Raw genomic sequence first — 144179 nt, forward strand, 5'->3', positions numbered from 1 at the left:
AGTTATTTTTTAATAGCACAATTGTTGCTAATTATGTAAAATCATTGTATTTTTGTTGTCACTTATCATATTTTGATTGTATGCTATGCAATCTAGTGAGCAGATTAAAAACACTAAGTCTCACAAAAAACTGTCTGAAATAGATACTATTATACCTGTTCTATAGATTGGAAACCGAGCCTTAGAAACTCTCAAAACATTGCCAAAGATCACTTAGGATTTGAACCCAGGGCTTAGCCACCATGGTAAGTTGATAACATTTCTGCCTACCTTTTCATGTTCTAAGTAGCTACTAATTGCATGGTACCAGGTATTTGGTCTTTATTCATTAAATAATATTAATGTGACCCATTCTTTCATTATTTTATATCAAAATAAATGCTCTTCAACTTTCCTCCGGAATTGCTACAACAAGACTTTGTTTTGTTTCTTCTGTTTTGTGTTCATTCAAGTAAACATTTCATTTAGGCTCCTCTGGAGGCATAATTACTCGGTTAGATCACTCTAAAGTTCTCCAATAGCTTTTTCCCCTCATTTTCTTTTTCTTTTTTTTTTTTTTTTTGAGACAGAGTCTTGCTCTGTCGCCCAGGCTGGAGTGCAGTGGCGCAATCTCGGCTCACTGCAAGCTCCGCCTCCCGGGTTCACGCCATTCTCCTGCCTCAGCCTCCCGAGTAGCTGGGACTACAGGCGCCCGCCACCACGCCCAGCTAATTTTTTTGTATTTTTAGTAGAGACGGGGTTTCACCATGGTCTCGATCTCCTGACCTCATGATCCGCCCGCCTCGGCCTCCCAAAGTGCTGGGATTACAAGCGTGAGCCACCGCGCCCGGCCCCCTCATTTTCTTAAATATTTTCATTAAGTACTCAAAAACTACTTTAAAAAAGGTCCAAACTGTTAACAACAACACTAATTTCCTAGGCTTATATATCCTTCCCATCACCTCTACCTAATATCTTTACATCCTTACCTCAAAACATTTATTAAACGTGCTCCTTTTTCTCAAGTTACATGACCACCACTCCTTATGCAGGGAATACTATAACATTCTCCTAACCTAGTCTTCCTGACACTACTTTCCTCCTCTTCTAGTTAGTCTCAAATACCTCTGCCAGAGTGATCTTCCTGAAACATAATTTAATGTGATTTCAGACTGTAGTTGAATTGATATATTGTTACAAAATACCACATATGCAAGAGCATACAAGGAATAAAATGAAACCAACAACTAAAGGTCTACTAACTTGACTGAGAAAGAGAACAAATTCCCAGTATTTTAGAAGCCCTTGTTTGGCCTTCCCAGATCTCAGTCTGTCCTTCCCCCAAGAGGTGAACACATTCCTAAAGTTCGTACTAATTATTGTCTTGCTTCTCAATTTAGTGTGGTCACATAGCATGTGATTCAAATAATATACATATATATACACACACACACACACACACACACATATATTTTAGTGTTGTCTGTTTATTTGTACTTTATTCAAATGGGCTCATACTGTACATATTCCTTGGTGATCACTCCTTTTTTACAACACTATATTTTTCAGATGCATCCAGGGATTACTGCTTCTAGCTCTGTTGCATAGCATTTCTTTGTATCAACATTACAAAATACATTTATCCACGTTACTGATGATATAATGTGAGTTATGCTGTGTATTAGTCCGTTCTCACACTGCCAATAAAGACATACCTGAGACTGGGTAATTTATAAAGGAAAGAAGTTTAATTGACTCTCAGTTCTGCATGGGTGGGGAGGCCTCAGTAAACTTACAATCATGGTGGAAGGCTAGAGAGAAGCACGGCACCTTCTTCACACAGCAGCAGGAAGAAGTACTGAGTGAAGGGGAAGAGCTCCTTATAAAACCATCAGGTCTCATGAGAACTCACTCACTATCAGACAAGAACAGCATGGGGTAAAGTTCTCCTATGATTTAATTACCTCCACCTGGTCTCTCCCTTGACAAGTGTGGATTATGGGAATTATAATTCAAGATGAAATTTGGGTGGGAACACAAAGCCTAACCCTATCATGCTATAATCTGAATGTGTATAACCAATGTAGTGATACAAGGAGGTGAGGCCTTTGAGAGTGTAGTAGGTCACCTGGGAAGAGCCCTCATAAATGGGATAGTGCCCTTATAAAGAAGATCCAAGAGAGACTCCCACCCTTTGCCAAGTGAGGACACAGTGAGAAAGTGCTGTGAACAGGCCCTTATCAGATGTTGAATCTGCTGGCACCTTGATCTTTGACTTCCCAGCCTCCAGAACTGTGAGAAATAAATTTCCTGTTGCTCTCAAGCTACCCAATTTATGATATATTATTATAGCAGCCTGAATAGGCTAAAACAAGCTGTTCTGTTATTTTGTTATTATAAGCAAACTGCCATGAACATTCTTGTACATTCCTTTGGTGTACATATGCTGGAGTTCCTGTATAGTGCATGCCAGGATACACTGTACATAAACTATTTTCAAAGATTATTTCCAAGGTTTATACCCCCACGTGATTTCTCTTTTCCTCCACATCAGAGATCAGCAAATCTCAGCCATGAACCCAATCAAGTGTGCTGCCTGTTTTTGTAAATAAAGGTTTATTGGAAGAAAATTACGTTCATTTGGTGAGATATTGTGTGCAGCTGCTTTTGTAATACAACAGCACAGTCAAGTAGTTATGAGAAAATTTATGCAAATCTTAAAATAATTACTATCTGGCCCTTTACAGAAAGTTAGCCAGCCTCTGTCCTATATCCTTGTGAACACTTGATATTTTCTGACTTTGAAAATCTTTGCCAATTTGGTGCGTAATAAAATACCTCATTGTGATTTAACATGTAAATATATTAAATTATATTTTACTTCATTACTAATGATGTTTATCATCTTTTCATATGCTTATGGACTTTTCCGATTTCCTCTTCTGTGAAATGTTTATTCATGCCTTTTGCCAGTTTCTCTATTAGCTTTTGTTAGGTTTTCTCCCCTTTTTAAACCATAGGAGTTCTTTGTATATACTAGTTAGCAAACATTTTTCTTTTTTTTTTTTTTTTAAGACGGAGTCTCATTCTGTCGCCCAGGCTGGAGTGCAGTGGCGCAATCTTGGCTCACTGCAAGCTCCGCCTGCCGGGTTCACGCCATTCTCCTGCCTCAGCCTCTCCGAGTAGCTGGGACTACAGGCGCCCGCCACCACGCCCGGCTAATTTTTTTGTATTTTTAGTGGTCTCGATCTCCTGACCTCGTGATCCGCCCGCCTCGGCCTCCCAAAGTGCTGGGATTACAAGCGTGAGCTACCACGCCCGGCCTAGCAAACATTTTTCACTGACATGTGTTGGAAATATTCTTTCCCAGTCCCTGGCTTATCTTTTACTCTCTCTCTCTCTCTCTCTCTGTCTCTCTCTCTCTGTGTATGTGTGTGTTTCCTGAAACAGTGTATGTTTTTCTGAACAGAAATAATTAATTAATAAATTAATTTGAGACAGTCTTGCTCTGTTGCCCAGGCTGGAGTCGAGTGGTGCTATCTCAGGTCACTGCAACCTCTGCCTCCTGGGCTCAGGTGATCCTTCCACCTCGGCCTCCCAGGTAGCTGAGACCACAGGTGCATGCCACCACGCCTGGCTAATTTTTGTATTTTTGAGAGAGACAAGGTTTTGCTATGTTGCCCAGGCTGGTCCCAAACTCCTGAGCTCAAGTGATCCACTCGTCTCAGCCTCCCAATGTGCTGGGATTGCAGACATGAGCCACCGCACCCAGCCCAGAAATACTTACTTTAAATGCATCTAAATATGTTAAGAGATGCCTCTATATCCCAACAACAGAATATACTGAGGCATATTGTCTTTTTAAAGTACATTTCTTAAATATTGCATTTCACATTTAGGTCTTTAATCCAACTGGGATTGATTTTTGAGAGTGAGATGAGATAGGGCTTCAATTTCACTTTTCATCCTCAGGGGTCATCATTTTTTGCAGCATCATTAATTACATTGTTTTTTTCTTTTCCCACTGATTTGCAATGTCTCTTCTTCCAAAAGCCAAATACAAATAGGAAAGAATCTCTGTCTAGGTTCTTTATTTGGTCCTATTCTATTTTTTTTGTACTGTGACAACACCACACTGTCACAATATCTGATTGGGCAAGTGGCACATGGATCATCTCTGTTCATCGATACAAACTGTAGAATTAGTTTGTCCAATTCCATGAAAAACCAGGTTGAAATGAATTTGAATTTTTAGACCAAAGTTAAGAGAATTCACTTCCTTATAAAGCCTGAGAACATGGTATATAGGTTGTGCATCTCTTATCCAGAATGTTTGGGACCAGAAGCGTTTGGATTTTTTTGAATTTTGAGGTATTTGAATATATATAATGAGACATCTTGGGATGAAAACCAAGTCTAAACACGAAATTTATGTACATTTTATATACACCTTATACACATAGACTGAAGTAATTTTATAGAATATTTTGAATCATTTTGTGCATGAAACAAAGTTTTGACTCCATTTTGATGGCGACCTGTCACATAACATCAGGTGTAAAATTTCTCCACCTGTGGCATTATGTCAGTGCTCAAAGTGCTTAGAATTCCGAAGCACTTCAGATTTTGGATTTTCAATTAGGGATGCTCAACCTGTATATGTCTCTACTTATTTAGGTATTATTTAATATCTTACAATAAAATGTTATAATTTTCTCAATAAAGGACATTAGTATATTTTAATAGTTCTTTTGTTATTCATGGTGGTTATTATTGTTACTGTTGATTTAAGAGCTATTAAAAAAAAGTTTTTTGGTTTGTTTTATTTTCATTACATTTCCAGATTGTTAGAGGCATGTGGATATACAATTGAATTTTGTATACAGATTTTGTTATCAAATACATTTGCAAAACTCTTTTAAACTGGTTAGAAATTATGATAATGAGCATATTTGTCTTGTTCTGGCTTACAAACAGAATGTTTCCTATATTTCACTCCAAGTATGACATTTATAATATACTCCTGGATATGACCTTTTTCAGATTTGGGAAATTCCCTTTTATTCCTAGCTTGCTAAGATCTTTTTATCATTAATAAATATTGAATTTACCAAACTTTCTTTCTGTATTTATTAATATAATTAAGCATTCTCCTTTAATCTATTAATGCAGTAAATTAAATTAATTAATTTGCTATTAAAGTAACCTTGGTTTTCTAGGATAAACAGTCTGGCTCATTAATTCTGAGCATTCTTATATAATTAAAATATTTAAGGCTATGAAATTCATTCCAAAATTTACTTTACTTTCAACCCACAGGTTTTGTAATATGTTTTTGTTATTATTTAGTTTTAAATACTTAACATTTCAATTATTATTTCTTTCTTTAACCTATCAGTTACTTGAAAATGTATTTTTAAGTTTTCAGATATTTGTTTTTTTCCTCCTAGAATTACGCCTAGATTGATTTTTTACTTCCTTGGGTGGTAGTTAAGAAATGTGAGCTATATGGTTATCAATGGCTTAATATTTGTTGAGTACATCTTTATGCCCTAGAACGTAGTCAACTTTGCCTAGAATTATGCCTAGATTGATTTTTTACTTCCTTGGGTGGTATTTAAGAAATGTGAGCTATATGGTTATCAATGGCTTAATATTGGTTGAGTATATCTTTATGCCCTAGAACGTAGTCAACTTTCATAAAGTTTTTCCTGTGTTTGAATATTTATACCCCGGTTGTGGAGTATGATGTCTGAATGTTACACAGATCAAATCTGTTAATTGTACTGTTCAAATCTTCTGTGGAATTGTTGGTATTTTTCTGCTTGATTTATCAGTTACTGAGAGATGTAGTATAAAATCTCTGGCTATACCCAGAGACTATATTATTAGGTGCATATAAGAATAGCACTTTTTTTTTTTTTTTTTTGAGACGGAGTCTCATTCTGTCACCCAGGCTGGAATGCAGTGGCACGATCTTGGTTCACTGCAAGCTCCGCCTCCCAGGTTCACGCCATTCTCCTGCCTCAGCCTCTCCGAGTAGCTGGGACTTCAGGCGCCCGCCACTGCACCCGGCTAATTTTTTGTATTTTTTTTTTTTTTAGTAGAGACAGGGTTTCACCGTGGTCTCGATCTCCTGACCTCGTGATCCGCCCGCCTCGGCCTCCCAAAGTGCTGGGATTACAAGCATGAGCCACCGCGCCCGGCCAAATAGCACTATTATACCTTAGCAGTGGTTGAATTCTTTATCTCTAGGAATGCCTCTTAAAGTTCACTTTTTCTGATAATAAAATGACTACATTAACTTTCTTTTGTCTATCAATGAGTGGTAAACAGAGTTTGTCTGTCTTTTGGCTTTAAATCTTTATCCAGAAGTTTTAAGTGTATATCCTGTAAACATAATGCAGCTCGATTTTTGTATTTTATTTGTTTTTAAATCCAATTTGACATCTGTTTTTACCAGAAAGTTTAGTCTATTTACATTAATAGTGATTACCATTATATTTTGATTATTTCCACACTCATATATGCTTTCCACCTTTTTCTTTTTTTAAAATCAAGAAAATTGAGTTACTGAATCTTCAAAAAAAAAAAAGTAAATGAACTTATTTTACATAGGTAAGACACATTGCAGAAAATAATAAAACACAGATTATAAACAAGAATCTTTAAAACACTTCCATATGCATCACTCTGGTGTATACCTATTCATATTTTTATTATTTTTATAGGTTCAATTATAGTGGGTATAATTGAATTATACCCAATATATAATTATATTGGGTATAATATATACATACATAATGTTGAAGTTTTCTGAGGAGGAAAACTATGAAATAATATTTAAGGAGATTTCCTTAGTAGTATAAAACAGGTTAGAGGAAAGAGATTAGTGTCACAAAATGTAGAAAAAAAATAAGGCTGCTATAGTTTTCTGAATATAAGATAAAAGCATGATTACAGGTGCGTTTGAGCACTCAGCACCTAGTTGCCCTCGATAAATATGTCACCAAAACCTAAAAGCCAGAAATGTTGCACTAAGTTTGAAAGCAAATCTTCATATTCCTACCATTATTAATGTAAGACATTGTTTTAAGTTATAATTCAAGCATAGTTTAAAGTCACTGAACCTTAGCTCGTTAATGATATCATAAATCTCAGCTGTGTGAAATAGAAATCAGCCCACCTTTGGAAGATCTTGACAAGTAGCTGGAAGGTGAATTAGTTAATCAAAGGTCTGTTCATTTACATGTCGTCAAATTAAATCGGGGCGATAGTTTCACTGAATTAACCAGTTGTTTAAGTGTTGCATAAATATAGCCTTAGTTTTAAAATTAAGAACTGGCAGGATTTCTTCTTAGAAGGTTGCCAAATCTGGGGCTATTAAAGGCTATCCCATCCCAAGAACTTTCCACTTGTAGCTGTCAAGGATCTTTTTTCTTAATTAAGCCAAAATAGCTTGATGTCTGAGAGACTTCCTGATTGTAAATGAAGTGTCTTTGGAAACCTTTCTATGTCTTCCAGGCCTAGAGACAGATCCACGTGCTCTTAAGATTCACGTACACTCGAGTGGGAAGGGCAGGAGGAGGGAGTGTTGCAAGGAAAGGGAGCACTGGCCAGTGAGTCAGGTGTTGCTGAGTGGGACTTGCCACAGGAGCAAATATGTCCACTGGGGATTTGTGCCTGTCATAAAATATGTCCACTGGGGATTTGTGCCTGTCATAAGCTGTCGGGCAGCCTTGTTTCCACACTATTGGGACTTTTTAGAAAGGCACCCAATGTCCTGGCAGAGTTCACCATCTTAGTTCTTAACATCCACACTGATTTGTCCTTTGTTCAACAGCCTAGTTCTTCAGGCTCAGGGATCTACATGTTCTTCTGAAAATGGCCATATATCCCTTTCTAGACCTGATACTCAGTATCGTGGTCATTTTCCCTCTTTAAGTTTTTCCCTTCTCCCTTTATTCATTTCAACACACACACATACACACACACATACCTCTGGAGCACGTACAATGTTCTAGGCACTGGACACTTAGCTAGGTTCAGGGAGTATGGTGATAAATAACTTAGAAATAATTTCTGCATTCTCAGTGCTCATAATAGTAGGGACACATAGCAAAGACATTATCCACATTCACTCTTGATAATCTTTTTATCAACTGTTGTCCCAAATAACCCTTTTTTTACCACATAATCTCAACCCAAGAGTCTCTATTTTTTTTTTTTTTTTTTTTGAGATGGAGTCTTGCTCTGTCGCCCAGGCTGGAGTGCAGTGTCACAATCTCAGCTCACTGCAAGCTCCGCCTCCTGGGCTCATGCCATTCTCCTGCCTCAGCCTCCCAAGTAGCTGGGATTACAGGCGCCCGCCACCAAGCCTGGCTAATTTTTTTGTATTTTTAGTAGAGATGGGGTTTCACCATGTTAGCCAGGATGGTCTCGATCTCCTGACCTCGTGATCGCCCCACCTCGGCCTCCCAAAGTGCTGGGATTACAGGTATGAGCCACCGCGCCCGGCCTAAGAGTCTCTATTTTTTCAGTGACTGGAATAAATACTCCTTTTGCAGAATGTAACCAAGAAGGACCCAGACAGATGTCTTAGACAAAGACTGTAATCTGTTAAGAGTCATACCACATCAGATTTGGGCAAAAAGGTAAAGGATTCTGGATATAAGAAATAATTTCACTTTCTCCACACTAAATACAGCTGCTTATTTTCAGTTGCCAGTTGTTGTTTTTCTTTTGGGAAACTTTGTCTCTTCAATGAAAATTCAATGGTGACTCATTGAGACCCCCCAAGAAGAGGACTGTGCTCCATGGGACACCTGTGGATAGGGCCACCATGGCAGTTCCCTGGTGGAGTGGGTCTGCTGGGCACACAGCCATCCCCGCAGGCCAGCTCTGACCCAGGTTACAGTAATGCAAACAATTTGCTTTAATCCAACCAAAATAAAAGTAGGCAATCCTAAAGCTCTTTAAGAAAAATCTTGTTCTACCTTCGACCCAGGCTATTTTTCTTCAATATTTAAAGTTCAAAGGCATCGCGTGCTTATGCTTTTATTTCAAACCAGAAAATCACCTTTATTGTATTTGATCACTCTTACTTTAATTTGCAGACTTGCTTATTTACATAGCATACGCTGTTTAGCCTAATATTTAATGGATATAATAATATAAGAACTTTTTTAAACTTGTTAGCTAGGAAATACATAAAATACTGACCTTGTGGGTAAATGTCTTTTGCATACATTTTTAAGCATTAGTTGCTTACGAGTTGCAAGAGTGAGGTTTTAACATGACTCCTGGGAGAATTATACCAGTCTTTATGGAACACATTGCTCACAGCTGTGGTGAAATAGCAATCACTAAAATTCACAGCACTTTTTATTCCACATCAGTGACATCACTGGTATAATTTAACTATAATTCACATGTGGGAATCAGTTGTCTACAAATTGAAATTCTCCACAAACTGATTCTAAGATGGGGAAGAAACTGTAACATAAAGCTATTGTATGATTTTATTTTGCATTCATCATTAATGTCAGTTTCCAAAACATTTTGGATAATATTATCAGAGGGTATACTTCTCTTCCTATGAAAGCAGATGATATTTTTAAGATACTTTTTAAGGTACTAATAGAAAGACACTGTTCCACGAGACCAAAGTGCTGCTTGGTCTTAGCTTCTCCATTTAGCTTTCCACCTACACGTTCTACTGTTTTTGTTCAATAAAGAAAGACTTTCTGTTTATAAATGTGACAGTAAGACAGCTTGTGTCTAAAACTTAATTCAATGTCCCCTGGTAATCTCATGAGGAATCTGAAATTACAACAAGGAGACACAGCTGGATTGTTTTAGAATATTTAGGTCCTCACTGGAGAAGAGTAAGATAGAAACAAGTAGAGAATTGCCCATTATTAATTCTCTGTTGTTTTATCGCTCATACTGACTTGCTTCATGATAACTTGAATGTCACCCTGTATCCTTCTGTTGGGCAAAATTAATTTCTGATTACTTTACAGGATGAAATAAATCCCAAATCTTTTTTTAATTAATAAGAACTAGACTGCTCCTTGACTTCCTTCATTCAAACGAGAAAATAAATCTTCCCATGGGGAAATATGGTCAAGCAAATAGAATTCAGGACTAGGCTAGAATGGCCACCTGTACAGAATACATTCAGCTCAAGGGGAATATTTGCAACTAGAAAAACAAAGCTTCTAATAGTCATTCATTTAGACCCTCAGCATAGATATATCAAGCTCTGGTTATGTGTCAGCGCTGGGGATTAGACATTCTATAAGGTTTTGTTGATTACTACCGCATGGCTGGCATTGCTCGTGGAGTTTCAGTGGTAAATAGGACCAAGTGTCTACCCTGCGGGGCTTATATTCTGGTGGAAGGCATAAACAATACAAAATACAGATATAATTTCAGGTAGTGGTTGTTAGGTAACAGGGGTACCTTAATGGCGCCAGTTCCAGGTTCTTCTCCCCTCCTTGACCGGGCACTGTCTGAACCTGCCAAAGGAGGGCCACTCAGAAAGAAGCATCTCCCGCCTTCCCTTGGGCCCACCCCCCACGTAGGCCCAAGGGATATAAAACCCAGCACACCAGCAGCTCTCTCTCTCTCTCCTCTTCCCATCTCCTCTCTCTCTTCTCTTCTCACTCTCCCCCCCGCGACCTGACCTCTACCTCTCCAATAAAGATCTCTTGGCTGCCACCGGTGTCGTCTCTGACTAGCCTGTCGCCCTTCATTTTGGTGCCGTGACTCGGATCGGGATTCCCCACCTTTAGATGGGACCCCGATCCCCTTCCCAGGCTCAGTCTAGACCTCCAGCCACCCTTCACCCATTTTCCTGTTCGCCGAGCTCTTCGCCCACCACCGGCCTCATCTCGGTAAGTTTTCCCCTCCCGGGCCTACCTCTCGGGCAAATCGCCAGACCCTAGCCGCTCCCGTGACGGACACATTTTGCCTGACGCCCTTACGGCAGTGGTAGGCCCCTATCACTCACTTCTGCCTCGGCCTGCAGGGAACGGAGTTTTCTCCCTCGCCTCCTCGCGTCTCCGGCCTGGGCCCCTCTCCTTCGCTCGTTAAAATCCTGGTACCAGGTGACCCACGGCCTCCCACCTCTCAGAGGCTCCTCAGTCCTTCCGTTTCGGTGAAGATCGATCCGGAGGCTCTGACTCGCTCCGCAGCAAGCAGCCAGCAGGGGGCGCCCTGCCTAGCTCGTCGCCGTCTATTCCTTCCTCTCATTATGGGAGGCTCTGCATCCCTGCCAGCCGACTCACTCAAAACTGGCCCACCTATCCCCTAGACAACCAAAACAAATAGCCTCCTTATGGCTCTCTCGATCCTGATCTTCTTCGGGATCTCTACAACTATTGCGTGCGAACAGGAAAATGGGTAGAGATCCCATATATTCACGGCTTCTTCCTCCTACGGGACACACCTAACCTCTGCCTCCCTTGCGAACCCCAACAGCTCCTTGCCGCTCTTAAACTGCCAACCCCCCTCTGCCCTTGACTTCGACCCAGCCGACGAGCCCCCCCCATACCACCACCCTCCGCCCCGCCTTACGGCCGCTGGCACAGATCAACCAGACGTCCCTCCCAGAGGCGCCTGCCCGCCCCCCACCAACTGCACCTACACCACCGCTCCTCCAAACTTCCCAGGCCCCGAAGGCTGGTGCAATGGCTCCCTACACAAGTCTATCAACTCTTCCACTGGTGGCCCCTGTGTTCCCGTCACTCTCTTTCCCCAACTCATCCTATTACCCTTCTCTGAAGGCTCATCAGCACACCGACACAAGAGAGCAGTTTTCCTACCATTCATTCTCGGGCTATCCCTCACCACCTCCCTCCTAGGCTCAGGACTAGGGGCTGCCTCCCCAGGTTACAGCGTGTCTCAGTTTTCCAATCTCAAGATTCTGCTTTACAACGTCAAATCACATCCCTAGCAGGGGTAACACTTCAAACCGTCAAGCTCCAGATTTACTCACCGCTGAAAAAGGCGGTACTTGCATCTTCTTACAAACATTAAAACTTACCTAACATTAGGAAGAAACTAATAGGGGCCAACTCGTCTCCATCATTGTGGGACACCCTAAAGACCCCCTCTTAGCCTGGATCCTCCCATTTCTAGGCCCTCTCATGGGTCCTCTTGTGCTCTCCTTCCGTGCCTTCTCAAATCCATGAGACAGCAAGTCTCATCCATCTCTAACCAAACCTTTAACCAGCTTCTCCTTATACATTATCAACTCCTAGCAACCAGCGAAGAAGCGGCTGACTCCAGAGACAGACTCTGAGCGCCATGTCTCGGTTCTACCAGTTCCTAGACGATCTCCACAAAGACTGCTGGCTCATCACAGACCCCTCCCTGCCCTTTGGCTGGCTACAAGGAACATTCATGGACTTCACAACTGAGGAGATGTTCACATACAGCGCCCTACTGCTTGGCCTTATACTCCTGCTGTGCCCCGCACACAACCCCCACAGTCCTCCAGTACCCCTCCCCCACGACGCCCCTGTTCAGCAGGAAATAGTCAGACGAACTACAACGCCCGTTTCCCCACTTCTTAAGAAACAAAAAAGGGAGGAATGTTAGGTAACGGGGGTACCTTAATGGCGCCGGTTCCCGGTTCTTCTCCCCTCCTTGACCAGGCACTGTCTGAACCCGCCAAAGGAGGGCCAATCAGGAAGAAGCATCTCCCGCCTTCCCTTGGGCCCGCCCCACGTAGGCCCAAGGGATATAAAAGCCAGCACACCAGCAGCTCTCTTTTCTCTTCTCTCTCTCCCCCACGCGACCTGACCTCTACCTCTCCAATAAAGATCTCTTGGCTGCCACCGGTGTCATCTCTGACTAGCCTGTCGCCCTTCAGTGGTAATACAAAGAATAAAAATAAGTCCCAGAAGGGCTAGAGATTGCCTGGAGGCAGGGAGAGGAAGAAAGCTATTTTGAAGATGTGGTTAGGAAAGTTTCTCTGGAAAGTGAAATTTGAAAAGATGCCTTGAGGAGGAGAGAATGAGGCATGAGGCTCCGGCGTTCCAGGTGGAATGAACAGCAAGGGCAGCTGGACTCAGATGATAATAGCCTTGGTATGTGCCAGGGATAAAAGGAAGGGGAACAAGTGTGGTATTTCCAGGGGGAGATAAGGTTGAGAAAGCAAATGGATCCTGTGGGGCCTGGTAGACCTCAGGCAAACCTCTGGATTTTATTCCAAGTGTGAGAGAAACCATGGGAAGATTCAGAGCAGGAGAGCAGAGGAATCTGGTCCATGCTTAACAAGGAGACGTGGGTTGCTTTGTGAAGAAATGATTATAGGATTTGAGACTAGTATCAGAGATGGGGTAAGGGACTTTCTCATTAATTCCGATGAAAGACGATGATGGCTGAAATAGGGTGGTGGGAGTGGAGGTGTTGACACTGGTTAAAATCAGTATGTATTTTGAAAGTAGAGCTGACAGAGCTTGCTGAGGTGGGAGGTGGGTTGTAAACTGTGAGAGAAAGAGAGGAGTGAGGAAGATCCCTAAGAATTTGGGTGAGTGGATAAAAAGTGATACTACTAGCTGAGATGGGTATTCAGATCATTAAGACAGGTCCTGGACTCAAGATGCAAGGAGTTCACATCACTGAAAATAAACCAACACACACACACACACACACACACACACACACACCCCTAACAAGTGTTGCAATAAAAATATACACAGGAATTTCCTTATCTCTGGATTTTTCATAACTTTTATTTAAATGATTCTCCTTTTGTCAGTTGCATAAATAGACAAGTGAATGATGTGGCCTGCTGCTATGTGGATATCTGTGCTGGCTGACTGTACAAACTAGTTTGTACAGCAGCAGATTCTTCTTGGTTATTTACCATATAAGTATCTATTCCTTCACATCACAGAAGGTATTCTCCTTGTCCAGTAAATATCCCTCCCCCTTTCTCCAAATTTCCAAACTTGTCCAGGCTATGATGATTACTCAAGATAGAATCAGAGTGTCTTTTTCTGTATTCCTTAAGATTCATCTATACTCTTTGATGGAGTAAGATGGAAAAAGAGAAGAGTTTATGCACACTTAGCATTTCATCACCCATGGAAAGAAAGCATAAGAAGAGCTACATGGTAATAGAACTTGTTCCTCACAATTCCAGAGTAGCAGCTTGCAGATTCTCAAATTTTGGAGGGTGTGTTAAACTGCAGATCCCCAGGACCCATCTGTAGATTATCTAATTCAGTAAGTTGGGAAAGAGCCAAATAGTCTTTCTGGTTTACTATTATTATTATTATTATTATTTTAGAGACAGGGTCACTGTCACCCAGGCTGGAGTGCAGTGCCATGATCATGGCTCATTGTAACCTCGAATTCCTAGCCTCAAGTGATCCTCCCACCTCAGCAACGCAAAGTGCTGAGATTATGGGCATGAGCCACCATACCTGGCTTGAATAGTTTTTGTGTCTAATAATCCTCCCCCATGTCTGATGCTAGATTTACACTGATCATCCTTGGAGAACCACTATCATCTATAAATTGTTCAGTTTTACCTTAGTGTGTTGTGCCTTCTAAACTGTAGACAGAGGAATCATATTCAGGATAAAGTTTCATAATTAAGGAGGATAAAAGATGAAAGATTCTCTGACCTAAGCTTTATATTCTTTTAAATATCAGAGTTATAAGAAGCTGACAGCTCTTAATCTCAGATCTAGTCACATATAAAATGCATCTTAAAGATGTAACTATAGTTACCAAATATGGATTGCCTTAGGATATTGAAGCTATTTTTAATGGAGGCAAGAATGCTACATTTGAGTGATTTTATAAAAGATGATTTTTAAAAACTTGCCTAGGGCAAAACTTTTAGAAAGAGCTTTTGTGGCTGCTATCAGTATGTTCAAATTATGCATAATTTTGTTTCTACCATTCTTGTCTTAGATCACCAGAACTCAAGTGTAATTATTAACATGATGGAGAATACTATCCTCACCTTGAGACATTTGTCATGTACTCTCATGAACACTATAGAAAAAGATCTAAAGTTATGGTAAAAATGTAGTATATTTTCTTGTTTACTTCACAAGCGTATCAATTTAAATGAATAATCACAAACTTCAAGAAAATGTCCATCAACTGTTAATGCTATAGAGTCCTTTTGGAACAGACCTACTGACATTTAATGCAATTAATTATTCATGTGTCCGTTAACTTCCTCATAGTGTATTTTCATTAGGTGAAATAAGTGTTTTATCCAAATTCCTATTGTTAAGATGCCCTGGCTTTAAAAAATATTACCATGACATTAAATAATTTAATGTTCTAGGACTAACTGCCCAAATAAGTTTTACTTTTAAGAACATATTTTTTATATATCTGAAAAATTCAATATACTTTTATATGAATTACTTTTGTGCATAGACTGATAAAATCATAATTAGAGCTCTTAGTATTGGATGATAATAAAAATTCAAAAAGGAATTCACAGCCTTTAACACAAGGAGTGTATGTCTCTAGTACTTTCTCTTATCAGAAAATATAGATTTTATCAGAATTCTAGTAGGTTCATTTTCATGATGTGTATTGTGTTACTCATAGCAGAAAGTATTTATCATGTTACTGAATGGCTTAAGTATAAATTAAGACAATGAATATAACTTAAATGAATATAATGACTTTTAGAATTTGTGTTGTGTCTGAATTTTTTTTTTTTTTTTTCTGAGACGGAGTCTTGCTCTGTCGCCCAGGCTGGAGTGCAGTGGCGCAGTCTCGGCTCACTGCAAGCTCCGCCTCCCGGGTTCACGCCATTCTCCTGCCTCAGCCTCCCGTGTAGCTGGGACTACAGGCGCCCGCCGTCACGCCTAGCTAATTTTTTTTGTATTTTTAGTAGAGACGGGGTTTCACCATGTTAGCCAGGATGGTCTCGATCTCCTGACCTTGTGATTCGCCCGCCTCGGCCTCCCAAAGTGCTGGGATTACAGGCTTGAGCCACCGCACCCGGCCGTTGTGTCTGAATTTGAGGGAAGATTCTAACTCAAGCCTCACTGAGATGACTCAGGTAGTCTCCTAAAGAACGGAAGCCTCTGAGATGTTCCTTTGGCAGTGGACTTGAAGGTCAGCCTCAAAAAATAAAAAGCTGAATGGGAAACTAGAATTTAAACTCAGCCAATTTGGGACACTTTTGTTTAAAATTTTTTCCTTATACTGTTCAGAAGTTAGAAAAGCATAAAAATTAGCATTTGCCCATAAACAAAAAGAACAATTCTGTTACCACATGTGAAGTATCTCAACAGTAAAAACAATCTCTAGCATTAATATTTCATTTCCCTGGATTTGTGGGACCACATGCACTCCATTCACGGTTCCCCTAATTAGGTGCAGCCCTAGACAAAACTGTGAAGAAAGAAAAGCCTGTTTCCCTTTCTGCATCCTTTTCCTCTTCTGATTACCAACCGTCTAGGTTCTCCTGTGAGCCAAACTTAGTTTTATAGAACACTGACCCTAAAATGTCAACGATACCTTATGCAACACTCCTGGAGGTGAGGGTGTATTAATATTGCTGAAGAGGACTTCAGAAAGACAGTAATGTCTGAACCCATAGTTCATCTCTAATGGTTGGATTCTGAGCACTACTCTGATATCTGGGCAGGACATCAACCTTCACAAATCGGACCCTAAAGTGATTGATTCATACATCTGCATAAAACGAATCTTTTTTGGATCAATGAGGAAAGGAGAAAAAAATGGAGGGGGAGTGATTGCAACTGACCACCTTCAAAAAAACCAGGCAAGGTCCATACTTTCCTTATTGATTTCAATCTACTGGAAACTCCTTTTTAGCACTAAGGAAGACAGTGAAAATCCTTGCTTCTTCTGACTCTAGTGGAAAGCAGGGTAGCATAGTGGTCAAGGGGTACACTGTGAGGTCAGGCTGACTGAGTTTGTATCCCAACTCCATCACAGGTAAATTCCTCAGCATCTCCATCCCTCTGTTTCCTTATCTGGTAATATGGGGATAATAACTTAGAAGGTGATTATAAAAAATAAATTAGTTAATAATATCAAATATCTAGAAAATAGTAAGAGTAATAAGAGCTTGATAAATGTCAAATATTATCATTTGTATAGCTGCAAGGGCCTCATACCTCAATGTCTACATATTCATTTCTATAAGGCACATAAGCAGAAAGACATCCCTGATACACATGAGAGTGTGAGATAGAAGAACAGTAGTGTTCATGCAAAAGTGTTTGAAATAATTGTAACTATTAGGCCAGGTGCCATGTCTTATGCCTGTAATCCTAGCACTTTGGGAGGCCAAGGCGAGCAGATCACTTGAGATCAGGAGTTCAAAACCAGCTTGGCCACCATGGTGAAACCCCGTCCCTACTAAAAATACAAAAAATTAGCTGGCCATGGTGGTGCATGCCTGTAATCCTTGCTACTCGGGAGGTTGAGGCAGGAGAATCACTTGAACCCAGGAGGCGGAGGTTGCAGTGAGCAGAGATCATGCCACCGCACTCCAGCCTGGGTGACAGAGTGAGAGTCCATCTCAAAAAAAAAAAAAAAGAATTGTAATTATTTAATTTGCAAAGACATAGCTAAGGAATATTGCTGGTGACAGCTTCGATTTTGCCCAGGAAAAAAATAGATCAAACATACTCAAATGACAAGAGAGCAGGAGTTTATTTATGTGGGCTGTAAAGATGAATGTTCTGACTGGAAAAAAAGTTTTTCAAGTCTGAAATAACTGTCGTGGGAGCAGAAGAAGTTTTCTGCTGTAGTCACAGTTGTGCCTGGGGCAAGCAGATGAGTGAGGTGTTCTTGCAGAGCATCTTCATGCTCCACGTCAGTATTTCAGTGGAAATCTTTCCGCATGGATGTATACACATAGCAGAACTGTGGAAAGCTTTGGGCTAAATTTTAAGATGTTAGCAAGAAAGTATCCGTACTGTCCCCACTGTGACAGGTGCACAGCATCTTGCTGAAACTGACCCCATTCCACCAAAATTATCCCTCACTGTCTATTTGAAAATACAAGCCGGGCGCGGTGGCTCACGCTTGTAATCCCAGCACTTTGGGAGGCCGAGGCGGGCGGATCACGAGGTCAGGAGATCGAGACCACGGTGAAACCCCGTCTCTACTAAAAATACAAAAAAAATTAGCCGGGCGTAGTGGCGGGCGCCTGTAGTCCCAGCTACTCGGAGAGGCTGAGACAGGAGAATGGCGTGAACCCGGGAGGCGAAGCTTGCAGTGAGCCGAGAGCGCGCCACTGCACTCCAGCCTGGGCGACAGAGCGAGACTCCGTCTCAAAAAAAAAAAAAAAAAAAAGAAAATACATATGTGGAATCATATTGTAACTCGATAGCAATCCTTATATTTAGGGACAGAAGCAGAGCTTTTAGTGCAGGGAACTTGATTCTGACAATGTTTATGACAAAGTGACCTTAATAATTTGATAGTCAGGCCTGAGTAAATGTAATATGTGTAAGAGGATGAAACTATAAATAAAAGCAATAAATAACTCACGTATGAGTGCTCTCATGGTTCTGAAATGCAAATTAATTCTTAGAATGGTGTATAGGCCAACTGTTCATCCAAGAAGTGGGAGAAAAACATTCTGCAAAAAAGTTCCCAGGAGGGATATATAAGTCTTTTTAGTAAATATGCCTAATGATTCTTTCTGAACTCATGGCATAAATCATAACAAATTGAGTTATGCAGTAACTTCTTGAGATGGCATAATAAAATTCCTACTAAAAAAAGATCTCAGAATATGTACAGTATGCTGTCATAACAGACAGATTTAGAGCCTTGTATTAAGGTTAAAAGTGGTTTAAGTTTTGTTTTCATTTTAAAATTAAATATTATTTTCCTCATTCTATTTCATATTAACAGTTGAAGGTTTACTTAATCCCAACATTCCACTGGAAATTAATCTCAGCAGTGGGATGTTTCCGTAGTGCACTCACTTTGTCTCCCTGAATAATGAAAACAGCAATTTGGAAGTAATAGGAACTAGAATCTATATGGGACGTTATAGTTACAAAATATTGTAGTACGGTACAGCAAGGTATCGTTTTTCACTGGATTTTACAGGTGAGAAAAATGGAGCCTAGAAGTGTGAGGAAATCCAAAGTTACAGCGTTTCACCTTCTGACCACCCCACTTCTTCTCTAACAACTTTTCAAGCATTTAGATTTCTGTATTCCTGACAGGGTGGGCTATTTTACATGAGTTGAGATTCTCAGTGGAGTTTTAGGATTGCAGCTGGCTACAGAAAAAAAAAAGAGAGAGAGAGAAAAGAAGAAGAAGCAAGGATTGGAAAAAGAAGAGAAAGTGTTCTGAGGTTCTCAAAGGAATGAGAAAACTGGAGACCACTCAAAGGCTCTACTGCTGGGAAGGACACTCTGCCACGAGGAGGGTCTGGTGGAAGCTGAAGGCATCCTCCCCCTTTTCCCATTCCCTACCCCATCTCCAGACTCCCAGCAGCTCCAAAATGATCTCCAGGATATCCAGTGTTGTCTACAGCATGAGTTTTCCTCAGAGCTCACATTATTCCCAGAGGGTGACATGGGAAATGAGTAAAATACAAAATAGCATATATTAATTTGCAGTTCAGATAACACTGTTTGTTTTCAATTCAAATAATATCACACAGTTGGCTAACTTGAGAAAAACAGATGAGTGGCTATCTTTATTTTTCTAAATATTTTCTGAAAGTTAAGACATGTTCACAGCAGGGGTTGTGTAAAGTAATCTGCTCTCTAAGTGAAGCTGTGCATTTTGTGTGTTTGTATGTGTGTGTGAGAGACAGAGAGAGAGAAAGGAAGGTTATCTATTTCTTCTAAAATGCCTTAATGAATGGGAAAAGATATGGTTAAGTTACAAAGTACAGCAACATTTGCTTTTGGCATCATTATCTGGGGATTTTTGTGCTTTTCTTCCTCCTTTGCCTTATCTCTTTTCCTTTTCCACAGCTCACACTTACACAAACTGTGTCATTCATTGTAATGATAAAGCAAGTACTGAGTGTTTAGCTTTCATTCTTGTCCTTGGATGTTAAAACTGACAGTTTAGCACCTCTATTACTTTTTATCGGTGAGTCACTGGCCTTGCCAGCACTCAAGATAAGAAAGTCTCACACTTGCCAGAGAAAGGAAAAAGACCAAGAAAACTAAAAAGAGCACTAGGGTTGGGTTATGCTAACCACAAAATGGGCGGTAGGAGACCCTTTCGAAAATGGATGAAACTTGCCATTCACTGGGACACAGTTGGAAACAAGAAACTGTCTGGTGTGATCTCAGCAATTTCCAATGGAAAGTTAACTTCCAACTACCTGGTTAACTGGTGTAAACCTCTGAAGGAGTAGAGAAATCCAACATCTTATCTCATTTTATTTCAAATGTTAAAAGACCTCTGGTCAAAATGAATTTCACTTTCTCATACTAAATTCTTATTTGTAAGACAGTCACAAAAACTGAGATTCAACATCTGATAGCACTGTGTCCTCTGTGTGTGTGTGTGTGTGTGTGTGTCTGTACAAGAAAATGACATCAAAAGAGTATCAGAGAATTCAGTGATACATTAATCCTGTTTCTAGGTCACTGTTATTCCCTGATAAATTTTGGGAGATTAAACAGAATTTTATGTACCTCTTCTTCCTCTATTACAACTATCTTTGCTGTCACTCTGCCTTCATGCCTATTTTCTATCTACTATAAAGGAATCAGAACAGAGCTGTAAGGGACCTCAAAAGATACTAGTTCTCATCTGCCCAGATGGATACCCAGTGGAAGTTCTCTCTGCCCTGTGGTTCATGAAAGGTTTGAGAAGCCTGTGAAAATATTACATTGATGTAAAGTTTCAGCCAGGCAGGTGGCTCATGCCTGTAATTCCAGCACTTTGGGATGCTGAAACAGGTAGATGGATTTCTTGAGCCCAGGAGTTCAAGACCAGACTGGACAACATGGTTAAACACCATCTATATATATATATAAAAATACAAAAATTAGCCGGGTATGGTGGCATGAGCCTGTGGTCCCAGCTATTCAGGAGGCTGAAGTGGGAGGATCGCCTGAGCCCAGGAAGTTGAGGCTGCAGTGAGCGAAGATCCCACCACTGCATTTCAGCCTAGGTGATAGAGTGAGACCCTGTCTCAAAAAAATAAAAATAAAAAAATAAAGTTTTCATGTAGGACTAGTTCCCCTTTGTATTGACCACTTGGTTAAGCACATATTGAAATGGAGAACAGTGATTTTTAATGTGCGCTGTATTCTTTCCATGTCATGCTTTTTTACTCTCAACGATCACATTAAGTTCTGAGTAAGCTTAAGCCACACCCATAAAACGTCCTCTGTGGATTGATTCCCAAATACAATTAAAGTGGAACAAGATCTTACTTGCAAAGTAACCTTTCCAAAAAATCTCCTAGATATTTCTAATCTCCTCCTACCATATTTACAATTGTCTTATCTTCATCTAATTGGATAGCATTGTTTTAGCGATTACCTTTAAAGAATCTTTCCCAACCTTCAAATTCATTATCACAGAAATAAAGGTATTTTCTTGTTGCACTTGTATTTATTTGGTTTACACAATATTGTGTAACATTAATAATAAATATAAACAAGTCTGTAACTACTGTGGATCAGCACCTGACAGGTAGGAGCAAATATGCAAAGGCGGTTCTAGGGAGAGGCTGGTAGTGTCTAGATTTCAGCTGGTCATAAGCATCAGTCAGCAGGTTGTACAGAGAGAACAGAGTGACTGCTAATCCAGTAACTGATAAATGGAAGCCAGCCAGATAAGATCTTTTTTTTTGTATTTCCAGTTTACAGACTGAGAAACTGGGGTACTGAAAACTTAAGTAATTTAACTTCACAATAGCTGGGAAAACCCTTAAAGGCGATAAGGAATACGTGGTTATGGGAAAATTCTATAGTATTACCTAGGGGTTAGAGTGAAAATGGTCTATTACATTCCAGTCAATACTGATGTGCGGGGAGTATACTGGAGGTATAGATAGTTAAACCTGATTCAGGGAAGTGTTTGCCAAAGGAGGAATGCCACCAACCAGGCAGAAGAAGGAGCAGAGAATGATTTGGACAGAAGAACCATTTGCAAGAGGGCTGAAGGCAAGAGCACAGCTGGGAAGAGAATTGCAAGTAGCTCCTAGAGTAGGAGAAAAATGATGAAAGACAATGAATTAAAGAGATAAGTAGAGGCTCAACACCAAAACAAACAAACAAACAAAACTGTATAAGTCACTCTAAAGAATTTGAACTTTATTCTCAAGACACTAGGAACCCAAGAAAAGAATTGATCAGTTGAGTCACAGCTCAGATTTGACCTTCAGAGATATCACTTCACTGCCCTGAGGAGAAAGGAGTGGAATGCCTGATAGGTGGCAAGAGCTGCTGGTGGTCTGGATTTGCATAATTTCTACAGAGAGAAGATATATTTAGGAGCTAGCTTTAACAGGACTTGCTAATTGATTGACTGTGGTGGTGGTGGTGGTGGTGGTGGTGGTGGTGGTGGTGGTGGTGGTGAGAATGAAGTAATGTTAAGGTGACTTTCAGGTTTCTGGGGCATTCATCTAGATGGAAGGAAGTATCCATTCTTTAAGACAGTGAACTCAGGAGGAAACAAGTCAGTTTCAAGGGTGGTGAAATTTAATTCTAGACATGTTATATTTGAACATCCAATTTTTAATGACCTGTGGGTAATTGCACATATGGATTTCGAGTTTAGGAAAAAGACCTAGGCTGAAATATGGATGTTGTATATGTCAGCACGTAAATGTAAATGGAATTCGTGGAAGAAGATGAAATTATACAAGGAGAATAAAGAATGAGAAAAGGAAATGAGCCAAAACTCCCCAAAATGGTAGCACATTTATATGCCTGTCATATGTCTCATGTCTCAAGAGCAAGCCTCCATACTGATGCTACCATGCTTATGCATAATGGCATGTGTATAATGGAATCTTTCTTCTTTCTGAAAACTTCAATGAATTATACCTAATTTTCCTTGTATGAAATAGATGGGGTGCCGGGTGTGGTGGCTCACGCTTGTAATCCCAGCACTTTGGGAGGCCAAAGCGGGCGGGTCGCCTGAGGTCAGAAGTTAGAGACCAGCTTGGCCAACATGGTGAAACCCTGTCTCCACTAAAACTACAAAAAAATTAGCCGGGTGTGGTGGCGGGCACCTGTAATCCCAGCTACTTGGGAGGTTGAGGCAGGATAATTGCTTGAACCCAGGGGGTAGAGGATGCAGTGAGCCGACATCGCGTCACTGCACTCCACTCCAGCCTGGGTGACAGATGGAGACTCCATCTCAAAAATAAAAAAATAAAATAAATAAAAAATAGATGGGGGATACTGAGCTGGAAAATTCTTACCATGACTGTAGTGTGTTTTGTCCACTCCCAAGCAGACAAAATCATAAATTCAAAACCGAGGTGCCATCATTATAGATATTTTCTAATTATAATTATACATCATCCAGAAAGGTAGTGGGGTTGTTGTTAATGGTAGCTGGAAATCAGAAAATGGGATACCATATCTAAAATAGGGTGTGTTAACTTCAAAGTGAGACTTTTCCTTCCCCCGTAAATGGGAATGATTTGCTACAGTGAAAAATCAATGGGCGTTAGAGTCAAGGTTAAAGTCTCAACTCCACAAGCTATCTCCACTCCTCAATCATGAGCAGTTTGCGCAACTCCAAGGACACACAAGCTTGGGCAGACAGCATGCAATAAACAATGTATAGAAGTGAAAACTTACTTTAAGCTTCCAGGGTTTGTTTTTTGGTTCGTTCATGTTTTCTGTCTTGCTTTTATTTTTTTTGCAACAAACACATTAGTTACGTTCTCTAGATCTATTTCCTTACCCAGAGGAGGAAGGCCCCTTAGCACACGATCTCTGCGGTCTCCATTAGTTTCAACATCTTGTGGCGCTGATCACCTGTAAGTTAAGGAACAAACTTCACTGGGAAGTCCTGTAGCCTGAATCCAGCCCCAAACATCCACTCCCCCAGCTGAGGAGGCCCGGAGGTACTTTTACCCTGGTAGCATTCTCAATCAACATGTGTCATTACTCAAAGCGCAAGTGGACCAAGTTGTATATACTAATTTTTTCCAAGGTCTTAGTTTTCATTTTACTTTGAAATGTCACTGTGACTACTTTTATTATTACTACTACCAGGAATCTATGATTGCCATCGAGGTCTATTAGAAGGTCATCCCCCATCCCCCACCCTGCCCAGCTTTATCCAGTGCACGAAGGCTATTTGTAACTCAATATACACTTTTCCAAAACCACGAGTTTTACGTCTTATTATTGTTTTTACTTTTGAAGCTGATGTATGGGGGAAAACCCACCAGCATTAACGTTAAAAGAACTGTTTTCATTGAAACCACTCTTTCATCTGTGGATGGTAAGATAATTTATCAGTGTCTTTAATTTGGAATTGAAAGGTTTCCTGAAAACACCGCTAATTAAACTTTACTTCCCTGAAGTTCTCCTAAATACCTCCAACTCCGAGAACTAGCCCAGTATTTGCTCACTCCCTTTCGCCTTTCAACTCCATTTGATATATGTTTCCCACGACGTAGTGGAGACTTCTGGCTGGAGAGGCTGGAAAATATAACTCTGAATTTCCTACAATCTCAGCTCCACTTTCTCCCGCGCGTAGGCCCCCGGCTGGAGCGGTGTTATTGTCACGTGGCCACGGGGACGCCCGCAGCCGGGCCGGCCAATGGGCGCGCGTCGGCCTCTCCACGCCCCGCCTTGCTACTCCGCCGCGCGGGGACTTGGCGCAGCGCCGCGGGGTGGAGGCGAAAAAGTTTCTTTTGCCGACAAGAAGGGGCTTCGGCTAGCAGACGCTGCTCAAGCTGCAACTCTGTTGCAGTTGGCAGTTCTTTTCAGTTTCCCTCCTGCTGTTTGGGGACATGAAAGGGCTTCGCCGCCAGCAGTAAAAGAAGGAATTGACCCGGCAGCGCGAGGGAGGAGCGCGCACGCGACCGGGAGGACGGGCGTGCACCCTCGGCTGGAAGTTTGTGCCGGGGCCCGAGCGCGCGCCGGCTGGGAGCATCGGGCAGAGACCGAGGCCGCTGGACCGCGATGAGCGCGCCGAGCCTCCGTGCGCGCGCGGCGGCGCTGGGGCTGCTGCTGTGCGCGGTGCTGGGGCGCGCTGGCCGGTCCGACAACGGCGGTCGCGGGGCACTCGGGCAGCCCTCTGGGGTAGCCGCCGAGCGCCCGTGCCCCACTGCCTGCCGCTGCCTCAGGGACCTGCTGGACTGCAGTCGTCAGCGGCTAGCGCGTCTTCCCGAGCCGCTCCCGCCCTGGGTCGCTCGGCTGTAAGTATTCTTCCCGCGGGGGGAGGGGGGCCGGGCCGCTGGAGATTCGGGAAAACAGGAGCTGGCTAGGGCCTGGTTGCTTGGGGTTCGGCGTGCATTGCCTTTTGTTCCGCATAGCTCCTTCTGGTCCAGGCCGCGATCGGCGCTCCGTGGGCCTGGAAAAAGAACTGTCCAGACCTCAGTTTCCCTCCTACGTGCTTTGCGGGCGGCGCAGGTGGGCTCTTGGCGCGTCCTAACTGGCTGCAGGTAGGCCAGGGGTGGGGGCCAGTGACGACGCCAGAGGTCGGGGATGAAGTCCTGCGCCCTAAGCTAGCCAAGGGGTTCAAATGCGCGCTCCTGCCAGGCCCAGGGGAGATAAGCGGCAACCTGCGCAATCAGGAGTTTGCAGTTCTCCCTGAGTTATTAGTCTGGTTCAGTTTTAGTTTCTAGCTACGTCAGACTCCTTTTCCTGTTCCCACCCAGTAACTGAAGTCAGGCTTTTCATTTAGGAAGCCCCCTCAACAGAATTCGGTCACTATCCAAGTTATGGTGGACGACAATACTTCTGTTCTCCGTCTGCTTGCTTTCACATTAGCAGACCGTAAGTTCCCACTCCTCAACCAGATTGTAAAGACTGGTCAGTAGCTATGGAAAGGGAGGAACTCGATTATCCAGAATCAAGGGCGTGATTTCTGTAGCTCCTCAGAACGTCCAGACGGTTTAGGGGAGAGCGCACGGAGATCTTATGCAAGTTTTTGGATTTTAGCTGCGAAGTCTGAAAACCTGAAATCACTGTCAACTGCGTGAAGAACAAGGAAAAAATGTAATTTAGTTGGAAATGCTGATCTTTTCCAAATGTCATCTCTCTTTTCTTCCTCAGTCCCAGTTTTAAAATTGGAGTGCTGTAAAAAGTAAACAATCAGAACTTGTATTTTTTAAAGTAGTTGTTCTGTTTAAAATAAATAAAAGTGCACTTCGTACGTAAGCTTACATTTTGACTTAGCAGAATTGCAATGAAAATTTTAAGTTTTTAAAACAATTCTAGCGAACTATTCCAGTGCCCTAATGTGGTAGGAGGTTTGGTCAGGTGTTCAAGAATTTATATTTTAAAATTATTGTGCTAATCTAAATAACTTTTGTGAATGTAGAATTGTTGGCCATCAGAAAGTATATTCCTTGTGTTTTTAATAAGCCTTAGGTTAATAAAGTAGAATTAGTATTGGATTGATATTTAATTTCTTTTCTTGGGACGTTTTATTTAGTAGTTTTTATTACAACTGGAAGAGGAGATAAGGTCTTTAACCGAAAGCAGGGAGACTTTCAATTAGTTGTGGCTAATTCTGTTCAATTGCCTCTTGTGGAGGTCATGCTGCCTTATTCATGAGTGAATGGCTTTATTGACAGCATATGGAACTGAACATGTAAATGACTGGAGGTGAACACTTAGGAATAATAGAGGGATGAGAAAGAGAAAATGAATACAGTGCTTCCTGGAGTGTATTTAGATATGCTTAGATTATTCACGGCATCTAACTTGTATTTGATAGTTTTTCAATGTCAGGTTGTCTATTGTGATCATGCTAGTGTGCAGTACTTTTTTTTTTTCTGTGCATTTAGATGTTTAGAAAAAAAATCTGTGTTGCCCTTGATTAGAAATTGAGTTGAACCAAAAGGGGTTCGATACCTATTTAAACATTGTCTTAAAACTAGCTGACCTAATTAGGATTTTGTTTTGCAGATAATTTGGTGGCACACTAAAAACAAATTAGAGTTTATTTGGTTAGCACAGTCTTTAATTACATTTCCGCCAGCAGTAAATTGTCTCAATACTAGCCCACATTCCTTAAATGTATGTGAAAATAAGTTCCACTTGTATAAATAAGCACTCAGTCTGTTGTCAGGAACCCTGCTGTGATCACTTATTGGACAGCTCTGTCATTCTTGTACTTCTGTGACTTTTAACCATCTTTGTAGATGTCACCAAACCATGTGGTCTGGATTCTTTATTGTAAATATTTCTTTTGTTTGTACCTAAAGCACTAGAGGTCTCCTCTTTCCACTTCTGAAAGGAGCAGAAAAACACGTGGAATTGAGTTGTACTTTCTCTGTTATTTGGTATTTTAGAATAGGTGGTCTAGAAAGCTACTAAAGTTTTTCATAATTAGAAAAATCGTCTTAAGGAGATGATTTCCGAGTTCAGATATAAATAGAAAAATGCATGCTTTTGTTCCCCATCTCTTACCTTCCCTTTGCTTGGGTAATCAAAATAGTAGAAGTTTGTCTTTGGACTGGCTTATGAAAGCACTTTTCAGAAAAAGTTCAGTGTCTATCTTTTGTTTTATTTGTTGAATTTGCTAGTTTACGAAAAATCTCTACGTGTGTATGTATTTTTTCCACTTTATTTGGTTGTGATTTATTACTATAGGAGTCCCATGTGTGAAAAGTTGAATAGTTTGAGCTGTAAAATAATAATACTGTATCAGTAGTCCTTTTAGAAAATAACCTCTAATGCTTTAATGAAAGTGGCTCTTAAAAGAGTAACTGAGCGAGACTTTGTCTAAAAAAAAAACAACCCAGTAACTACGCCAAGCCTTGCTCACAACTGCCATTAAAGGCAAGCTAGAGTTTATGTCGAGAGTTTGCGCTTAAACAGTTCTCAACCTAAAGAGGAATGCTTGTTAGAATGTTATTTAGCCCAGAGACGGAAAAGTTGCTAAATTACCAATGAGAACTTCCAATATTATTAAATTCTCACTGGCATTTCAGAATTATTTGTCTTATGTAGAAATGTTTGAGTTCTCAACAGGACCCAGGCGAAAGTCCCAAAGGTAGTTTCTGCTGGTGTGACTTCTTTAGTGTTGACCTGTTATAAATCTTCTGGTCCGGACCAGAGTTGGGGGTGGGGTGGGGGTAATAGTCCTTATGGTTTTCACAGCTGTTTTTCTATATTTTCCAGACTAAAACTTGAATATAGCAGGCTGATTTATGAGTCACTTTGGATCAGTGTCTTAAAACAGCTATAGCCTGGCTTTTTGTTTTTCAGCTTTCCAGATTTGTGCTGAATTAGCAGCTCTGCAGGCCCCAGTGGGATTGATTAAGAAGCTGTGCTGGATTTGCGTTTAAAATTTGACTTGGAAGTCAGATTTCCAAATGCTAAAAGGAAGAAAATGATAGCTGGAACCAAATGTTGCAAATTGATTATTTTCATATATATTGATTCATTTGCTAATATTCAGGAAGAGAAGTCTGTCTAACCATGTAGAAAGAGTTTGATTTTCAAGTTTTGGCCAACCGAGCTCTGGGTACATGGTTAACACTTCTGTACCTTACTACCTTTCCCATTCATTAACCCCACTACAAAAAGTTTTTGTAAAAGTTTTGTGGGGAAGATGTTATTAATGGAACTCTAAACATGAAGAATCTGCCTTTCTTATTGAATGTTTTATGATCTGGGTTTAAGAAAACATCGACATTGAACAACTTGAATCTGTTTTTAATGGTTTAGCCATAAAAACAATGTAAGGAAGATTTAGGAAAATGTGACATCCCTTAACTGGAAAGTAATCATTTCTCAAATGTAAACTATATTAAATCTAAATTTAGGTACACTAAAAGTTTCATAGCTGTAAGTATTTAGCAGTAAATGTCATTTAAGGGGCGTTTTTTTTCCTCCTACATATAATGTAGTTTTAATAGTACACAAAACTCAGGAATGGAAGTGTGTTGCAATAACTGAAATATTCAAAGTTGCCAGCTCCTTTTTCTGGATCAGAAATGAGGTGTCCCCAGCATGTGCACTGGTCTCTGAAGGCCGTTTCTTATTTTTTACAGGTCTTTTGTAGGAGGAATCTTATCCCATTACTAGTTGAAAACAAGTTAAGCACTCCATCTCATTTCTCTCACAGGATTGCCCTGTGAAATAATCCTTAAAATGAAGTTAGTGCTCAGTTTTAGGTTTTTTTAAATTTTTAATTAAAAAGAAAATCACCTGTGTTAAATATTAATGCCAGATTGCTTCCCCTTTCGTTTTAAGACCTGAAACAATAGGGGATGCAGTTTTACGCTGGTCCAATGCTCTTTAGTTAAGTGGGTCTAAATGAGACTTTCTGTTGACTCAGGCTACCTCCCAGGTGAAAGACTCTTTTCCTTGGTTGTTTTTTAAACCATGTGGGAAATCTGTGACTGTCTGGGGTGCTAAAAGCACACAGGTTTTGTTTGAATCCTAACGTGAGTTGTTGGGCTCACGGTTTCCTTGATGAACTCCAGATGGACTTGAGCTGGGCTGTGAGGGAAAGTGTCTGGCTCCAGCCAGCGTGGTGAGCATGCACAGCAGTGGTTGTAATTGCAGGATTTTTATAGTTTAAAGACTGTGCCAGATTTTTTTCATGTTATAACTCTACCAGAACAAATCTACTCATGTCTGTCACTGTCTGGTAGGTCTTTGGGCAAACATATTTCAAATAAAACCTTGCAGAATTTTTTTTTTTTTTTTTTAGGTGAAAAAGAGAATCCAAGTTTATTCTCAAAACAAAAACTCAAAGATTGAAAGGATCTCTGATTTCTAATTGTTAACTAAACACTGAGTAACACTGTGCTTCTCTGGAGGTGATTTCTCTTTATTTCTTTTTTAGGAGGGATATACTTATGCATATAACACATAATTCATGCTTTTCTCCAATCAACTTTGGTTATTTAAAAATCTCCGTTTTAAACACTGAAAAAATTAGTATGGGTTGGATAACCCTTTCAGTGGGAAGCTTCAAGCCGTACTATTTGTTATCCCGGTTTTTCATCACTCTGGAACCATTTCATTTTTATTACACTATTTTGAAGGCACATAGTCAATGTATTAACACATATGGGGAATGTAACCAAGAATATTTGCTGGAATTTGTTCCATATTTTGAATCTTAAATGAGCTGACTTTCTAGTCTAGAGTATTGTATATGTATGAGATTGTTATTGGTTTTAATAGTAATGATGTTCTATGGAAATTGTTACTAAGTTAAATTGAGTTATTGAGTAAGAAGCACATTTATTTTAATGATTGAAATCTGTTCACAAGTTTTTGTGCAATCTGCTGAACTTTGTTAGATGACGATGTGGTTTAAATTATATATTATCAGATATTGAGATCTGGGGAATTTAAGAAAGTGGAGGGTTCAGATTGTTTTCTACCCTCTCAACACTCACACACAAAATAATACTTGAAATGATTTGGTGCTTTACTGCAGAGAAACAAATATGTATGCAAAGCAATTTCTGTTTTCCTTGACTGCAATAAGGACATTGATGCTTAAATGTATGACAATAAAAAGATTTCTATAGAGGCTTTAGTTTCAGCAACCTGCCTAATTAGCTCCTTTTCATAAACCATGACGTCATCATATCAGGTTGGGAGTGGGGAGATGGGAGGGTGAAGCAGACCTGCCAGTTCACAAAAGATCTGTTCACCATGTGCCAAAAAACATCTCTTAAAAACGTTTGTGGGCTTAAAGTATTTGAATCTGCCAGTCTCCTTAAACTAATTTTGTCCTTGGAGCTTGTATTTTTGAGTTTGGCATTTTGGTTGCCATCTAGTTTGTGGACAGAATAGACCAGTTATTTCTCCTGCTCCCACTAGTGTTCACAGAGATACTTCATAAGCCCAGTTAGCACTATTAGTGATTTTTAGAAATGACTTATAATTTTATGTTTGTTTTCTTATAGGGACTTAAGTCACAACAGATTATCTTTCATCAAGGCAAGTTCCATGAGCCATCTTCAAAGCCTTCGAGAAGTGTGAGTCTTCGTTATTTTGTTTTTAAGGTTTGAGTAAAATACATTACCCCTTATACTATTTAACTGTAAGGAATACTTGGATTATAAGAAGTTATTCAAAACTTTTAACTTGGGAGGTATCTTGAAATAATATGTAAAGTTTTCACCTCTGTGAATTACAGATTGCCTAATCAGCTTTTCTTTTTCTTTTTCTTTTTTTTGGCATTTGCAGGAAACTGAACAACAATGAATTGGAGACCATTCCAAATCTGGGACCAGTCTCAGCAAATGTTACACTTCTCTCCTTGTAAGTGAATATCAGCAGAATTCCTCATGTATGTCTGCAGGAACCTTGACTGGGAGTTCCATAGGGAATAGCATAGAGATCTTAGAAGAAAAAATGGAATATTTTCTTCCGGGCATAGTAAAGATACGCTCTTTAAATTGATTAACTTGTTTTCTAGCCTCTAACTCTGTCACTGCTAAATTTCATGTACTCTTATAACAACACACTTTTTACACTTTGCTGTTGTTGCCGAACTGGTCTTCGAGATTCAAAGAGGCCAGCTTTACACCATAGAAATGTGTATTTTATCATATTCTGTAGACTAGGACTTTAATTCTGGTATTGCTCACTGGTTGGCATGGGGATCTGTGGGTTACGTGTTACGTAGTTCCTAGTGGAGAATGATCAGAGTTGCCTTGTGAGGAGAAACTGGAGTTGAGAATAAGCCATTGGAGTATCCTCTTTTAAGTGTGGTACCTGCAGTGGAAATCAGAGTTCAGAGACATCAACTCAAAAAGAGTAAATATGTGACTGAAGACAGAAATAACTTTGCAGGTTGTTTTGCAAATGTGAGTTTTCAGATACCATTAAGGTTGTACCAAGTTTTCTGTATTTTTAGTGTAGGTAACGTATATACATGCACTGACGTAGGTTTTGGAATAATTTTGACTTTTCAGCATTTAAAGGTAGCATTAAGAATGCCTGTGGTTTAATTTCTAAAATCTAATTAGCTTACCACCTTAATCTTAAACAATTTAAAAATATATTTAAGCTACTGATGTTAAAAAATGTTTTTCTTTAAGCAACTTAAGGAAAAAACCACCATTGTTAGTTGCTTCTGAGAGAGGTGTTGGGAGGGTTGACATTAGACAGTAAATTTCAGGAAAGCTGTTCAATTAATAGAGTGATCACTACCCAATTGCTTACATCTGGTGATTTATAGAGGTTTGTTTTTACTGAGGGCCCAGGTCAGCTAAGTCACGGGTGCAGCCGCTGTGTCTGCTTTCCTCTGTTTGAATAAGAGCTAAGTGACATTTGATACTGATGTGGTTTTTCCAAAGATCAGAAACAGAAAGGAATGAAAGAAAAAGCAGTTGGTATTTGACAAATAAACACTGTATTTAAAAAACATTTTTATGCTAGCATAAATACCTTTTTTCTTTGTCTTTTACAATTGCTTAAAATTTTAGAATCTAAATGGAGTGCTGGTTTGGTATCATAAACATCTGCAGCTATTCTTGTTTGACCAAGGTGGCCTTTTTAAATTCCACTTTGCTCTTGCTGTCCTCGCACTGCATATTGGCAGATTCTGTCAGTATGTTTAAGAGAGCTTGAGGGTCATGGCATACTTCATGGCTGAGAGGATCTGCAGTGCAGTTTTGTAATCTGGACGGGGTGGGGAAAGCAGTCTACTCTTTGGCATGGTATAGCGTTGAGAGCGTTAAGAACTTGTGAGAAGTTAGAAAATTATAAGGAACCTAGTGTTTTACACTTTTTGTTTTTTGTTTTTTTTGGAGACAGAGTCTTGCTCTGTTGCCCAGGCTGGAGTGCAGTGGCGCGATCTCGGCTCACTGCAAGCTCCGCCTCCCGGGTTCACACCATTCTCCTGCCTCAGCCTCCCAAGTAGCTGGGACTACAGGCATCCGCCACTATGCCCGGCTAGTTTTTTGTATTTTTAGTAGAGACGGGGTTTCACTGTGTTAGCCAGGGTGATCTCGATCTCCTGACCTCGTAATCCTCCCGCCTCCACCTCCCAAAATGTTGGGATTACAGGTGTGAGCCACTGCACCCAGCCCCTAGTGTTTTACACTTTCACGTTATAACTTATAATTAGAAAGCTACAATGATCTCTCAAAAGTTAGAAATTTGTGCTCCTTCAGAATTTGTCCTCTTCTCCATATTGTTTTTGTGTTTCACTTTAGCAAGTGTTGGGTGTGAAATCACCCTGAATAATTTCACTTTCTTTCTCCTTGATGTGTTACAGTACCTCTGGCCAGTGATTGTTTTGTTCATCTCACATAATGATACATCCAATGTGTTACCTAGATTACACAGACTCTGGGAAGAGTAATTTATATCATGGGCCTGATAATTCAATGTGGAGAGTAAAGACTTCTTTTTATACCTATGAAATATCTTGAAAAATTTACCTCTCTGGTTGTTTTCATCTACAAATGTTTTGTTTCCTCCTGCAGGCTTGATTGGATATTGTAATATACAATCATTGTTTCTCAAGCACTTTTAATTTCTGTGTTGTGTAGAGTAAAACATTTTCTTTTATATAGAAACACGTGAAAATAAAGCTAAAAATGAGTTCTGAAATACTTTTCTGAGATTAAAAAAAAAATCTGTTATATAACATGACACAGATTGAAAACTTGCTGTAGCACCACAATTAAATCTCATATCTTTCAAAGTAGTTTTTAGAATGATTTGACTTTCATATTAAGAGTTTTTTGTGGTGGTTTTTTGTTTGTATCTTTTACATTTTGCAGAGGAAAACATTTTTATGAGTTATTTGCACAGGTTAAATAGTTTGAAAGCTTGTGTGTAAAGAAAATGAGTAATTAGTTGAAGTCTTAGCCGTAGGATTTAATAATTACTGCTCCATACTCTTTCTACTCTGTGCCATGAAGACCCCTCCTAGCTGGAGGGGCTGCATGCAGAGAAGACTGTCCTGGTGAGACTTTTGTCATAGCTATAGGAGCCAGGAGCTGATAATTAGATCAAAGGGTACCCCATGTCCAGAGACGAATTCAGTTAGGGACCTATTCTCATAATATCCGGGAATCTGGGATGATAGGAATCTGGGATAATCTTCCCACTAACAAAGCTCATCTCCAACCTTTTTAGGAATCTTTTAGCACGTACAAGGCCTGAATCGACATGCTTTCCTTTGAATCCCACACAGAGCTAGCTCAGAAGTCAACCAATGTGCTAGGTGCAAGGCATGATTTGTATGTTTTTTTAATTTTTCTCTCACAATATCCTAGCTATTGCAGGATGACATATTTTAAAAGAAGTGGAATAGTCTTTGGAATGAACATACCTTACAGTAAAACTCTATTAACCTGGCTTACATAAGGGAGTTGATTTTTCTGAATGTACGAACTCTGGCTTTGCGTGGTGTGGAATGACCTGCTTGAGCACTGGACATGATTGAAACCTGTGCCTTGTTTTAGGGAAGTTTGAATCTGTGAGTTCTACAGCATTGTAGTTGAACAAAAGAGCCTTGTTGGTTATTAAATAGAGCTAGTTGGGTCTTAGTCTTGATGGTAATGGTTTATATAGTGTTAGCCAGAATGCAGATGCTTGCCTGGTGTCCTAGAGTTGAAGAGTGTTAGGTCAGTGACTGTCAAAGAGGCACCTAGGGTACTTGTTTTTTTTTTTTTTTTTTGGAGACGGAGTCTGGCTGTATCGCCCAGGCTGGAGTGCAGTGGCACAATCTCAGCTCACTGCAAGCTCCGCCACCCGGGTTCATGCCATTCTCTTGCCTCAGCCTCCCCAGCAGCTGGGACTACAGGCGCATGCCGCCACGCCCAGTTAATTTTTCTATTTTTGGTAGAGATGGGGTTTCACTGTTAGCCAGGATGGTCTCGATCTCCTGACCTCGTGGTCCGCCCGCCTCAGCCTCCCAGAGTGCTGGGATTAAAGGCGTGAGCCACCGCGCCCTGCCAGGGTACTTGTTAGATTATCAGACACTATCCCTAGAGATTCTAAATTAGTAGATTTGGGTGGGGCCCAGGAGTATCCATTTTAACATATGCAATATTCTAATCAGATATTGCATAAATATTTCTAGAATTACTGATAAAGGTCATATCATAATCAGGTAAGCCTTTTCTCTTTATTTCTTATCTCAAAAGTAAAGCATTTCTTAGTCCATCATTGTCTTTATAGCCTGTCATCTTCCCAGAGGTGACATTGTCCTCATTCCAGAGAGGTTATTATGTATATTGATTACCTTTGCTGGTAGGACACCAAAACGTGTACTCTACCAATGGAAAGCCATTGAAGAGATGTAAAGCAGAATGACATGATCAGATCTGCTATTTGAAAATGTCATACTGTCTTTAGTGTGGCAAATGACCTGGAGGTGGCAGGAGGATGGTTTAAAGGGGCAGATAATTAAACCACATGATAGTTGAGAAGCCATGGTGGCCTGTTCTCCAGTGAAGTCACGTCAGTAGAACAGTGATTAAAAGTAAAGCTCAAGTCAGGTGGCCTGGAATTAACTTCTGGCTCCACCCTTTGCCAGGTTTGTAACCTTGGGCAAGTTACTGACTGACTGTGTTTCATCATCTCTAAAATGACAATAATGCTGGCGTCTGTCTCATAGAGTTATTGTGAAGATACGGGGAATACAGGTAAAGCTGTCTTGCATGTACTGAGTGCTCAGTGAATGTGAGCTGTGATAAGGATGACGATTCATTCAACTACAATATATTGAGTATCTACTATGTACCAAGCCCTCCTTTAAGCGCTAGGACACCCAGTGAAAAAGCGTACAAACTCCCTCTTATCCTGACGCCTGAGGCTTCCATTCTAGTGAGGAGAGAAAAATAAACGAAAAAAAGAAAACATAACATCAGTTCATGATCAATGCTATGAAGGAAAAGAAAGGAGAATGAAAGGATTAGAGAGCTCTGGCAATTGTTCTTTAATGTAGTCAGGAAAGGCACATATTTACCAAATCCTACTATGTTCTGGGTACTGTTCTAAGGTTAGGATTCAGAAAGCAAGACAGGAATCCCTACCCTCTATAGCTGACCTGCTCATGGAAGGAGAAACACAAAAAATAAATAAGAGATGTGATCAGAAGGAGATTAAGTGCTGGAGATAAGCAGCAGGAAGAGGTGTCGGAAGCATGTGGCCAAAGAGGGGTTTTACAGTTTTAAATGGGGATGTAGAGAAACGCTTGCCAGGAGGAAGATACTTGAATCAGGGTCTGAAAGTGAGGGAGGGAGTTGTGTGTGTTTCTGGGGACATTTAGTCATCTCTGCTGAGCCTGCCCTGCCACATTCGGGCCCATCTTACCTTGTATATCCAACTTACGCAGTAATTAAATAATTTTGTTTATATTTTTCTCCTCTGCTGTATTTTGAGGCCTCTGTAGCTAACTCTTCATTTCCCCAGCACTTAATGCAGGTATATGGCATAAGTTAGTGCTTAATTAATGTATGAATTACATTATCTATGAATGTATGAATTAAAGAACATTCATGGAATAACCACATGCTGCTGCACTTAGCGTAATTCAGACAGATCTCCTTTCTGTACACTTAGTTTAAACCAGTGGCTAAAGATTTACAGTGGCAACAGCATACCTATGTTTTACATAACTTGTGTTCAACTATGCATGCTTGAGAAAATAATAATAATTCTGACAATAGCAGCAATAATTAAAAGGAAAAAAAGAACAAGAGAAGTAACTTAACACAAGGATTCAGCTGACCACCCTAGCTGGTGAGTGCATGCTCTGGAGTATGTATGAGGTGGGAAATAAAAGCCCCCTTTCCCATATGTCTTTCTAAGCATGAATATCTCAGCCCACTGAGGGTGACTTTGGTGTTCAGGCATACAGCTTTTTCACAGCCCCCGTGCCCTTCACATTTCTGAACTACTTTAACAGGCCCTGAACCAAAAATAAAATGCACAACAATGACAAAACCCTCCGCTTTCCAAATTGATCTCTTCCCACACTGAAGGAAAACTGCCCATGTTAGATTCATTGAGGGGGAAGACTGTCTACATAAAGTACCTTGCTGGTGTCATAAGAGATCTTCAAGGGTGTGTTGATGATACGTGGTTTTCCACCATCTGCTGGCTTGGGACCTAATGCCGCGAGATGTGGTTCCATCACATGCATCCTTCTGTATTGGAGATGCTTTGGGGGTGCAGGAAAGTAGGACAGTCATGCCCATTGCTATGCTACAGAGATCAATACTGGGTGGTAGGGAGTACTGGCAATTTGTATGTCATTAACTATAGTTATTGTAGAATCCCAAGGATGGCGATTTTTCTTTTCCAGTTTTGAAGCTTTCACAAGCACAGCATGTGTAGTCTCTAATGACATGGTCACACATCTCCTTCCAGGGTCCAACTTTCATCTTAGCGAGCTCTCAATCCCCTCGGCCCTCTACAGTCTCAGACACACAGAAGGTGCTCACTAAGAATCGAGTAGACAAGAGAAATCACAGGCCCTTGTGCAATAGAAGAGAGCCCTGAGCTGGGAATTGGACTCACAGATGCACAGGTTTTCATCTCGTCTCACACTGCTAACCTGTCTGACCTTAGGCAGACTTAATTAACTTTTCTTTGTTTATCTGTGAAAACAGTCTAAGATGTCTGCCCATCTCTCTCCTGGGGTTCCGGTAAAGGATCAAATGGCATAATGTACATGAAAGAGTTCTGAAAGTGTGAGCGCCGGCAGCTGATGCTTTTGCATTGTGGTGGGCTTGGCAGAGGAGCAGAGACTGGAGGCAGTGGGCCAAAGTGGATTCTTGAATGGGAGGGTCACAGGAGGAATGCAGGATTTAAAAACGTTATCCTGGCAGCAAGAGATGAGGGAAGGAAAAACCATTTTGCGTTGGGGGTGAATTTTCAGGAAAACTTCTCTCTTCATAGTTCCTAATAATTTTGGTGGGTACTCAATTATAAATAACAACAATATTTGTAGCCTGAGGGCTTGTGTGTCTATAAGGTGAATTTCAAGCTCTTCAGAATGCCCAGCAACAATGCCTACTGTGTGCTAAGTGCTAGGGAACAAGGAAAAATAGGATTTGGCCCCCACTTCCAAGGTGCTCTGAACAAGAGAGAAGACAGACGGTAAAGACATAGCACACGTGGAGTGTGCCTGGGACAGTGGAGGATGCCTGGGCATGTACCAGCACATAGGTTTCAGGATGTGTGGGGCATGAGGGGAAGTGAGGTGGAGAAGGAAGGAAACTTGTGTGAGTTTGTAGGGATCAGCTCAGGAAGCTTCTTCCATGCTTAGGTGGTTTGCACGTTTGGGGAGTCTTCATTGAAGACTTTTTTTTTTTTTTTTTTAAAGCAGGGGAATAAAATGACTACAGTTAAGCAAAGAATCTACTTTTCTCCTTTTGTTTGATAGCACTAAAGGTCATTCATTTTCATTCATTAAAGTCATTTAATTTTCAAAATCAAGTGGATAAAAACAAATAAATGTGGCTTTGATAATAATTTTGACTTGCCAAATGCCTCTTATCCATTGACCCCTGGAGCTGTTCAGTGTTGTGAGCCCTACTATGTGTTAGGGCCACATCTCTTTTTCTCACAAAGGGAAACTGGCCACAGGTGGGAGTCATAGGATCGTTGGCTTATGAATGATGAATAGGGTAGAGTTGGCCGTAGTGATCACAAATCAGATCTGCAATATTCTGCTATTTATATACTGAACCCAGCACCATATTAAGTGAGAATTTCATTCATAAGCATGCATTTCTCATTGCATTCCAAAAATCAGACCATTAAAAAAACAAGTTTGGGAAACATCTGAGAGACTGTTGCTTGAGTACATGGCACAGAGTTTATTTAATTCATCAAACTCAACTTATAACTTTAAAGTAATATTGATATTTTAATATGCTCTGAATTCAGAGGTAAAGTTGCAAAGAGGGAAGGCAAGCATTAAATGTGTTTTCAAGTGAGGGTATCTCTTAGTAACGTGCAGTAGAGCTCAAATAGTTGCTACCTTTTTTTAAAAAAGGGAACTTTTATCAGTATTTGAAAGGTGGTCATCAGTTTTTCATATTAATTATGGAAGTTGAGGAGCAGCTTTAGCCACAATTAGAACTTAAGTTTCTGGGGAAATTGGAGAGTTTTGTTTTTATTAAGTGGACAGAAACCATATCCCACTCTTATACTCGGATCTGAGTATAGAGAAACCCGTGGAATTTGACCGTCTTTACTGCCAAATTTATCTGGAACGTGTGCTGTCCTGATGCAGATGAATGGACTGTTTCCTTCACATGTAAAGGACATCATTTTATTAGAGGTTGTCCTAGTCCATTTTCTGTGCTTATAACAGAATACCTGAAACCTATGCAGAAAGCTATACAGAATACCTATAGCGTCTTTGATTTATGAAGAAAAGGAATTTATTTCTTATTGTGGAGGCTGAGAGGTCGAAGGTTGATGGGCCTCATTTGGTGAACCTTTTTGCTGGTGGGGACTCTGCAGAATCCCTAAGCCGGTGTAGGGCATCTTGTGTCAAGGGGGCCTGAGCACGATAGCTGAGGTGTCTCTTCGTCTTATAAAGCTACCAGTCTCACTCCCATAATAGCTCATTAATCTCTTAAACCATTAATTCATCAATAGACTAATCCATTCACGAGGGTAGAGCCCTCATGACGCAATCACCTCTTAAAGGCCCTATCGGTACGACCACATTGAGCGTTACATTTCAACGTGAGTTTTGGAGAGGACACATGTTAAAACCACAGCAGGGGACTGCAACCTTCACCAGTACATACAAACCAGATATTACATTTAATGGAAATAAACTTATGAAGCTCAAGTCTTACAAAATAAACACATAAACATCTTAATATGATAAGTTGTAATCTTTTATTGGATTTTAAATGTTTATAGATGACTTACACATAAAAGAGAGTTTACTATACACAGAGCTGTATTTGTGACAAACACTGTAAGTTTATCTTCACATTTAAATATAAACTGGCCCCCAGAATTCAAGGTTGCTAGGTTTTTGAATTCTCAATTTAGAATGACTGTATTTGACACATAAATTTGTGATTGCTGCATGGTTCCTTAAACCCTTCAACAGTTCCCATTGCTCTTAGGTGAAGAAAAATATCCTTCTCAAGACATACAATGCCCTGCATGATCTGTGTCCTGTTGGTCCATTGAGCAGTCTCTGGAGTCACTCCTCAGTTCTCCAGAAGTGCCAGGTTGTTCCAGCCCTGAGTTCTTTTGCATACGTATTTCCCACTGCCTAGAATACTCACCCTGTATGCACTGTTTAAATCAGACTCTTAGGTTTCCCCTTACACATTTTTATATCTTCTTTGTTATAATGTCTACATTATCATCATATAAGTAATTGTATTTTTTACTCATCTATTTGTTATTCTTTAAAAAGTTTCCCCCACCAAAATGAAATTTTACAGGAGCTGAGATTATGTCTGTTATTTTCCCCATTGCAACCCTGGCATGTAACACAGTGCCTGGCCCATGGTGGGTGCTCAGTACATGTATGTCGGATGAATGAATGGATGGCTTAGTCCAGATTAATATATATGGGTAACTTTTCTGTTCCTGTGTCTCCATTGTTTTCCTTAGTAAGACTTGGTTTTTCCAAGGTAATGACAGTTTTAGATTTGACAGTGACCCATTTTGGGCAACCTTTCTGTGGTGTTTCTTGAAGCCCGTAAAATTCATTCCCACCTGCTTGACTTGACTTTTCAGTATAGCTTGCCACAAAAACTCTTGTATTACCGCTATTTATCCTGAACCCACACCATTCCCTCATGCCCTCTCTCACCTTCATTCTATTAATAGCCATTTCAATTGGTGCTTTAAAGTATCAGGTACAACTTCTACCAAGAGACTTCTCTGTGCCAAAAGGAGACTTATTCTACCAAGAGAGACAAGACAATAAAGCTACAGCCAGTTTCTTTTCATGATTGGGAGGGCAAGATTCAACATGTGTCTCTGTCCTGGCCTAGTTATTTTTCCCCCTTCTCTTCCTTATTTTGGTTTCTCAGTTGTCTTCTATAAGGCAGAGGTTCAGGGCCCTCATTTGATAGAGACCAAAACAATGAAACAGAGCTCTAGCAGTACCACCTCCTCTCTCTTTGGCTGAAAGTTGCTTAAGTACTAAATTTAACACATGAAAGAAAAGGCAATTATAAATATAAACACCTCCTTTCTAATACTTTCTAATACTTAAAATCACCTGCCCACTGTCTCCCTGTCTCTCATATAGCTTTATTGAGCAGATAGAGCAGTCTCTAGAGTGAGGTGGAAGGCAAAATGAAATATTAAGGTAACATTCATGCTACAGTGTAGGATAAAATGGTAGACGTTCTTCGACTGTCATTTTTAGTGTGCATGAGCAATTTTAACCATTTTTAAAATAAGAAATTATGAAATAGAATCAAAATGAGCATTTTTAAAATTTTTTTTTAAGAATAAGATGCTTTTGAATTGAGTCACATCGCTTTGTGATCCCACACAAAGTATCGACCTAGAATAGAGGACAGTGCTCTTCAAAGATGAATGGATGTTTACAGACTCAGGGAAGTAGTCAATTAATGGTATAAATCTCTCTTTCTCTTATTCTCCTCTGGCCTTTCCTGTCTTAATTTCCTCAGTACAGTTGCCTTGTAAATGTCAAAGAAAAAGTGAAAGGAGTTAGGAACAGCTTGCTATATTATATTATATAACTGGTTGTAACCCATTTGTTGATAGTTTAGTGTGTTGTTGCATAATTCTAGTAACTTGGAATCAGAAGAGACATTTTTCTCTAGAGAAATCCCTGGAAGAGTGGTTGTCTGACCTTCCTCTCCTTAATCACTTCTAAGAACAAAAGCTCATTCTTGGTGAGCAGCCTTTCTGTAGTGACTAATTCTAATTGCTAGGTCTTTTTATACGTTAAGCAGAGGTCTGCCTTTCAGCAGCTTCTACCTATTGTCGTAGTTCTGTGTGGTGGAGAGAGCAGTTCTCTTTTCTGCATAATTCTTGTAAGTCTTAAAATATGAGATTTTCTTAAAGCATTCCCTTCTCCTGGGTCAAATTCTCATTCCCATTTTTTGTCTGCCATGGGGTATAGACAAGTGCTGTCCAATGGCACTTTTTGCAATGATAGAAATGTTCTGTATCTGTGTCGTACCTGGTGCTAGCCACCAGACACATGAATATTGAACACTTAAAATGTGGCTAGTGTGACCCAGGAATTGAATTTTCAGTGTAAATTTAAATAGCCACTCATAACTAGTGGCTGTTATACTGGAAAATGCAAGTCTAGAGCCTTAAAGTCTGCTCTGTCACACACCTGTCTGGCATGACAGTATAAACACAGTGGTGGCCAGAACAAGATAATTGAGATGTGGTCTGACTTATACAGAATATGGTAGGGTCATCTCTCGACCAGAATACCAGACATTAATGAAGTTTAAGATTATATTAGCATTTTAAGTACCATGTTGTATTATTGGCTCATACTGAGTTTGTGGTCAGCTGTTATTTATTAGTAAGCTTGTTGTCACTTTTCAAAAGAATTGCTTTTACATAGGCCTTGTAAAAATGCTTGATTAAAATTCCAAAACACTGCCTTATCCCAGCTCAATTCTCATCTTGCTTTTTGAGCATATTTTAGTACGTTGAGAGGTTTTGGATCACGATTCATCTAGTATATGAATTACAGTTTTAGTTTTGTGGCATTTGTACTTGATCATTCACACCTCTATGTTCATACAAATGTCGACAGCACAGGGCCACAGTAGCTGCCACTAGCTGCTTCCCTAAAGGTTAATGCCAGTCTGTGAATAAAGACAAGGGATGTGAGCTCACCTGCCTATATGATCATTGCCACCACATTTTCTATGTCTTATTCACAAGGACAAAATAAATACTCGGGTGAAATAAAGCTATTCTGTGTCTACATTCTAGTCCGTTGGTCTGTGTACCATATCAGAAAATAAAATGAAATTAGTTTAACTGGATGTGTTTATATGGAATCAGTCGTCTATATGATAACTGGTGCAGTGTTTTCTGGTTTGTACTATCATCTGAAATGAAAATTCTTTATGTAGGCTAATTTTAAAAAATATGCAAATCTAAGTTGAATTTTTTTTCAGTAAAACAGACTACAGTAACTTAATGGTTTTATTTTGGTGTTTAGAGAAAAACTGGTTTCATTCATTGAATTTCTATTGAAGGCGTGCTATTAAGCATGATGGACTGAGTACATTTATTTCACTCTGCTCCTTCCTAAAATCCCTTTAAAATAAAAGTAAAGGAATAAAAAAGTGCATACCAATGGGAGCAAAGAGAAAATAGAGAACATGAAGAGAGGATACAGTTCGAATGAAAGATGCCATACAAATTTTGCGAACAAATGGATAAATTGTAACTGACTTGAAAGAGAAAAAGTGAAGTTGATCAAAAAAAAAAAAAGGTGCTTCAGAACCTCAAAGTGGCTTAGGAATTTAGAACCTATAAAGATGGGAGTGCAGAGTAGGACTGAAAACAGGATTGGTTAAAACTTTTGTACAGGAAGATAGAAGTAATCAGACCTCCAGGCTTCTCCAAAACTCAAAGCCCAGTAACTACCTTTCCCATGACACAGAGGTCTGGAAATTTAATTTTGGGAGACCTTAAATAGAAAGTCTCTGGGATTCAGGACGGAGGCCCAGCTGTGCAGGGGTAATGATTGAGGGGGGCAACATCTTCTGAAATCAGGAAAATTAAGTCAAATATGAATACTGAAGGCAACACCCACAGCCCTCAGTTTATTTCCTGTTAGCCTTCCCAGATGGTAGCATCCAAGCTGTACTCACCAGACTGGAGATTGGAGAATTTGAGAGAAGATTCACAGAAACTGACATGTGGCCGTTTCGTCCTAAAATAGGTCCCTCCTTCACCTGTGCTGGCACTCACCATTCAACAAGCCCATACCACACACAGCCCTCAGGAGGCTTTTAGTGCTGCTTTTTATTAAGTATGGATGAGCAGCCAGTGATCATCAGACTTTTGAAGACGTTTGTAACAATGAAGTCAGAATTTGAAACAAATGAGGAATGAGAAACAAAGATAAATGGAAGGAGAAAGGAACATCAAAACAAATTTAATATCTTTGGGGAGAAAAGAAAAGATACTATGTCCACAAAATCAGAAAAACATGGTGAAAAAAAAAACAGTGAAAGGAATATTCAGAAAAGTTAAAAATACAATACCAGACACTTTAAAAAGGTAATAAAAATGTTGAGAGAAAGTTGAAAAACTCAGAAAAAAGAACCAAAAAACAAAGAGATGGAAATCATGGGAGGAAAAAATAAGAAAATAGGAAGACGAACTAAAAAGGCTAACACTTATCTAATTGGAATTTCACAAAGAGATGTCAGTGGAAATGGAAAGGAGGAAACTATGAAAGATACAAAATTCTGAATTTCCTGGAACTGAGGAATATACATTTCTAGATTGAAAGGACCTACTGAGTTACGTCTCAATGAAAACAAGGCAAAGATGGTCCTATGAGGACTGTGCTCCTAGCACATCACCATCACCTGGGAACTTGGTAGAAATGCAACTTCCTTGGTCCCCACCCACACCCAGTGAAAAAGAAGCCCTGAAGGTGTGGGCTTAACAATCTGGGCTTCTAGAAGCCCCTGCCCACCAATTCTGACGTGTGCTAAAGTTTACAAAACACTGGTGCAGAGAGTCAGAATGGCCTCTGGCTCCCCAGTCATCCACGAGCAGTGTCTTCAAAATCCTAAGAGAGGCCGGGCACCGTGGCTCCCGCCTGTAATCCCAGCACTTTGGGAGGCTGAGGCAGGCGGATCATGAAGTCAGGAGATTGAGAGCATCCTGGCCAACATGGTGAAACCTCATCTCTACTAAAAATACAAAAATTAGCTGGGCGTGGTGGCGTGTGCCTGTAATCTCAGCTACTCGGGAGGCTGAGGCTGGAGAATTGCTTGAACCGGGGAGTCGGAGGTTGCAGTGAGCCAAGATTGTGCCACTGCACTCCAGCCTGGCAACAGAGCCAGACTGTCTCAAGGAAAAAAAAAAAAAAAAAAAAAGGGAGAAAAGGATTAATAATCTAAACTATACACACCCAAATTGTCCTGTAACGATATTTTCAAACGTGAAGTGACAGCTTTTACACAGGGTTTCTTGCAAAGCTAACAAAAGATAGACCCCAGGAAAATGAAGGAGCAAGCCAAGAAAGAGGAAGACTAGACAGCCAGGTAATGGGACTCCCAGGAGGAGAGAGGCGAAAGAAACCCTCAAGAGGGAGGGTAGGTTCTACAAGAGGCTACAGTATTTACATGATGCAGTTGTGTGACTTCTCTACAGCAAATCTGGTCATTTGCAGTGTTTCTCATCCAGATCTAGAGTCACAGCTCAGTAGAGCTGGAAGAGATCATTTCATTTCATTTCCTTCTCTTTACAGGTGAGAAAATTAAGGTTCACAAAAACGTAGTAGATAAAGACACAGAACCAGGAATAGAATCTAAATCTCCTCTCTGGGGAGCTGTAGTTTTTGAATTACTGTGTCAGATCTTATCAGCAGGTTGATTAATATAGAGTATCACAGTTTTATGTTTACGCTTTCTGGCTGGCAGCAGTAATGGACATTTTGTTTTCTGATGTTCATATGCACTTTGAACAATAGCTAAGATAAGTCCTTATGGTGCAATCTGCAGCTGCTCTTGGGTGTGTGGACTCTAGTTTGTTCACTCTGGGGTCTTGTACCCATTCATTTTATCCTGAATTCTTGGGAACCAAAGATAAATCAGAGGTTCTCTCCACTCACAAGTAAATCACAAGCCTAGTTGGGGAGACTCAAACCAGATCAGTGGTCCGACATGTGAAAATGACTGTGGAAGGCCTCTGCCCCAAAAAAGAAACAGTAAAAATTTTTAAGTTTACTAAATCAGAGTCCATTTTTATTGTACATAAATTACTTCAGATTAAATATTTTTTCAATGTTTTCTGTATCCTGTTGTCTTCTAGGATTTGCTTTTCAAATTTCCATTTACATAAAGGTCTAGATTGAATTTATACTTGGAGATCAAAGAAGGGCTGTTTTGTATGTGGTGTGAATGGGGCTTTTGACTTATTTTTCTTTCATTGATTTTTTGTTGTTGTTGTGTTAAGAGACAGGGTCTTGCAATGTTGCCCAGGCTGGATTTGAACTCCTGGCCTTAAGTAATCCTCCCACCTCAGCCTTCCAAATAGCTGGAATTACTTGCATGCACCGTGGAGCTTGGCTCATATTTCTTTTTTCATTTTTAACATGTGTTATGACTGGTGCATGAATAAGACACTGATTATTGCAGGACCTCTATAGTAAAATATTAATATGTGGCCATCTTTACTATGTTTGTGATCCAAAGGATAATTATATTTTATGTTGACCTGACTTTTTGCTGAAAGAACTGATTCTTTGCTTCTTACACCAACACTCGTTTGCTGGTTAGTGTCCTTAGTTCTTCATCAAGAATCTGTCTCCTTACACAGGTTTCCTCAGTTAGCTTTATTCTTTGATGCCACAGTACCAATGGACCAGTCTAAACATGTGTTCTTTTAATGAAACCTCTTAATTATCTTTTTAGAAAAGAGATGAGCAGAGGCAGTTTATTTTTTATCTATATGAGAGGAGTTCTTTGCTTGACAAATTTCTGTTAAAAGTTGCCTGATATTATGGGGTGTTAGTTATTCCAGTCAAGATAGTTTTCAAGGAAGCTTTTCGGAGGGAGTGGGGGTTATTGTTGGAAATATAAGTGACCTTTAATGTGTTTGCAGAATGTAGTGTTTTCTTTAACAGTTTGTAATTCCTTTATAAATGGTGCTAAGCTGGTTGTTTGCAAGCTATGTATAGAAAGTATTTCCTTGGGGCCAGGCTCGACTGTATCAGTCAATACATTTAATCTGCTTGCTCGATGGTTGTTTGTATGGAATGGCCACAGATTCAGCAATTTGTTAGTTGCAATCACTGAATTGGACTTAGGGGATGTGGCTAGAGTGATGCATTCTAAGAAAAGACGGTATTGCAAACATAAAAAATGGCTTCGCATTAAATTTCAGCGCACACATCCTCTAAAAGGCAAATGCTGCATGCAGATACCTTCTCTAAATTGCCTAGATTGTATGTCCTTACACTTCACAGCCGCAAGGCCTTAAGCTGCCTGTTATCTGTGTACTAGGTAGGAGACAGCTAAAACTACTGACAGATATACCTTATTCAGCAGGAAGCTACACTTTGGTTGGTTTAGGTATTCCAGCATGAGAAAACCTGATATTCTGGTTCCTCACTAACAAAGAATATTCCACTCTGTGGTTCTCTTTTCAGACCCTGGAATTAAACTAACACCATTTATATCCACTTAAGAGAGCATGAAGGTTCTTTTGAGACACTTATGCTTTCTGGAGATTACAGTGAATCAAGAAGTAGAACCAGTCATCACACTAAGTGGTCATATCACTAACCTCATAAGTTACATTTTACTGTTGTTAATTTGGTCCAGATTTAGATTCAAGGCAGGTGTTAAGAGTATCCGAACAAACTAGCACAGTTCTTATATGTGAGAATAATGCACTTATCCATTTTCTTAGTGATTACAGATGCATTAAAATGCCAGTATTGGGCTCTTCTGGGCAGTAGCATCTCACACCTGAGCACAGGGGGACCCTAGTCTGCACTCTGTGTCTTAGAAAACCTCCCATATCAGAAGCACCAAATGCAATGGTAATGGATAGTGAATGAGAACTCCAGTAGAGCTGAACTGGGTCCCTGTGGCCAGAGGCTGCAGAGCTGGAAGAGCTGAACCTGTATGTCAGTGAAGGAGAGAAGCACGTTGTGTGCCCTGGAAACCAGAGGAAGTGTGGTGCTTCGCCCCACACGTGGGCATCAAGGTCGCCTGTCATCCTTCTGTCATCTGTCCTGCATGGAGTTAGGAGCCTCCAACTGGTGCCCTTGCACCTGGTCGTGCCCTCCTCCTCCCAGTCTTTCCACCCACAGCCATCAGAGTAGCCATTCTAAAATGTACATGTGATCTTGTCACCCCACCATTTGACATCCTCTGGCCCCCTCCCCACAGTCGATCTTGAGATAAAGGTCAAATGCCTGATGTGGTTTCCAGGGCCCAGCTTGACTGCTGTCATCTCCCAGCGGCCTCACTCCTGAGCCTCTTCTTTCTCCAGTCTCCACCCGTGCACTCTGTACTCAGCCATCAGGTGTTCCTCCATTTCGTCTAAGGGAAGCTTTGCTCTGCTCTCACTTGCCCAAATCGTTGCCTCGGCTTAGAGCACTAGGCTCTACTGTCCCTTGCGGAGCTAACTCATCCCACAGATCTCAGTATGGCCGTTTCTTCCCTTCCTTTGGGAAGTTTTGCTGACCTCCAACCTTCTAGAAGTCTGTCCACAGTACTTCCACTGCCCTCTCTTCCTTTCCTGTCGCTGCATACCACACTGTGGACAGCTCCCTGTTGCCTGCTATCCTCCCCCACTAGACTTTAAGCTCTGTGAGGTCAAGGGGCATGTCCATCTTGCTCATGTAGAACTCCAGTGCTCTCAGAGTAAATATCATCAGATGAAAATGGTAAGCCATGTTTGCCTCTGCATTTTAAAGGTATTTGGCAAAGTGGCTGAAAAGTGAAATGGGCAACAAAATGAAACCATTATCATTGGACCCGAGAAGCTGAGGCCAAAATACCTGGGACTCCTGTTTTTCCAGTGGCCTCTTAGAAGCCTGAGGGAACCATCTGGCATTCCTGACCAACCCAAGTCCCCAGGTCTGTGTGTCCACAAGGGACTAATTATACTTCACTTCAGATATTAGTTAACCGTGGAACTCCCTGTACTATCAACAAACATAGAAGACCAAAATATTCCTAGTCTCTAAGACAGATTTGTACGAGACTGAAACACCTTCCAATATTTACAGTTTATTTTGTGATTTTTGAACAATGGAAAGATGGTATTTCCACATTAAGTAATGGAAAAAGGTATTCAGAGTTTTGTTTTTGTTCAAGCGTTGCACATTTCCTGCCAAAAATATTAATTAACTACAGTGCTTTTTAATGTGTTGATCAAGTTTGGCATTTATTCCTATTTGGAGAAAAATTAAAGCTGGGGTTGAGTTGAATCTTTGTCTTCTAGAAGTGGATATTTTTGACCAACTCCATAAAATACTTTTTTTTTTTTTTTTGAGGATTTTAGATGATAAAAAAGATTTTTTAATCTAGCTTTTTTAAGGTAGTCTCCTGTTTTTAGCCCTCTTTATTATACAAAGCAAGATTTTTGTTTGTTTGTTTTGTTTTAAACTGTTATGGTGTATATCAGGTGGTTACTTGCCAGTTAGTCTGAGAGCTAATAAGAAATGAGTATTTGGATTTAATTCAGTTCCATTAGGACAGATTTAAATTTTTGTGATACAGGGACTATTATTCTGGCAGTTGTAAGGGATTTTTGTGCTAGGAAGCAGTGCTGACAAAGACAGCACTGTGCACGCTCCATCTATAACTGAGCACTTTCACACTGCAATTTAGGAGGTGTGCAGTTCAGGAAATTGCTGGCTTTGGCTGGAGCATACTTTTACTGCAAGGAAAATTTTATTCGTCACTCAAGTAATTGGCAGTTTTAATACCTTGTTCATAATTACCTTATAAACAAACGAATATATAAACCAAAGATTGTATGGTCTGTTATCTAACTGGTAGCCTTATTTGACCAACGTGATAGACACTTGTGGGCCTCCCTGCCCCCAACTAATTTGCTTTATTTATTGCACACATCCATAGCTGAGTGTTTTGTTTTTGTTGTTGTTAAATACAAGTGTAGCTGTGCTTGCCTCAGACAGCCTGGGGACCAAAACCAGATGCAAAGTTTGAAGGGAGATAGGGCTAGGGATGGGGGAGGGGATAGAGAGAGGGGCACTCAGGCACTTCAGAGTGACTCCAGTGTTTGTAGGAGGACATCCTACTAATGCAAACATTTGGATTATGCATTTAAGAGAAAACTTTTGTCCCCTAGAGCAGTGTGGTTTTATTTAACCCACACACCCTGACCCTAAGGCCTTGTGGCTTGTCTCCTGGATGGAATCCATCTCCGGGACCTAGGAATTGACTAATTGTCTCACTTGCATTACCCTATACCTCACAGCTAGATCAAGGACTTTATACACAGGCAAATCCAGATGTGGGAAATGGTCAAAATCAGAGGTCATGGCTGACTTGACTCTAAACAAAAGCCTCTAAGACTTTATGGAAATCTGAAGGGCTTGATATTCATTTGTGACTTGTACATAGGACTGCTGAATCGTCTCTTTTTTAAAACTTTATTGTTATCATAAAGTTCAGCTCTTAAGATATACATTATCTATGCTAGTTACCTGACATTAGACTTTCTGATGACTTGGATTTTAAAGCTGGAAAAAGACAATCCACCTACAGTCCTTAAAAATACTGTTCAGAAGAGTTTTAACAATATTTTGAGAAGCTTTCTTAATTTGTTCTTTAAATATAAAATGTATGCCTATTTTCTCCCCTTATTGTTCTCTTGTGAAGAAGGTGGCACCTGACAGAAAGTCAGTCATCTGACTCTGGTAGATGGTAAATACTTGGAAGCCCTGGGGCTTCCTCTCACCTGCAAAGTGGGCAAGCACAGATTGAGAGGGCCTCTGTTCTGGGGCATTCTTAATGTTGGCATGATCATGGCTCAGTGAGCCAGGGTAGATTCCCAGAACAGTTTAAAACCAGAAGTTCAGCATTTTTGCAAGGTGGGAAGTAACGGCCTTTTCAAGGGAGGTACATATCTGCATAAGAAATTAAATGCCAGAATATCTTTCATACTCTGTATTCTGTGAAAGAAGCCTTAAGGGATTGCTTTAGGAACAATCAGGCTTATTCTTTGAGCTGGCTGGGGAATGCTTGAACTTGTTAGGTGAAAAGCCCTAGTTTTAAGATGTTTTGTAATGGCTGTACCAGAGAAATTTTATTATGATTAAAGGGCATCATATATGAAAAGTGTTTAGCATGGGGCTTGGCACTGAATCGATCTTCAATATTATTAGATTTTATACACATTCTAAGGGTGATATATAGAGAGAATTCTGCTTCTAAGAGTATCTCAGTATGGCAGAGAAGACCAGTGGTGTAAGTCTGACGTCAGCTTGCAGCACAAGATTTTGTGAAAATATGTAAGAGGTGATAACTTGGGAACCTACTGCGATAGTGAGAGACTGATGAGTTATAATAATGCAGAAGAGCACAGAACACTATAGAAATCCAGTTTTGGGTACAAAAAATACACAAGATATATTTTGTAAGTTTTCTTTTTAATTGAAGATTAACTGCAGACCGTGTACAAACACCAGCGTGTGACTTATATAAGACACAGAATTCTGTTCAGAGCATTCGGATTGTTTCATTGTTCCTTGCGTTGTAAAGAGGAGACCTTTCTATGATTTGTAGGTATCCTTTCTACCTTGACATTGTTTTCTCCTGTCAAAAGATGGTCTAAAAAAGACCAAACTGCCTGATGTAATATGACAATTATGATGACTTGCACATCCGTTTGATTGCTATTTTCTAACAAAATTGTCATTTAATGCTGCATTTTCCCTTGGGAGGTTACTATATTGATTGATGACTTTTGAAGAACTTTGAAATGGCCTCTTTTTTTTTTTTCCTGTTTGTTTCTTTCCATTTGTTCAGTATAACACTCACCAATAGAACTTTACACAATGGTAGAAGCATTCTGTATGTCTGCTGTACTATTGATAGCTGCCAGGAGTGTATGGCTATTGAGCACTTGAAATGTGGCTACTGTGACTAAGTAGCTAAATTTTAGCATTTAATTTGAATTAATTTAAATTTAAAGAGCCTCATGTGGCTAGTGGCTGCCATACTGGACGTCATGGTCTGATGTTTAAGACTTTTAATGTAAAACGTGTTTTGATCTAATTATACCAAGGGATTATTCAAACTGGAGTGCTCTTATGTAATACTTTTGTACTATTGAAAGCGCTGGAGCATATTCATTGGTATTGAAGACTATGGCAGTGCCTTGAAACTTGCTGTTTCTTAAAGAAAAGGGGATCTCTCTAGCACGCTTCTAAAAAATCCCCAATCTGACAAGTATTTTAAATTCATTGGCACCTGTAATATGGGCACTTTTCAAGAGAAGAATTAGAAATAGATTGGAAATCAAGAAGAAGGAATAGGGAATTAACTCATGAGTGCCTGGTATGCCACCTTGGTGTTAGGCATTTCGTATACCATTTAATAAGGAGAAGGGAGCAGAGCTGTTAAGAAAAATAGCCGGGTGTGGTGGCTCACACCTGTAATCCTAGCACTTTGGGAGGCCGAGGCTGGAGGATTGCTTGAGGCCAGGAGTTGAGACCACCCTAGACAACATAGTGAGACCCCCCTACTGTACAAAAAAATTAGCGAGATGAGGTGGCACTTACCTGTAGCCCTAGCTACTTGGAAACTAAGGTGGGAATATTCCTTGAGCCCAGGAGTTTGAGCTGCAGTGAGCTATGAGTGTGCCACTGCGCTGTAGCCTGGGTGACAGAGTGAGACCCTGTCTCTAAAAAATAACAATAAATAAATTTTTTAAAAAAGAAAATAGGATAAAGAAAAATCAAACCGCTGTCTTTAAGTGCATAGCATTTAGACAGCCACAGCTGCTAAACAGAACCCCGGATTTATATAGGAATGCTTTCCACATATTTGAATATTATGATTTTTAATTTAATGAATAACTTAAAATGGCCATGGTATTGCTGTTTAACTTTTAAAAGTACTGTTTAGATTAGTCAGTTCCGTATTTCTGAAGAAGCAGTCAAGAATAGAAAATATTTTTCTTCTTTCAGATTGTTGCACCGTTAACCTTGTTAACTGTGGTTTCTTTTAATTCTAGGGCTGGAAACAGGATTGTTGAAATACTACCTGAACATCTGAAAGAGTTTCAGTCCCTTGAAACTTTGGACCTTAGCAGCAACAATATTTCAGAGCTCAAAACTGCATTTCCAGCCCTACAGCTCAAATATCTGTAAGCGAAGCTTTCTTTAGCAAAAACTTTCACCTGTAATGAAAATATTACAATGAAAAAATAAGATATAGCAAACTCTGTCTACTTTACTACTGATGGATCGAAAGTATAATTTATTGACTTGAAATTTGCTGTAAGCTCGAACGACCACAATCATCAGTTTATTCTTACACTTTTAGATTACAAAAAATTAGATATTTTTTATTAGAAAACCTAGATGGCGTGAAAAGTGCTCATTTTTAAAAAAACAAAATCAGACCATTGCTATGTTTTATTAATAAATGAATGTCATAAAAAGTGGATATTTATTTAAAAAGTTGCATCCGTCACATATTTTAATCACTCTTTTTCCAGCAATATGTGTGAATCTTAACGTCTGTCCTTGAGGACCTAAAAAGTAATTATTTTAAGTTTCCATTGGTGGTTAGGTTCTCTGGAGACTCCTTCTAATACAGAGATGGCCTGCACTTTAACTTGCAAATAAATCAGAAGGAGAAGCTCATCTTTAAACTTTCAACAGGTATCTCAACAGCAACCGAGTCACATCAATGGAACCTGGGTATTTTGACAATTTGGCCAACACACTGCTTGTGTTAAAGCTGAACAGGAACCGAATCTCAGCTATCCCACCCAAGATGTTTAAACTGCCCCAACTGCAACACCTGTAAGTCAAATGTCCTCTTAGATACTGTTTCTCACCTCCTCCAAACCCTTGGTATCTTTTCCTTAAAATCTATACAATGTGGTGAAAAGGAGTTTAGGAACAAGGATGTTGCTGCCTTTCCTTTGAGAGTTGGAGGTGTAGAATCTCCAAATTGGAAAGAGCCTTAAACGTCATCTCGTCACCTAGTGCCAGCCGCTGCTTGACAAGACACGTTAGATTGTTACTGAAAGAGTGAACAGTGTAATCGTTGAACAACGCTGGTACAAACGTGCCATTGTGGGGCACTGAAAAAAATCCAAGGTCTCAACAGCTGTGGTTTATGAGAATAATACCAGTAACTCCAGGAGGCTCTTGGTAGCTTAAGTGGCTGTAAAGATCTGTCTTGTTAATAATGGTAGAGCGATCTGTGAACAGACTCCTGCAATAGGGCAACTTTAGCTGCACATTACAAACACTTGGGGAGCTTTTAAAAATCTCACTGCCCAGGCCACACCTTAGACCAATTATATCTTACCCTCTAAGAGTAAGATCCAGGCTTCAGAAATTTTTTTTTTTTTTTTTTTTTTGAGACGGAGTCTCGCTCTGTCGCCCAGGCTGGAGTGCAGTGGCGCAGTCTGGGCTCACTGCAAGCTCCGCCTCCCGGGTTCACGCCATTCTCCTGCCTCAGCCTCTCCGAGTAGCTGGGACTACAGGCGCCCGCCACCACACCTGGCTAATTTTTTGTATTTTTAGTAGAGACGGGGTTTTATCATGGTCTCGATCTCCTGACCTCGTGATCCGCCCGCCTCGGCTTCCCAAAGTGCTGGGATTACAAGCATGAGCCACCGTGCCTGGCCCAGAAATTTAAATTTTAAAACTCCCAGGTTGCATCCAGTGTGCAACCAAGGCTGAGAACTACTGCCTTAAAGAGAAAGCATTAAACCTAAAAAGAAGGGTGAAAGATAGTAACCAACTTGTAAACAGATTGTACAGGATAACTTGAAGCCCAGCTCCTTGATAGACCTCATGTTTTAGTGTAACATTTAATAATCTCATTCTGGATTGTTTAAAAACAAATCTTAATTTGTTTGTGTCTATACAGAGTGGACAAGACTTTAGAAATTAAAGTGCAGTCTAGTTTCAGTATTTTATTATTCCAAAAACACATGACACATTTCAGCAGGAAATTCACTGCCTGCTTAACAAATTGAAATTCTTTGCAATAAAAATGTTTAGAAACTGAAAACACTCTATGTAATTGAACACTGACTGGTTTAATTATATTGTAGTAATGACACATTTTATTACTACCTCCAGAATTTAATTGTCATATAAGCTAACTCTTGTAATACTCAATGCAGCGAATTGAACCGAAACAAGATTAAAAATGTAGATGGACTGACATTCCAAGGGCTTGGTGCTCTGAAGTCTCTGAAAATGCAAAGAAATGGAGTAACGAAACTTATGGATGGAGCTTTTTGGGGGCTGAGCAACATGGAAATTTTGTAAGTGTGGGTTATCACAGTTCCTACTGAGGTAGTATGATCATAGAATGCTCAGTGTACATTCAGTAGGTCTTATGTGAAATCCTATGTTAAAATCTCATCATCCACAATATTATTTATAATTCAGTATTCAGTTTTGATTCAGGTAATGTGATCGATAATTTGTAAGTACCTAAATTTAGTATAGTATAGACTATATAGTATTTTTTTGCTGACGTCTTCATATAAGAAAAGTTAAACATCTAATAACAGTAGGAATATGTAATAGGTTGTAATCATATGTCCCCTTTGAAGAGACTAGATAATGAAGTTTTGATCCTGCTTTTGATTCTTCTTGTAAATGTAGGCAGCTGGACCATAACAACCTAACAGAGATTACCAAAGGCTGGCTTTACGGCTTGCTGATGCTGCAGGAACTTCATCTCAGCCAAAATGCCATCAACAGGATCAGCCCTGATGCCTGGGAGTTCTGCCAGAAGCTCAGTGAGCTGTGAGTTGCCTTTTATTCTCCTCAGGTTTGAGAGCAGGGATCATGCCAGGGCATGAGCTTCTTACCACTGATCTGTGAAATTTTCATAACAAAGTTTCCAAGGTGACAGCTTTTTTCACATGCAACCTAGTCTTCTTTTTGTTGTGATAAGTTGAAGCCAATTCTACTGTTGCAGTTCTATGGCACGTTGGCAAAAGCATTGATGGTTATTTTCAAGTAAAGAGAATGTATTTTTTTAATTACTGATATTAGAAATATTTACTTGGGTATTATTAAGGCAGAATTTAAAAATAAGGATTAGTGTAGCTCATACAGTACCTGTCTTTTGGAAGACGAATCATTGTGTTGAATTGAAAAATAAAAGCTATTGTTTGTATTTCTCTTTTTTTCTTTACAGGGACCTAACTTTCAATCACTTATCAAGGTTAGATGATTCAAGCTTCCTTGGCCTAAGCTTACTAAATACACTGCACATTGGGAACAACAGAGTCAGCTACATTGCTGATTGTGCCTTCCGGGGGCTTTCCAGTTTAAAGACTTTGTAAGTTACACATTTTGCTGTCAGTACACGAACCTAATTGGTTCCTAAACATGCCCACTTTTCTCCTAGCAGATTTCCTTTGTTGTCAAGGAAATGCATACAGCCTCAGAAGTAGCGTCTTAATCTTTCCCAGATCAGTTTGATTAAAATGGATCCATTTCATCCATATGTGTTTCGTAAAGGGATTAAAAGGACAGTCATCAGTTAGTTTTGGTGATTACAGTGAACCTTCTCAGGATCTCCAGGAAATTGGTAACTGCTTAAGAGGGAAACAATTTTAAGTCCACTGAGTTTTCTTTATAAAATACAGATTAAAAATTACTTAGAGCAAAAAGGTCTACAAGGGGCAAGGAAGATACTGTTTATCATGCCAGTTACATCCTCAACCTGATCTCTGTCCTAAGAGAAAGAAAAGGGAGTTGAATTAATTGACCTTTGAAAAATTTCTCAAATGGTAATTTAAGGTTGTGCAATGGGCTTTTGATTTTTGTTCTGTCAGAAACTTTTGCTCTGTTCGCTATTTGAAGCATTACATAATTGAAAGACATACTGTATGCTTTGGCGAACTTCTGCATGTGTGGTTGGAACAGTGGTTTTAAAGTTTAATGTATTTTTCAGATTGTTCGGATCATTCAGAATGTAGTCATTTTGATAGAGGAATTAATAGGGCCAGTGTCAGCTTTTTCTGATTTTAGGGAAAAACTTAAAATGTTGTTGAGGGAGTCAGGCAGGGTGTAAGAAGTAAGTAGGAGAAAAAGAGTTTTCTATTATTTTGAAAGAGGTGGAGATAATGTGGGGAATTATGAGAAATTTTTTACAAATCATATGCCACCTGGGTGGTGATATTAGGCTTTCTGAGCTTATCACTCTAAAGGGAATGCTTCTTTTAAAATTAGGGATCTGAAGAACAATGAGATTTCCTGGACTATTGAAGACATGAATGGTGCTTTCTCTGGGCTTGACAAACTGAGGCGGCTGTGAGTATGAATTGCCTCATAATTTAGCTCACTCTTTGATTTAAAAATGTTGTCTTCACTGAAGTCGGCTATACAAGTTGACATCATGAAGAGATGAGAAATCGGTGCTTAATCTGGTTACCACCTGTGATCCTCTCCCCAAATGCCTGCTGTTGCACGAGATGTATATTATTAACTTTTTCTTCCTTAGGTGAAAGTGTTTTATTTAACACTTTAGTGTGTGTAATTTACTTTAATATCCTTATAATAATTTTCATCTATGTTGAGGGCTTAGACTTTTGGAATTACCATTGCGTAAAAGTTAGTGCATGCACTTCCACATTTTGAAATCCTCAATGTTGTACTGTCCTCGTAGGAATTTTTTTAATGAAGTAATCTATTAGCCACTGATAATGCTGTGGTAGGTTACAAGCAAAACAGGATGAACACATCTTATAATTAGCCATAAAATGGCCTTGCAGACAGTCAGATTACATGTTTTAAGCCAGCAGTATTCAAATTCAGCTCCCCATAGTCCCAAACTCCTGTGGATGGAAGGTATCCACAGAGAAGGAGGGGAAGGAGAAAACGTTCACTATTACCTGCTTTGTTAGTGTTCTGAGACAGTTTACTTGAAATAAAGTCTCTACCTATTGCTAAAAGGACTCTGAGAAACAATGGTTTAACTTAATCAGCCGAGTGACTTACTGAATACCTATTTTTGTTGGGCTCTTTGTTGAATGCTTTGAAAATCATGTTCAACTACATTATTGAAATAGATGGCATGGACACATTTTTACAGGATATATTGTTTAATTGAAGAAAATGGAATTGCTCACACATAATTTAAAAAGCAGTTCTGTTTATGAGAGTTCCACCCCAAAATGGCTTTTTAAATTAAATGTTCCAATGTAATTTTTTTCCCCAGGATACTCCAAGGAAATCGGATCCGATCTATTACTAAAAAAGCCTTCACTGGTTTGGATGCATTGGAGCATCTGTGAGTAGCTAGAATTTAGTTACCCTAAAGAGAATCTCTAAGATGGTTTTTACTTACGTGTCATGAAAGATAAACTGGAATGTAATTTTGTTGGCATCCTTCTGGTTCCATAAAATATATTTAAACATCTCCCTATCTTTCTATCTCTTTCTCTGTCTACCTACTTACCTACCTACCTATATAGAAGTATACAGGTATATGCTTTCCTTTGTATTTAAGGACAAAAGCTATATCTCCTTAATGGGTTTTTAATTGTTTTTCTCAAACAGTGATTATTTAATTAAAAAAAAAACTACTAGATGTAGTTCATCCACTATATGTCAGGCATTGTACCACATAGTCACATATATTCTCATTTAATTCTGAATCAGAATACAATTCAATAGCTATTATTATCTTTATTGTTAAGCAGAGGTTCTAAGAGTTTATTGATTCCATTGGACAGTTAAAGGAAATGACTTGGCTTTTAAGGAACAGAGACAATGTTCCACAATCCTTGAGTGACACAGGAGAGTTTTAGCACTACTTTGAGAATTGTTGGTCTCTTATTGTTGTTTAATTATGAAACATACAACCCCCCCTTACCATTGTTCTCTTTTTTGTTGTTTTCTTTTATTTCTTCTTGACCCATCAGTTAGTAGCTGTCAGAAGCAGGACTCAACCCAGAGCTGCCCGGACTTTGACAGTGTCCCTGCATCACACTGGCTCTTGCCTGTACAATCTCTGCCGCTACTCCCAGTAACTCCTAGTAACTCCTGGCACACGTTTCTGAAATGTCATTTAGGGGCTCAGGAATTTTCAGCCACTAAGAGAGGAAAGCTAGCTAACATTGATAGGAATTAAAACTTGCATGTTTTAACTAAGGGAACCAACCAGCTGCTTATAACCATGGATGTATGTTTTACGCTTGTACAGTAAAAGTACAAAGAATGTATAATATCTACTCTGACTGTTAAGGAATGCTTGTAGCTAGAAGTTTTAATATGTATTAACCAGGACAAAAGAAGTTACAATTTAAAATACATATTGGGTTCTCCTATGTGTGCTATGTATTGAGAGTGAAGATTTAGCTGTTATCTGTAAACCACTGTGTTGTCACCTTCTGACTGCACCAGTTCGTCTGAGGGAGACTTGGATCGTGAGCCATCCTGACAGTGAGTGTGGCAGTTCAAATTATAGTAGAATGATTCTGCAAAGCTGAGTTTTGGAAGGGCAGATCAACATTGCACTATTTATTGAAACCGATTATTTTGAAAAGAAAACTAGCCAAAAGGGTTTGTCATTTGGCCCATTCCATTTCTGGGAAAGTGGAATTAGTGGATCAGTGGAGTATTAATCTCTGCTTCAGTTTTCTTAAATCTTCCTTGATTGCCCCAGCCTCTTCGTCTAGCCATGTCTGGTCCCTTCTTTCTTTGTCTTCTCTTCCCACTTGTCTCACTCAATATTCCCTTTGTATACTCTGACCCCTGTAAAGAAAAACAGAGTGGTAATCATTGTGGTGACTACTTTAATACAGAGTGCTTATAAGTCTCTGTATAAAGAGAATTAACCCAGAATATGTGCTCATTTTATGAATTTCCTGCCTGAAGTATTTGTTTTAACAAGTATATCTTGTCTGAACATGTTACTGCGTTTATGTTAGTGAGCTGTGGGTGACAGAATTAGTTTAATGGTTAAAAGCACAGGTTTTGGAATTGAAAATAATTGTTTCAACCCTTACCTTCCCCTTTCGTGCTAAGCTAAGTAGAATTACCGTCATATTTTGGGTTGTTATAGGAATAAATGCAGTAACACATGTAAATCACTTAACTGAGTGCATATCTTCAAAAATACTGTGTAAATGTTTTATAAAAGCATAATTATGAGAAATTTTATTTGTATATTTAGAAGTTTCTAATAGTTGCTAATTGGAATAAAGAGTAATAGAATAAAATAATAGAACAGCATGGGCCCTAATGAGTCAAATAATCTTTAAGTGATGACAGAAAGTGAATCTTTTTCACTAAAACAAAACCTATCTGTGGTACAAATGCCCTGGGTCTTCAGCACAAGCTTTGCAGTCGATTCTTCTGGGGTTACCCCAGTCATATATTTTAACACATAGAGGGAGTATTTGTTTGGCAAATGGGGTGGGCAGTGTGGGCCCAAACTTTGTCCAAAAGCACGAAATGATGGTAGTTTGCTCTGATGCATTTGATTTGGTGATTTTTTTCAGAGACCTGAGTGACAACGCAATCATGTCTTTACAAGGCAATGCATTTTCACAAATGAAGAAACTGCAACAATTGTAAGCTTTTCTTTTCCTTCTAAGAGTCTGAAAGTATACAGGGGAAAACTGTCATACGGTGTGTCACCCTAGATTATGTATCTATAAAAAGTGCCTAGCACACTCTTAACATTACTTAATTTTTATACTAGACAACAAAAAAGGAGTTTATTTGTTCTTTTTGTTGAAATGAGTTTTTGTTTCTATTTTAAATTCGCAACTTTGTGGGACCAAATACAGTACAGTCACCCAATATAGTAGTAATTTTTTCAGTTGTAAGGAACTTTCGATAAATCAACACTTCCGTCTCAGTAGGACAGTAAGAACAACAGAAAATCATGCTAGATACATTTCTTGTATTTTAAAATTGACTGTAGAATACTTATTCCATGGGATGTGTGTATTCAGTTTCCAAATTCATTGCTTTGTTAATATTTACTTGGGTTTAGTTTACTTGTAGAAATCTGCATTTCATACAGAACAAATTGAATGTAATTACTCTCCTCAGGCATTTAAATACATCAAGCCTTTTGTGCGATTGCCAACTAAAATGGCTCCCACAGTGGGTGGCGGAAAACAACTTTCAGAGCTTTGTAAATGCCAGTTGTGCCCATCCTCAGCTACTAAAAGGAAGAAGCATTTTTGCTGTTAGCCCAGATGGCTTTGTGTGTGGTGAGTATAAGTATTGCCCTTGCCTTTTATTTATTCTTCTTTTTTCCCCCTCCCATTTATCCAAATAATGGTTTTGAATAGATTTATGATCTCTTTATAAAGCTTTTATTTCTGCTGAGGTAGAGGAAAATGGGTCTATAGTTTGCTGATTATTTTAATTTCACAGATGGGAAAGAGAGTTTTCTAAAATTGCTTCATCTTTGTTTTGGCATCAGGATGGTGTGGTGGAAAGAGAATGAAATTGGATCTTGGGAGAATGGAAGGATAATCCCAGCCCTTCTACTTAACTTAAATTCCCTAAATGTTAGTCTCTGCATCCATGAAATGGGGACTCTCCTTTCTTCTCTTCCCAACTCTGAGGCTTGTTGAGAGGTTTACATGAAAGAGAAAATTATTAATGATTTATGGGGTGCTAAAAAATTAACCATTGGTAGGTAAAACATTTACAAGTAATAGGAAATGTGAGTTTATTATAAATAATTTTAAGGTCCGTTGTTTTAGCATCCAAGAATCTCAGCATTAGAAATCTAGCTACCTGAACTTTACATAGCTAGTTAGTAGCAGATCTGGATTTAAAAGAAAAGTTTTCATCTCTGGTGCAACTTTCTATCTATTACATAACGCTGCTATTTACTATTAGCTGCCATGGAGACCTCTGTAAAAATAAATATGTTTTATAAAACAGTAAATCAGAATTTGCTTTTATTTAAGCATGGGTGTTAAAATATTAAGAACCTTCTTTTGCATTGGCATTTAAAAATTTACTTAAAACTGCTTTGTCCACGATATATATTTTTAGGTTGCAGCATTAAGCTGTGCCAGTAGTTTCTGGAAATAAAACCTCTGATGTAGCTTTTGGAACTGAATAAGCTTTTGGCATTCATCTGTAAGGGCCTGAACTGCTCCTTTCCCATGGTCCTTATTTCATAGTTTTTTTAGTCCCAAGATCTGATCCCCCTATTACGATGAAACACATGTATAGTATCCATAGTTTTTTTCACTTCCTTGTGAATCTGAACATCGATTTATTAGATGAGAATTTCAGAATAATACAGAAAAGAAACCACCTCGATTACAATATGCAGACATTGAGAAACAGCAGCACTGGAGTTATCAAAGCATCCCCCATAACCCATTCAATACACATAAACAGTTGTTTTTTCAAATAGTAGTAGCACCCAAATGTTACGCTTTGGTAGATCTCAGATGTTTCCTTCTGTGTTTAGATCATCGCGGAGAAACTGAAGTTCAAAAAGGTAACTTTTCCAAAAAGTAACAGAGAACTAAAAATAACTGTTTAGAATGAAAGAGTTGCTTAGCTCTAATTATAATGTAGCTTTGACAGGGTAGCACAGCAGCATGATTGGCCTCTCAAAGCTCCAGGCCGAAGCCAGTGTCTTACAGTTTGTTTTACAGATGCTTTTTGTTTTGCTATCAGTTTTTTTTTTTTTTTTTTTTTTTTTGCCTCTACCTAAATTACTATTTTTTAATAGTGGTTCTGTTTTGGTAAATGGAATGTTAATGGCTGTCTTTGTTGATTAATCATGATTGATGTTTGATTTCTTAATTTTGCTGCTCCTTATTTGGGGAGAACATGGGAACAGTTGCAGTTTCTGATAGTAGTAGCATTCAAAAATGATCCCTGAGCCTGGAAGTTTTTAAACTGCTTTCTTCTTCTACTTATAGAAAGCATAAGGGATCAGGAATAAAGTGTGGGTTTTCTGATAGCTCCAAAATAACAATCTTTTCTCAGGTAATAGCGATTGATAAATAGATCTCCATCTGTATTCGAGATGAATGAGTTACTTTATAAACACTCTCCCAGTGTATCATGTCAACACGGGGACTGCTAGTCCATCTGGAAAACATACACAAAGGGTAAAACCTAAGCTGCTGTTTTTGCATTTCTTGGTGTTCAAATTTGAGTAGTATTTGGACTCTTGAGCCTTAACATTGTTTTGTCTCCTCCTCTCCATTTTGAACAGATGATTTTCCCAAACCCCAGATCACGGTTCAGCCAGAAACACAGTCGGCAATAAAAGGTTCCAATTTGAGTTTCATCTGCTCAGCTGCCAGCAGCAGTGATTCCCCAATGACTTTTGCTTGGAAAAAAGACAATGAACTGCTGCATGATGCCGAAATGGAAAATTATGCACACCTCCGGGCCCAAGGTGGCGAGGTGATGGAGTATACCACCATCCTTCGGCTGCGCGAGGTGGAATTTGCCAGTGAGGGGAAATATCAGTGTGTCATCTCCAATCACTTCGGTTCATCCTACTCTGTCAAAGCCAAGCTTACAGTAAATAGTATGTCATCTGACTTTTCCTTTAGCATTTAAAGATACCTTTTAGAAATAGAAAGCACCTGTTTTTCTCTCTTAATCTTAACCCTGTCTTTTCTTCTCACAGTTCCCCACCTGACTCTTCCTTTCCCTACCTTTCATTCCACAAAATTACCATTCTTGGTTATTTGTATCTAAACCTGCAATTATGTTGAAGACGACACCGTACTCAGTGTGGTGAGTAACACAGAGATGAACCAGACATGTTTTGCTCTTTTTTTTTTTTTTTTTTTTTTTTTTTTTTGAGACGGAATCTTGCACTGTCACCCAGGCTGGATGACATCCTGGTTGCAATCTCGGCTCACTGCAACCTCCACCTCCCAGATTCAAGCAATTCTCCTGCCTCAGCCTCCTGAGTAGCTGGGATTATAGGCGTGTGCCACCATGCCCGGCCAATTTTTTATATTTTTAGTAGAGACGGGGTTTCACTATGTTGGTCAGGCTGGTCTCGAATGCCTGACCTCGTGATCTGCCCACGTCGGCCTCACAAAATGCTGGCTGGGATTACAGGTGTGAGCCACCGTGCCCGGCCATGTTTTCCTCTTTGAGAGTTTACAGTGTAGTATACTGACCTGGAAGGCTGCAAAGCATCATGCTGGACGCACACTGCCTTTAATTCAGAGATCTGTGTGTGAATCGTGCCACCCCTGCGTGATTTTCAGCAGGTTACTTCACGTCTCTGCCTCCAGTTCCACATCTTTCAATTAGGGATAATAGGACCTGCCCCCTGGAGGTATTATGCTCATTTAGTGAAATAATATGTGTAAAGGATGTAGCAAAGTGGCTGCAAGGTAGTGCTCAGTAAATGCACTGTTAAAAGAAGTCTATTCTTGTTTGCTTTGGGTGGTAGGTATACAGTTTTACAGCAGGATCTTTGCCACTTTATCATTTAACTATCTGTATCTGCCGTGGTAGAAGATTTTGAATATGATTCATTAATGCATTCACTCAGCAAATGATGGCTGTGGCCTGGCACATAGAACAGTTTTGAGTTTAAATTGTAGGGCAAAACATATATCTTAAAAGTCACAGAATGTTAGTACTACCAGGAGAGACTTTAAAAAAAAATAGATGAAGTGAGTGGTCAGGGTACAAAGAGATTAACTGATATGCCCAAGATCTCACAGTTCATTATTGAGGAAACTAAAAAGTGGCAGAAAATAGCAGGAAGACCTTCATTCTGAGAATCAGATGACCTCTGTTTTATCCTGACTTCATTGTTTCTGTATCTGTAACCTTGAGCAAGCCTTTTAATCTTTCCATCTCAACTTTAGTTTCCTTGACTTGAAATTGGAATTAACCCCTGCCCAATCTATGTCAGGGACAATCTGTAAGTATCAAACAAACAAAAAAATAGTAAAAAGGAATGCAAGTGAACCTGTAAGACTCCATTGTGCTAATGCCTATATTGTTTCTCTGATTTCAGTGCTTCCCTCATTCACCAAGACCCCCATGGACCTCACCATCCGAGCTGGGGCCATGGCACGCTTGGAGTGTGCTGCTGTGGGGCACCCAGCCCCCCAGATAGCCTGGCAGAAGGATGGGGGCACAGACTTCCCAGCTGCACGGGAGAGACGCATGCATGTGATGCCCGAGGATGACGTGTTCTTTATTGTGGATGTGAAGATAGAGGACATTGGGGTATACAGCTGCACAGCTCAGAACAGTGCAGGAAGTATTTCTGCAAATGCAACTCTGACTGTCCTAGGTGGGTGAATTTGTTAAGATTCTGTAGTATAAATCAGTCTTGAAGATACTAGCTCATCCAAGGTCCCTAAGTACCAGAAGTTGTGAGAGTAAGAGATGAAGATCTATGGGGCATTGCCTTTTCCTAGGAAGTATTAATGCAAATGGCCTCTTGAACACTTTGAAGTCAGGGATTGCATGACATCCTCAAGTCTGGCCACTGAGGTGAATCCCTGCCCCCTCCATCCTGAAGAGAGGGGCCGAGGAAAAGTTGTGATGCTTTCCCTTTTATGGGGGATCACCCTCCTAATTTCCCCACCGTGCTGTCTGTATCAGTATCTTAACACCATAAAGAACATTAAAAAAAAAAAAGTAGGAACAAATTGGGAAGGCCTTACTCTCTTTTCTCGGCCTACCATACCTCTCCGGAAGTCAGAGTTTTTTTTTTCATCTTTTACCTAAACAAATGCTTTTTAAAAATGTAAACACAATTATTATTCACGTATCTTTGAAAGAGCTAATTAAAGTAACCTATTAAGATACTAAATAATAAAAGTAAATTATTGTCAGAGTTTTAATGTAGGCCTAGGCATCCGGCCCTAAAAAGTTTCACTTAAAAAACTTAGGCATTCTGATTTTTTTTATTTATCAACATACCCTTGTGCTTGAAATTATTTTTATACTTTCTATTTTTAAAAAGCGTTTGTTTCCCACTCTCCCCTCTGCAACCAGCTTCCCGACTTTCGCAAAAGTGAGGGAAGTTGAGATTTTAAAAATAGTAGCTATTATGCTTAACTGGTGTTATGAGTAAATGACAGCAGAATAGTGAAATACTGAATGTTGTATATGTTTAGGCTCTTAAAAAAGCATGTCCAGTAAGTTGTGGGAGAATAAAATTTTAGGTTACAATTTGAATAAGTTTAAATGCTACGTTTTATGATATGGAAACTAAATTTTATTTGGGAAATTAAAAGCATAACTTCTTATTTCAGAAACACCATCATTTTTGCGGCCACTGTTGGACCGAACTGTAACCAAGGGAGAAACGGCTGTCCTACAGTGCATTGCTGGAGGAAGCCCTCCCCCGAAACTGAACTGGACCAAAGATGATAGCCCTTTGGTGGTAACCGAGAGGCACTTTTTTGCAGCAGGCAATCAGCTTCTGATTATTGTGGACTCAGATGTCAGTGATGCTGGGAAATACACGTGTGAGATGTCTAATACCCTTGGCACTGAGAGAGGAAACGTGCGCCTCAGTGTGATCCCCACTCCGACCTGCGACTCCCCTCAGATGACCGCCCCATCGTTAGACGATGACGGATGGGCCACTGTGGGTGTCGTGATCATAGCCGTGGTTTGCTGTGTGGTGGGCACGTCACTCGTGTGGGTGGTCATCATATACCACACAAGGCGGAGGAATGAAGATTGCAGCATTACCAACACAGGTGTGTAAACAGAAGCTTGGCACAGGTCATGGGAGTCATGTGTATTTGTGGTTCCGCAGATACTTCTAGAATGTGTGTCTTGCAGTCTGAGTTCATCTCAGAAGGGTGACTCATTTGCTTCAAGCTGCAGAAATATGATTCGCTAAAAAACTCCAGCCCCAAATAAAGCTGATGTTTAAAGATTAATACTTTTTGTTAAAATGACATCAGGATATCCTGTGGCTGTGAGATATAATCCAAGTCACGAACTAAAATATTTCTAACTCCTTCATAAGATAGTGATGGAGAAGCAGGAACAGCCCTTTAATGATAAGGTTTACTGTCTGCAGTAGTTGTATGTCTTGTGTATGCGTATGTGCATGTACTTAGGTTGGATTTTATTAGCGGAAGAGGGGTTGTGACTTCATTAGTATGTGCAGTCAGATATTGATTAGTAATATTAAGCAGGGAATATGGCAATAATCAAGTATAATTCGAAAGCTTAGATACTGTCCCATGAAAATTCTTAGGCCTTCAGCCTTTTAAAAAATCTGTTTAAGCATTTGTTGTTTTGAAATTTGGGAGGTGCATCCAATGGGTGATAAAACAGAAAGTCAGCTTATACGTCCCAGAGCAGCAAAGTCCTAATTTGCCATTCCAGAGTACTGTACAATCGAGATGGTTTTGCCAGAGTAGATCTCCCCTAATCTGATGTATGCAGAAGCCAAAATAGTCTATGCCATTCACCTGGGATGCCTGTGGGACAATTAACGATCATTCTTGGTTAATAAAATGCTGCTGTTTTATTACAGATGAGACCAACTTGCCAGCAGATACTCCTAGTTATTTGTCATCTCAGGGAACGTTAGCTGACAGGCAGGATGGGTACGTGTCTTCAGAAAGTGGAAGCCACCACCAATTTGTCACATCTTCAGGTGCTGGATTTTTCTTACCACAACATGACAGTAGTGGTAAGTGTTTAAAATGAACGTGGGCTGTAATTGTTTTGAAGTCGTATGGTGGAAAGCTCAGATATGATACTCATTTTCACAAGATATTGATTAACACTGACGTTAATTAAGGACCTGGCCCAAGATCACTAGCAAGGTTGAAATTGTATAGTTCTATACCCTTCTCTTAAATACTAGGAAAAAAATAAATCTTTGTTTCTAACAATAAAAAAAGACTAGTAGGTTTAGAAAAATGTAATTATTCCATGTGTAAAGGATATTTGTATATCCTTTACGTTATAAATGTTCTTTGACCCTTACTGGTTACATGAATGGCTTTAAAAGTCAAATGGTTTACATTATTTTCTTTAAGAAGTCTATTTTTTATTTATTTATTTTTATTTACTTGAGACGAAGTCTCGCTCTGTCACCCAGGCTGGAGTGCAGTGGCGTGGTCTCGGCTCACTGCAGCCTCCACCTGCTGGGTTCAAATGATTCTCCTGCCTCAGCCTCCCAAGTAACGGGGACTACAGCCACATGCCACCATGCCTGGCTAATGCTTTCTTTTGTTTTTGTATTTTTAGTAGAGACGGGGTTTTGCCATGTTGGCCAGGCTGGTCTTGAACTCCTGACCTCAGGTGATCTGCCCACCTCGGCCTCCCAAACTGCTGGGATTACAGGCGTGAGCCACCGCGCCCAGCCTCTTTGAGAAGGCTAATTCTGACCCTTGCTTTCAATGCTGCATAGTTTTGAGAATAATAATGGAGACAGCATAATACAAGAGCGCAGGTTTGGTACAGGACCGACTCCTACTACTTACTGCATGTACTGTGGGGCACATGCAGTACTTTCTGGTGAGGTACTTGTACAAATGAAATGAAGATGGAAAACTGCGTGGCCCTAGGCACATATTAAGGGCTCAGCAAGTGGAAGCCATCGATGTTATTCTAAAATACATGACCAACTTTTCCCGTAAGTATTTATTATACGCTCTGTGCCAGACATTGTAGTTGGGAGTGAAGTGTATGTTTTCAATTTCATAGTTTCATCAGAGGTGAGATAAACTAAAAGTGCTTGGCAAGCCAGAAATAGCGTAGAGTTAGAGGATCTGAGCATAGAAGTGAGTATTCTAGTTAGACCCATTTAGAGGCAAAGAGTAGAGACCCAAGCTCATTCAAGTATAATGGGCTTAACTGAAAAGACACTTGAGGAAAACCTAAAGGGACAGAACTGGGGCATAATAATGCCAGGCTGCCTAGATGCTGGGGCTGGAGATGAGGCTGCTCCCAGAGTAGCTCTGGGCCACCAGCATTACTGCGTCACATTCTGCATATTTGCTTTCCTCTCAGCCCACCACCTCTGACTGCCCAGTTTCTGCTTCCCAGACACATGCGTCATCGTGACATCTCTAACCCTGATGATATCACTTACTCTTCACCTGCTGTGTCCAGCAGTAAATGGCGTATCATTTCTGTGTTGTTTGGTTCAGATACCCATGAGATGATATGTTTAGCTGAGCTTATCTTTGAGATGGGCATTAAGAGGTCATTGGCTGAGTGCCAATCCTGGTTCTGGTCATCTGGGACCTTTTGTAAGAAGGGGACAGTGCTGATGGTATGTGGTTTAGACCATGGCTGCTTTGGCTGCAGGATCCGCACACATCAGTTTCCTGTAGAAACCAAGTGAGCAGTAAGGCCGCCACACCTAGCACAATGGCTAATCAAGTCCTGTAATAAATTTTTTAAAACCCTACTGTAAATTTTTGCAATTTTTTTGTCTGTGTGATGCTCTAGTCAAACTTTCATCTATAAATATGGAAGATGCCAAAACTAGGGAGAGTGTTGAATGGTACTTGAATAATTGGATCATTGACTAAGATTTTTGTTTCAAAGGTACCTGCCATATTGACAATAGCAGTGAAGCTGATGTGGAAGCTGCCACAGATCTGTTCCTTTGTCCCTTTTTGGGATCCACAGGCCCTGTGTATTTGAAGGGAAATGTGTATGGCTCAGATCCTTTTGAAACGTATCATACAGGTAGGTGGTCTTCTTGCTTGAGTACAATTCTGTTTCTTAGACTTCTAGATGTGCTAACTCTAATCTCCTTCTGTTATTACCCCCAAATTAAAAAGGTTGCAGTCCTGACCCAAGAACAGCTTTAATGGACCACTATGAGCCCGGTTACATAAAGAAAAAGGAGTGCTACCCATGTTCTCATCCTTCAGAAGAAACCTGCGAACGGAGCTTCAGTAATATAGCATGGCCTTCGCATGTGAGGAAGCTACTTAACACTAGTTACTCTCAAAATGAAGGACCTGGAATGAAAAATCTGTGTCTAAACAAGTCCTCTTTAGATTTTAGCGCAAATCCAGAGCCAGCGTCAGTTGCCTCGAGTAATTCTTTCATGGGTAAGTTTATTAAGTTAGCAGGTACCTCGTCTGAGGATCCATACTCCAAGTTGTGTGTGAGAGAGCAATGAGAGCCTTGAGTGTCAAACCGGCATAAAATGGTTTCTTGAATGAGGCTGCCGTGACATCCGACTAGTTAGTGTAAATGCCTCCAAAAGCAGTCAGAGGTGGGATTTTACTTGATGATGTGTTTAATCTATAACTAAGCCTCAGGAGCTTTCTGGGTAGCACTGTGTGTGGCATCTACTCCAAGACAAGGGTTTGGGGAGGACTCAGGAGCTCCGCTTGTCAGCCATGTGGAAAAAGTGGTTTTGGGCTCCCACGGCCTTTGGGGTGGAGTTGTGTGCTCCGCGTGATTGTGGTTTGGTATGTCTGCTGGCTTCCAACTGAACCCGCAGTCGAAGGGTGGAAAACAGCGTCCTACCTAGCAACAACTGCTAGTCTGACAAGCTGGACTACCTTTGGCAAAGAAAACCAGCCTTGAGGTCCAAGTCGGTGGTAGTAGATGCTGGCTGGCACTGAGATTAGGTTGTGAATTTTTTTGTCTGATGCATGGGGATAATAGGATGGAAGAGCTGAGGTCATCTTTTCACTGAACGGAGAGATGGGAAAATCAGCCACAACTTGCCATGTTGACAATAAAATAAAAAAAGGAGAATTTTCAAATATTTTACCCAACTTCTACGAAATGTTATGTTTTATCACAGTGGAATTATTTATATTCCTTTTTTGGAAAAAATTAAAAGAATATGCTTTGTATGACTGAGGCAAGAATTTGATTCAATTGAGTAATATTTGGCTACAATTAATGAAGAAAGGGCAGGACACAGGTTTATTTTGAAAGAAAATTTCTATATTTAGCCTCAGTTAATTTGGATGTTACCATCCAACGCACCCGTCACCAAAATTGGTGGGCTCTCAGCTAGGATATGGGGAAACTTATGTTGGGGAACTTTATTGCATGACCATTAACATTACTGCCGGTCATGAGAAATGATAAAGAATAGATGCATTTGTTGAGTGGATGTAAATGTGAGGGAGGGCAAATTGTCTTTTGCTCCATTCTAGAAGTGATCTGTCTGTGACACAGATGTACATGTATGTGAATGCCATAATGTGGACTTGTAGAAAACACTTACTCATATTCATGGGGTAAGATGTTTCTTCATTTGCAGTGGGTTTTATTGATTCACATGCTAGCAAAGGGACCCATGTGCTCAAGGTGTTTCTTTCTTTCAGGTACATTTGGAAAAGCTCTCAGGAGACCTCACCTAGATGCCTATTCAAGCTTTGGACAGCCATCAGATTGTCAGCCAAGAGCCTTTTATTTGAAAGCTCATTCTTCCCCAGACTTGGACTCTGGGTCAGAGGAAGATGGGAAAGAAAGGACAGATTTTCAGGAAGAAAATCACATTTGTACCTTTAAACAGACTTTAGAAAACTACAGGACTCCAAATTTTCAGTCTTATGACTTGGACACATAGACTGAATGAGACCAAAGGAAAAGCTTAACATACTACCTCAAGTGAACTTTTATTTAAAAGAGAGAGAATCTTATGTTTTTTAAATGGAGTTATGAATTTTAAAAGGATAAAAATGCTTTATTTATACAGATGAACCAAAATTACAAAAAGTTATGGAAATTTTTATACTGGGAATCATGCTCATATAAGAATACCTTTTAAAACTATTTTTTAACTTTGTTTTATGCAAAAAAGTATCTTACGTAAATTAATGATATAAATCATGATTATTTTATGTATTTTTATAATGCCAGATTTCTTTTTATGGAAAATGAGTTACTAAAGCATTTTAAATAATACCTGCCTTGTACGGTGTTTTAAATAGAAGTTACTTCATTATATTTTGCACATTATATTTAATAAAATATGTCAATTTGATGCCAAGCCCCATTTATACAATAACAATTTTTATTATTTTCAGCACAATTTAGGCTTAATTAGTTCACATTATCACGTCTCAAACTGATGGGAATTATATTTAACCCATTAAAGTACGAACAAAAATGACCATTCTTTCTGCCTCCCAGGATTGTTGTAATACAGATTGAAATCAGATTGTGCATATGAAAGCACAATTGTAAACGAGAAGGAGCTACAGAGATTTAAGGTACATTAATTTATTTCTAAATCTATGAACAAAAAAAGATTTGCTGTTATAATCTGGTGTAATATAGTACAACTACCATTCCATAAATCACTGCTCAATTCATGTTTCTTTAATTATAATAATGGTTTACGTGGTCTAATGCCTTATGCTTATCCAAGTAGTTTCACTTTTGCCGTCCCTTTTCTTACAACAAGCGGGTGGTTTATTGCACATGTCTATAACTAAAATGGCTATAGCAGAAGTGGACTTTCATGCACTGTTCCAGGTTATAATGAGATGCTGGTAGAATTGTTTTCTGTTTTTATTGATTTTCTGCTGGAGGAGCAGTTTGTATATAAATGGTACTTCTAAGCTATTCTTGAACAATTACCAAAATATTTTCTTTGATCATCAAGATTTGGTTAAAAACTAAGTATAAAATCTGTTACTTAAGCACATAAAACTATTTAAAACATTTGTTTTAGAACAGTGTTCATTGAAAAATGTAATTACATGACAGGCATATATACACAGAAAAATGAACATAACCATATTTTCAAAACTAGATGACACAATTCAAAGTAATTGAATGGAAAAAAAATTCAGTTTAATAACTCATTATAAAACTTTTTTCTTCTTTAGTAAATTCTAGCTCATATGTGTAGTTTAAAGAAAAACCCTCTTGCTCAAGATAAATTGGCACAAAAGGAGTTAATATAGCACAATAAGCTTTAAAAGTCAACTAACCTCCAAGGTGTGAATTTATACCATTGCCTTGTGTTTGAACTAAACTGAAAGCAGCTCTTCAAAAAGCGGATTCTTCTTAGAGAATACGTTGGGGGTAAAAATCTTCCTGCTTTTAGTGAGTTTCGAGCTTTGTTGCTTGTGAGCCAGAAGCCTGGAACCCAGATTGCAGTCGATTTTCCTGCTTTAATTTAGACGCCAGAGTCCAAGACAGGAAGTTGATCCTTCCTTGGACCACCAGTGACTGAGTACAGAGAAGTAATTTCGTATACTTTGGCTTGATCATATTGCCAGATTTTCAAAATTTTATTGTTAATTTGTCTTCATTATTGCCAGATGGGGCCTTTTTCAGTTATTATGAACTTCTTTTAAAGGATTTAATTTTTCCATACTTAAGCACAAAGGTTTAAATCATTAACGCCTGAAATTCAAAAATTAGATTCACTCTACATCAGTATGATTTTACCCTTTTACTGTGTGTATGTGCTGAAATTTGTGGATTAGATGTAATCTTAACTGTCTGGAGAAAGAGTAAGAACTTGATTTCTCTTTGACATTTGCAGGAAAAGAATATATATGATTTTGAGACTCCATATTGAATTAACAAAATCAATCTAGTAGGTGGTAAGATAACTTAAATAACATAGACTCAAGGTAAAAAGCCTAATGTAGATAAATGTCACATTGCTTGGAGGAATACTTAAAAATTCCAGTTTAATCATCCTATGCTTTTTGATATGAATTCACGTACAACATATCTTAATAGATATTCACAAAATTTCTGTATTATTTTTATCTTAATTCCACTATTGGCACTAATTGTAGGATATTGGGGAAAAATATTCCTTAGTTCTGGCAAAATTTTATGAAAGTTAAGTATCTGTGGAATATATATAATTTATTTTCACAGCCTTTCTACAGAAAGAAACCAAAAGTTACTGCTCAGAATAGAGCCGTACTACTTTTTAAAGATTGACAGAAGGAAGGAAAGTGGTTTGGTGTTTCTACAAACTTGGGAGGCTTTCTTTCTTTCAATTCAATGTGATAGGAAGTAATTTATAACCAATATTATGATAGATGTGCTACACTGGTATTCTTCAAGAGAAGAATGTCCTTGCAAAACGCCTGAGCTGTCCTTCCCACTCTTGCAATCTGAAATGATCAGATTTATGTAATAGGATAATTTTGAGCTCGTTTAAGACAGCATTCTATTAACACATTGGATAACACAATACCCTGCCAAGAAAACAATTAGTCTCCAAAGAGAGGTACAGTTTCTTCATGAATTGAATAATTTTCATACTCCAGAAATATCTAGGTGCCAGAACTTAACCTTTTTTATGGGGCATTTCTTAAACTAATGTGTAATAGGAAAGTCCTGAAATAATTGTCTTGCTTGGTCTCAGATGGGAGCTAAAATGGCACGGAAGTATTTTCATTGGCATTTTATTTTAATAGAGAAGAGGTCTTGCCCACATATTTTCTGAATTATCTCAATATCTTGGGCCATTTGGTTTTTTGTTGTTGTTGTTGAAAAATCTGTTACTGAATGGGATGTCTTTTGACAAAGACGTTTTATTTTACTCAAGGTATATTATTAAGATAAAACATATGAAAGTCTATATTTTAGATTAAAATGTGCATAATTTATCAAGTCCATTCTTACTATTGTAAAAATTACAAGTTCATTTTTCATTCCTATTTTTTTTTTAGTGTCGGATCTGGATTCCATATCTGCCTATATGATGGTTGATATCCATGAATACCAGAAAAGTTAAACCAACATTCACATGTGGCTTTTAATTAAAATAACATGTTTTAATTCAAGAAATTTTAAGAATACATTTTAAAGAATATGACAAAGGAATTCACAACTGTACAGTTCTTGCTTTACTTCTATAATTTTTTTATATACCTTTGTTGGGTTTCATGTTGAACTTTGTCTTCTATTTTACAAGTATAACTTTTTTCTTAATTCCTTTTTTCTTCAGTACAACACCTAATACTTTTATGAGGTTATTGTAGTTGTTTTGTTGGTTATTTTGAGATTACTTCCTATGGCTTTATTTTGATCTAACTACAGCTCAGAGTTGAAATTTGGTAACAATACACTCAGTTTTCAAACATTTCTTATGCTCTGGTGATGTGAAAAATGAATAAAATCTTATTCTAATTATCAGTGGGACAGGAAGCAGGTTCATGAATAAATACTTATTATCGATGTGTTAAATGCTATAGCTCAGTAGGCCCCTGTAATTGGCAGTGATTGTCTCCGAATGTTTACTTTCTAACTGTACTACCTGGAAGTGTTCCATGCACCTCACCAGCATGTCCCAGGCTAAGCCAATTACCTCTCTTCTCCACCTGCATTCCACAGAAGCTCCAGTTCTGGTACTCTCTTTCTTGTTTAATCACCAGTAATCACCGTTCCTGATGGTTTTGCTCCTGAGTTTTCTCAAGGCTGATGATACCTTCCCTCTTAGCCCGTTGCCACAGCTGAAGTTCAGCCCCTTATCTGTCTTTTGTAGCAGTGTTTTAACTAGTCTTTCTCCTCCTCTGTTTTATCCAATCCATTGTCTTTGCTGTCACCAGAAATACTTTTTTCTAAAGTAAATCTGAATGGGCCACCTCCCTGTTTAAAAACCTTCGATGACTAATTTTAAATCCTAGTTATGTCATATAAGACCTTTCGTACACATCCCAGCTCACCCTTCAAGCCATGCTCTCATCACCCCCAAATGTTTTGACCATACAGTACTTCTTATCCGCCGCTATGCACCATGTCCTTTTATAAACTAAACATCATTGTATATATTATCTCATCTTCAGTTCTGCAAACATTTGAGTGGCTACAGTGCTAAGTGCTATCTTAGATGCTATGGCTATGGTAACATTACTAAGACAAATATTCTCTCAAGAAAGTGCTAGATAAACGACAAAACTTTTGTCCTGAAATGTTTTTTCTTCTTTCTCACTTGGCAGAATCCAGTTCTTCTAAGACAAAGCTTTTGCTTTTACCCCAAGCATAATAATTATTTTCCCGTAGAACCCTGTGAACCATCTGAGAAAATCACAGGGAAGGAGATAGTTACTAAGCCAGCTGTGGTATCATTGTATAAGAAATACTAAAAACAGTTAACCTCTGTGTTAATCAGATACTTTCTAGGAAGAAATGAAGTAAAACAGTCTGTGTTTTTGACAATCGCCAGATGATATGGTCTAGCACTTAGCAGTGTAATCACATGATGAGTTAGATGATGTGTGGGCACTTAGCAGGAAGTCAACTTATGCAGTTTACTAAAGGTAAACAGATGGCCATGTGCATCGAGATTTTTTTTTTTTTTTTCCTGTAGGAACAGTGAGTGGCTCCAAGTTAAAAAGTATGGGGTTTATGGGGGAACGAACTATAGTGATGTAGCTGGAGTGAGAAGTTGCTGTCCCTCCATCTTAACTTTGTCCTCAACCTATAAATATGATTGTGAGAATCCTGTAATGCAATATCTATCTTCCCTGAACCTTGCCTCTAGATTATCCCCTCTCGTATTTTTCTCATTCAAACATCTCAAAATCTTAGTTCCTCTTCAACCTAGGAAGATCAAAATTTGTTCATGTTCAATTGAAATTGCTTTTGCCAAGATCGCCAGTTTTCCTAACTTCCAAACTTGATCATATGTTTACAGTTTTTATTTTACTGGACTAAAACATTGTTGTAGCACCTTTCTGACTCGACATTTTTCTAGTCCTACTTGTCTTGCTGGTCTTTTTCCTTGGTCTCTTTCATTGATGTATCTCCCATGGCCCACTTCTTAAAAATCAATGTTACTCAAGGTTTAACTTGGTTGGAGTGTCTGATATCTGTCTATTCATTACAAAGTTAATTTTTTATTTGCTTGGCATATTTTTCCCAGTTTTGTCATTTCCAATTTTACTGTGCCATTTCTGAAGTATCTGAAGTAACCAAAGAAACAAAGTAGAATAGTAGTTATGGGGGCCGGCAGGAGGGGGAAATGGGAGTTCTTGATTAATGCGTATAGATTTTCAGATATGCAAGATGGAAAAGTTCTGGAAATCTTTTCCTGAACAATGTGAATATGCTTAACATTACTGAGCTATATACTTAAATTTTAAGATGGTAAGTTTATGTTGTGTTGTTTTAGTCACAATAAAAAATTATGTCTGTTATAATCGAAATATACTTAAAACTTTTCCCAACATGGTCATTGATAGTTTTTTATAGGCGTGTGTATTAGGGTTCTACAGAAAAACAGAACCAATAGGATATGTAGAGATATATGGGAGGATTTATTATGGGAATTGGTTTATGTGATTATGGAGGCTATGAAATCCCACAATATGCTGTCTGCAAGCTGGAGAACTGGGAAAGCCAGTTAATGCAGCCTGACCCAAAGACCTGAGAACCAGAAAACATGATGTAACTTTCAGTTACATCAAAGGACCGTTACACGATGTAACTACATCAAAGGACAAGGATAAGATGGATTTCCCAGTTCTACAACAGAGTGAATTCACTTTTCTTCCTGTTTTTTGTTCTATCTGGGCCCACAATGGATTGGATGATGCCTGTCCACATTGGTGTGAAGCGATCTTCTTTACTCAGTCCACTGATTCAAATGCTAATTTCTAATGGAACCACCCTCAAAAACAGAAACAATGTTTTGCCAGTTATCTGGGTATCCCTTAACCCAGTCAAGTTGACATGTAACATTAACCATCACAGTGAGTTCATGCTATTATCATTTGAGAATTATGAATACATTCGGAACTTTTTTTTTTTTTTTCTGAGACGGAGTCTCACTCTGTCACCCAGGCTGGAGTGTAGTGGCTCACTGCAACCTCCGCCTCCTGGGTTCAAGCCATTCTCCTGCCTCAGTCTGCTGAGTAGATGGGATTACAGGCATCCGCCACCATGCCCAGCTAATTTTGGTATTTTTAGTAGAAACGGGGTTTCACCATGTTGGCCAGACTGGTCTTGAACTCCTGACCTTGTGATCCGTCTGCCTCGGCTTCCCAAAGTGCTGGAATTACAGGCGTGAGCCACCATGCTCTGCAGAACTATTTCTATTTTTTTTGTTGTTCTGTTTCTCATCATTTTTCTTTTTCTCCTTTTCTTGACTTGAATTTTTTCTTGTTTTCCCTTGCTAGTTTGGAACTTACAGGTTAGTTATATTTTTATTGTTTGTAAAGTTACCACTCAAATTTTAACATGTTTTCTCTATCCCTCTCCTATTGTTTTTTTTTACTAATAAAGGGTTATACTTCTTTGTCCTCCCAGAAAAGAAAAGATAGTGATTTAACAAACTTTTCCTGCTCACCTACATCGTCTTCATTCATATTTATTAGAATGACCACATACTTTACCATTCCTTCAATCACTTTAATTTCATGTTTGATTAACTTTTCTTCTTGATAAACCACGGTTGTCCCTCAGTATACTCCGGGGATTCATTCCAGGAGCACCTGTGTATACCATAATCCACACATACTCGAGTCCTGTGGTTGGCCATGTGAAACCCACATATTTGAAGTCAACTTTCCTTATATGAAGGTTTGGCATCCTTTGAATATTGTACTTTTGGTCCGTGTGTGTGTGTGTTTTTTTAATCTCCATATAAATGGACCCATGTAGTTCAAATTCAGACTATTCAAGAGCCAGCTGTGTATTCCTTAGGAATTCTTTTAACCTGTTAAAAAATATGTTCTTATGGCTTTTGTGGGTCTAAAGATATCCTCATCTTGCCCTAACCTGAATTATGGTTTAGTGAATAGAAAGTATTAAATTGGTGGTCGTTTTACTTGACTTTCAGAATCATTTGCTGAAATCTGTTCTCACTCTATTGTTAGTACTCTGCTGCTGATCCATCTTTCCCTCTGGTAGCTTTTAAGTCTTTTTGCTTTATCTCTCATCCTTTTCAGTTTCATTGTAATGGTTCTAAATGTGAGTTTATTTAACATACCTGACGTGATGCACATTTAATCTGAAAATTTGTTATACTTCTGGAAAAACCGTGACCTTTTAGAAAACTGCTTACCTGTCTTTCCATTTGCTCTTAAATTCTCAAATCCCTTTAAGATGTGTTTTGGAGCCTCGAATAATCTTTTATATTTCTCATTTCCTCTCACGTGTTCTTTCTAGGTGAATAATTATCTTAATTATTAAGATTAATTATCTTACTGCTCTAATTTTTAGCTGCAGTCTAAAAAGTCCTTTTTTTATGTCAAGGACTGTATCTTTACATATGTCAGAATGCTAGATGTTTCTGTTTTTAGCCATTCCTTATTAAATTGTATCTGCCTGCTTGCGTTTCACAAAATTATACAGTGCTACTTTCTTGTGTCTCTGATAATCTTAAAATTATTTCAAAATCACAAAGATTGTTGTATTTTTATTTTTTCAAAACTGACACAATCTCTGTCTCGTTTACCATCTCTCTTAGTTTTGGTTGTGTGCTTTGGAATTTTTGTTTGCAGATTTATCTTTTTCCTTTTCTTCCTTTTAGGGTTGACTCTCCCTATTTAGTGCTTTTATGATTGCCTTGTGGTACCACGGGACTCTTAGTCCAGAACCAGCTTTTGTATTAAAAGCTAGGGATGATGTAGGTACTTGTCATAGTCAGTCACAGAGCTGACCGGCATTGGCTCAAGTACTACCTCCTTCAAGCACTGTAAGTTCACAGATTGACATATACCTTAGTCCTAGTCAGTGGCCACTGCTGTTTCCATAGGTGGAGAGCCCTGCTGCCATGTCCAGTTTGAGCCTGCCTCCATTTCCTGCAACACCAAGGGAACTTTCGGCTCTTGATTAAGCTTTTGGCTCTGCCAGTTTTCTGACTTAGAGCTTTATAGAGCACTGACTTTAGTCTCTGTCACTGCTGTGTGTGTGTCTGTTGTTTTATGTTGCTTGAGTGTGGTCCATAAATATATTCTCTAATTCTATGTCTCATATGTAGCCATGTGTATGTACCATATATTTGACACATGCACATGCATATATGTTTATATTTGCTGGGTGAAGATTAAGGCGTAGTGCTATTCTGGCCATAAAGGGATTTCCTAACTGAGGAAGAGACTGTGGCTCTAGCTTTTGTGATTAGATGGAGTTTAACATCACTAAGCAACATATGAAACATGATAAGTTTGGAGAGAGGACATAATACATTTTATTTTATACAATTTGAAAGATTTATTAGAAAACTAAAATAGAATTCCAGTAGGCTCTTAGAAAGTGGGTATAATGTGAAAATGCTCAAGATTGAAGAGGCGAGAATCACTTGCATGCAAGTTAGAGTCTAGGTTCTGAGAGGTTACAAGATGAAGAGAGTTTGTTGAGTGTGTAGATAAGATACAAAAGTCTAGGGGACAAACAGATGAAGTGGAATTAAAAGGAAACCTGAAAAGAGTTTTCAGAAAGGTAAAAGAAAAATGAGCAACGAAGAGTTTTAAAATGTATTCGTTGCCTACTATTTATTCAACAAACATGCATTGAACACTTTTTTGTGTTTACCTGCAGAAGATACAGTGACAAAAGATGCTATCCTCATTGAGCTTATAGAGAAGGATAGATGATTATGCAAAATAAATGCTATATGGTATGTTACATAGTGACTAGTGCTAGAAAAAAAAAGCAAGGAGATGAGTTTACTAGTATCTGGGGTGGGGGCTGAAATTTTAGATAGGAGAAATTCACTCATTTGAGCTATGTCCTAAAGAAGTGAGGGACCCAGTCATCTTATGTGCAGGAAAAGCACTCCACACAGAATGGACAAACTGCCAGTGAAGTGGTGTTGGGGCAGGAGCAGGTAGCTAGAAGCAGCTGGCCAAGAGAGAAAGGAGTCACACGTGAAGCCAGAGAGGTAACACAAGGGTCCTAAAAATGGCCTTACGTGCAAGGACTCTGGCTTTTTCTCTATGGGACAGGCATAGAAGTTGAAGGGCTTTGGTCAGAGGGAAGGCATGTTAACAGGTTCATTTTATGGCTATGCTGATGATAAATCAAGAGGGCAAGGCTAGAAGCAAGAAGACTATAACCATTTCATAATCCAGGCAAGATGTGATAGTAACTTGGACTAGAGTTGTACCTGTAAAGGTAGTGAGGTTATTGTTTATGTAGCCATAGGTTGGCTATAGGGTATGACATAAAAAGTGGATTCAAAGATGACCATAAGGTTTTTGGTTCAAGTACCATGGGATGGAGTTTTCAAATCTCAGATGAGGGAGTTTGTGGAAGGATGAGGTTCATAGAGAAGGTCAGCTGGTCGGGCGCTGTGGCTCACGCCTGTAATCCCAGCACTTTGGGAGGCCGAAGCAGGCAGATCACCTGAGGCTGGGAGTTCAAGACCAGCCTGGTCAATATGGTGAAACCACTTCTCTGCTAAAAATACAAAAAATTAGCTGGGCATGGTTGCAGGCACCTGTAATCCCAGCTACTTGGGAGACTGAGGAGGGAGAATCTCTTGAACCTGGGAGGCGGATGTTGCAGTGAGCTGAGACTGTGCTGCTGCACTCCAGCCTGGGCACGACAGAGCAAGACTCCATCTCAAAAAAAAAAAAAAAAAAAAACAGCTCAGCTTTGGATAGATGTATGGATTCTGAGGGACACCTCAATGGAACTGTCAGGATGGCAGTAGTTGAATATGAATCTAGGATGAATGTATAAACTCAGGAGTCATTAGCATAGAGATGGTATTTAAAGCCTTTAAACCAAATTAGTTCACCTTGGGAGTGGGCATAGACAGAAAACAGACAAGGTCCAAGACTGAGCTCTGGGCCTCTCCAACATGTAACAGGTCTGGAAGATGAGGAGTATTCATCTAAGCTGATTGAGAAGGAGCCGCTAGTTACATAGGAAGAAAAGAAGCAAAGGTAGTGAAAGCGAAGTGAAGAAAGTGTCAAGGAGAGGGGAATGACTGACGGACATGGTTTGGCTGTGTCCCCATCCAAATCTCATCTCAAATTGTACTTCCTATAATCTCTACATATCGTGGGAGGGACCCAGTGGGAGGTAGTTTTATCATCAGGGCAGTTACCCCTATGCTGTTTTTGTGGTAGTGAGTTCTCATGAGATCTGATAGTTTTATAAGGGGCTTTTTCCCCTTTGCTTGGCACTTGTTCCTTTTGCCATGTAAAGAAACGTGTTTGCTTCTCCTTTTGCCATGATTGTAAGTTTCCTGAGGCCTCCCAGCCCTGTGGAACTATGAGTCAATTAAACCTCTTTCCTTTATAAATTACCCAGTCTCGAATATGCCTTTATAGCAGCATGAGAATGGACTAATACAGTAAATTGGTACTGGGAGTGAAGGTGCTGCTATAAGGGTACGTGAAAATGTGGAAGTGACTTTGGAACTGGGTCACCGGCAGACATTGGAACGGTCTGCAGGGCTCAGAAAAAGATAGGAAAATGTAGGAAAGCCTGGAACTTCCTAGAGACTTGTTGAATGGCTTTGACCAACTTCCTAGAGACTTGTTGAATGGCTTTGACCAAAGTGCTGATAGTGATATGGAGAATAAAGGCCAGGCTGAGGTGGTCTCAGATGGAGATGAGGAACTTGCTGGGAACTGGAATAAAGGTGATTCTTGCTATTCTTTAGCAAGGAGACTGGCAAAATTTTGTCCCTGCCCTAGTGATCTCTGGAACTTTGAACTTGAGAGAGATAATTTGGGGTTTCTGGCAGAAGAAATTTCTAAGCAGCAAAGCATTCAAGAGGAAGCAGAGCATAAAAGTTTGGAAAATTTGCAGACTGACAATGCAGTAGAAAAGAAAAACCCATTTTCTGGGGAGAAATTCAATCTAGCTGCACAAATTTGCATAAGAAATGAGGAGCCAAAGGCTAATTGCTGAGACAATAAGGAAAATGTCTCCAGGGCATGTCAGAGGCCTTTACGACAGCCCCTCCCATCACAGGCCCTGGAGGCCTAGGAGGGACCCCTAGGGGGTCCAAGGCCCCCCTGCTGTCTGCAGCATCAGAACTTGATGCCCTGCATCTCAGCTGCTCCAACTGTGGCTAAAATGGGCCAACTTACAGCTCAGGCTGTTGCTTCAGAGGGTGCAAGCCCCCAGCCTTGATGACTTACACATGGTATTGGGCCTGCAGGTACACAGAAGTCAAGAATTCAGGTTTGGGAACTCCCACCTAGATTTCAGAGGATCTATGTAAATGCCTGGATGTGCAGACAGAAGTTTGCTGCAGGGGTTCAACCCTAATGGAGAACCTCTGCTAGGGCAGCGCAGAGGGAAATGTGGGGTCGGAGCCCCCACACAGAGTTCCCCCTGGGGCACCACCTACTGGACCTGCGAGAAGACAGCCACTGTCCTCCATTCCTCAGAATGGTAGATCCACTGACAGCTTGCACTCTGTACCTGGAAAAGCCACAGACACTCAATGCCAACCTGTCAAAGCAGCCAGGAGGGAGGCTGTACCCTGCAAAGTCACAGGGCCGGAGCTGCCCAAGGCCACGGGAGCCTATTTCTTGCATCAGTGTGACCTGGATGTGAGACATGGAGTCAAAACAGATCATTTTGGAACTTTAAGGTTTAATGACTGCCCTATTGGATTTCGGACTTGATTGGGGCCTGTAGACCCTTGGTGTTGGCCAGTTTATCCCATTTGGAAAGGATGTATTTACTTAAAGCCTGTACTTACATTTAGATCTAAGAAGTAACTAACTTGCTTTTGATTTAACAGGCTCCTATGTAGAAGGGACTTGCCTTGTCTCAGATGAGACTTTGGACTTGGACTTTTGGGTTAATGCTGAAATGAGCTAAGACTTTGGAGGACTATTGGAAAGGCATGATTGGTTTTGAAATGTGAGGGCATGAGATTTGGGAGTGTCCAGGTTTGGCTGTGTCCCCACTCAAATCTCATCTTGAATTTTGGTTCACATAAACCCCATGTGTTGTGGGAGGGACACACGGAATTGAATCACACACATGATTCAATTTACCTATGATAGGAGGTGATTGAATTATGCAGGCAGTTATCCTCGTGCTGTTCTCGTGATAGTGAGTGAATTCTCATGAGATCTGATGGTTTTATAAGGGGCTTTTCCATCTTTGCTTGGCACTTCTTCCGTCCCCCACATGAAGAAGCACGTGTTTGCTTCCCCTTCCACCATGATTTAAGCTTCCTGAGGCCTCCCCAGCCCTACAGAACTGTGAGTCAATTAAACCAATTTCCTTTACTAATTATCCAGTCTTAGATATGTCCTTATGAGAGACAGGACTAGCTGGATTTCCTAGGCCGACTAAGAATCCCTAAGCCTAGCTGGGAAGGTGACCACATCCACCTTTAAACACGGGACTTGCAACTTAGCTCACATCCGACCAATCAGGTAATTAAAAAAAGCTCACTAAAATGCTAATTAGGCAAAAACAGGAGGTAAAGAAATAGCCAATCATCTATCACCTGAGAGCACAGCTGGAGGGACAATGATCGGGATATAAACCCAGGCATTCGAGCCAGCAACAGCTACCCTCTTTGGGTCCCCTCCCTTTGTATGGGAGCTCTGTTTTCACTCTAGTTCACTTTATTAAATCTTGCAACTGCACTCTCTTTCGGTCCGTGTTTTTTTTTGTTGTTTATTTTTATTTTTTATTTTTGAGACGGAGTCTTGCTCTGTCACCCAGGCTGGAGTGCAGTGGCGCAATCTCAGCTCACTGCAAGCTCTGCCTCCCAGGTTCACGCCATCCTCCTGCCTCAGCCTCTCCGAGTAGCTGGGACTACAGGCGCCCGCCACCACGCCCGGCTAATTTTTTGTATATTTAGTAGAGACGGGGTTTCACCGTGGTCTCCATCTCCTGACCTCGTGATCCACCCGCCTTGGCCTCCCAAAGTGCGGGATTACAAGTGTGAGCCACCGCACCGGGCCTGGTCCGTGTTTGTTATGGCTAGAGCTGAGCTTTCGCTCACCGTCCACCACTGCTATTTGCTGCCGTCGCAGACCCGCCTTGATTTCCAGCCCTCCGGATCCAGCAGGGTGTCCGCTGTGCTCCTGATCCAGTGAGGCACCCATTGCCACTCCCGATTGGGCTAAACACTTGCCATTGTTCCTGCACAGCTAAGTGCCTGGGTTCGTCCTAATCGAGCTGAACACTAGTCACTGGGTTCCACGGTTCTCTTCCATGACCCACAGCTTCTAATAGAGCTATAACACCGCATGGCCGAAGATTCCATTCTTGGAATCTGTGAGGCCAATAACCCCAGGTCAGAGAACACAAGGCTTGCCACCATCTTGGAAGCAGCTCGCTTGGGAACTCTGGGAGCAAGGACCCCCCGGCAACATTCTGGTGACCACGAAGCGTCCTCCAAAGTGGTGAGTAATATTGTACCACTTTTGCTTGCTATTCTGTCCTATCCTTCCTTAGAATTGGAGGAAAATACTGGGCACCTGTCAGCCAGTTAAAAATGATTAGCGTGGCCGCCGGACTTAAGACTCAGGTGTGAGTCTATCTGGGGTTGGGAGCCTACAACCAGCTTCCACTTTCAGTTTTCTTGGGGAAGCCGAGGGCCGACTAAAGGCAGAAAGCTGTCATCCTGAACTCCTGGCATTAACTCATTGAGATCATGGCACAGCCAGAAGCCTCTACCCAACCGTCGCCCGTGTGTGCACCCCTACCTTTACTTTTGACCCATACCTCCTGGCTCCCAACCACGACTTTCTTGAAGCTGTAGCCCCAAAATTCTCCTTACCTCTGAATCTACTTCCTCTGATCCCTGCCTCCTAGGCACTAAGGGTTCAGACTTTCATTTCCTCTAGCAAGTTGTATCTCCAAAGGGATCTAAGGAAGCTCTAGGCTGCATCCTTAGGCATCTAGACAATAAACCCAGGGAATCTTATCCCTGGTGTCCCTCCCGATTTAGGTATACAGCTCTCGACATGGGCAGTTAGGTGGGACCCATTCTCCACCACCTTTGCCAGGTCCCCAAGTTTGTAAATGGCTAAGAGAGAGATGGAGGAGAGAGAGAAAGATGGAGGAGAGAGAGAAAGACGGAGGAGAGAGACAGACAGAGGAGAGAGACAGAGGGGAGAGAGAGACAGAGGGGGGAGAGAGAGGAGAGGGAGAGAGAGAGGAGAGGGAGAGGGAGAGGAGAGAAACAGGAGAGAGATGGAGGAGAGAGAGAGACGGAGGAGAGAGACAAAGGAGAGAGAGATGGAGGAGAGAGAGAGATGGAGAAGAGAGAGAGATATGGAGAGAGAGAGAGATGGAGGAGAGAGAGAGAAAAAGAGTCAAAGAGAAAGATAGTAATAGTAGAAAACAGTGTGCCTTATTCCTTTAAAAGCCAGGGTAAATTTAAAACCTATAATTGATAATTGAAGGTCTTCTCCGTGACCCCATGACACTCCAATACTACCTTGTTATCAGTGTAAACAAGGGCGTAGCCTGAAAACACTGAGACCACTGACAACCTGTAGCTTTCCTATCAAAAACCCTTAACCCTGTAACCCGCAGATGCATTCAATCTGCAGTGGCAACTGCTTTGCTAACAGAAGAAAGTAGAAAAGAAACTTTTAGAGGAAACCTCATTGTGAGCACACCTCACCAGTTCAGAATTATCCTAAGTCAAAAAAGGAAAAAGGTAGCATACTAACTCAAAAATCTTAAAGTATGGGGCTATCCTGTTAGAAAAAGGTAATTTAACACCAACCGCTGATAATTCCCTTAACCCAGCAGATTTCCTAACAGGGGATTTAAATCTTAATTACTATACAAAGGTCTGACCAGACCTGGGAGGAACTCCCTTCAGGACAGGATGATAGAAGGTTCCTCCCAGGTGACTGAGGAAAAAACCACAGTGGGTATTCAGTAATTGATAGGGAGACTCTTCTGGAAGCAGAGTTAGAAAAATTGCCTAATAATTGGTCTCCTCAAACGTGTGAGCTGTTTGCACTCAGCCAAGCCTTAAAGTACCTACAGAATCAAAAAAGACTACTCAATCCTGACTCAGAAGGTTACCTACACCCTCTCTGAAATGAATTTGCATAAGAACTGTTTATGGGAATGCAACTTGATGGGGCAGCTGGGTTGTTATGAAATAGGAACCCAGCCCAGCTCTAGGACTCACCCCTGAGCACAAAGGTGATGTTGGGCACCCTGGTAAAGGACCACTAGAATCCAGCAGCCCAGACCCCTTTCTCTGTGGTCAAGAAAGGCAGGAAAAGGGGTGCAGGAACGCTGCATCAGTGAGCGTAACTAATCTGTCCATGGGTGGTTGCGCACCCTGGAAAGGAATAAGCATTAGTACCATAGAGGACACTCTAGGACTAATGCCCATCGGAAAATGACTAGGGATGCTGGCATCCCTATGTTCTTTTTTCAGATGAGAGATGTTCCCCACCAAGGCAAAAATGCCCCTAAGATGTATTCTAGAGAATTGAGACAAGTTTGACCCTCAGACGCTAAGAAAGAAACGACTTAAATTCTTCTGCAGTACCACCTGGCCACAGTGTCCTCTTCAAGAGGGAGAAACCTGGCCTCCTGGGGGAAGTATAAAGTATAACACCATCTTACAGCTAGACCTCTTTTGTAGAAAATAAGGCAAATGGAGTGGAATGCCAAACACACAGACTTTCTTTTCATTAAGAGACAATATGCTTATGTAAAAAGTGTGATTTATGCCCTACAGGAAGCCCTCAGAGTCTACTTCCCTACCCCAGCAAGCCCCCGACTCCTTCCCCAACTAATAAGGACCCCCCCTTTAACCCAAACTGTCCAAAAAGAGATAGACAAAGGGGTAAACAATGAACCAAAGAGTGCCAATATTCCCCGATTATGCCCCTTCCAAGCAGTGGGAGGGGGAGAATTCAGCCCAGCCAGAGTGCATGTACCTTTTTCTCTCTCAGACTTAAAGCAAATTAAAATAGACGTAGGTAAATTCTCAGATAACGCTGATGGCTATATTGATGTTTTACAAGGGTTAGGACAATCCTTTGATTTGACATGGAGAGATATAATGTTACTGCTAAATCAGACACTAACCCCAAATGAGAGAAGTGCCGCCATAACTGCAGCCCAAGGGTTTGGCAATCTCTGGTGTCTCAGTCAGGTCAATGACAGGATGACAACAGAGGAAAGAGAATGATTCCCCACAGCCCAGCAGGCAGTTCCCAGTTTAGATCCCCACTGGGACACAGAATCAGAACATGGAGATTGGTGTCGCAGATATTTGTTAACTTGCGTGCCAGAAGGACTTAAGGAAAACTAGGAAGAAGCCTATGAATTACTCAACGATGTCCACTATAACACAGGGAAAGGAAGAAGATCCTACTGCCTTTCTGGAGAGACTAAGGGAGGCGTTGAGGAAGCATACCTCCCTGTCACCTGACTCTGTTGAAGGCCAACTAATCTTAAAGGATAAGTTTATCACTTTTATCACTCAGTCAGCTGCAGACATTAGAAAAAAACTTCAAAAGTCCACCTTAGGCCCAAAGCAAAACTTAGAAACCCTATTGAACTTGGCAACCTCAGTTTTTTATAATAGAGATCAGGAGGAGCAAGCAGAACGGGACAAACAGGATACAAAAAAGGCCACCGCTTTAGTCATGGCCCTCAGGCAAGCGGACTTTGGAGGCTCTGGAACACGGAAAGCCTGGGCAAATCGAATGCCTAATAGGGCTTGCTTCCAGTGTGGTCTACAAGGACACTTCAAAAAGATTGTCCAAGTAGAAATAACCCACCCCCTCATCCATGCCCCTTATGCCAAGAGAATCACTGGAAGGCCCACTGCCCCAGGGGATGAAGGTCCTCTGAGCCAGAAGCCACTAACCAGATAATCCAGCAGCAGGACTAAGGGTGCCTGAGGCAAGTGCCAGCCCATGCCATCACCCTCACAGAGCCCCAGTTATGCTTGACCATTGAGGGCCAGGAGGTTAACTGTCTCCTAGACACTGGCACAGCCTTCTCAGTCTTGCTCTCCTGTCCTGGACAACTGTCCTCCAGATCTGTCACTATCTGAAGGGTCCTAGGACAGCCAGTCACTACATACTTCTCCCAGCCACTAAGTTGTGACTGGGGAACTTTACTCTTTTCACATGCTTTTCTAATTATGCCTGAAAGCCCCACTCCCTTGTTAGGGAGAGACATCCTAGCAAAAGCAGGGGCCATTATACACCTGAACATAGGAGAAGGAACACCTGTTTGTTGTCCCCTGCTTGAGGAATTAATCCTGAAGGCTGGGCAACAGAAGGACAATATGGATGAGCAAAGAATGCCCATCCCGTTCAAGTTAAACTAAAGGATTCCGCCTCCTTTCCCTACCAAAGGCAGTACCTCTTAGACCCGAGGCCCAACAAGGACTCCAAAAGATTGTTAAGGACCTAAAAGCCTAGTAAAACCATGCAGTAGCCCCTGCAATACTCCAATTTTAGAAGTACAGAAACCCAACAGACAGTGGAGGTTAGTGCAAGATCTCAGGATTATCAATGAGGCCGTTGTCCCTCTATACCCAGCTGTACCTAACCCTTATACTCTGCTTTCCCAAATACCAGAGGAAGCAGAGTGGTTTACAGTTCTGGACCTTAAGGATGCCTTTTTCTGCATCCCTGTACATCCTGACTCTCAATTCTTGTTTGCCTTTGAAGATCCTTCAAACTCAACGTCTCAACTCACCTGGACTGTTTTACCCCTGGGGTTCAGGAATGGCCCCCATCTATTTGGCCAGGCATTAGCCCAAGACTTGAGCCAGCTCTCATACCTGGACACTCTTGTCCTTCAGCACGTGGATGATTTACTTTTAGCCGCCTGTTCAGAAACCTTGTGCCATCAAGCCACCCAAGCACACTCTTAAATTTCCTCACTACCTGTGGTTATAAGGTTTCCAAACCAAAGGCTCAGCTCTGCTCACAGCAGGTTACTTAGGGCTAAAATTATCCAAAGGTACCAGGGCCCTCAGTGAGGAATGTGTCCAGCCTATACTGGCTTATTCTCATCTCAAAACCCTAAAGCAACTAAGAGCATTCCTTGGCATAACAGGTTTCTGCCGAATATGGATTCCCAGGTATGGTGAAATAGCCAGACCATTATATACGCTAATTAAGGAAACTCAGAAAGCCAATAGCCATTTAGTAAGATGGACACCTGAAGCTGAAGTGGCTTTCCAGACCCTAAAGAAGGCCCTAACCTAAGCCCCAGTGTTAAGCTTGCCAACAGGGCATGACTTTTCTTTATGTCACAGAAAAAACAGGAATAGCTCTAGGAGTCCTTACACAGGTCTGAGGGATGAGCTTGTAACCCGTGGCATACCTGAGTAAGGAAATTGATGCAGTCGCAAAGGGCTGGCCTCATTGTTTATGGGTAGTGGCAGCAGTAGCAGCCTTAGTATCTGAAGCAGTTAAAATGATACAGGGAAGAGATCTTACTGTGTGGACATTTCATGATGTGAATGGCATACTCACTGCTAAAGGAGACTTGCAGCTGTTAGACAACCGTTTACTTAAATATCAGGTTCTATTACTTGAAGGGCCAGTGCTGTGACTGCTCACTTGTGCAACTCTTAACCCAGCCACATTTCTTCCAGACAATGAAGATAGAACATAACTGTCAACAAGTAATTGCTCAAACCTACGCCGCTCAAGGGGACCTTCTAGAGGTTCCCTTGACTGATCCCGACCTCAACTTGTATACTGATGGAAGTTCCTTTGTAGAAAAAGGACTTCGAAAAGCAGGATATGCAGTGGTCAGTGATAATGGAATACTTGAAAGTAATCCCCTCACTCCAGGAACTAGAGCTCAGCTGGCAGAACTAATAGCCATCACTCGGGTACTAGAATTTGGAGAAGGAAAAGGGGTAAATATAAATACAGACTCTAAGTATGCTTACCTAGTCCTCCATGCCCATGCAGCAATATGGAGAGAAAGGGAATTCCTAACTTCCAAGGGAACACCTATCAAACATCAGGAAGCCATTAGGAGATTATTATTGGCTGTACAGAAACCTAAAGAGGTGGCAGTCTTACACTGCTGGGATCATCAGAAAGGAAAGGAAAGGGAAATAGAAGGGAACTGCCAAGCGGATATTGAAGCCAAAAAAGCCGCAAGGCAGGACCCTCCATTAGAAATGCTTATAGAAAGACCCCTAGTATGGGGTAATCCCCTCTGGGAAACCAACCCCCAGTACCCAGCAGAAGAAATAGAATGGGGAACCTCACGAGGACATAGTTTCTCCCTCAGGATGGCTAGCCACTGAAGAAGGAAAAATACTTCCGCCTGCAGCTGACCAATGGAAATTACTTAAAACCCTTCACCAAACCTTTCACTTAGGCATTGATAGCACCCATCAGATGGCCAAATCATTATTTACTGGACCAGGCCTTTTCGAATCTATCAAGCAGATAGTCAGGACCTGTGAAGTGTGCCAAAGAAATAATCCCCCGCACTGCAGGCCATACATTTCAATCCCTGTATCTTTAACCTCCTTGTTAAGTTTCTCTTCCAGAATCAAAGCTGTAAAACTATAAATAGTTCTTCAAATGGAGCCCCAGATGCAGTCCATGACTAAAATCTACTGTGGACCCCTGGACTGGCCTGCTAGTCCATGCTCTGATGTTAATGACATCGAAGGCACACCTCCAGAGGAAATCTCATCTGCACAACCCTACTATGCCCCAATCCAGCAGGAAGCAGTTAGAGTGGTTGTCAGCCAAACTCCACAACAGCAGTTGGGTTTTCCTGTTGAGAGGGGGTACTGAGAGACAGGACTAGCTGGATTTCCTAGGCCGACTAAGAATCCCTAAGCCTAGCTAGGAAGGTGACTGCATCTACCTTTAAACACGGGGCTTGCAACTTAGCTCACATCCGACCAATCGGGTAATAAAAAAAGCTCACTAAAATGCTAATTAGGCAAAAACAGGAGGTAAAGAAACAGCCAATCATCTATCACCTGAGAGCACAGCGGGAGGGACAATGATCAGGATATAAACCCAGGCATTCGAGCCAGCAACAGCTACCCTCTTTGGGTCCCCTCCCTTTGTATGGGAGCTCTGTTTTCACTCTCTTAAATCTTGCAACTGCACTCTCTTTTGGTCTGTGTTTGTTATGGCTCGAGCTGAGCTTTCGCTCGCCACCCACCACTGCTGTTTGCTGCCGTCACAGACCCGCCATTGACTTCCATCCCTCCGGATCCAGCAGGGTGTCCGCTGTGCTCCTGATCCAGTGAGGCACCCATTGCCACTCCCGATTGGGCTAAAGGCTTGCCACTGTTCCTGCACAGCTAAGTGCCTGGGTTCATCCTAATCGAGGTGAACACTAGTCACTGGGTTCCATGGTTCTCTTCCATGACCCACAGCTTCTAATAGGGCTACAACACTCACTGCATGGCCCAAGATTCCATTCCTTGGAATCCGTGAGGCCAATAACCCCAGGTCAGAGAATACGAGGCTTGCCACCATCTTGGAAGCTCTGGGAGAAGGGAACCCCCGGTAACACTTAAAGCAACATGAAAACAGACTAATATACTGACCATATCAAGTCAGCTAACAAGAAAGATGAGGACTGACGATTTATCAGTAAAGTTAATAATGTGGAGATCATTTGTGACCATGATAGTCACTGTTTCGATGGATTCATGGGTACAAGGCTTGATTACAATGGGTTCAAGAGAGAGTGGGAGGGGAAAAAATTAGATACAAAAAATATAAACAACCCTTTCAATTCTACTGTCAGAGGAACAAGAAATAGAACAGTCACTGCAAAAGAAAAACTAAGAAGAGGTTTGTTTGGTTTTGTTTTATAAGATGATAAGTAAAAGCCCAGCATATTTATATGCCAATTAGAGAGATCTTGTAGACAATTAAAAATTACTGATGAAACAGAGAGAAGGAGACAGAGAAACAGAGAATTTCAGGGCCTGAGCCTAGGAATGAACCTACATGTTCTTTCTATGTCAATTCTGTGGAAAACTCCAATAGAAGGCATGCCAGGAATGGTCTTTAGTTTTGAGCATTCTTATGACTCTGTCAAACCAATATCAGAAGAGCAATGGTGGTAGAACCTAGGTGAGTTGAATAGTGATTTTGAGGTGAAGACAAGTGTAAACTGTTACCAAGGAGTGTGTCAATGAAGGGAGGTTGAAAGATGAGTTTGTACCTTGAAGGAGGGCAGTATTAAAAAAAGTTACACTTAGGGTGGGAAAAACATGACTCAGTTTATAGACTTGGAAGATGGAGTGAACGAAAATCATTCTTAAAATATGTAGTCATCTTGGCTAATTGAGAACCAACCACAGCATCTCGGATATTTTATAAGTAAGTGAAACTAAGCCTATTTAAGAGGTTAGGTCATGACAGGTATTTTGTGTGGAACTGGAAGCTGTAGTTCCTAATCCTCAATTGCGTTTGAGCTTGTGAACTGTAATATCATTTTCTTCAGACATTAGGTCTTCGCCCTGTGGCCAGATGTAACTAATCATGCTTGCCCACCAATGCAATGCTTTCTAAGAATACAACGCGATGGCTCATAAACTCTGGACTCCTATTGACCATATTGTAAAGATTAATGATAAGCTAAGTCTAATGATGTGTTGTATGATTAAGATACTACTTTGTGACCAGTTAGATATGTATTGGTAAAAGCAGTCAAGTTATGTATCTACCTTTTCACAATCAAGAAGGCTCAATGACTTTCTGAGAGGATAGTTGGAAAGAAATATATGAACTAAATCTATTATATGTTTTTTATTTTTTTTTTTTATACTTTAGGTTTTAGGGAACATGTGCACAATGTGCAGGTTTGTTACATATGTATCCATGTGCCATGTTGATTTCCTGCACCCATTAGCTCGTCATTTAGCATTAGGTATATCTCCTAATGCTGTCCCTCCCCCTCCCCCCACCCCACAACAGTCCCCGGAGTGTGATGTTCCCCTTCCTGTGTCCATGAGTTCTCATTGTTCAATTCCCACCTATGAGTGAGAACATGCGGTGTTTGGTTTTTTGTCCTTGCGATAGTTTACTGAGAATGATGTTTTCCAGTTTCATCCATGTCCCTACAAAGGACACGAACTCATCATTTTTTATGGCTGCATAGTATTCCATGGTGTATATGTGCCACATTTTCTTAATCCAGTCTATCGTTGTTGGACATTTGGGTTGGTTCCAAGTCTTTGCTCTTGTGAATAGTGCCGCAATAAACATACGTGTGCATGTGTCTTTATAGCAGCATGATTTATAGTCCTTTGGGTATATACCCAGTAATGGGATGGCTGGGTCAAATGGTATTTCTAGTTCTAGATCCCTGAGGAATTGCCACACTGACTTCCACAATGGTTGAACTAGTTTACAGTCCCACCAACAGTGTAAAAGTGTCCCCATTTCTCCACATCCTCTCCAGCACCTTCTCCACATCCTCTCCAGCACCTGTTGTTTCCTGACTTTTTAATGATGGCCATTCTAACTGGTGTGAGATGGTATCTCATTGTGGTTTTGATTTGCATTTCTCTGATGGCCAGTGATGATGAGCATTTTTTCATGTGTTTTTTGGCTGCATAAATGTCTTCTTTTGAGAAGTGTCTGTTCATGTCCTTTGCCCACTTTTTGATGGGGTTGTTTTTTTCTTGTAAATTTGTTTGAGTTCATTGTAGATTCTGGATATTAGCCCTTTGTCAGATGAGTAGGTTGCAAAAATTTTCTCCCATTCTGTAAGTTGCCTGTTCACTGTGATGGTAGTTTCTTTTGCTGTGTAGGAGCTCTTTAGTTTAATTAGATCCCATTTGTCAATTTTGGCTTTTGTTGCCATTGCTTTTGGTGTTTTAGACATGAAGTCCTTGCCCACGCCTATGTCCTGAATGGTATTGCCTAGGTTTTCTTGTAGGATTTTAATGGTTTTAGGTCTAACATGTAAGTCTTTAATCCATCTTGAATTAATTTTTGTATAAGGTGTAAGGAAGGGATCCAGTTTCAGCTTTCTACATATGGCTAGCCAGTTTTCCCAGCACCATTTATTAAATAGGGAATCCTTTCCCCATTTCTTGTTTTTGTCAAGTTTGTCAAAGATCAAATAGTTGTAGCTATGCGGCATCATTTCTGAGGGCTCTGTTCTGTTCCATTGATCTATATCTCTGTTGTGGTACCAGTACCATGCTGTTTTGGTTACTGTAGCCTTGTAGTATAGTTTGAAGTCAGGTAGCATGATGCCTCCAGCTTTGTTCTTTTGGCTTAGGATTGACTTGGCAATGCGGGCTCTTTTTTGGTTCCATATGAACTTTAAAGTAGTTTTTTCCAATTCTGTGAAGAAAGTCATTGGTAGCTTGATGGGGATGGCATTGAATCTATAAATTACTTTGGGCAGTATGGCCATTTTCATGATATTGATTCTTCCAACCCATGAGCATGGAATGTTCTTCCATTTGTTTGTATCCTCTTTGATTTCATTGAGCAGTGGTTTGTAGTTCTCCTTGAAGAGGTCCTTCACATCCCTTGTAAGTTGGATTCCTAGGTATTTGATTCTCTTTGAAGCAATTGTGAATGGGAGTTCACTGATGATTTGGCTCTCTGTTTGTCTGTGATTGGTGTACAAGAATGCTTGTGATTTTTGTACATTGATTTTGTATCCTGAGACTTTGCTGAAGTTGCTAATCAGCTTAAGGAGATTTTGGGCTGAGACAATGGGATTTTCTAGATATACAATCATGTCATCTGCAAACAGGGACAGTTTGACTTCCTCTTTTTCTAATTGAATACCCTTTATTTCCTTCTCCTGCCTGATTGCTCTGGCCAGAACTTCCAGCACTATGTTGAATAGGAGCGGTGAGAGAGGGCATCCCTGTCTTGTGCCAGTTTTCAGAGGGAATGCTTCCAGTTTTTGCCCATTCAGTATGATATTGGCTGTGGGTTTGTCGTAGATAGCTCTTATTATTTTGAGATACGTCCCATCAATACCTAATTTATTGAGAGTTTTTAGCATGAAGGGTTGTTGAATTTTGTCAAAGGCCTTTTCTGCATCTATTGAGATAATCATGTGGTTTTTGTCTTTGGTTCTGTTTATATGCTGGATTACATTTATTGATTTGCGTATGTTGAACCAGCCTTGCATCCCAGGGATGAAGCCCACTTGATCATGGTGGATAAGCTTTTTGATGTGCTGCTGGATTCGGTTTGCCAGTATTTTATTGAGGATTTTTGCATCAATGTTCATCAAGGATATTGGTCTGAAATTCTCTTTTTTGGTTATGTCTCTGCCAGGTTTTGGTATCAGGACGATGCTGGCTTCATAAAATGTGTTAGGGAGGATTCCCTCTTTTTCTATCGATTGGAATAGTTTCAGAAGGAATGGTACCAGTTCCTCCTTGTACCTCTGGTAGAATTCAGCTGTGAATCCATCATGTCCTGGACTCTTTTTGGTTGGTAAGCTATTGATTATTGCCACAATTTCAGAACCTGTTATTGGTCTATTCAGAGATTCGACTTCTTTCTGATTTAGTCTTGGGAGGGTGTATTTGTAGAGGAATTTATCCATTTCTTCTAGATTTTCTAGTTTATTTGCGTAGAGGTGTTTGTAGTATTCTCTGATGGTAGATTGTATTTGTGTGGGATCGGTGGTGATATCCCCTTTTTCATTTTTTATTGCATCTATTTGATTCTTCTCTCTTTTCTTCTTTATTAGTCTTGCTAGCGGTCTATCAATTTTGTTGATCTTCTCAAAAAACCAGCTCCTGGATTCATTAATTTTTTGAAGGGTTTTTTGTGTCTCTATTTCCTTCAGTTCTGCTCTGATTTTAGTTATTTCTAGCCTTCTGCTAGCTTTTGAATGTGTTTGCTCTTGCTTTTCTAGTTCTTTTAATTGTGATGTTAGTGTGTCAATTTTGGATCTTTCCTGTTTTCTCTTGTGGGCATTTAGTACTATAAATTTCCCTGTACACACTGCTTTGAATGTGTCCCAGAGATTCTGGTAGGTTGTGTCTTTGTTCTCATTGGTTTCAAAGAACATCTTTATTTCTGCCTTCATTTCATTATGTACCCAATAGTCATTCAGGAGCAGGTTGTTCAGTTTCCATGTAGTTGAGCGGTTTTGAGTGAGTTTCTTAATCCTGAGTTCTAGTTTGATTGCACTGTGGTCTGAGAGACAGTTTGTTATAATTTCTGTTCTTTTACATTTGCTGAGGAGAGCTTTACTTCCAACTATGTGGTCAATTTTGGAATAGGTGTGGTGTGGTGCTGAAAAAAATGTATATTCTGTTGATTTGGGGTGGAGAGTTCTGTAGATGTCTATTAGGTCCACTTTGTTTAGAGCTGAGTTCAATTGGATTTAATCTTTTGTAGGTCATCAGGATTGTTTATGAATTGGTGTCCTGTGTGGGTGTATATATTTTAGGATATTAATTTTTTATTATGTAATGGCCTTCTTTGTCTCTTTTGATCTTTGTTGGTGTAAAGTCTATTTTGTCAGAGACTAGGATTGCAACCCCTGCCTTTTTTTGTTTTCCATTTGCTTGATAGATCTTCCTCTATCCCTTTATTTTGAGTCTATGTGTGTCTCTGCAGGTGAGATGGGTTTCCTGAATACAGCACACTGATGGGTCCTGACTCCTTATCCAGTTTGCCAGTCTGTGTCTTTTAATTGGAGCATTTAGCCCATTTACATTTAACGTTAATATTGTTATGTGTGAATCTGATCCTGTCATTATGATGTTAGTTGGTTATTTTGCTCATTAGTTGATGCAGTTTCTTCCTAGCCTCGATGGTCTTTACAATTTGGCATGTTTTTGCAGTGGCTGGTACTGGTTGTTCCTTTCCATGTTTAGTGCTTCCTTCAGGAGCTCTTTTAGGGCAGGCCTGGTGGTGACAAAATCACTCAGCGTTTGCTTGTCTGTAAAGTATTTTATTTCTCCTTCACTTATGAAGCTTAGTTTGGCTGGATAGGAAATTCTGGGTTGAAAATTCTTTTCTTTAAGAATGTTGAATATCGGCCCCCACTCTCTTCTGGCTTGTAGAGTTTCTGCCGAGAGATCAGCTGTTAGCCTGATGGGCTTCCCTTTGTGGGTAACCCGACCTTTCTCTCTGGCTGCCCTTAACATTTTTTCCTTCATTTCAACTTTGGTGAATCTGACAATTATGTGTCTTGGAGTTGCCCTTCTCGAGGAGTATCTTTGTGGCGTTCTCTGTATTTCCTGAATCTGAATGCTGGCCTGCCTTGCTAGATTGGGGAAGTTCTCCTGGATTATATCTTGCAGAGTGTTTTCCAACTTGGTTCCATTCTCCCCGTCATTTTCAGGTACACCAATCAGACGTAGGTTTGGTCGTTTCACGTAGTCCCAAATTTCTTGTAGGCTTTGTTCATTTCTTTTTATTCTTTTTTCTCTAGACTTCCCTTCTCGCTTCATTTCATTCATTTCATCTTCCATCTGCGATACCCTTTCTTCCAGTTGATCGCATCTGGTACTGAGGCTTCTGCAATCTTCACGTAGTTCTCGAAACTTGGCTTTCAGCTCCTCCATCTCCTTTAAGCCCTTCTCTCCATTGGTTATTCTAGTTATCCATTCTTCTAATTTTTTAGCTCAGAGTAGTTTGATCATCTGAAGCCTTCTTCTCTCAACTCATCAAAGTCATCCTCCATCCAGCTTTGTTCCATTGCTGGTGAGGAACTGCGTTCCTTTGGAGGAGGAGAGGTGCTCTGCGTTTTAGAGTTTCCAGTTTTTCTGCTCTGTTTTTTCCCCATCTTTGTGGTTTTATCTACTTTTGGGCTTTGATGATGGTGATGTACAGATGGGTTTTTGGTGTGGATGTCCTTTCTGTTTGTTAGTTTTCCTTCTACCAGACAGGACCCTCAGCTGCAGGTCTGTTGGAGTTTACTAGAGGTCCACTCCAGACCCTGTTTGGCTGGGTGTCAGCAGCGGTGGCTGCAGAACAGCGGATTTTCGTGAGACCACCAATTCAGCTGTCTGATAGTTCCTCTGGAAGTTTTGTCTCAGAGGAGTACCTGGCCCAGTGAGGTGTCAGTCTTTCCCTTCTGGGGGGGTGCCTCCCAGTTAGGCTGCTCAGGGGTGAGGGACCCACTTTAGGAGGCAGTCTGTCCGTTCTCAGATCTCCAGCTGTGTGCTGGGAGAACCACTACTCTCTTCAAAGCTGTCAGTCAGACAGGGACGTTTAAGTCTCTGGAGATTCCTGCTGACTTTTTGTTTGTCTGTGCCCTGCCCCCAGAGGTGGAGCCTACAGAGGCAGACAGGCCTCCTTGAGCTGTGGTGGCCTCCACCCAGTTCGAGCTTCCTGGCTGCTTTGTTTACCTAAGCAAGCCTGGGTAATGGCGGGGGCCCCTCCCCCAGCCTCTCTGCCGCCTTGCAGCTTGATCTCAGACTGCTGTGCTAGCAATCAGCGAGACTCCGTGGGCATAGGACCCTCCGAGCCAGGTGCGGGATACAATCTCCTAGTGTGCCGTTTTCCAGGCCCGTTGGGAAAAGGCAGTATGAGGGTGGGACTGACCCGATTTTCCAGGTGCTGTCTGTTACCCCTTTCTTTGACTAGGAAAGGGAACTCCCTGACCCCTTGCGCTTCCCGAGTGAGGCAGTGCCTCGCCCTGCTTCGGCTCGCGCACAGTGCGCTTCACCGACTGTCCTGCACCCACTGTTTGGCACTCCCTAGTGAGATGAAACCGGTACCTCAAGCAGAAATGCAGAAATCACCAGTCTTCTGTGTCGCTTGGGCTGGGAGCTGGAGACTGGAGCTGTTCCTATTCGGCCATCTTGGCTCCCCCCGACTTCCTATTATATGTTTTAATGTTTACTATTGAGTTTATTTTCAGTGAGGCCATATTTTTAGAAATGTCTGGGTATTTACTATTGAATGAAGAGAAAATACATCAAGACGATGCGAATAAGGGAGAAACTTTCTGATATAAAAATGATTATATCAGACCTCATCAATGCTTTTTAATTACTGTGAAACAAGCACTGAGAATGTTACACAAACAAAACAAATGTTTATAACTTAAAGTGGCACAGTAGTTTAATAACGAGATCCCAGATTTAGGAGTCAGACATATCTAGACTCCAACCTCTACTCTAACTCCATACTTAATATATGAATTATTAATATCTCTAAGCTTAAATTTTATGTGTAAATTGGAAATAACACCTACGTTTCAGGGTTACTATGACTGTTATATGTAATGCAAGAGTGCATGATTCCCAGCACCCAGATTAAATAAAGATAGCTACTAACATTCTTTTTTTTTTAACTCTCATTATTGAGTAACATGGGGCAAATAGGAAACATGGTTTTATTTCTGCCTATAAAAATCTAGGGCAAATTCTATATTTGTCATGGAACACTGAGACCTGCTCCTACACTTACCTCACTTATCTCACTCTGATATTATAGATTTAAAGGAAAAGCTATACTTACGATCATACATTAGAGATCAAACAGTTGGGTCTAACTTGAAACTATACTTTGAGTGCTTCTGGAAATTATTTTTTATTTCCTCACTTATGAAATGTGGTTATTGAAAAAAGTATAGTATTTGTCATGGGAAAGTTGTGGAGATCAAGGGAAATGACATACTAAAGCACTCAGAAAACTGTACAGTGCTCTATAAAGAATAGGTGTAAGCACCCAGGATCCCACAGGGGAAGCTGGATTCCCATGTTCTTATTGTGGTTTAGCTGGTATTTTTTGAATGATCCTAGGGCAAGTCCCTTAACTGTTCTTGGGATCCGCAATGAGCCTCTACTGAAGAAAGCACTGAAAGTTGGTTACAAAGAGAAGCTTTTTTCGAATAAAGCTTCGCTTTGTAGCTTCCAGAGGCTCTTCAGAATAGGTAACGTAACCTGCTCTCTAGAACGCAGTAGTTGCATTTCAACATAGAGACCAAGAAAAAGGAGAAAATGATCTCTAAAGACTTCATTTTCTAGGAGTTTATGGAATTGCTACAGAGTGGAGTTGGCTATAGATAATTTAACAAAGGTTCATTGAGTATTTATGCATAGAAATGTACTGTCATATTCTGTAGGGGAAGGAAAGGCAGGTTTTTAAAGAGGCAAAGATTAATAAGATGAAGGGATAGATTCCTGCTCATCTCTACCACTGTCTCAATGTGGTCCCAAAGAGTAGCAGAGACAGTGTCCAGAAGCCAGAAGAAGTGAGTGGTTCTGACTGGCAACCATCTGGCAAGGCCAGATATGATACATTAGGAAGTGGCAGGGATCACAGTGTTCACCAAGGATGCCAACAGGTAAAATCATGTTCGCCAAGACATTCTGGGAGTTTCACTACTATTTGGGAACTCTTGCATATAACCATTTGTACCAAGAACCAAAATTACAGTGAATGCGTCTCTTGTGCGTTCTCACCATGACCCCCTCTTTTGCCGATTTCTTCAGGCTCCTTCCACTTGGACTCAACCTCAGACCAGGTGTTTTAAATAAGTAATGTATGTTTCTAATGCTGGAGGAATGAGGCCTAAATGTAAAAAAGAACTATTAAAGCTAACTACTTTTTTTGTGTAAATAAAGGTTGTGAGAAGAAAAAATTGTGAAGTTTTGTTTTTATGCCCCCCCAAGGGAAAAATGAAGCCCACCTTTTAGAGCCAGGTATTCTTTATAGTTAAGTGATAATGGCAAGGAGAAGCTAAGCTCACTGGACTTTTCACAGAGTAATAAAAGTTTATGCTGGCTTTATTAACATGTATAATGTTAAACACATTGCATAAAAATGAAAAGAAAAATATGGTATATATGTTCAATTCTTTTGCAAATCTCTCATGTCCACAGGTAACTGGGCAATTAGGTAGTCTAAAGTGGGCCCAGGTTCACCCCCTCCCTCACCCACTTCATTGCTACAGATGCTAATATAAATCAATTAGGGGCTGACACAGCAATTGGCTGCCTGACAAATGTTCCATAATAATGCAGCTCAAGAGAATGTGGAATTTCTGAGGTGCTGGTTATAACGCTTTCAATAATAGCTGTAAATTCCATGCCATGTCAGCACAGGTGGAAAGCTGAGTCATAAATAAAATGTTTCCCCAATTCCTAAAGAGCTCCCTAGATGATTGACCAAAGTAAGTTGGGATTTAATTCAACCACTTAAACTTTCAGGAAGTAAAAACCAGACCTTCATCAAATTTAGACCAAAAAAAAGAGAGGGAGGAAGGGGGGGGAGAATGTGTGTGTGGAGAATAGAGGGAAGGAAGAAAGGAAAGAACACTGGCTGCCAAGTATTAGAATGAGCACGGGCTGCTCCAGCTGAAGCCATTAGAGTACTCATTATTTGGAAAATAGTAAAAGACCCTGGCTAGACATGTGCTCAGTTCCATGGGAGTAATTAATGGAGGCACGCCACTTGCACTTCAGCCCCCTTCCTGGAGCACAGCATGTCATGCATGTGTTGACTTAAATTTTCCATTGTATTTTAATGGCTAATGATGGAAGCACTCTACCAGAATCCCCTTCCAGTTTGAGAAGCCTAGCCGATCACCTTATTTGAATGCAGGATGAAGGGAAAGCTGAAGTTCTCACAAGCATTTTCTGGGCATCTCCCCAAGGAGATGTATTTTGTATTCTCTACAACTTTTAACATAACTCTAAAAACATAGTAGACACACTGATACTATATTGAAGAATGAATAAAATCAAAGGGTTATCCTCAGAGATATATTTTAGGACACGTGAGATAAATACAGAAATAGTAGCAAGTTTATATGAAGTCCTAAAATTTGAATATACCCCATGTTACCTTTTTAAACAGAGAATTATTACTCCGTCAAATTTGCCCTTAATTCTCTATAGTTTTAGATGCTATTATGTCCAAGTATATTTTGAGTATTTATGAGAAGAATAAAAACCTCCTAGAGATGTAAGTATTGAAACATATTACTATCCAAATTGATGCTAATGCATACTCTTATTTTCAGGGAGATGCCTAAGTAGAGAGAAAGAACTCTTATTGCCAAGATAGTAATTGGTTTTATTTTTATGTTCTTCCATTTCACATTTTATCTAGCTTCTTTGCAAAATTATGAATGTATATGTTTGTGCATAGGTGTGTGTTTGTGCAATTCTGCGTATGTTCTTAGTATGCTTCTACTAAAGATACTAAATATCATAAGTACATCATTAAATTCCTCTCCAGTGTAACAGCTATAAAGCTATATTATAGAGAAGCTGAGGATAATATAGTTTATTATGTGTGAAATGATGAATACTTTTCATATTTGTGAATTGCACTTATGGTTACTGTTCATGAAGCTAATTGTGACTTTCATTAGGGAAATCAGTAATTTCCAGTGTATCTGAAATTTCCAAGTAGACATAGATTTCTTCTCTTGACTTGTGCTTCAATAACTAATTCACCATATATTTTTATTATCCATGTCATCAGACAAGACCAAACTCCTGCTTAATCAAAAGTAATTAAGAATAATAAGCTATTTTAAACTTTAATATATTTTGGTTGATTTAGTATATTTTTAATTTTTATTTCCTGGCATAGATATTACCTATACAATTCCTGGAAATATAAGACCTGAAAAACAAATCTACCCATCTACTTCTACAATCCCAGCCTACTCTTCTCATCACACACTGGACTCAACAATATTCAGATTCAAATGTGCTATGCTTTTCCCAGTCTTCAGGTCTTATAGCACATACTATATTCCCTTTTCCAGAAGATAAATCCTCTATTCTTTAGAATAACTACAGCTTATTCTTAAGGTCTCAGTTTCAAGATTCCCTTCCCCAGGAAGCAGTGGCAGACTCTAAACAAGTACCCCAATACCCCTACATGACTATTTTAACCTCGCCTCTTCACAAGCCTCTGAAACCTCCTCATCCCCTCTTCTCATTCTCAGATAATTTTATTGATAAATAGAGGCAAACAGAAGTGCATTTTTACAAGTCCCACTGTTACCCACCTACCTCCATCTATGCCCAGATGACTTGCCATCTCTCTTAGTTCATCTCTTGGGTGAACTATCAATTCTCCAACTAAAGGTCTGAACCTATTGTACTGTTTATGGTTTATGTATCACAACAGATCGGTGTACTTTCCTTTTTCTCTACCCGGAGCAGCAATAACAGTTTACACCATTAAAAAGCTAGGTTCATACTGCTGCTGCCACCAGACAAGATGCGTACTCTGGGAGCTGCTTCAAGTCTTCAGTGATTCGTAAGCATAACTCAATGGCAGCTTCCTTACTCCTTGCTAGGGACGCACACCTCTTGCCTCCCACCCCTCATCTTCCCTCGTTGAGGCAACTTTGACATATGGGAGGCATGAACAATTGAACAAATTCTTCTCCCTGTCTCCCTGTTAGATGGATTCTTTGGGAATTCACTAACTTCTCTGATATAGTATCCCTGAAGATGTCTTGCAAGATTAAGCAATTCCTTTGTCACAAAGCTATAGTCAGATCCTACATATTCTCGTACATTTGATTTTTTTTTTTCTTTCAGACAACACTCCTTTTATGCTCACTTCTGCTTCCTTGGGTGGGATTTCACTCTCCTGATAAAATGTTAACACATAAGCCTTTGTTTTCGTAAGAACACACGCTAAGACACCCTCTACCTGTGCACTGGGTCCTCCATTGCTTACTCAAGGACACTGCTCCAATAATCTCCCCTCTCTTGCATCATCTATCTTTTTCTGTGTTCTGAATTTTCCCTATAAAGGTACAGACCACTGTTATTTATCTCACATTAAAAATAAAAATCTGGACACCACCTGGATTTTACTTCTTTCTTCATCTGCTCCATTTTTCTCCTTTTTCTATTTTTCAAACTGCAAAACTGTTGGAAGAGATGTATCTAACTCTTAGCTTCCTTTTCTTTCATGAGTGTACCCCCACCTCTTCTCTAAAATTGTTTCTGTCCTGGTCACTTATAACTTCCATGTTTCTGAATCTAATGGTCATTTCTCAATCTTCCCTCTACTTGACCTACCAACAGCATTTTACACTTGATCCATTGTGCTTCCTTAGAACAGTTTATTCTTGTGGCTTCCAGGATATTTTACTGGTTTTCTTTCTATTGTAAGAAATTCTCCTTCTCACTCTCCTGTGGTGATTCCTTCTTATATTCCCAGTCTCTTAACATTGGACTCCTGGGGCTTAGTCTTGAACCTCTTCTTATCTCTATTGATAGCCCCTCTTTAAGATGGTCATTGTCTTGTCCAATGACTTTAAATAACATCTAAATGCTGATGATGCTTATGTCTATATCCCAGCCCTAATTCCTTCCCCAAATTCCTTCTATACCTCTGCCTCTGTGACATCTCCCATTAGATGTCTGTTTGGCATCTTGAACTTCACATTCTGAACTTACTATCTTTCTTTCTTGAAAGCTGCTTCTCCTGTAGCTTTTTCTTATTTTTTTTAATGGTTATTTCATTCTTCCCTTGCTCATACATATTTTTAAAAGTCACTTTTAACTCCTCTCTTCCTGTAATACCCTATTTTCAATTCATCAGCAAATTATGTTGACTCTGCTTTCAAATTATATCCGGAATCCAGCAACCTCTCACCTCATACCTTGCCACTGACCCATTCCAAGCTACGTGCATCATCACCTGCACAAGTACAATATACTTATAGGTGGTATCCCTAATTCTATATTTGCATTCCTTCAATCTATTCTCAATAAAACTACCAGAGTGATCCTATTATGACATAGAGATCGTGTGATTCCTATCCTTGGAACACTGCCATGAATTCAGAGTAAAACACAAACACCATTACATTGGTCTGCCAGATCGCACAGGATCTGAATTACTGTTAACCTCTTTGACAGCATCACCTGCTATATTGTCTCCTTCCTCACTGCCTCCAAACATGTGGACTACTTACTGTTTTAGGAAAGTGTTAGACTTGCCATGCCGGGCCCACTTTTCTGCTTATCTCTCCTTCTTCCCCTTCCTTTCCCTCTTCCAGAATAATCCTCCTCTAAATACCATATGGCTCACCCTCTTCACTCCAGTAGGTCTTCATCAAATGTTACCTTTTCTGGCAGGCTTCCATGATTCTTTATCTAATTCCAGTTGCTCATGATTCACCACCCACCTTCCAGTTGTTTTTTTCCTTAGAACTTACCACAATTTCACCTACCTTGTATTTTATTTGTTTGATTTTCTCTCTTCCTTCACTAGCATGTAAGCTCTGTAAGGGAAGGGATATTCAATAGCGGCGTTCATGGCAGTATCCTCAGCGTGTGCAGCAGCACCTCACACATAGTAGGCAGTTAGTAAATATCTGTTGAGTAGCGGCATGCCGCACTTCCCCTCCCATCTGACAGTGAGTGTTTGTTAAATGTCTCTCTCCCCAACCTGAGTGAGCAGTTTGCTAGAGCAGGGTCAGTTTCCCCAGGATATAGTATAGGACTGGCATGAAATTAGATGCCCAATAAATATATTTTAGAAAACCAAATGCAATGTTCCTATTATTTATGTGAGTTGCTTATTTATATGCATTTAGATGACTGATTTGCTAAGGTTTATATGATGTCGATGGGAAAGTCAACAAGTTAGCTTTTGACTTAGCCTAGTATGTTAACAGCCTTTGCCATGGTTTTAAGAAACACTCAATCTATTTTGTTATAAATACATTAGCAAGATTTGGGTTGGCACTCATTACTTAAATGAGTTGCAGTCCTAGAGATAATGTCCCCATTTATTGTGTTAGAATCTGAACCATATGGATATCTAAAACCAACTTCTCCTAAATGCTTATTACAATATTTCTCTAGTTCCCACTCCCTCTTTGTCCTTTTAAGGAAAGCAACAATAACAACAATGCCACACTTTTATTATTGTTGTTCTTATTATAAAACTAATCACTATAAAACTTTGGAGACTATAGTTAAGAAAGAAAAGAAATTTCAAATCATCTGCCATGGTTGTGTTCAGTAATAACCTGTGTATACATGTTATATATATTACCTGCTTGAAATCTGATCATACTTTTATACCTTATTTTCCACATAAAACATGATATGTACAAATATGTAGATAGTGCTAAATATACTGTATATACATATGTATTACACACATATATGTAATACACATTTTTAAAGATATATCATAATTTATTTCACCATCTTCAGATTGTTGATTATTTAAGTTAACTTTTCTCTAATGAAAATAACACATTTGATAAATGTTAGTTATTTGCTCAGAACTTAATATATTTTGAGACAGATATATATATATATATATACACACACATATATATATACACACATATATATATACGCATATATATATACACACATATATATATACACACACATATATATATATATATATATATATATATTTAGGGCTTGATATATTTTGTCCTTTTGAAAGACTCCATCAATTTGCACTCATTTAGCTGTGTATATCACGGTCTAATTCTTCATGGCTTGTTAGAAGTATTATGATACGTACAAGTTTTTTACAATATGAGAAGTGAAAGATGAATTCTCAGTGTTTACCTAAAAATTTTTCAGCACTTACCATATGCCAGAAAAACAAATTTTAGGGCATTTAAAATGAATTACATAATTTAATCCTCACAGTAACACTATGAAATACTCTGACATAATTCCTCTTAATACCATTATATCAAAGGCAAGGAAAATGAGGAACAGAGATTTTTTCATAGTCCAAAATGTTAAACTAAGTAATTTACCCTTGTTTAAATCTTTTAACTTGTAGTTAATCCTGGATTTGGACATATACTAAGTTGTAGCTTAGTTAATCCCTGTGACAGTAAGATTGCATTTCTTCTTATGTTTATTGGTTATTTCTTTTTCTTATTTTTGTGAATTTGCTATTTAAGACATTTTCATTATTCTTTTAGAGTGTTCACCTTTTATTGATATGTAAGAAATATTTATATATTAATAATAATGCTTTGTGGCATAGCATGCATATGTTTCTCATGTGTGTTGTTTGTATTAATTTTGTATATAATAATTTGTCTTAAAGACATTTTTGTATTTCATGTAATCACATATATCACTTGCTGCTCTTATGATTTCTATTTTGTTGTAATATTTAGTAAATCATTTTCATATCAGAGGTATAGAAATAACTACCTATATTTACTGTAGTTCTTTCAGGATTTCTCCTTTTACATTTAAATTATTGGTCTATCTAGAATTTATTTTGATGTGAGAAAGAGACTTGTTTTTTCAGATGATTTAACGGTGTTCAAGATCACTTATGAAATCATCCATCCCCTTTCCACTGGTATGAAATGCCTCCTTTATCATATACTAAATTTTTATGTCTACTCAGATTCATTTCTAGATTTTTAATCTTCCATAATTTTAACAATGCATATTTCGAAGTGCCATTTTATGAGGTTTTTAGTGTTGTGTTTTGGAAAGAACATGGGTTTTGGACTGACTAGATATGTCATTCTCGCCAAGAAATTTCTTTGATCCTCTTTCCTTTGTAAAAAAAAGGTGAGAACATAATATTTGTCCAAACAATAGCTAAGCTTATGTGCAGCAAAATTTTGACTTTTTACGAAAAATGGTTTAACCAAAGAGCACTATACATTTTCATATTTTAGATATTTTCAGCTGCTGTTGTATGTGACAGGTATTTAACCATCAATTTTAAAAACATTAATGGGAATTGCTGGCAAGATGGCCGAATAGGAAGAGCTGGGGTCTGCAGCTCCCAGTGAGATTGACACAGAATGCCAGAAGGCGGGTGATTTCTGCATTTCCCACTGAGGTGCCTGGTTCATCTCACTGGGACGGGTTGGACAGTGGGTGCAGCCCAAGGAAGGCAAGCTGAAGCAGGCTGGGGTGTTGCCTCACCTGAGAAGTGCAAGCGGTCGGGTAGCTCCATCTCCCAGCCAAGGAAAGCCATTAGGGACTGTACCGTGCACTCCAGCCCAGATACTGCACTTTCCCCACGGTCCTTGCAACTTGCAGAACAGGATATTCCTTCTTGTGCCTACACCACCGAGGCCCTGGGTTTCCAGCACAAAACTAGTCCGCCCTTTGGGCAGAGACTAAGCTAGCCACAGGAGTTTTTTGTTTTCATACCCCCCTGGCACCTGGAATGCCAGTGACACAGACTGTTCACTGCCCTGCAAAGGAGGCTGAAGCCAGGGAGTCAAGTAGTCTGGCTCAGCGCCCTGCAGAGCCCAGCAACCTAAGATCCACTGGCTTGAAATTCTCACTGCCAGCACAGCAGCAGTCTAAACTCAACCTGGGATGCTCGAGCATGTTGGGGGAGGGGCGTCCACCATTGCTGAGGCTTAAGTAGGCAGTTTCACCCTCACAGTGTAAACAAAGCTGCAGGGAATTTCCATCTGGCGGGAGCCCACCCCAGCTCAGCAAGGCCACTGCGGCCAGACTGTCCCCTCTCTGTGCAGGGCATCTCTGAAGAGAGCAGCAGATCTACCAACACAACATTCAAGCTCTGATAAGGGACAGACTGCCTCCTCAAGTGGGTCCCTGACCCCCAGGTATCCTGACTAGGAGACACCTCCCAGTAGGGGCCAACAGACATCTCATACAGGAGAGCTCTGGCTGGCATCTGGTGGGTGCCCCTCTCAGACGAAGCTTCCAGAGGAAGGAACAGGCAGCACTGTTTGCTGGTCTGCAGCCTTCACCGGTGATACCCAGACAAATAGGGTCAGAAGTGGACCTCCAGCAAAATCCAGCAGACCTGCAGCAGAGGGGCCTGACTGTTAGAAGGAAAACTAACAAACAGAAAGAAATAGTATCAACATCAACAAAAAGGATGTCTACTCAGAGACCCCATGTGAAGGTCACCTACTCAGAGACCAAAGGTAGATAAATCCATGAAAATGGGGAGAAACCAGCACAAAAAGTCTGAAAATTCAAAAAACCAGAACCCTTCTTCTCCTCCAAAGGATCACAGCTTCTCCCCAGCAAGGGAACAAAACTGGATGAAGAATGAGTTTGATGACTTGACAGAAGTAGGTTTCAGAAGGTGGGTTATAACAAACTCCTCTGAACTAAAGGAGCATGTCCTAATCCAATGCAAGGAAGCTAAGAGCCTTGAAAAAAGGTAGACGAATTGCTAACTAGAATAACCAATTTAGAGAAGAACATAAATGACCTGATGCAGCTGAAAAACACAGGACGAGAACTTTGTGAAGCGTACACAAGTATCAATAGCTGAATTGATCAAGCAGAAAAAAGGATAGCAGAGATTGAAGATCAACTCAATGAAATAAAGTGAGAAAACAAGATTAGAGAAAAAAGAGTGAAAAGAAATGAACAAAGCCTTCAAGAAGTATGGGACTATATGAAAAGACCAAATCTATGTTTGATTGGTGTACCTGAAAGTGATGAGGAGAATGGAACCAAGTTGGAAGACACTCTTCAGGATATTATCCAGGAAAACTTCCCCAACCTAGCAAGGCAGGCCAACATTCAAATTCAGGAAATACAGAGATCACTACAAAGATAGTCCTCAAGAAGAGCAACTCCAAGACACATAATCTTCAGATTCACCAAGGCTGAAATGAAGGAAAAAATGTTAAGGGCAGCCAGAGAGAAAGGTTGGGTTACGAACAAAGGGAAGCCCGTCAGACTAACAGTGGATCTCTCAGTAGAAACCCTACAAGCCAGAAGAGAGTGGGGGCCAATATTCAACATTCTTAGAGAAAAGAATTTTCAACTCAGAATTTTATATCCAGCCAAACTAAGCTTCATAAGCAAAAGAGAAATAAAATCCTTTACAGACAAGGAAATGCTGAGAGATTTTGTCACCACCAGGCCTGCGCTACAAGAGCTTCTGAAGGAAGCGCTAAACATGGAAAGGAATACCCGGTACCAGGCACTGCAAAAACATACCAAATTGTAAAGACCATTGACGCTATGAAGAAACTGCATAAACGAACAGGCAAAATAACCGGCTAGCATCATAATGGCAGGATCAAATTCACATATAACAGTATTAACCTTAAATGTAAACAGGCTAAGTGCTCCAATTAAGACACACAGACACACAAATTGGATAAAAAGTCAAGACCCACTGCTGTATTCAGGAGACCAATCTCAAATGCAAAGACACACATAGGCTCAAAATAAAGGGATGGAGGAATATTTACCAAGCAAATGGAAAGCAAAAAAAGCAGGAGTTGCACTCCTAGTATTTACTAAAACAGACTTTAAACCAATAAAGGTCAAAAGAGACAAAGAAGGACATTACAAAATGGTAAAGAGATCAATGCAGCAAGAAGAGCCAACTTTCCTAAATATATATGCACCCAATACAAGAGCACCCAGATTCATAAAGCAAGTTCTTAGAGACCTACAGAGAGACTTAGATTACCACCCAATAATAGTGGAAGACTTTAACACTCCACTGTCTATACTAGACAGATCAACAAGACAGAAAATTAACAAGGATATCAAAGACTTGAACTCAGCTCTGGACCAAGTGGATCTAATAGACATCTACAGAATTCTCCACCCCAAAATAAACAGAATATACATTCTTCTCAGTACCACATTGCACTTATTCTAAAATCGACCACATAATTGGAAGTAAAACACTCCTTAGCAAATGCAAAATAACAGAAATCATAACAAACAGTCTCTCAGACCACAGTGCAATCAAATTAGAACTCAGGATTAAGAAACTCAAAACTGCATGACTACATGGAAACTGAAACTGAACAACCTGCTCCTGAATGACTACTGGGTAAGTAATGAAATGAAGGCAGAAATAAAGATGTTCCTTGAAACCAACGAGAACAAAGACACAACATACTAGAATCTCTGGGACACATTTAAAGCAGTGTGTAGAGGGAAATTTATAGCACTGAATGCCGACAAGAGAAAGCAGGAAAGATCTAAAATTGACACCCTAACATCACAATTAAAAGAACTAGAGAAGCAAGAGCAAACACATTCAAAAGCTAGCAGAAGACAAGCAGTAACTAAGATTAGAACAGAACTGAAGGAGATAGTGACATGAAAAACCCTTCAAAAAAATCAATGACTGCAGGAGCTGGTTTTTTGAAAAGTTCAACAAAATAAATAGACCACTAGTCAGACTAGTAAAGAGTAAATGAGAGAAGAATCAAATAGATGCAATAAAAAATGATAAAAGGGAGATGACCACTGATCCCAATGAAATACAAACTACCACCAGAGAAAACTATAAACACCTCTATGCAAATAAATGAGAAAATCTAGAAGAAATGAATAAATTCCTGGAGACGTACACCCTCCCAAAACTAAACCAGGAAGAAGTTGAATCCCTGAATAGACCAATAACAAGTTCTGATATTGAGTCAGCAATTAATAGCCTACCAACCAGAAAATGTCCAGGACCAGATGAATTCACAGTCGAATTCTACCAGAGGTACAAGGAGGAGCTGGTACCATTCCTTCTGAAACTATTCCAAACAACAGAAAAAGAGGGAATCCTTCCTAACTCATTTTTTGAGGCCAGCATCATCCTGATACCAAAGCCTGGCAGAGACACAACCAAAAAAAGAAAATTTCAGGCCAATATCCTGCTGAACACTAAATGTGAAAATCCTCAATAAAATACTGGCAAACCGAATCCAGTAGCACATCAAAATGCTTATCTACCATGATCAAGTCAGCTTCATCCCTGAGATGCAAGGCTGGTTCAACATACTCAAATCAATAAACATATTCCATCACATAAACAGAGCCAATGACAATAACCACATGATTATCTCAATAAATACAGAAAAGTCCTTAGACAAAATTCAACAGCCCTTCATGCTAAAAGCTCTCAATAAACTAGGCATTGATGGAACATACCTCAAAATATTTATGAGAGCTATGTATGAAAATCCACAGCCAATATCATACTGAATGGGCAAAAACTGGAAGCATTCCCTTTGAAAACTGGCACAAGACAAGGATGGCCTCTCTTACTACTCCTATTCAACTGCCCTGGAATTTCTGTCCAGGGCAATCAGGCAAGAGAAAGAAATAAAGAATATTCAATTAGGAAAAGAGGAACTCAAATTGTCCCTCTTTGCAGATGACATGATTGTTTATTTAGAAAACCCCATCATCTCAGCCCAAATTCTCCTTAAGCTGATAAGCAACTTCAGCAAAGTCTCAGGATATAAAATCAATGTGCAAAAATCACAAGCATTCCTATACACAAATAACAGAGAGCCAAATCATGAGTGAACTGCCATTCACAATTGCTACAAAGAGAATAAGATACCTAGGAATACAACTTACAAGGGATGTGAAGGCCCTCTTCAAGGAGAACTACAAACCGCTGCTCAAGGAAATAAGAGAGGACACAAACAAATGGAAAAGCATTCCATCCTCATGGATAGGAAGAATCAATATCATCAAAATGGCCATACTGCCCAAAGTAATTCATAGATGTAATGTTATCCCAAGCAAGCTACCATTGACTTTCTTCACAGAATTGGAAAAATCTACATTAAATTTCATATGGACCAAAAAAGAGCCTGCATAGCCAAGACAATCCTAAGCAGAAAGAACAAAATGGGAGGTGTCATGCTACCTGACTTCAAACTATACTACAAGTCTATGGTAACCAAAACAGCATGGTACTGGTACCAAAACAGATATATAGACCAATGGAACAGAACAGAGGCCTCAGAAACAATGCCACACATCTACAACCATCTGATCTTTGACAAACCTGACAAAAGCAAGCAATGGGGAAAGGATTCCCTATTTAATAAATAGTGTTGGGAAAACTGGCTAGCCATATGCAGAAAGCTGAAACTGGATCCCTTCCTTACACCTTTTACAAAAATTAAATGGATTAAAGACTTAAATGTAAAACCCGAAACCATAAAAACCCTAGAAGAAAACCTAGGCAACACAATTCAGGACATTGGCATGGGCAAAGACTTTATGAATAAAACTGGATAAAGAAAACGTAGTACATATACATCATGGAATACTATGCAGCCATAAAAATGGATGAGTTCATGTCCTTTACAGGGACATGGATGACGCTGGAAACCATCATTCTCAGCAAACTAACACAAGAACAGAAAACTAAACACTGCATGTTCTCACTCATAAGTGGGAGTTGAACAATAAGAACTATGGACACAGGGACGGGAACATCACACACTGGGACCTGTCAGGGGGGTGGGGGGGCTAGGGGAGGGATAGCATTAGGAGAAATACCTAATGTAGATGACAGGTTGATGGGTGCAGCAAACCACCATGGCATGTGTATACCTATGTATCAAACCTGCACATTCTGCATGTGTACCCCAGAACTTAAATTATAATATAAAAAAAATTAATGGTAAAAAACAAGTTGCTTATACAAATTAACTAAAATAAAAGAGAAATTATTTTGCCAATTCTGATAGTTTTCAACCAGATTAGTATTTTTTAAGAGAAGGCAGACCCTTTTTGACACATCAGGGCAAGGCTCCATGGGTTTTCTCAAACAGCTGCAACCTTCTGTTTACATTGAGTAGACTTAAGGGTTTCTAGTGCTATAATACAATCAGTCTAGGCAGGCAGAATGGCAATCACATGAAGAGAAAAACGTGAGATGTCCTGGAGATGGTCTTCACCTGAAACTTTTCCTCAAGTTTGGTCATAGAGCCTGAAATTGCACATCGTCTTGGGTTTCAACAGCTCTGATTGTGCAAAGGGGCCTCAAATCCAAGTGGTAGCACCACTGTGGTGTATTTCAGGCACTATGACAAAAATCTTAAGATATATGTGTGCTGATGTCTTCACTCAGCTGCAAATTCTTCCTTTACTGAACTCCATCTTACCTGAAACCTGTGTTATACAGATAAGTATATATAGCCCTAGATTAGAGTTATCTGTTCTCTAGGTGTCTATTTACTTAGAGTGAACTCTTGGATAAAGTTGTAGCCCAATGCCTTTTATAGTGTAGTAACCCAGTGATGTGATTTGATCTGTTTTGATTTGTGTCCCCACCCAAATCTTGTGTTCCCACCTAAATCTTGTGTTCAGTTGTAATCCCCAGTGTTGGAGGTGGGGCCTAGTGGAAGGTGATTGGATTATGGGGGTGGATCCTGCATAAATGGTTTAGCACCATCCCTTTGGAGTTTTTCTCATGGAGTTCTTAGGAGATCTGGTAGGTTAAAAATGTGTCGCACCTCCCTCCATTCTGTCTTCCTCCTGCTCTGGCCATGTAAAGGGCTGGCTTCTCCTTTGTCTTCTGCCATGATTGAAAGCTCCCTGAGGGCTCCCCAGAAGCAGAAGCTGCTGTGATTCCTGTACAGCCTGCAGAACAATGAGCCAGTTAAGCCTCTTTTCTTTATAAATTAACCAATCTCATGTTTTCCTTTATAGCAGGATGAGAATGGACTGATGCACCCAATATATGTTGGTTTGTTGGAATAAGCCAGTGGCTGGGGGAAGTTATTAAAAACCATAGGAAAACAAATTCTGCCATCACAGAAAGGAAAATTAAAAAACATTTTGTCAACAATGACAATTTTGTCTTAAACTATTAGAGAAATGTACTTACTATTTTTAAGGGTTTCTACATTCATACTCTAAACTATCTTCTAGTGGTTGCCTCTCATTCTGCAACAGCTTCTACATTCTCTTTGGCACAGCCCTCGTGAATAGAAGTTCTAGGCACACAGACTCTGTACAGCCTCTCTCTCTCTCTCTATGCTTCAAATACCTCCCATTTTTAAAGAACCATTTAAAAACATATTTCTTCTGAGAAGTCACATATACTTCCTTATATAGCTGTCCATATTCATAGCTCTTACAGTTTTTGTTACCCATTTGAACTTAATTTATTGAATGGTATTGTTGGTTACTTTTTACATATTTATATTCCACTTGTGTAGCTGAGAGCATTAATTCTTTGACAGGGTTACAATTCTGTGCCTTTTTAAACCATCTTTGAAACTATGTCAGTGCCTCGGTTAATGCTAAATAAATAGTTGCTAAGTTAAATTGCCTTCCTAGCACACTTAGTATGTCGAATACTATTTGCTTGTCTCGATAGGCGCTTAAAAACTCTCTGGAACCTGCCCTTCACTTTATCATTTATTTCTCCTTTCTCTTCTTGTAGCCCATTGTACTCAGGAGCTGCTCAACAAATGTTAATGGCCATGATCTTTTCAATCAGCAATTTGTAAAGTGGGTGATTATTGTCTGTAAGTGACAAGGGAGACACAATTTTCTATTTATACTAATAAAAGACTTGACTTATGAAGACAGTATCTACAAACAGTGAATGGTAAAACTAAACTCCTTAGTTCTTCTAGAGCAAATACAGTCCATTTTCAGGAGGAAGAGTGACATCTGTTGTTCAGAAGATACTTGTTGGTGTTTTCTGTTGTTAATTTCTGCATTGATTCATGCTTTTGTGAACAATATAAGCTATAAATAATAGCATGTCTAACACAAAGTGGTACTTGTTGGCCCTTTGTCGCATTGGACATCTAATTTCAGTTCTGTTTGGTTGTAAAGCTTATTGGCAGTTCACACATTCAGCAGCAGCTGTATTTTAATCCATGCCTATTTAAACAGCAAGTCTTTGAAGACTGGGGAAGGGCTATATGAAAACACAACTAAGCCACATCTTTTTAAATTACTGAAGAAAACCATGACTTATGAAGAAATAATTCCTTAAAGCGTGCCTGGTGAAATTTGACTTCTTTGTATAAAATTATAGTTATCTAATTTTAAAGAAAAAAAAGCTGTAAGTTTTATGTTACATGTGACTTATGTAAAAATAACTTCTCCTAAAAGGTCATTGTCAACAGCCATGCTGACACTGACTTGTATGTAGTCAATTTGTATTAATATTTTCTTGACGATGGAGAATGGCCCAGTGGGGATAATCTGTCATCCAGCCTCAACTTCAATACCTCCAATGACAGGAATTTCACTCTTTTTTGAGGCAGCTACAACATAACATGGTACGACCTGTCTTAGCTTTGTTATAGTGTTGTTGAACAGATCCATTGGTAAAATGTGCATGAAAGCATTTTGAAATGTGTTGAGTACTACTACGAGATGTGATGAATACAGTGAAATCCATGTCTATTCGGAATTCTAGAGGAAGCAGTTAATCTGTATACATAACTTTTACAAGCTGATTATCCCTTTAAATACTACACAGTCTATATTGGAAACTGTGCTAGAGGTTGGTATTTCTAAAGAATATAACCATTTTTGGAGTTTTTAAAAAAGTTTGTCCAAAGATAGTTTAAATTTCTATAAAGTGCTCACAATCAGCATTTAAAATACTCTAATTTATATATGTTTTATAAATTATAAAGTTATATTAGTCACACAACACAAAATACTATGTCCTAGATGCACTATATGTTGTGGCATAAAGTCCACACCCTCAAGACAGTCTCAAAATGAGTTGATTTCAAAACAATGTGGGATGAGGAAATTGGAGAACATAAAAAGGAGGATTTAGGCCCAAAGTTATAAAAGATATAGTGGAATGATTGCCAGAGGAACTGATAACATAGAATGTTTATGTGTTAATCAGATGAAAATAGAGGGGGCAAAGTGAAGGGACAAGAAAAGTAATTCTAGGCAAGAGAATAGCATGAGCTCAGGCACAGAGAATAATCTACTATATAAGGACTGGCTGAGAAGGGAAGGAGAGAAAGAGCTGACACTATGGTCAATGGATGTTTCCTTTTCTCTCAAGGATGTTTAAAAGCTAAACAGGAGGAGCCAGTAAAGATCCAAGAGTGTAGAAAATGAAGAGAAACAGTATACTAGAGGGAGATGAAGAGACTTTATAGTGGAAAAAATAGAATCTAGTAAAGATAGTTGGGTCTTTAAAATAAGGAGGACATCTTATCCTCTGAACCTGAGAAAAGTAGGGAAAAAGGAGAATTAATGATGGTAAATTTGTGAGGAAAAATTTAAGGAAGCACATATCTGGTCAACTCAAGATATTTGCAAATTTTATTTCCTTTTGGTCAGCTTTGTTATATGCATCATTTACATATGATAAAATTCACCAATTCTATGTGTATAATTTGATGAGTTTTACAAATGTGTACAGTAATGTAATCATCACCATAATCATGACATACATTTTTATCATCCCAAAAAGTTCTAACATGTGCCTTTGTAACCATTTTCTTTCCTATACCTCCTAGCCCCTCCAAAACCATTGATCTTCTTTCTGTTGCTATAATTTTGTTTTGTTTCTAAAATTTCTTATCAATGAAATCATACAGTATACTGTCTGTTGTATCTAGCTTCTTTCACTTGAGATTCATCTGTGTTGCTTGCATGTTTTGATAGTTCACTCATTTTTATTGCTAAGTGGTATTCCTTATATGAATAAAACAGTTTATCAATTGACCAGTTGATGGATTAGATTCTTCCAAGATTTTGGCTATTATAAATAAGATTTCAGTAAACAATCAAATACAAGTATTTTTGTTAACATAGATTTTTATGTTTCTTTTGTAAATATCATGAAGTGGAATGGCTGGTAGGTGTTATGTCTAACATTTTGTAAAAGAACTTTAAAACTATTTCCAAAGTGAGTGTACCATTTTACATTCCCAATAGTAGTAGTTGAAAGTTTCCATTGCTCTACTTCTTCATCACACTTGATATTATCAGTCATTATAATTTTAGAATTCTAGTAGGTGTGTAGTAGTATCCCATTGAAGTTTTAATTTGCATTTCTCTAATGATGAATGATGTTGAGAAATTTTTCCACATGAGTGTTTATCATCCATATATTTTCTTTGATGAAAGGTCTGTTCATCTCTTGACTACTTTATATTGGAATATTTGCTTTTATATTATAGACTTTCAAAATTCTATATATATTCTGAATATAAGTTCTTTATCAGTGATTTACAAATAATTTTTTGGAGTCTGTGGCTTAACTTTTTAATCTTTTAGTGGTGTGTTCATCAAAAAGCCAATGTTTTAAAGTTTTGATGAAGTCTAATTTCAGAATTTTTCTTGCAGAATCATGCTTTGGTGTTGTACCTAGGAAACATTTGCTTCACCCAGAGTTACAAAGATTTTCTCCTATATTTTTTTCTCTAAGTTTTAAAGTTTAAATTTTACATTTAGCACTATGATCCATTTTTAGTTAATTTTTATATATGATATAAAAATACAAATAGACATGGTATACAAATTTTGTTATTTTTTCAAATATGGCTGTCCAAAAGTTCCAGCACCATTTGTTAAAGGGATTATCCTTTCTCCACTGAATGCTTTTGCAATTGAAAATCAATTGATCTATATTTGTGGGCCTATTTCTGGACTCTATTTAGGTTCCATTGATCTCTTTGTTACTCTCCAATACCACACAGTCTTGAAAATAGTAGTTGTATAATAAATCTTGAAACCAGATAGCATAAATCCTCTGTAGTGGGCTGAATGGTGGTCCTCCACAAATGTCTATGTCCTAATCCCTGGAACCTGTGAATATTACCTTATTTGGGTATAGGGGTCTTTGTAGATATAATTAAATGTAAGAGTTTCAGAGAATGAGATTATCTGAATGGACCCTAAATTCTTATAAGTGTCCATAAAAGAGACACACAAAAAAACACAGACACAGAGGAGGTGGTGATGTAACCACAGAGGCAGAGACTGGAATGTTGTGGCCACAGGTCAAGGGATACTGACAATTTCCAGAAGATAAAATAGGCAAGAAATGGATTTTCTTTTACAGCCTACAAAAGAGCATGACCCTATTGACACATGATTTCAGAATTCTGGTCTCCAGAACTGTGAAAGAATAAATTTCTATTGTTTTAAGCCACTCAGTTTGTTGTAACATCATGACAGCCACCCGAAACTAAGACATCCTCCAACTATATTTTTCTCTCACCATTGTATGTATGCTACTTTATATTTCCTTATGAATTTTGGAAATCCCATGCCAATATCTACAAAAATGGCAGGAACTTTGATTGAGATTGCTTTGAATGTAGAGATCAATTTGAGAATAGTTAGCACCTTAACAATAGTGAGTCCTTCAATCCACCTGTATGGTATCTCTGTCCATTTTTTAAGGTTTTTCAGAACTTAAGTTAGCAATGTTTTTGCAGTTTTCAGCATATAGTTCTTGTACATCTTTATCAGATGTATTCATAAGTATTTTATGTTTTGATAATATTAAAATGGTTTTGTGTTTTAGATACTCAGTTTTTGATTATTCATTGCTAGTATACAGAAATACAGTGGGTTTTTAAAATATTGATCTTTAATCCTGCAACCTTGATAAACTAACTTATTAGTTATAGGAGCATTCTTTTTTAGATTACAAAAAATTTCCTCTGCAGCCAATGATATCATCTGCAAATAAAACAGTTTTACAGGCCGGGCGCGGTGGCTCACGCTTGTAATCCCAGCACTTTGGGAGGCCGAGGTGGGCGGATCACGAGGTCAGGAGATCGAGACCATGGTGAAACCCCGTCTCTACTAAAAATACAAAAAATTAGCCGGGCGTGGTGGCGGGCGCCTGTAGTCTCAGCTACTCGGAGAGGCTGAGGCAGAAGAATGGCGTGAACCCAGGAGGCGGAGCTTGCAGTGAGCCGAGATTGAGCCACTGCACTCTAGCCTGGGTGAAAAAGCGAGACTCCGTCTCAAAAAAAAAAAAAAGAAAAAAAAAAAAAAAACAGTTTTACTTCTTCCTTTCCAAGATGGGAATGATGTTTTGATTTCTTTTTATTGCCTTATTACACTGATTAGAACCTCCAGTGCATGTTGAATAGAAGTGTTGAGAGCAAGCATCCTTGCGTGTTCTGTCTGATCTTAGAGGAAAATACAGTAACTCAGTCTTTTACTAATAATGATATTAGTTGTAGATTTTTTATGGGTGCCCTTATCAGATTGAATAAGCTCCTTTCTAGTCCTTATTTTCAGTTTTTTTCTTAAATCAGGAATAGAGTTTGCATTTGCCAAATGATAGTTTTATATCTATTGAGATGATCATGTTATTGTAGTTTTTGTGTTGCTTTTTTTCTAGCATTTCTGATGTTTCTGGTCTGTTAATACAATAAATTGTATTGTTTTATTTTCAAATGTTGAATCAAAGTTGCATTCCTAAAATAAACCTCATTTGGTCATTATGTATAATCACTTTAATATATTGTTGGATTCACCTTGCTAAAAATTTATTTTGGAATTTTTGCATATATGAACATAAGGGATATAAGTTCATAGTCTTATTCTTGCAGTGACCTTCTCTGATTTTGATATTGGAGTGATGCTGACCTGATAGAATGAGTTAGGAAGTCTGTCTTCAAATTTCTGGAAGTGTTTGTGTAGAATCAGCACTATTTCTCACTTAAATGTTGGTAGAATTCACCACTGAAGTCATACAGGCCTGCAGTTTTGGTTTATTTGTTTGTTTTGTGAGAAGTTTTTAAAGCACATATTTAATTATTTGAATAACTGTAGGGATATTAAGTTATCCACTTTATTATTTGAAAAATTTTTATTGATACATAATACTTGTACATATTTATGGGGTACATGTTATATTTTGTTACATGCATGGAATGTGTAATAATCAAATCAAGGTATTTAGGATATTCATTAGCTCAAGTATTTGCCATTTCTATGTATTGGAAACATTTCAAATCCTCTCTTCTAGCCATTTTGAAATAAATAGTACATTGTTGTTAACTATAGTCACCCTATTCTGCTATCAAAGATTAGAACTTTTTCCTTCTATCTAACCGTATATCTGTACCTGTTAACCAACCACCCCCTGCCTCATTGCCCACATCCTTGCCAGTCTCTAGTATCTCTCATTTTACTCTCTACCTCCATGAGATTAACTTTTTAAGCTCCCACATGGAAGTGAAATCGTGATATTTGTCTTTCTGTACCTGGTTTATTTCACTTAACATAATGACCTCCTGTTCCATCTATGTTGCTGCAAAGTGACAGGATTTCATTCTTTATTGTGGCTGAATTGTATTCCATTGTGTATATGTACCACATTATAATTTTTTAATTTTTAATTTTTTAACTTTTGAGTTCAGGAGTACATGTGCAGTGTTGTGCAGGTTTGTTACATAGGTAAATGTGTATCATGGGGGTTTGTTGTACCAATTATTTCATCACCCAGGTATTAAGCCTAGTATCCATTAGTTATTTTACCTGATCCTCTTCCTCCTCATGCCTTCCACCCTCCAATAGATCCCAGTGTGTGTTGTTCTCCTCTATATGTCCATGTATTCTCATGATTTACCTCCTTCTTAGAAGGGAGAACATGCAGTATTTGGTTTTCTGTTCCTGCAATAGTTTGCTAAGGATAATGACCTCCAACTCCATCCATGTTCCTGCAAAGGACATAATCTCATTCTTTTTTATGACTCCATAGTATTCCATGGTGTATATGTACCACACTTTATTTAACCAATCTATCGTTGATGGGCATTTAGGTTGATTCCATGTCTATGCTATTGTGAATAGTGCTGCAATGCACATACACTTGCATGTGTCTTTATAATAGAACTATTTATATTCCTTTGGGTATATATCTAGTAGTGGGATTGCTGGGTCAAATTATACCACATTAAAAAAATCTATTCATATGTTGATGGATATTTAGGTTGATTCCATATCATTGCTATTGTGAATACTGCTGTAATAAACATGGGGGTACAGATGTCTTTCAATATAATGATTCCTTTCCTTTGGATAAATATCCAGTAGTGGGATTGCAGAATCATGTGGTATTTCTGTTCTCAGTTTTTTGAGAAATCTCCATACTGTTTTCCATAGTGGCTGTACTAGTTACCATTCTCACCGTAAGTGTATGAGAGTTCCCTTTTCTCCATATCTTCATCAGAATATCTTTTTTTGTCTTTTTAATAGTAATCATTTTAACATTGGTAAAATGACATCTTATTGTGGTTTTTATTTGCATTCCCCTGATGACTGGTGATATTGAGCATTTTTCATATACCCATTGGCCATTTGTATGTCTTCTTTTGGGGAATGTCTATCCATGTCCTTTGCCCAGTTTTAAATCAGATTATTATTATTAATTATTATTACAATTGAATTGACTCCCTTATATATTTGAGATCAGTCCCATGCCAGATAATTAGTTTACAAATATTTTATCCCATTTAACAGGTTGTCTCTTCACTCTGTTGATTGTCTTCTCCACTATGCAGAAGCTTTATAGTTTGCTACAGTCCCATTTATTTATCATTGTTTGATTTTGCCTGTGCATTTGAAGTCTTGGCCATAAAAATCTTTGCCTAGACCAATGTTCTGAAGTGTTTATGTTTTCTTCTAGTAGTTTTATCGTTTTGACTCTTACTTAAGTCTTTAACCCATCTTGAGTTGATTTATTGTATTTGCTGGGATAGGGATCCAGTTTCAGTCTTCTGCATATTGACATCCAGTTTTCCCAGCACCATTTATCGAAGAAGGTGTCCTTTCCCCAATGTATGTTCCTGTCGACTTTGTTGAAAATCAATTGGCTGTAAACAGGTGGATTTATTTCTGGGTTCTCTATTCTGTCCCTTTTGTCTCTGTTTCTGTTATTATACCAATACCTTGATGTTTGGTTGCTCTAGACTTGCAATATATTTTGAAGTCAGGTAGTGTGATGCCTCCAGCTTTCTCTTTTTGGCTAGGATTGCTTTGGTTAGTCAGGCTCTTTTCTGGTTTCATGTAAGTTTTAGGATTGTTTTTCCATTTCTGCAAAAAAATGACATTGGTATTTTGACAGGGATTGCATTGAATCTGTAAATTGCCTTGGGGAGTATGGTCATTTTAACAGTATTAATTATTTTGGTTCATGAGCATGGAATGTCCTTCCATTTTTTTGTGTTCTCTTCAATTTCTTTCATCAGTGCCTTGTAGTTTTCCTTGTAGAGGTCTTTCACCTCCTTGGTTACATTTATTACTAGGTACTTTTTGTGGCTATTACAAATGGGATTTTGTATTCTGCAACTTTACTAAATTTATTTATTAGATCTAAGAGTTTTTGGTAAAGTGTTTACGTTTTTCTAGATTTAAGATTATCTGCAAAAATGGCCATTTTGACTTCCTCTTTTCCAATTTCAATGCCTTTTATTTCTTTCTCTTGCCTGATTGCTCTGGCTAGCACTTCAAGTACTATGATGAATAGGAATGGTAAAAGTGGAGTTCCTTGTGTCTTGTTTTAGTTTTCAGAACAAAGGCTTTCAGGTTTTTCTCATTTGGTATGGTGTTAGCTGTGGGTTTGTCATGTATAGCCATTATAATGTTGAGGTATGTTCCCTCTATGCCCACTTTGTTGAGTTTTTATTATGAAGGGGTGCTGAATTTTATCAAATGTTTTTTTTCTGCATCTATTGAGATGATTATAGTTTTTCCTGCATTGGGTTAATGTAAGATATCACGTTTATTGATTTGCATATGTTGAACCATCCTTGCTGCTTTGGATATATCTTCCTTGATTATGGTGTGTTATCCTTTGGATGTGTTGTTGGACTCAGTTTTCTACTATTTTGTTGAGGATGTTTGCATCTATGTTTAGCAGGGATATTGTTCTGTAGTTTTTGCTTGTTTATTTGTTTCATCTTGCCTGGTTTTGGTATCATGGTAATGCTTGCCTCATAGGATGAGTTAGGGAAAATTCCATCCTCTTCAAGTTTTTGGAATAGGTTGAGGAGAATTGATGTGAGATCTTCTTTGTAAATCTGGTGGAATTTGTCAGTAAAGCCATCTAATCCTGGGCTTTTCTTTTTTGGGAGACTTTTTATTATTGATTTAACCTCATTACATGATATTGGTCTGTTCAGGTTTTCTATTTGAGACTTGTTTTCTGGGTCAGAATACGGTCTCACTTGAAAATGCAGCGTGGGCACTTAAAAAGAATGTATGTTCTCATGTTTTGGGGTGGAATGTTTTATACTTGTCTGTTAGATCAAGGTGATTATTTGTATTGTTCAGGTCTTCTATATGTTGTTACTTGTTCTACCAATAACGGGGAAAGAGTGTTGAAATCTCCAAATATACTTTTGTGTTTGTTTATATCTCTTTGCATTTCTATTGATTTTGCTTCATATATTTTGAACTCATATGGTGCAAAACATTTAGAACTGTTATGCCTTCTTGATGAATAAACCAGTTTATTATTAGGAAATTACCTTTCTTCCCCTGGTAATTTACTTGTCTGAAATTTACTTTTTTTGATATTAATAAACCCATTCTAGCTGTCTTCTGCTTACTGTCAACAGTATATTTTAACATCATTTTACTTTTAACCTATTTGTATCTTTATACTTAAGGTGAGTTTCATTTTAAATATCATTTTATTTTAACCTATATGTATCTTTATACTTAAGGTGAGTTCCTTGTAAGTGGCATGTTGTAGGGCCTTCCTTTCTTATTCAATGTTAAAAATTCTACTTTTTAGTTATTTAGACCATTATCATTTAAGGTGAATATGTGTATGATTGTGTTTAAACCTGCCATCTTTTGTTTGTTTTCTCGTTATCACGTTTGTTTGTTATTTTTCTTCTTTTTCTTTTTTATGATCCCATTTTATCTTTGTTGTTGGATTATTAGTTATAACACTTTGTTATGTTACTTCAGTGGCTGCTTTGGAGTTTATAATATATATTTTTGACTTACCAGTCTCCCTTCAAGTACGAGTCTTTACTTCATGTGTAGCATACAATAGAATCTTCCATTTCTCTGTTTCCTGCCCTTGTGTTATTAATTCATTTTGCTACTACATATGGTATAACCCCACATTATATTGTTACTATTTTTTAAACAGTTGACTATCTTTTATATAGGTTTAAATAATAGGAATAAAATACATTATATTAACCTATGTTGTTATTACTTATGACACTCTTTATTCCTTTGTGGAGGTTCAAGTGTCTATTTGAAATCATTTTTCTTCTGCTTGAAGGACTGCTTTTACATTTTTGCTTGCATTATCATTTCGTGACATTCTGTTTTAAGTACAGACAATTTTTTCCCAATACTGAAAAAAAAAAAAACATTTCTTACTACTCTAACCCATTCCCTATCAGTTATAATGTTTCTAGTCTAGCTGTTAAAGGCCAGCACTATTCCTAGGAGAGTGTTGAGCATGTTTCCCTCTAATTCTTTCAAGTGGTTCTTTCTCTGGCCTTAGGTAATTTTCTCACACATAACTATGGATAAATACTCAACAGAAGACTCTGAGAAAGACCCTCTGTAAATTTCCAGGGTTCTTTCTCTGAGCAGATCTCTCTTCTCTGATATTTCGCCCTGTGAACTCTACTCAGCCTTGAATTCTGAGAAAATCCACATCCATCTCATCAACTCAAGGAGACAGGCTCTGCTTGAGTTTCCTCTCGCTTTGCTTGTTGCTTCCTAAACATCTCCTCCAGGCAATAAGCTAAGGCAATAGTAGAGCTCACCTTATTGGTTTTTCTCTTTTGTTGCCTGAGGTTCAATATCCCTTTAAAACCATTTATTTCATACATTTTTATAGTTATTTAAAATAATAAATCTGGTGCCTGTTAATTCATCTCATCTGAAAATAAAATGTGGAATTTTTAACTGTATTTAATTTCAATTAATTTAAATTTAAATAGTCACATCTGGCTATATCAAATAGCACTGAATAGAAGGTACTGATTACAGAGATATTCACATCGTGAAATTTCATTGAACTGTGTACTTATGATTTGCACACTTTTATGTATGTGTAACACTTCAACAAAAAATGGCTGAAGAATTAAAATGCTATTCTTAAACTTGTTCATCAGAAACATACTTTTTTTCTGAATCATTGCTCAGGAAAGCTGACTCTGTGTGTGTGTGTGTGTGTGTGTGAGAGAGAGAGAGAGAGAGAGAGAGAGAGAATCATGAAAGTTTTAGCAAGGAAGAATAAAATAAAATAATGCTCTCATTATTTATAATGCTCAAAGATGAAAGAATGAATGAGTGGTAAGTAAAGCATGTCTATATAAATTACATATGCCACATTCACATTACAAGATTAAGAATCGTGTCATCTTTAAACTCCAGTGAAATTAAACTGAATGATAAAAGATCTACCAGGTATAGTAACTTTACTTAATATCTTATATCTGATTTATTGTTATTATATACTGGAGTTAGTTTAACTTGTGTAATTCCTACCTTTAGAAAAGGGTTTTTTTTAATGTGCCTAGCCCTAAGTGGTCCAACTTGGCTTGATCTTTGCATATGACAGAGGTCTGAGGAGGCAATGTGTATTTATAGCATGAGGAGAACTGTAAAATGGATCATGTTTTTAATTTTTTGAATAATTCGATATTTCCCTATAGCCTGATTTCCTTTATATGAGGCCTGTTTCTCTTCCTGGGGATGAGTCTGACTAGGTAATTCTATTAATTTTTCTTTTTTTTTTTTTTGAAACGAAGTCTCACTCTTGTCCCCCAGGCTGGAGTGTGATGGCGTGATCTCTGCTCACTGCAACCTCCACCTCCCAGGCTCAAGCAATTCTCCTGTCTCAGCCTCCCGAGTAGCTGGGATTACAGATGCTTGGCTAATTTTTGTATTTTTAGTACAGACAAGGTTTCACCATGATGGCCACACTGGTCTCGAACTCCTGAGCTCGTGATCTGCCCACCTCGCCTCCCAAAGGGCTGGGATTACAGGCTTGAGCCACCACGCCTGGCCTAATTTTTCTTTTATTCATGGATACATCCATCCATCCATCTATTCATCTATCTATCCATCTATCCGTTTATCCAACACATATTGATTACCTGTTTTGAATTGGGAAAATCACTTTAAAAAGATTAGATATTTATCTTAATACAACTTACAAACCAGTAGGTACAACACATATGAATGAAATAATGTTTTAAGTTATCATACATGGAATAAAAATGTACAGTGTTAAGTGAGGGCATAGCAATGAGACGAGCTCTAGTGTAATTGGGTCAGAAAATGAGTCTTCATAGTGATATTGATGTGAAGCCTGAAAGGTGAGTAGAAATTAGGCCATGGGGCTGGGGTAGGAAAAGTTCATAAAAAATTACAGGCAAAGGTAGAGCATCTACAAATGTGCTGAAATATGCATCTATAAATGCAGGAAAGAGCTTCATAATTTTTGAGGAACCTGAAGAAGGTCATTGCAACTGGAGAACCTAGAGTAAGAGAAAGTGACTTGAGGCAAGGCTGAATGAAGGCATAAATCAAGCAATGCAGGCCTTATTGGTCTTGCTGGGGATTTTTGTCTTGATCGTAAGAGCAATGCAAAGCATCAAGTAGTTTCACACTGGATAGTGAGAAAGCCCAGCTTATATGTTAAAATAATCCCTTGGCTGTACTGTGAAGTTTAGATTAGGGAGGAGAAAAGCATAAAAAGTATGAAAGTATATGTGGGCTCAGGAGTAGAAGGGGTAGATTTGGGGAGAATGGTTTGTATATCATAGAGATAAGAAATAGTTTAGGCTGGGCACGGTGACCCACGCCTGTAATGCCAGCACTTAGGGAGGCCGAGGTGAGTGGATCATGAGGTCAAGAGATCGAGACCATCCTGGCCAACATGGTGAAACCCTGCCTCTACTAAATATACAAAAATCAGCTGGGTGTGATGGTGCGCACCTGTGGTCCCAGCTACTTGGGAGGCTAAGGCAGGAGAATCACTTGAAACTGGGAGGCAGAGATTGCAGTGAGCCGAGACTGGACCACTGCACTCCAGCTGGTGACAGAGCGAGACTCTGTCTCAAAAAAAAAAAAAAAAAGGAAAAGAAATAGTTTAGATTAATGGAGATTTAATGAACCAATTAAAGCCATTCTTACTGGGAGTATTAAGGGGACGAAAAGAGAGGGTTTTTTTCCCATCATGCAAATAGCTTATGTTTCTGGATTTGTCTCTGTACTCATTTCCGTGAGATGGAGAGCACAGACTGTCTTGATGGGGAAAATCTAGGAATCCCTTTTGGAGAAGCTGAGTTTGTGGAGGTCAAAGAGTTTAGTTTATTATGATGCTCTAAATAAATACATGCCATTATTTCACTATTATTCTTACTTTTAATTAAAAAACAAGAGGATTGGGTGGGAACTCTGTCAACCAGTAACTAAACTCTCTCTTGAGACTGACTTATCTACACATTTTATAGACATATTTATGACAAAATTATTGCTTATTACAACAATTCTTCCTGACAGCACATTTTTATCAATGATTTTTTGTTTGTTTGTTTAACTTGAATGATTTGTGAATATTTCAGGGTAGCTCTCTGATCAACCAGACCAGACTTTGTAGGATAATTCTACCTCTTACGAAGTCGGTTACCTTGGTCAACTTACTCTACAAGCTTCAGAGTCTTTTCCTGCAAGATAATAGTGATATAATGTAATGTGTTATTATCAAGTTTAAATGAACTTATGTATTTAATCTCAGGGAGAGGTTATAATATTGTATTATGGTAACTGTTACTTTTTAGTGCCAAAATCAGACTGAGGAGTAGATAGAATTAATATGTAAGTGAAATGATGCAAAAAAGAACATTTTCAAGTAAGAACATATTTCGAAAAATGCTCATTAACTTGCATTTACTATGTTCTTCAAAATCCTCTCTTAAAAGTGTGTCACTGTTTTTTCCCTTGAAGCAAAAAGAAACTTTATAAAAGATTAAACAGACAAAATACAGAGATATAAATAATGAGATCCAACTTTTTCTGTGTATATTGGGAATTTCCCCTTTATTTTACAGTTTCGCACCTAGTAGCATGAACAATTTGCCTCTAACAGAATTAAAAGTGCCTTTAGGACTATCACAATTACATACTAGAACAGAATTTGCCAGCAAGAATTTTATTATGAAATGGGGCTGCATTGCAAAAATACTTATTTCAACTACAAGTGGGAAAATAGCTTCAATTAGTTCTCTGAGGAACCTTGATTTATGTAGATTAGGTGATGAATCAAAGGAGTTTAAGTTACTGGATTTACTAAATTCAATTTAAGGTACTACTTTGGGATATCACATAAAATGCTTTACTCAGAAAGTATTTATTAGTAAGACAATGAAATAATCACTTTATGCTTCTAGAAACTATCATGATTTCATACCATCGACTGGAGAAAAAAGTAAAATATTTAAAATCTGTGAAGATACATATATATATATATGAATTGAAATCTGTGTTAAAAATTTATGGAAGTTTGAAAACCTAATAAATTTGATATTCACATTTAAATAGTATCTTTAAAAAATCTTCAAGTAAAGAAAGCAACTTAGATGCACCTCTAAAAAAAAATCCAGACAGACAAATTTTTTACTTCTAAAATGAGAATTTTCCTCCATGACACAAATGTTCTAGAAGCCTCCAGCAGACAGAAGGCCCCAAACAGAAGTTGGAATAAACATGATTTTTCAGTTCAAAGGAACATTTGATTCACAGATTTGGCCTCCTTCCTTAAGAGGTTGAGCTGTAACCAGGGCAGCACAGTCCTCAAGACAGTGTGGCAGAAAATGAAAGCAGAGGCCTAGTTTTTATTACCTCTTCTCCTGAAGAGCTTTGTGTTAGAAGAGGGGTTGTGTTACAAGTAGGAAACTTTCAGCAGTATATAAGAAAAACTCATCTCAAAATGATTTAAATAACAATGGGCATTTATTATCTCACAACATTAGAAGTTCTGAGGAAAAGCAGCTTCTACATTGGATTAATTTAATGGCTCAAATACACTGTCTAGGAACCAGGCCCTTTCCACACTTCCTTTCTGTCATTCTCACCTCCAGACCCAACACACAGCAGAAGAAAAATAGCATGTTTCCTTAAAAGTGTGGAAACCTTTCTCCAAAGCTCCACAGCTATCTTCCCTTCATATGTCACAGGCAATTATGGATCCTACTGATGAAGGGTATTTTCTTGACCCCTTCATGGAACTGTGACAGGGGTGCCCAGTTTACTCAATGCCCACAATGCTCAATCCCTCGTGGGAGGGAGTATGTAAGCAAGCTAGTGTAGGAACCAGCCAGCTGCTTTGGCACCGGTAGAAGCAAACTCCATGCAGGCCCTGTGGCAGCATCCAGGTGGGGGTTCCTGACCTCAAGGCCCCAGAAGGCATGTTACAATGCTCTCTTAGCTCTGCCGTCCACAGACAGCAGTGTGTTATCAGCTCAGTGGGCCCTTTGACTCATGACGTGGGGTGGCTGTCCTCTGCCAGTGAGGGCAAAGGGCCAGTGTGACAGCATTTTTGGGTACCTGCACTTGGTGGGTCCTGAATTCTTGTTCAATGTCCCAGAAGAATGAGGTCACACGGACGAATTGAAGGGTAGTGGATGCAGAGAATTTTACTGAGTGATGAAAATGGTTGTCAGCTGAGAGTGAAGCTGGAAAGAGGATGGGAAGGGCAGGTCACTTTCCCTTGAAGTCAAGTCGCCTCTCTGCCTCTCTCCGCCGTGCAGCCATTGTCTCTGAAGTCAAGTTGCCTCTCCTCAGTGTTCAGCCACTTCTCCCTTCTACCAGCTGAGTCTGGGGTCTTTATAGGCACAGGTTGGGGTTGGGGTAGACCATAGGCAGTTTTGGAAAAGGCAATATTCAATTGGTTAAAAGACATTATTTAGAAAGAACCAATTGGGAGAGAGCGGGCAAACAGGGATAGAAGTTCTCATTTTGAACCATGGGTTTCAGGCTTTTCGGCTTGAAGGTGGGGCTTCATCAGGGACCTGCCTCTGTCTGCCTAGAGTTTCTCTGCCTCCTGTCTCTATCAATATGCACTTTCCTAAACCAGTTATTGACAAGGGGAATGGGATTACCCTTTTTGTCTTAGACCACGGGTAGGCAGTCTTTCCCTTTAAGGAGCCAGGTAGTAAATGTTAGGCTTTATGGGCCATACTGTCTCAGTCACAACTACTCACTTTTGCTGTTGTAGTGCAACAGTAGCCACATACCATGGTGCATGAACAAATGAGCATGGCTGTGTTCCAACTACATTTTATTCCAAAAGTTGGGAGTACAGATTCAGCCTATGGGCCATAGTTTGGTGACTTCTGCTTTAGACCAATTGGGATTTATCTTTTACAGGATTTCAACATTTGACTTTTAGGGGAGGCACATTCAGACCATAATACCATGCACCCTTTCTTGAGAGGATCAGGAAAAATAACTAGTGGGTACTAGGGTACTGAAGCACATGCAAAACCTATTTGGGTACAAAAACGTTTATCTTCTTCTTTTATTCCAGGGTCATGTCCAAGATCCTTAGATTAATAATTTAGAGATTTTTGGTGATATTTGAGCCTCTTGCTCAACCTAATTTTTTTCTGTTTTTGTTCACTAAAAAGAGGAACTGGAAAAGTCAAATACCCATTTGCCCCTTCTTTCCCAGGACTAGTAAGAAAAGTATATTTGAGAGTTCCTTTCAGGAAAAGCTCTCTGCTCAAAATAATCTCTTTTACTCTGCCAGTAATTACACCAGTGAGATTCATCTCAGCATTGAGGGGCCACTTACATTTCTTACCATGTGACTCTGTCCATCTTCAAGCCAGGAATGACGTGTTAAATCATTTTTGTGCTTCCAATGTCTGACTTCCTTTTCTGCAGCCAGCCAAAAACACTGGTTTTTTTAAAGGGCTTTTGCAACTAGTTCAGACTCACTGATAATCTTCCTATTTTAAGGTCAATTGTGCCATAACCATAACCTAGTCCTAGGAGTAAAACCTATCACATTTACAGACCCTGGGATTGTGTATAACATGTGGAAGTCTGGAGGAATGGAAAATCCTGGGAAACATCTTAGAATTCTGTCTACCACACACCTACAACTAAAGCTTACGTACAAAATTTCAAAACATCAAGGGGTTAAAAAGATTCTAAAGTAGCAAAAGCATATCAGCATATCACATTCCACATACTATGTAATTATAATTGACTAGTATTAGACTTATTTCACCAGTAACAATGGCTATTGGAACGCAGTAACACAATACTTTTAAATTTCCAAGGGAAATCTTTTTTTCAGTGCGGAATTCTATTTCTATCCAAATTATCACTTAAGTACATGAGCAGAGTGCAGGTATTTTTAGATATGCAAGGAGTCATAAAAATTTTATTTCCCATGTGTCTTAGTCCATTTGGGCTTCTATAATAAAATAGCATAAAATGGGTGGTTTATAAACAACAGAAATTTACTTCTCACAGCTCTGGAAGCTGGCAAGTCCAAGATGAAGGTGTTAGAAGGTTTTGTATCTGGTGAGGACCCTTTCCTGGTTCATAGATGGCACCTTCTTGCCATGTGCTCACATGGTAGAAGGGGAGAGCAAGCTCTCTGCAGTCTCTTTTATAAAGGCAGTCATCCCATTCACGAGGGCTCTGCTATCATGACCTAATCACCTGCTAAAGGCCCCCAACTTTTCATACCATCATCTTGTCAGTTAGGATTTTAACATGAATTTTAGGGGAGGCACATTCAGACCATAATACTATTCACCCTTTCTTGAGAAGATCAGGAAAAATAACTAGTGGGCATTAGGTTTGATAGCTGGGGACTAAATAAACTTTATACCAATCCTCTCGACACAAGTTTACCTATGTAAGAAATCTGCACATGTATCCCTGAACTTAAAAATAAAAGTGAAAAAATAAACTGTTTTTGTGTAAGAGAGAACAAATGTCACTTTATTCTCAATGTGAATATAAACTATTATCTGAAATTATATGAAACATTATGTATTATCAACTTTATTTCTATAAAACTACTATCATATAAAAAACAGAGTTAAAGGAGATTTAAAAAATCAAGAAAGAGGATAACACCAGATTCTCTATAGAGTAGATTCAACATGGGAAAGCAGGGTAGAGAATTTTGGGTTGGAAGCTGCTTGGCAGGTCTAGATAATCAGTCTAGATTGGAGCTAGGAAAAAAAAGAAAGTTTCCATAGAAAAAAATAATTATCCTTCAACCTCAACTTCTTCAACCCAAATGACTCTAATAATAGTAGCTACTTTATAAGGTCATTAGGTTACTGAGGCCACTAAATAAATTAACATAAAGTACTCAGAGCATTGTCTTACATTTATAAACACTTCAAAAGTGTTTGTAAATTAGATTTGGTGGTAACTAAGAAGAACTAAAGAGAGAAATGGTTTATGGGAGGTGGGTCAAGGTTTTTGCTTTCATTCAAGTTCTTTCTATTCCGTACATATGTTTTTTGTTTTTGTTTTTGTTTTTTTTTTAATTATACTTTAGGTTTTAGGGTACATGTGCACAATGTGCAGGTTTGTTACATATGTATCCATGTGCCATGTCGATTTCCTGCACCCATTAACTCGTCATTTAGCATTAGGTATATCTCCTAATGCTGTCCCTCCCCCCTCCCCCCACCCCACAACAGTCCCCGGAGTGTGATGTTCCCCTTCCTGTGTCCATGAGTTCTCATTGTTCAATTCCCACCTATGAGTGAGAACATGCAGTGTTTGGTTTTTTGTCCTTGCGATAGTTTACTGAGAATGATGTTTTCCAGTTTCATTTAAAGTGATGCTGGTCAACAATGTTAACTACTTCAGATATATTAAATAAGAGAATGTCTAAGATGTATCCACTGTATTTATTGTAAGAAGGTAATTGGCAGTTTTAGCCATAGCCATTTCAGAAATATGATGATTTTTATTTAAATAAAAAAAATCTAGTAAGTTTGGGAGTAATGGAAGGTGATAGGCAGTATAAGTATTTCTTTTTTTGTTGTTACTTTCCTTGTATGAAAAGATTTAATGAATTATGAGCCATTGATCGTTACAGACTTTAAACCTTAATATTTCTTCTTTCTTATGTAAAACCAGGTAATTAAAACAGCCTATCTCAAGTATGACAGAAAACCATAGTAGGAATAAGAATCATAGTAATGGTGCTTCCATAGTATAAGTATTTCTTTCAAAAAAATGTGACTTTGACGAGGAATAGTAAACAGGATGGTAGCAAGGAAAGGAAGAAAGTTGAAGGAATGTATGTTTTTACTTAGAGACCCCACTCCTAGTCATCGCCTTTAGTTCTCTCCTCTTTTTTTTTTTTTTTTTTTTGAGATGGAGTTTTGCTCTTGTTGCCCAGGGTGGAGTGCAATGGCGTGATCTCGGCTCACTGCAACCTCCACATCCCAGGTTCAAGCCATTCTCCTACCTCAGCCTCCCGAGTAGCTGGAATTACATGCATGCACCACAACACCCGGCTAATTTTTTTTTTTTTTTTTTTAATTTTAGTAGAGACGGGATTTCTCCATGTTGGTCAGGCTGGTCTCGAACTCCCAAACTCAGGTGATCCGCCCACCTTGGCCTCCCAAAGTGCTGGGATTACAGGCGTGAGCCACCGCGTCCAGCCCATCTCCCTCAGTTCTCTCAAGCCAGCCTAACTGAAAGTGAGGATATAAAATTTTGATATAGATAATTTTTATAATTCTATGTAAAGCGTAAGTAAAAACAGCTTCAGAAAAACACTGCTTTTACTGATCTCTAACGAATAAGCTGGGTAAAAGCCATTGTTTGCAGTGCAAACACAGCTCTAACACAGGATCTGCCATGCAGCCCTAGGCAGAGCTTTGAGCCATCCTAGGTAAGTATAAATGTGAGAAAGATCCAAGGAGAACAATGCAAACCCAGCTGCCCTCTGTTCCCCACTCCTTGTCAAGCTTCATTTCACCCCAGTGCAAGAACGGAATCCACACATAGTTAGGCAGATCAGTTGTCTGGAGAGCAAGGGTAGGCTTAGATCATTCTTCTACACCAAAAATGTAGGGGCCAAGTGTTGATGTTTTCTGAAAATATTCTTTGGAGGATGGTCCAGGGAAAGACCGGGCGACCGAGAGTGGCTCAGCTAGTCATTCGGCTTATTTTGAAGCCAGGAAGAGTTTTCATTTGTGTGTGTGTGGTTTGGGGACCATCAAATACATATTCATTGAACCAGTAGATCAACACAAAGTTGGTCAAAGTGTGGAATACAGACTGATGTTTGCCCGGGAATCATTTGTTACCAGTCTGTAGTGGTAATTGAAGGTAAGCATGTATTTTTATAGCAATTTCAAAGTGTAATTTTATATATTTCAAACATATTCTTGAAATATCTGAGTCAGTATCTCTTCTTGTTTTTTAAAATTTTATTTTGCTAGTAAATCTTTCTTTTTTAAGCATCATTACAAAAGTGACAAATTGTAATTTTAAGAAGTCCTTCGCCATAGAGAGTTTGAGAAGCACTGCTTTAGAGCACCTGTTACAGGGACCCTGGACCTCAAGAGGACTTGGGATTGACCTCCCCACCAAACTGACTGAGGATTGTTCTCATCTTTTAGTTGAGGGCAATAATTTCCTACCTCGGAAGGCAACTGTGGGGGTAAAATGAGATAAAGAATTGGTGATTAACTGTTTCTCTGTGTAGAAAGAACACTTCTAGGCAGATTGGACTGCTGTAGCTGTTCTGTACATGATTAAAGAAAACATCTATGCAGTTTCTATGTGAAATAGTGCTTCATAAAAATGTTTTGTGTCCTAACTCATTTTAGGGCTCTTTTGCAAAGTGTCTCACTCCAATGTTTGTATTGAGCTGTGCAGTGACAGGTTTCTTTTTTGGGTGATTAGTGAACAAGTAACATTGCTTGGGCTTTTATCTCCTTTTGCATTGTCTTGTTGCTTGCTGGCAGTGCCTTACATTCCTAATTTAGTGGGTGAGAATGAAATGTGGTTGGCAAACCCTGTAATGCTGAATTACAATGTCATGAATCTTTCACATTCCTTCCCTAGATTCTGCTGATCTTCTGCATAGCAACAGACCTGGTTTACCTTCAGAGACTCATCAGACTATCTGAGGGAATGCAATTCCTTTAAGATCTCTTTTCTCTGTGTGTGCGTTTTTAAATATACTCTTGCATTTTAGTAGTTGATTGAGATGGGATTCATGCATGAGAGATTTACAGAATTTGTATCCGATTAGCAAGGGCCACTTTATACTCTGTAATTGCAGATGTGGTTTTTAAACTGACAATTGTAAGTTTGCATGTATTCTTTCTCTCCTAAGTGTTTAGACTTTGTATTCAGGATAGAAATTACCTTTTCTAAGAAGTTTTACCAAGCTGAGTGCAAATCTGTAATACCTCAGCAGTAAAACAACCCTGGAGGGATAATTTTGTGCAACCATTTCAATCTTGATACCAATTAAAATGGTATGATCTATCTCACCGCCATCACACAAAACAGGTTTCTATGCCATCTCCTCACCTCTTGCTTAGGGAAAACCATCAGATTGGTTCTATCGCACTCAGATTTCAGATCATACATCTTTTTTTTCAGAGACTTATGGATTCTAATAACAATAGAAAGTACTGACATAAGCCTATTTTCGTGGCTGCCTTTCAATCGGTATGTAACACACTTTCCATTTTGTCTTCACCAGAAATAAATTGTACTTTAAATCTCTGCTCTCCTTAAATATTTCAAATATGTGGGATATGATATCATCTCTAAAAAGGGAACTTCTTTAGATGGCATTGTTAGGAAGGCTTAGCAAAAGCATTTTGCAAGCTAGTAACATAATTCTAGAACAGGTTTTATTGCCTTACAAGCTAGTAGCATCCTCCTGAGATTAAGAAATTGCTATAATTGCTATGTGAAAGAGAAGGCAGAGAGATAGTTTTTGCTGATAAACTTTGAGGTGCTTTAGAGAAGCAAGACACGGTTGCTTTAAATATATAACCTCCTTTCTTCACTCTCAATTGCCCAAATCCTATTCCTCTACACCCTTGCACCTCATTTCTCCCACTTTCTGCTTCAGCTCACCTTGGTTCTTTGTGACACAACTTTTTCCATGCAACTGAGTCACTTGGAGAGGCCTCTGCAACATTCACAAGGAAACAAGCATCATCGACAGTGCTGAATTTATTGTTTTGTAAAGGAATGGGTTTTTGTGTGTGAACTTCTGGAGACAAAAGAAACACGAATTGTGACTATAATTTATCCCATGCCATATATTCCCTATTCTACACTTAATGTTTAATTAATTGCTCTTATCAGTTAGGCTCTGTGGCAGCATTTTACCTTTTTGAATAGCTGCTCATTTTCCCTACATTTCTGTAGTTTTCTTCAGCGCTCTCAAAGGGTACCATTCTTCTTGTGTGACAGATGGGCATAACTTTATAAGAAAGGGATTTAGTCATTAACACCCATGTAAACAGATTATTCTTGCTAAGAAAATACCTTGTAAGGACACAAGAGCAGTGTAGCTTTTGAGAGAAACCATATCTCATACACTAAAATTACAAAAACACTTTCAGATTAATTGCTGTTTATTAGAATTGTTTGTGGGGAGTGAGGATGTTGAAGTAGAAGGCAGATCATAGAACAGAGGTTTTATTATAAGCTTCCAAAGTCTGGAGGTGGCAGCTGCTGGTGGCAGGTATAGCAGAGCACTTGGAGACATGGAGTGGTAGGTCAGCAGTGGTGATAGACTCTGGAGATACTGGATCACCATGAACAGAGCTCTCATTTCTCTCCCAGCTGGAAGTGGCAGCTACTGTTTGAGAACTGCAATAAATAAACATTTGCCAAGTTAATCAGGCATGTACTATGTCCATTAATCCCTCCTGTTCCAGGTCAAACCTTATCCCTTCCCTCTTTGAAAGGAAACAGCAGTTATGTGCTCAATATTGTGAAGGACATTATACATTTATTCATTTCTATATATCTATGAATCCTTTCTGAGCTGTCAAGTATGCATTCCTTCCTTCAATTAAGAGGTATTTATTGAATGGCTACAATGTGTCACTGCATGAGGTGACACATGCCTATGGGGAAACTCTCTGCCTGATATCAGAAAGCTTACAGTCTATTGCGAGAAACTTAGACATTAAGTGAGAAATTACAAATTAAAATGTGAATTGTAATCACAGCAATAAATTAATGCACCTTATAGTAAGTCTTTTGGGTTGAGTAGAGTGTTTTATTTTGAAGTACTTCTCCTTCATAATACTGTTTTCAGCTGAAATGCATTTTTCTCATGCATGAGAAAAACAGAAGGCTGAAAAAGAGTAAATAGGTGATGAGAAATTAAGCTATTAAGATGATAGGACAGAGGAGGTAAGGTTTTCAAATTGGAAAACACATACCTAAGAGATGAATTAGTCTATAATCACATAAGGAACCCTTTAAAATGCCTCATAACAGTGCCTTTTTTTTTGTATTTATAATGTTTCTTATCCATTAGGTTACTTTGTCCTCACAATGAGCCTGCAGGGATAATAAGGGGAAGTATGACCCTCCTGGTTTTACGGGGAAGTTCAAGTCTTGCCTAATGTTACCCAACTAATAATGAACAATGTTGGGATTCAGACCCAGACCTTCTGGTTTCCAGTCTATTATGAGTTCTACAGCTACATGACAACACATTTCTCTTCACCTGTCATCTCTAAATGTGTTTGACAGCTCCAAGGCAATCCAAGATCACTGACAGGACAAAAGCAATCAAGTTCACATCAAGACCCTACTTTTAGAGAGAAGTTCAGAAATTCAGAAGTTTTGCAAAAGTAATTTATGTCAAATGCAGAAAGTCTAGAAAATCTAGAAAGACAACAAAACTCACCCATAATTTCATCAGCCAAATATAACCAGTTTTAAGATTTACATATATATCCTTCCAGTCTTTTTTCCTCGCGTCTTTATTATTATTATTTCACAAAAAGAGATTACATTGAACTTCTACTTTGCAAACTGCAGCTTAAAATTAGCTCTCTCTCTCTCTATATATATATATGCTACATATATGTGTGTGTGTGTATATATATATATATATATATCATACATTACCCCATATTGATATTTCCCTATAGTATGATATTAAGGTTAAAATATTTTTGTTATATAAATGTACTTTAGTTTATTAAATATTTTATTTATTTTGTTTAAGCAATTTCTAATTCTTAGGTATTAATATTTTTTCTGCCAATATGTACATGGCAGCAGTGATATGCTGATATTTCTCTCTGGTTAAAAAAGAAAGCCCTAGTCCATAATATTGATAATTTCTGTGGTGCAAGGATTTCCACCAGGACCAATTCTAAGTTTCCAAATGTTTAACAACCAGCTTGAAAATTTTCTAAAAGTTAAACAATAGGTTACAAGTTTGTAAGTGTTGTCTCCAGCATATTTCTACATGGCTAGAGTGTATATTCTTGAAGCTAAACCTTTGTCAGATTTTTTATTTCTCTGTTTTTGACTCCATAAAGAGAAAATTGCATGAAAAATTATTTACTAATAATACTGGAGGGATGAATGAAGCTTATTTCATTGTTAGTGAGCAGTCATTACTTCTGTGATGATCATTAATATTTATATATTTTTCAGTCACTTACCTTTTTTTTTTTTTGAGACGGAGTGTCACTCTGTCACCTAGGCTAGAGTTCAGTGGTGCGATCTCAGCTCACTGAAACCTCTGCTTCCCAAGTTCAAGCAATTCTCCCACCTCAGCCTCCTGAGTAGCTGGGATTACAGGCGCCGCCACCACGCCAAGCAAATTTTTGTATTTTTAGTTGAGATGGGGTTTCGCCATGTTGGCCAGGGTGGTCTTGAATTCCTGACCTCAGCTGATCCACCCACCTCAGCCTCCCAAAGTGCTGGGATTACAGGCATGAGCCACCACGACTGGCCCAGTCACTTATCTTAACCAAATATTATGTAATGTTTCTCTTTGTCTCATTTGTGTTTAAAGACTGAGGACAATCATTGGATTATATATACTATTTAAAACTTCCTTAAATTTATAAACTTAAAACTGGTACTCAGTGCATATATAATAGATGTGGGTTGTAATACCAGCTCTACCAATTAACAGATTGTTAAATTTCGGCCACTTTACTAACCCCTTTGAGATTCAGTTTCCTCATCTGCAACCATTCAGTTTATTTCATGGAATTACCACGAAGATGTGCTATAAGATTTAAAGATTCTTTTGATGGTGGGACACATGCAGTGACATTTGGATAGGTGAAAGGCAGAACTCTATTACTTTCTGCTCCCAAAGAGAGCAGAGGGAGTTGTGCTGGGGACAAGATAACAGCAAGCTGGAGCTGTAGCGGCCAACTCATGGATGGGAAGTGCGACGGGGTTAGCTAGGTTTCACAGACTTTCCGTAGATTGGCTGTAGAATAACTTTTCAGGCTTCAGGGAATAGGTCTGTTCCTGGAGCCTGTCCAGGTTGTCTGGTACCTGGCCCCAGGATGATTAGGGCTGGTACAGAGTGGCCTGGAGTATGGGAGCTTAAGACAGATGGTTGGGGTATAGTCTGAATCAGCTGTTCGAGAAGGAGACCTGACTGGCCCGCCTACTTTTCTTCACCTTTTACCCTCATTAAATCCTCTCACGTGACAGAAAAATGACCACTATCAACCGAAGCTATCACAGAGTGCTTTTTAACCTCGGTGTGGTTTCATCCGTGAATTAAATGTTGAAGTAACAGTGGTTCTTAACATTCTGAAGTCAAAGGCTCATTGAGAATCCTTTGAAAGCTGTGGGCGACCTCCCCTGAAATGTGTAAGACTCATGTACAGAACATTTTGCCACTGTTTATGTTGTTGCTTCAGCACATGCACTTTACAGAAGCATTTCTTTTGCAGTGAGATAGCTCACAGAGCACAATGCCTCCATTTTCTTCCTTTAGTGGAGCAGCCCCGCCAAGAGATTACAGGCCTTCAGTAAAACCGTGTTGGTTACTGCGGAACACTGAAACAGAAAGCTGCCCGATTAGCATGGCTAAAATTATTCACCAATTCAGACTGGTAGTGAGCCCCTCCTTGTCAAACTGCTCAGAATGAGCTTTCTTTAATCCTCAATAAAAGTGAAAAGGGGATTATTCCTCAGGTTCAATCCAGGCCTTTGAAACTTGTCTTCGAAAAGTCAACTTATCTTCTAAAAGATTTTTCTACACAGTGGAGAAGAAACTTATATTCTCTTTCCATTTCTTACAAACTTTTTGAAGAAACCCTGTTTTTCATGAAGGTGATGATTTCACAGCAGTAGACAAGACTTATTTCAAGATAATTGGCAAAAGTCTTTGATCTCAATACATTCTGATGTATTTATAATACTTGATCTAGCAAATATTTATGAAGCACCAACTATATATCAGGACCTTTATTAGGCATGAGGGATACAGCAGGAAATAGGAAAGATAATTAACTACAATAAGCCAAGATATGTGAAGCTTCTATCTTCAGCCAACAAAAAAAACCCAGATGTGCTGCCAAACACTTCAAATGCTCTACCTAACCATAATGTCCCAATTTTTTGTCCCAATTTTTCTTCCAATCAAATATAGTACGTTTTTCTTCTTAAAAATCTGAAGATACTAATTTTCTTAAAGTTTCCAGAACAGACACAAAATAGAAGGGTACTTCTGATAGCATAATGATTTACTTATTCACTCAACTGTAGATGCAGGAGCAAACAATACAGACCTAGTCCCATGCCCACTAGTAAGCTGTGAAGGAAGAAAGCTAGTAACTGTAACTAACCGCACTTGGAGATATCAGCAATTCCATCTAGTTTATGCTGAAGGAAAATGGCACATCTGCCAATTGCTCTGAGACTTCCTTCAAAATATTAAATGAATATCAGCATTTCTGGAGTAGACAATGTAGACGGAGGCACAAACTACAAACCAAGCCACAAACCACAAACCACTTCTATTTCCAAAGCATGTGGATCCTTGAAGGCTCTCCAATTTGTGTCATACCTTCTATTTGGCAGTGCGGTAAAAAAAAAAAATCTCACAGAAAACCAGTTTTTGCATTGAATTTCAAGTGAGCATTCTCAGGTTTGTCTGTCTATTTCACATTTTCTGAAAACTCATCTTTCTTCCAAATGTATAGTTGGATAGGAGCTACCATGTTTCTGTAGAATGATCCATTCAGTGGCCACAGCCATTGAATTAAGCAATGGACACCTGACCCAGATGGGACAAATACCTCTTTTCTCTGGAGAATTTGGATCTACTACTAAGGACTTTTTTTAAGAGGCTAAACTTAAGAAAGGAATATCAGAGCTACCTGATAAGAGTCTAATATCTTAGGCTTAAAAATATAAATCAGATTTGATTTCTGCCCTGATTAAAATCACACAATGGTTGTCCATTATCCTTAAGATAAAGATCAACTCTGTCTCTATATCTGCACTGTCCTACAGGACAGCTTCTGCCTACCTTTTTGACTTGACTTTTTATCACTCTACCCCTCATTCAGCCTCACTAATATTCCTGTTTTTTATATATGGCAAGCTCATTCCAGTCTCAAAGACCTTACATTTGCTCTTCCCAAAAATTAAAATAAATGTCCTCTAATTTTCCTATGACAGGTTCCTCCTCATCATCCAAGTTTCAGCCTTCCTTCATGACCTCATTTAAAGTACTCCCTCCTCAAATCCCTTTGATTTGAATTTTCCCTTTTATTTATTTATTTGAGACGGAGTTTTGCTCTTGTTGCCCAGGCTGGGGTACAATGGCGCTATCTCGGTTCACTGCAACTTCTGCCTCCCGGGTTCTAGAGATTCTCCTGCCTCAGCCTCCCGAATAGCTGGGATTACAGGCCCCCACCACCAAGCCTGGCTAATTTTTCGTGTTTTTAGTAGATACAGGGTTTCACTATGTTGGTCAGGCTGGTCTCGAACTCCTGACCTCTGGTGGTCCACCCGCCTTGGCCTCCCAATATGGCATTCTCCCTTTTCTAACATCCTAATTATTATCTAAAATCATATTTTGGTGTATTTGTTTACTTATCTCTTTTCCCTAAATTAGAATATGCCCTTCTAATTAATTTGCCTGACTAGTTCACTGATACAGCCTCAAGACCTGGAAGAATACCTGGCATGCTGTGGCAATCAGCAATTAATACCAACAAATATTTGCTGAATTGATGAAGAATCAAGTAATCCTATAATATACCATACTCAGGAACTGTCATCATCTTTGTTTTTCATCTTTGTTATCCATCATTTGGAACTAAGAAGTAAAGGAAGATATAGAGAGGCAAGGAAAACAAAGCAGATATGCTAATATTAGCTTTAGTGAGAGAACAAGAGTCCCAAACACATTCAAATCCCTGGCTCTAGTTCACTGCTTAGGCCCATATGCATCCCTCTTGCCTTCCACGAGATAATCTCAAATCCCCATAATCTATTGCTTTTTTTTTCTGAAGCTAATTTTAATAAGATTTCTGTAATCTTTAGTGATAAAAAATAGTTGTATGTTTAATTAAGATATAATTTAAACACAAAATGCACAAATCTTAAATGTTCAATTTGATGTTTTCACAATTTTAAGAATCTGTGTAACAACTACGCAAAGCAAGAGGTTGAACACGTTCATTACTCCAGGATATTCACTTGTGTCCCTTTCCAGACGGTCCTCCAATCCCTGATGCAGAGGCAATCACCTTCTGACTTCTATTACTGTAGAATAGTTTTT

The 144179-nt window shown here is 39.3% G+C and overlaps 1 protein-coding gene across 1 annotated transcript; it reads left to right on the forward strand.

Annotated features, from left to right (window-relative positions):
* The first annotated feature begins 25103 nt into the window (after positions 1-25103).
* LRIG3 (leucine rich repeats and immunoglobulin like domains 3) lies at positions 25104-71626 on the forward strand. The gene is made up of 19 exons (XM_032173202.3): positions 25104-25339; positions 31028-31099; positions 31311-31385; positions 53001-53132; positions 53653-53796; positions 55137-55280; positions 55627-55770; positions 56168-56311; positions 57208-57288; positions 58196-58267; positions 60483-60554; positions 61042-61205; positions 63191-63511; positions 64973-65254; positions 66225-66677; positions 67469-67627; positions 69499-69642; positions 69738-70013; positions 71253-71626. Exons 1-19 carry the CDS (start codon positions 25104-25106, stop codon positions 71495-71497), a joined length of 3360 nt encoding a protein of 1119 aa, XP_032029093.1. The 3' UTR covers positions 71498-71626.
* The last annotated feature ends 72553 nt before the right edge of the window (positions 71627-144179 follow it).

Source organism: Hylobates moloch, unplaced genomic scaffold (genome assembly GCF_009828535.3).
Source record: "Hylobates moloch isolate HMO894 unplaced genomic scaffold, HMol_V3 SCAFFOLD_13, whole genome shotgun sequence".
Taxonomy (NCBI): Eukaryota; Metazoa; Chordata; class Mammalia; order Primates; family Hylobatidae; genus Hylobates; species Hylobates moloch.

Bases quoted from the DNA above. Each gene is read 5' to 3' on its own strand.
- LRIG3 (XM_032173202.3), top strand. From the start codon at position 25,104: ATGAGCGCGCCGAGCCTCCGTGCGCGCGCGGCGGCGCTGGGGCTGCTG. The intron at 25,340-31,027 runs GTAAGTATTCTT...GTTTTCTTATAG, and splicing joins CCGCCCTGGGTCGCTCGGCT to GGACTTAAGTCACAACAGAT. The intron at 31,386-53,000 runs GTAAGTGAATAT...TTTTAATTCTAG, and splicing joins AATGTTACACTTCTCTCCTT to GGCTGGAAACAGGATTGTTG.